At 38.6% G+C, this 110,007-nt stretch overlaps 16 protein-coding genes and 1 long non-coding RNA gene across 22 annotated transcripts; 5 read left to right on the top strand and 12 right to left on the bottom strand.

Annotated features, from left to right (window-relative positions):
• Positions 1 to 11,490: 11,490 nt before the first annotated feature.
• On the bottom strand, positions 11,491 to 12,246 carry LOC140014261 (uncharacterized). The gene is made up of 2 exons (XM_072064705.1): positions 12,061 to 12,246; positions 11,491 to 12,006 (listed from the first exon to the last, which is right to left on the bottom strand). The coding sequence occupies exons 1-2, from the start codon at positions 12,244 to 12,246 to the stop codon at positions 11,491 to 11,493; spliced, it is 702 nt and encodes a 233-aa protein (XP_071920806.1).
• A 1-nt stretch (position 12,247) lies between these two features.
• On the bottom strand, positions 12,248 to 13,857 carry LOC113708493 (uncharacterized). Its single transcript, XM_027230945.1, has 5 exons — positions 13,801 to 13,857; positions 13,159 to 13,607; positions 12,942 to 13,068; positions 12,621 to 12,851; positions 12,248 to 12,517 (listed from the first exon to the last, which is right to left on the bottom strand). Exons 1-5 carry the CDS (start codon positions 13,855 to 13,857, stop codon positions 12,248 to 12,250), a joined length of 1,134 nt encoding a protein of 377 aa, XP_027086746.1.
• Positions 13,858 to 15,658: 1,801 nt separating this feature from the next.
• On the top strand, positions 15,659 to 21,264 carry LOC113708547 (probable galacturonosyltransferase 3). The gene is given in 9 exon segments (XM_027231012.2): positions 15,659 to 15,989; positions 16,543 to 16,595; positions 16,742 to 16,802; positions 18,551 to 18,592; positions 18,670 to 18,804; positions 18,914 to 19,048; positions 19,127 to 19,461; positions 19,548 to 20,493; positions 20,687 to 21,264. Coding segments are annotated over 9 exon segments (2,028 nt in total). The 5' UTR covers positions 15,659 to 15,947; the 3' UTR covers positions 20,966 to 21,264.
• A 5,064-nt stretch (positions 21,265 to 26,328) lies between these two features.
• On the top strand, positions 26,329 to 28,841 carry LOC113708909 (thioredoxin-like 1-1, chloroplastic). The gene is made up of 4 exons (XM_027231622.2): positions 26,329 to 27,027; positions 27,510 to 27,698; positions 27,903 to 28,067; positions 28,163 to 28,841. The coding sequence occupies exons 1-4, from the start codon at positions 26,740 to 26,742 to the stop codon at positions 28,487 to 28,489; spliced, it is 969 nt and encodes a 322-aa protein (XP_027087423.1). The 5' UTR covers positions 26,329 to 26,739; the 3' UTR covers positions 28,490 to 28,841.
• Positions 28,842 to 28,946: 105 nt separating this feature from the next.
• On the bottom strand, positions 28,947 to 34,861 carry LOC113708908 (protein NLP2). Of its 3 annotated transcripts, none has more exons than XM_027231619.2 (6): positions 34,487 to 34,861; positions 33,300 to 33,666; positions 32,524 to 33,212; positions 32,030 to 32,077; positions 30,927 to 31,944; positions 28,947 to 30,126 (listed from the first exon to the last, which is right to left on the bottom strand). In XM_027231619.2, the coding sequence occupies exons 2-6, from the start codon at positions 33,433 to 33,435 to the stop codon at positions 29,240 to 29,242; spliced, it is 2,778 nt and encodes a 925-aa protein (XP_027087420.1). In that variant the 5' UTR covers positions 33,436 to 33,666; positions 34,487 to 34,861; the 3' UTR covers positions 28,947 to 29,239. The 3 variants fall into 3 exon arrangements, with proteins under 3 accessions (XP_027087420.1, XP_027087421.1, XP_071921029.1); XM_027231620.2 differs by having other exon boundaries at positions 32,524 to 33,207; positions 34,487 to 34,702; XM_072064928.1 differs by lacking the exon at positions 34,487 to 34,861 and having other exon boundaries at positions 32,524 to 33,584.
• Positions 34,862 to 37,957: 3,096 nt separating this feature from the next.
• On the bottom strand, positions 37,958 to 40,399 carry LOC113707984 (uncharacterized). Its single transcript, XM_027230404.2, has 3 exons — positions 39,678 to 40,399; positions 39,486 to 39,569; positions 37,958 to 38,258 (listed from the first exon to the last, which is right to left on the bottom strand). Exons 1-3 carry the CDS (start codon positions 40,027 to 40,029, stop codon positions 38,170 to 38,172), a joined length of 525 nt encoding a protein of 174 aa, XP_027086205.1. The 5' UTR covers positions 40,030 to 40,399; the 3' UTR covers positions 37,958 to 38,169.
• A 1,086-nt stretch (positions 40,400 to 41,485) lies between these two features.
• Positions 41,486 to 45,716, bottom strand: LOC113707983 (uncharacterized). 2 transcript variants are annotated; one of them, XM_027230402.2, is made up of 4 exons: positions 44,776 to 45,716; positions 44,031 to 44,168; positions 43,123 to 43,371; positions 41,486 to 41,938 (listed from the first exon to the last, which is right to left on the bottom strand). In XM_027230402.2, the coding sequence occupies exons 1-4, from the start codon at positions 45,652 to 45,654 to the stop codon at positions 41,825 to 41,827; spliced, it is 1,380 nt and encodes a 459-aa protein (XP_027086203.1). In that variant the 5' UTR covers positions 45,655 to 45,716; the 3' UTR covers positions 41,486 to 41,824. The 2 variants fall into 2 exon arrangements, with proteins under 2 accessions (XP_027086203.1, XP_027086204.1); XM_027230403.2 differs by having other exon boundaries at positions 43,123 to 43,362.
• Positions 45,717 to 51,300: 5,584 nt separating this feature from the next.
• Positions 51,301 to 53,319, top strand: LOC113708492 (pentatricopeptide repeat-containing protein At2g03880, mitochondrial-like). Its single transcript, XM_027230944.1, has one exon. The coding sequence runs from the start codon at positions 51,301 to 51,303 to the stop codon at positions 53,308 to 53,310; it is 2,010 nt and encodes a 669-aa protein (XP_027086745.1). The 3' UTR covers positions 53,311 to 53,319.
• A 1,029-nt stretch (positions 53,320 to 54,348) lies between these two features.
• Positions 54,349 to 58,960, bottom strand: LOC113708953 (uncharacterized). 2 transcript variants are annotated; one of them, XM_027231693.2, is made up of 10 exons: positions 58,748 to 58,960; positions 58,504 to 58,562; positions 58,293 to 58,333; positions 57,827 to 57,858; positions 57,387 to 57,415; positions 56,652 to 56,688; positions 56,456 to 56,512; positions 55,725 to 55,801; positions 55,008 to 55,081; positions 54,349 to 54,722 (listed from the first exon to the last, which is right to left on the bottom strand). In XM_027231693.2, exons 1-10 carry the CDS (start codon positions 58,925 to 58,927, stop codon positions 54,703 to 54,705), a joined length of 606 nt encoding a protein of 201 aa, XP_027087494.2. In that variant the 5' UTR covers positions 58,928 to 58,960; the 3' UTR covers positions 54,349 to 54,702. The 2 variants fall into 2 exon arrangements, with proteins under 2 accessions (XP_027087494.2, XP_027087496.2); XM_027231695.2 differs by lacking the exon at positions 56,456 to 56,512.
• A 2,932-nt stretch (positions 58,961 to 61,892) lies between these two features.
• Positions 61,893 to 65,227, bottom strand: LOC113708585 (uncharacterized). The gene is made up of 6 exons (XM_027231077.2): positions 64,936 to 65,227; positions 64,717 to 64,797; positions 63,942 to 64,070; positions 63,174 to 63,236; positions 62,902 to 63,026; positions 61,893 to 62,295 (listed from the first exon to the last, which is right to left on the bottom strand). Exons 1-6 carry the CDS (start codon positions 65,089 to 65,091, stop codon positions 62,100 to 62,102), a joined length of 750 nt encoding a protein of 249 aa, XP_027086878.1. The 5' UTR covers positions 65,092 to 65,227; the 3' UTR covers positions 61,893 to 62,099.
• An 86-nt stretch (positions 65,228 to 65,313) lies between these two features.
• On the top strand, positions 65,314 to 67,908 carry LOC113708584 (SEC1 family transport protein SLY1-like). The gene is made up of 2 exons (XM_027231076.2): positions 65,314 to 65,541; positions 65,660 to 67,908. Exons 1-2 carry the CDS (start codon positions 65,511 to 65,513, stop codon positions 67,492 to 67,494), a joined length of 1,866 nt encoding a protein of 621 aa, XP_027086877.1. The 5' UTR covers positions 65,314 to 65,510; the 3' UTR covers positions 67,495 to 67,908.
• Positions 67,909 to 69,242: 1,334 nt separating this feature from the next.
• LOC113708101 (isocitrate dehydrogenase [NAD] regulatory subunit 1, mitochondrial) lies at positions 69,243 to 72,312 on the top strand. Its single transcript, XM_027230573.2, has 4 exons — positions 69,243 to 69,991; positions 70,151 to 70,390; positions 71,576 to 71,654; positions 71,825 to 72,312. Exons 1-4 carry the CDS (start codon positions 69,485 to 69,487, stop codon positions 72,097 to 72,099), a joined length of 1,101 nt encoding a protein of 366 aa, XP_027086374.1. The 5' UTR covers positions 69,243 to 69,484; the 3' UTR covers positions 72,100 to 72,312.
• Positions 72,313 to 72,657: 345 nt separating this feature from the next.
• On the bottom strand, positions 72,658 to 80,882 carry LOC113708100 (protein DETOXIFICATION 45, chloroplastic-like). Its single transcript, XM_027230572.2, has 15 exons — positions 80,611 to 80,882; positions 79,888 to 80,300; positions 79,247 to 79,407; positions 78,498 to 78,641; positions 78,226 to 78,392; positions 77,375 to 77,510; positions 75,951 to 76,047; positions 75,740 to 75,840; positions 74,588 to 74,751; positions 74,082 to 74,153; positions 73,811 to 73,927; positions 73,601 to 73,696; positions 73,394 to 73,515; positions 73,202 to 73,259; positions 72,658 to 73,015 (listed from the first exon to the last, which is right to left on the bottom strand). Exons 2-15 carry the CDS (start codon positions 80,241 to 80,243, stop codon positions 73,004 to 73,006), a joined length of 1,803 nt encoding a protein of 600 aa, XP_027086373.1. The 5' UTR covers positions 80,244 to 80,300; positions 80,611 to 80,882; the 3' UTR covers positions 72,658 to 73,003.
• Positions 80,883 to 85,748: 4,866 nt separating this feature from the next.
• On the bottom strand, positions 85,749 to 89,318 carry LOC113708913 (lysM domain-containing GPI-anchored protein 2). Its single transcript, XM_027231631.2, has 4 exons — positions 88,359 to 89,318; positions 87,185 to 87,305; positions 86,878 to 87,071; positions 85,749 to 86,179 (listed from the first exon to the last, which is right to left on the bottom strand). The coding sequence occupies exons 1-4, from the start codon at positions 89,035 to 89,037 to the stop codon at positions 86,076 to 86,078; spliced, it is 1,098 nt and encodes a 365-aa protein (XP_027087432.1). The 5' UTR covers positions 89,038 to 89,318; the 3' UTR covers positions 85,749 to 86,075.
• Positions 89,319 to 92,668: 3,350 nt separating this feature from the next.
• On the bottom strand, positions 92,669 to 98,445 carry LOC113708951 (glycerol-3-phosphate acyltransferase 9-like). 2 transcript variants are annotated; one of them, XM_072065013.1, is made up of 12 exons: positions 98,074 to 98,445; positions 97,895 to 97,952; positions 97,738 to 97,811; positions 95,969 to 96,068; positions 95,530 to 95,625; positions 95,323 to 95,419; positions 94,349 to 94,436; positions 94,174 to 94,270; positions 93,673 to 93,758; positions 93,348 to 93,467; positions 93,115 to 93,213; positions 92,669 to 92,946 (listed from the first exon to the last, which is right to left on the bottom strand). In XM_072065013.1, exons 1-12 carry the CDS (start codon positions 98,178 to 98,180, stop codon positions 92,898 to 92,900), a joined length of 1,071 nt encoding a protein of 356 aa, XP_071921114.1. In that variant the 5' UTR covers positions 98,181 to 98,445; the 3' UTR covers positions 92,669 to 92,897. The 2 variants fall into 2 exon arrangements, with proteins under 2 accessions (XP_071921114.1, XP_027087491.1); XM_027231690.2 differs by having other exon boundaries at positions 97,693 to 97,811; positions 98,074 to 98,444.
• An 8,341-nt stretch (positions 98,446 to 106,786) lies between these two features.
• Positions 106,787 to 107,305, bottom strand: LOC113708003 (uncharacterized). Its single transcript, XR_003452389.2, has 2 exons — positions 107,197 to 107,305; positions 106,787 to 106,833 (listed from the first exon to the last, which is right to left on the bottom strand). It is a non-coding gene; the product is annotated as an uncharacterized lncRNA (long non-coding RNA).
• A 1,457-nt stretch (positions 107,306 to 108,762) lies between these two features.
• LOC113708491 (phosphoenolpyruvate carboxylase kinase 2-like) lies at positions 108,763 to 109,848 on the bottom strand. Its single transcript, XM_072064704.1, has 3 exons — positions 109,824 to 109,848; positions 109,008 to 109,121; positions 108,763 to 108,953 (listed from the first exon to the last, which is right to left on the bottom strand). The coding sequence occupies exons 1-3, from the start codon at positions 109,846 to 109,848 to the stop codon at positions 108,763 to 108,765; spliced, it is 330 nt and encodes a 109-aa protein (XP_071920805.1).
• Positions 109,849 to 110,007: the final 159 nt, after the last annotated feature.

Raw genomic sequence — 110,007 nt, 5'->3', positions numbered from 1 at the left:
GGACCCCTCTAAGTCTACTTCTAAGCAAGCCTCCATCTCCAAAGCCCTCTCTCAAGGTCTGGTTTGTTGCAGACTACATGAAAGCCCCCCTTCGCCAATGAAATAAATGACGATTTGGTTCCTTCGAACTTCAAACTTCTAGTCTTACAATCTTATGATAGACGAGGTGACCCTAAGGATTATATTCAGGCTTTCGCCTCGCCCTTTCATTTATACTGCGTATCTAATTCGATTATATGTTGAATTTTTTCGATCTTTCTTTAGGGAGCTGTTCGAAAATGGTTTTGAAATTTGGAATCTATGAGCATATCCTCTTTGAAAGAGTGATGGATAAATTTGTGCATAGGTTCATCTCATCTTATTCAATGTCAAAAACGTCAGCGTACTTGATGAATATACACCAGACACCTGATGAATCTTTGCGCTCATATCTCCAAAGATTTAATGAGAAACGTATGCAAATTGTAGACCCAAATGAATGAGTAACCATTGCAATTTTTACTAATGGGTTGAAGGTTGGTACTTTTAACACCGAGGTGCACCAAGACTGTCCTAGAACATTGCATGAACTCTAGTAAAAGGTTGACAGAGGCATATAAGGAGAAGATGTCAATCGTATGAAGGGGGAATTCCAAGCATCTCAGACAGCCCCTGACCAAAGAAGAAAAAATCAGAGAAGAGCCAAACTCAGTAAATTCGGGATTTCCGTGCAAGGCTCTACCTGAGATCGATAAAATATATTCGATAGAATAGCTAAGGATAAGTCCCTGATCGCTGACACTTTTCATTACAACTCAGTCATATATATTTGCTATCATAGTGCAATATAGTTTATGTAAAACCCTGCCTAAGATGATTGAAAAGAGAGAAAAGAAGAACACAAATCTCTTTTGTGCCTATCACAGAGACATTGGGTATGAAATCAAGAATTGCAATGACTTGAAAAGAAAAATTGAGAACCTCTTGAAACAAAACTATTTCAAGCAATTCATTAAAAATGACCGAGTAGGAAAACATTGAGAAGATCGCCGTGACAATAGGCAAGATGATCAACGCAACTCAAGGGGACATGACAAACCCCCGAGAGATTCTAGAGAGTCGGACCAACCTCTTCGAAATAGATCTCCTGATAATAGGCTTAATATAGTTGGGGATCAACACCATTTTCAGTGAATCTACTGGCGGGGATAGCCAGAATTTTAGGAAGAAGACATATCAGTGACTGACTCGGATACCATGGAGCCAAGTTCTTGTTTAACCCAAGTGATTGCTTATAGCCCACATGATCCGATATCAACAACATCAAGTAATCATGGAGCACTTGCCATTGATGTGCGCATTAATAATTTTCTCATTAAGAAGGCATACGTTAATTTCGGAAGCCTGGTAGATGTTTTATACTATCAGACTTTCGACAGATTGGATTTGAAATACGACCAGTTAGCCCTAGTTCGAACCCCTTTAGTTGGATTTGGGGGACATGTTGTCTACTTTGAAAGTATGATCATCTTGACAATGACTATGGGGATGTATCTCTTGTGTCGAATTATTCCTGTAAACTTTGCTATACTAAATATGGACACCTCTTACAATATGCACCTTGATCGACATACAGTAAATGTCATATGTGTAATTTTTTACGTATCATTTAAATTTCAAGTTTTTTACCCTTATTGAAGTAACCAAGGTGACTAGTGACGTCCCAGCGATTCATGAATGTTACCTCGTCACCTTGCAGGCAGCCACTTTGGCCCATCTTACGTTGAGGACGAAAAGTGATGGAATAGATGTATTGTCCATTGACGCGATTGAATCTCAAAAGACAGCGAAACCCAAGAGGCTAGAGATCGAGGATCAAATAGAAGAAATCGCATTAAATTCTAAATTACTCAAGTGAACTGTTCGGATCGGAGTAAATCTTTCTCTTTTCATTCGAGGAGCACTGGTAGATTTTCTCAAGGAGTTCAAGGACGTTTTCATTTAGATGGTTGAGGAGGTCATTGGCATCCCACATAATTTGATGATACACAAGTTTAACATTGATCATTGAGTACGTTCTGTGAAAAAGAAGATGAGACATTTCGATTTAGAATGAAGCCAAACTATACTAGGATATGTGGGCAAACTCCTTACAGTCCGGATGATAAAAGAGGTTCAATATTCAATATGACTGTCCAATCCTGTGACGATAAAAAAAAATGCGGTAGGTAGTGCATGTGTGTAGATTTTACTAATCTCAACAAAACCTACCAAAGGATTGCTACTCACTATCGAGAATAGGCATTCTGATCGATTCAACTATGGGACGTGAAATTCTTTGTTACACTTTCAAAGGTTGTCATTAGATAGGAATGAGTGAGAAAAAATCAAGAAAAAATGATTTTCATTACTAACCGGGGTATTTACCATCGGATAGGACTACAATGCTCTTCGGATTGAAGAACGCCGAAGCTATTTATCAACGTTTTGTTAATCAGATCTTTCAAAGATAGATCGGATGTAACATGGAAATCTACATGGATAATATCCTAATTAAGAGTAAAACTTCCGATGTCTTCCTCTTAGACATACAAAAAATTTTTGAAAAATTGCAAAAAATTCGGATGATGCTCAGTTCCAAAAAGTGTGTATTTGAAGTCATCTCAGAAAAGTTCTTGAGATATTTAATATTTCGATGAGATATCGAACCTAAACTTCAATAAGGTCAAGACGATTCAAGAGATGGTTACCCCGAATAATATATTCGAGAAGTGCAGAAGTTGATAGGACAATTAGCTGCACCAAATCGATTTTTTTTTCGATCTACCCAAAGAGAACTACCATTCTTCAAAGTGTTAAGAAAAGTTGACAAGTTCACTTGAGATAAGTAATGCTAGCAAACTTTTGAACAAACGAAGGAATACCTTCACCATTTGTCAACACTCATTTCTTTGAAATTCGGAGAAATCTTCTATTTATATCTTACATCGACTAATGAAGCTGTCAATGCGGTGTTAGTACAAGAAGACTCAGGCATATAGTGATCTGTGTATTATGTTAGCAAAGTTTTACGTGACTATGAGAGCTGATACCTATGCCTTGAAAAATTGGTATTATGTTTGGTTCACATGATCCAACGATTGAAACCATACTTTTTAATTCATCCAGTGACAATTCGGACCGACCAATCAATTCGACAATTTGGGGAGTATGACATCTCTTATGAACCTTTCTATGTCTGTGGTTCATCCAGCCACGAGGGCTGTGAAGTTGGTTTGCATCTTATAAAACTAGACGGATGCGAGTGTTTTTACATATTTCGTTTTGGTTTCCCCGTTTTTAATAATGAGACTGAATACGAGGTGTTGATTGCCAATCTTTGGTTGGCTCAGGAGCTAGGTGCTCATCGAATTCTGGTCTACAGTGATTCTCAACTGGTGATCCAACAAGTTGCGGGTCAATATGAGGGTAAAGACGAGAGCATGAAAAAATATCTATCCAGGGTACAATAACTAGTCAGATATTTTGAGTCATTTAAGATTTAACGGATACCCTATTTCCAAAACAAATGAGTTGACACATTCTCTCGGCTAACATCTGCTTCATTCTCTTAACTAAATAAAAAGGTCTTGGCGAATATCCTTGTCGAGTCCAATCACAAATGGGAAGAAGTCTATCCGGTCCATTAAGGAGAAATATGAATGGAACCAAAGTTACATCTCTTAGCTGAGAAGTACTCCCTGAGAATCGAGTCGAAGCCGAAAAGGTATAGCGCAGATCAGCTTGATACATCCTACACAATGGGTCACTATACAAGATATCATATTTTGGACTATGGCTGAGATGCATCACTCTTGAGGAAGGAGAACGAGTGCTCAAAGACATCCACGAAGAACTATACAGAGCCCATGTAAGGGCTCAAATGTTAGTCATAAAAGTTTTCATCCTCAGATATTTTTGGCCAACTCTTTAATGAAATTCTCAACTCCTCGTGCTAAGTTGTTCTTCGTGCCAATTTCATTCTTCCGAACATCACCAACTAACCAATCAAATGGTACCTTTTATATCTCCTTAGCCGCTCGAGCAATGGGGGACAAATATAGTCAGACCTTTTCCTTCGACACTCGAAAACTACTCTTATTTGGTGGCTGCCATTGATTACTTCACTAAATGGATAAAAGTCAAGCCATTAACAAGTATAACCGGTCGAACCATTCAGAAATTCTTTTGAAAAAATATTGGAGTGCCAAGAGTTGTCATCTCGGACAATGAAAAGTAATTCACTGATAATCCTTTCAAAAAGTGGTATAAGAATCTTAAAATTAAAACAGCACTTCACCTCTGTAGACCATTAATAGGCCAATAAGCAAGTTAAGAATTTTAATCGCACATTTTTACACGGGCTCCAGACACGACTCCACCAAGTTGTCACGACTTGAGTAGATGAACTTTCAAGTGTACTTTGGGCCTACCATACCACGCCGAGATCTGCAACTCAAGAAATGTCATTCTCTTTGATATATGGATCTGAAACTGTTATCCCTGCTGAGTTCATCACTCCAAATCTCAAGATGGCAGCTTATGTGATCGAGACAAACAGTGAGAAGTGCCAAGCAGACTTGGACTTATTGATAGAATAGCGGGAAGCAGCGGCAATAAGAACTACCTTATACAAGAATATCCTGCCCCATTATTACAATACCCGGGTTAAAAATCTTCACTTTAAACTAGGTGATCTCGTTCTAAAAAAAATTTGATTAGTTAATCTGAGCTCCAGGGAATGTTAACTCCTTGATAAGAAGGACACTATCGTATTGTTAAAGCTAATCTTGATGACTATTGTAAATTAACTTACCAAAATGGCACCCTTGTACCTCGGACGTGGCATGCGAAGAATTTTAAGTTGTAGCATCCTTAGTAATTGGATGTCAAAGTTAATTTATTTTCAACAAACTAGTTTGTTCAAAATAAGGGGGACATGGGAGGCTAAGTATAGAATAAATAGATGAGACAAAAAAATAAAAGAGTCAAGTTGATATGAAGAAAAAAGTTAATATTATGAATGAAGATACAGAAGTACAATAGTACAACAGATTCTTTTAAGTACAAAAAATTGAGTTCATAAACACTTCTAAGTGCCTCCTACCTCGGTTGCATCACTACTTCTTGCCACCTCGGCATCTCCTATGGCCTTAGTGTTTCCCTGCCTTTTTCGTTCCCTCCATCTTTAGGCTATTCTTGTAACTCAAGACGAGCCACAGCTTGAACTCCTCTTTCAACTCAGCTAGGTTTTTTTCGTCTTGGATGCCTGCTGCCATGCGATCACATAGTTTCTTGGCATCTTTATTGTAGTTATCACTAATCTTGAGTTTTTTAACTTTTTTTTTCTAACAGGAGAGGTTCAACTTGATTGAGAGTCGTGGTGAAATCAAATATGAAAGTCGGTATCTTAAACTCACCTATGTATTTGTTGAAGCCTTCGAATTTTAGAAATGCCTCCATAGTCGAGATCCGCGTCTTCTCAAGGGCCACCTTATGAGCTAACCTCTCTTGATGGATCCTCTCTGCTTTTTGTCAAAGGCCATATTATAAGAGTTGGCCTCGACAATGGCGTGATTCCTCTCATTTTTTGTTACAGTCAATTCCTTCTTTAAAGATGCCATCCTCTTTTTAAAGTTCAACCATAGATTGATGGGTTTTGAGAGCAGAATACCATAGCGCCTGATTATCTTAGCGGTAAAAGCTGATGAAAAGACTCAAACAATGGCAAGGTGATCCACCTGTTCTGGAGGAATCAGCTATCTCGCGTAGTCAATATTTTGGGGCAAAGTTAAGTGTACCAATAGCTCCCGAGATGGGCATGGGTCTTGACACCAGTTATTGATGTTAATATCCCATCTAGACAATAGTGTTCGTTGGGATGTCTCATCTCAAAACCGGCAAGACATGGAGGTACAGGGTACCTACTCTAGAGGGACATCCCTATAATCACAGGAGAATGAGGAGATAATATCTTTCTTGTCCTATAACCGGTCGAGATCATGGTTACACTTCGGATAGCCATCCCTTAAGAAATTATAGGAGCGGCTGAGGTCCCCTCTTCAACTATTATCATGGGAAGTTGATGGGAAGTCAAGCTACTTTTCTTCTTCTTCCCTGCTCCTATGGCCTTGGCTATAGCCTTGCATTTTTTCCTCTTGGTAGCGCTTCCAGTCCCCGAGATAATTAAATCGGATATCTTCACCACTGTAAGTAAGAGGCAAATTACCATTTAGTAAAAGAGAGAAATACAAAGCAATGAAATGAAAATTATAAATTTTCTTGAACCTAGAAGAGAAGTAAGGAGGTTTGCTTGGGTTGAGGAGAGGTCGGCTAATGCCCTCGTCAACCAAAATCGCCTTGGGATAGAATTAGCTATTTATCTTGAGGTCTGAACCCTTTATTTTGAGAAAATTTAGCTCTTTTACGAGCCTAGAAGAAAGGTCAACAGCAGCATTATGGGGTCTCCACCAAAACCCTTACGGGAAATCCTCGGCTGACACGAAGATAAAGTTGTTCCTCCACCTCTTCATAGAAGTGAGAGCATCCACCACTAGCTTCTCAATGTGTCGGGGACGAGTCTCGAAATAGAACCATCTTTTCTCATTTCCACTGCTCTTAATCGTACAGAACTTGCGAAAAAAGTTCACAGTGGGAACTCCTCTTGTTCCCGACACAATATCTCGAATCCTACGAGAGTTCAGATGGCATCCCTCAGTATTAAAGGCTATTTCGAAGAAATCTTGTAGTCGGCATCCTTAAGCTAGCTTTCAATTGATTAGCATAGACCACCACTTGATCTTTGAGAGGAAGCGCTACTGACTGATCTGTCCTAGTGCAATAGTAGTTGTGTCATCGACAAAAAGGATAGGCTCTCAGTAGCTCTCTTACCTTCTCATCTCTTATAGTGCTCCTAAACAAGTGGAGCTCACCGAAGTTAATAGCAGACAGATTTGGTGCAGTTCAGGAAACAACCACACCCTTATCCCGTGGCATCTCATCTCCAAACTCATCGTTGTACAAGATCTCAGATTCCTCCGAGGACCCGAAAAATACTATTTCCTCAGATTCTCCCAAGTTGCTCTCTGCCAAGCTGGTCGTTTTCTCCGAACTGATAGTATTTTCTTCGAAAGGGTCGGACCTCTTTGCTTCCTCGAAATTTGATCTTACAGTTCCCTTATGAGTTTGACCTACCCTAACTATAATTTAAAGTTAAGAAGAAAGGAACTTCAAGAAAGAAAGCTCGGCGGATATTTGCTCAGCACAGACACGTTGGATTATCACCTCGAATGGGCTAATAGTTTTTAACTTATGGTGAAAATGAACTGTAAATCCTCCTCTATTTATAGAGGAGGAGGAAGGTAAAAAGGCAGACTTTTCAAATTTTGAAACGTTAGCCTCTTTCTCTCTTTTTCTCCCTGCATTAAATGTCTGACAGATTAACTGACACCCACTCAGTAAGACACATCAATCATCTTTGAGCAACGTTTTGTCTACTCGTCACACGTGTTTCAACATGTGTCTTTTCAAAATATCAGGCTATAGCCTTGGATAGAGTGTCGGCTAGGTTCGCTTCACCCAAGGTTGGGAGGCTTATGTGGACACCTCGACTTGCCATGGTTTAGTCAACCCCATCCATACCCTTGACAAGATGATTAGTGAAATCACCATGAAGAGAAGTTCCACCTCATATACTCCTCTATAGAAGACAACTGACATCTCGGCTGTTTGGGTGACTTGTGATTGATGGAGTGATGTGACCGTCAGCCACCTTACTGCTCAGACCTACATTTGACACCATTGCCTTAGGCTGTTTCATGATGGCTGATAGTAAGTCGACTTCATCATTTCATCAATAGACTCATCTACTATAAATACCCATCTACCACTTCCAAATGAGGTACACGATCTAACATGTATATTCAACTCCCAAACTATCTCTGACTACAGTAATGGAGTGAGACTGGAGGACAAAGCCTCTGCCACTTGAAATTTTACAGGTGAGCTTGTCTTTTGGTGACCTCAGCTCATTCACCAAGAATTGAGCTCTTCATTGAGCTAGTAGGTTTATTTGATACTATAAATTCTGTAGGAATTAGACTATCCGTGTACCCTAATCGCTCCACACTTTCGACCTCTCATGTATATCTAACATGTGATCGAGCTATATCCTTCTGCCTTTGCAAACTAATATGTGCCTTCCACCTCTTGCAGTTGAAAATTCCAACTCCACCGGCTACCCTATCACCACTACCACTCATGCTTACCTCTGAGCTTTTACTGAAGAGAAGAAATTGCTGCTACTCCTTCTAGTTCTTCTTTATTGCCTTTTGGGGTGCTAAAGGTTTGAGAAACATGAGTTGCAAGTTGCAAGAAATGCTTTGTTAGCTACTTAGCTTTGTCCCACGACCTTTTTTACGGTGCTGGACATCAACATTGTGGTCCAAAACCGCCTTATTGTTAACCAGATGTTAAAATTAGTTCTTTATTTTTTAAAAAATAAAAATAAATCCCTTCGAGTTAGTGTGAAATGTTAAATTTTTTTGTTATAGTTAACCGACATTAAACCCAAATTTATTTTGCAGAAAGTGGTGGAAATGATTGGTAGTGGGACAAAGAAATGCGATCTAATTGGTAAGACGCTTTATCTATAATGGAGAAGTCACAGTTTCATGTCATTAAAAAATACAAGTGATGGAGAAGAAAAATGTTTGGATAATTGATGCTGAATGGGTATGCCTTAAGTACAAAAGTGCAATACTTGTTATTGTTTGCATTCATATAATAAGTTCAATATATAAATTAATCACGTTAACGAGTCCCTTGTTAGAAAAATCTTACAAATTTTATCAAAAAATTGGTGAAATAATGTAGTAGTACCTTTTTCATATGGAAAAATCATTCAAAATATATTTCATATTTCATCAAATGAAAATTTTTTGTTGTTCATTTTAAAATATTAACTTTACGTTTTTTACAAATTTAGATTAGCAAAATTTGGCTGCAACCTAAGATTTTGACTACTTTTCAACCTAAAAGTATCAAGTGAGCCACATGTAGTCATTATATATGCTAATCATTAGCTCTCATACTACTCTTGCTCCTATTATAATTTATTTGGGGAGGATCCAACTGGATTAAGAAGATTGGAGAGTGTGGTCCCATCTCTAAATCAAAGAGTGCATTACTGCACATCCTTTAGATTATGCTACAAACATAGAGATTTGAACCCCTAACCTGCACTCAAGCTCGCATGCAATCATTTTTTATATACAAAATATAAAATAAAATCTCACTTTTTTAGTGACAAAAATGAATATGGGTTAAGTGAGATCTCACCGTTTTAGTTTGGGTAAAAAAAAAAGCATATGGTTCAGGTAAGATCCTATTTGTATGAGTAAAAATGAATTTGAATCGAGTCATTTATTTAACTATAAATGAGATATAACATTTTTGCTCCTAAAAAAATGACTATGTATAGGTAATGTGATAAATTTAGGAAAAGAAAATGGTAAAAAATCTAGATTGAGAGCAAATGTTACCAACTTGATTTTTTAAGGGACGTAAAATTACTATTTTAAAAATGAAAGATGAAAAAATTCATGTTGTAAAATGTGAGAGACATTTTTTTCTTCTTTAATCTTTATGTCTTTAGTTCTCAGTTAATTTAGATTTTGCAAAAGACACACTACTGTTTAACCAGATTCGACAAAAATACATTTTGGATTTTAACTTTCTCCGTCTAGCAGTAGTAAATAAATGGGCAAAAAGTCCCAGTGGCCCTCAAACTATTACCCGGATGAAGTTTTGGCCCCCAAACAATTAAATGTAAAGTTTTGGCCCCCGATCTATCCAAAGTACAAATTGTTAGACCTTCTGTCAAATTCATCAGTTAATACCGACGGAATCTACGATCACGTGAGAAGCACGCCAAAATACGAAGGGCATTTTTGTCCATAAAGAGCTGTCATCCACTTGAAGAAATGGGACTTCTTCCTGAACTTGAACAAAGAAAAACTCAATTGCAGCCAAAGAAGTTGCCGAACTGGAAGCATGCGAGAAACCAACAATCCGGATTTCCTATTGTGCAAGTGTGAGAAAATGTCGAGAGTCACAACTTCGTGGACCTCAAGAAATCCTGGACGGAGATTTGCGGTGTGCGCGGATGGTGGTTGCAGATTTTGGCAGTGGATCGACAAGGAGATGTGCAGCCGGTCAACGGAGATCATACCTGGGCTTCTAAAAAGAATTAATGTAGTTGAACAGCAAAGAGATGCGTATGAAGAAGAAATAAGAAGACAAGAAAGAAAAGTCGCAAAGTTAAAGGTCAAAGTGAAAGAACTAAAAAAAGAAATCTGTAGCAAAAAGTGGGTGAACAAGTGTCTGGTGAGATTGTTTTTGTTAACATGGATGCTAACAACTATAATCTTAGTTAGTTGGGGCAAAAAAAATGGGAATCTCACAGTTTTTAGGCAAATAGAAGGAGCAGTATGAAGATGAATGAAGTGGGTGCACGTTATTGTTTCTGTACTCTGTAATGACTGTATGGGTAGATGTGCAATGATATGTAAGTTTTGATTTGTTGAATGAAAATTCAGGCATGCTTTGCTGGGAAAAAATCAGACTATATTTGCAAGACTTTATTGTTTCACTTGTTTGTTGAAATACTCTGTAATGTTGTTTCACTTGTAAAAGAACTGCCCTGCTTGAAAGGAATGACAAAGTGAAGATCAATTGAGTCCCAGTGGCCCTCAATGTGAAGACGTAGCACAATTCCATTAACTAGATATACTAACCAGACAAAGACATGAACATTTGCAAAAGTGGACTAAGCAAATATAAAGACCATCATATTATATTGACCCTACATAACCAATGCTGATGTCAATGGTCTACAAAAATATAGGCAGAATGCAAAACGTAATCAGCACTAACAAAAGTTGATTGGAATTCATCCACTAACATCCAACGAGATTCAAGATTGTAAGACAAAAAATAGTTGGCAAAAAATGTGATTAGAGGTCCCTCTTCAATTAGTTCTTGACTGATGCTCCTCTTTAATTAGCTCTTCCCCGTCCCTTATCTTTTGTGGTTTGTCCTCCTCTCTCTCTACCTCTTCCACTCCACTTTCCTCTCCAAGAACCAACTGTGTACGGTGGCTCCTTACCCAAATATGCATAGTTAGCATTTATGGCTCCTTTTTCTGCATCAGTGAGTGGTTTTCGAGTTGAAGTTTTCCTGCTACGGGTTGGTGGACAAGTCTTTTCACTCGGGCCTGGGGTAGATGTTTGTTGCTACTGTTGTGGTTGGTGGTGCCCAGGTTCATGATCATGGACTTCATGTGGTTGTTGCTGGCTTGGTTGCTGTTGTGGTTGCTCATGCGCAGCTTCATCAACCTGCTGTTGCTGTGGTATTTCTGACTGCATAACCTCCAAAATTTCATGAACCATGTTAGCTGCTAAACAGGAAAAATTAAAAGTAAACATTGTTGGTTGTACTTACTGTTTGTCTCCTCCTTCTTGCATTTGATTGCTGCGTCACAGGTTCAGTTGAAGTATCTTGCTGCCCTTGTTCATTGGTTGGTTGCTTGCATGTTGCTGCATTATGACCAGTCTCCCCACATTTTTGATAATGAATAATGATCCTTCTTCTTAGTCTTCTACCGTGATTCTTGCCTTCAGTTGTGTCCCTTCTCCTAGCCTTTCTAGGCCTTCCAGGTTGAGTTACTGATACCGGGGGCTCCAATTCAGGCATTGTTGATGGGGGCCAATGATCCTCACCACTAATTGGTTGTAACACATTTTCATAAAGTTTCAAGAATAGCCCCCTACTATAACAAACATTCAAGTACTGCCATGGGTCTTCATTCCTCAAAAGAATGGCAGCAATGGCGTGACAACATGGAATGCCACTAACCTCCCATAACCTGCAACTGCAGTTCTTTTTCTCCATATCAACAGCAAATTGGGCCCCTCTTGGTCCTTTCACCTGGTAGCCATGCATTGCATTTTAAATAGGCATCCACTGACTTGCAATTTTTACCTTATTTTCAATAATTTCGTTGATTAGAGGTCCAGTTGGGCTATCATATCTTTCCATTGCTGATTTTCTCTTCCGGATCCTATCCATAAGGTACTCCCTGATCATTTCTAGCATTGTTATAATTGGCTGGTCTCTAGCCTCAAGAATATGTGCATTAAAAGACTCACACAAGTTGTTGACCAGCATGTCACTCTTTGTGTGAGTCGGAAAGAAGGCCTTGCACCAATGCCAAGGAGCTGGAGCATTTTTTTACCCACTGATATGCCTCGTTATCAAAATCTTTGAGTTCTTTCATTGCTTTATTGTAGAGTTCCTTTATTGTGCTGTTGGCAATGTTCCACAGCCTATCCTTAAGAGGCAAACCTGGATGTTTCTTCTTGAAGTTTCGATACATGTGTTGGACACAATACCTATGCTCACAATTTGAAAGAACTTCAGCTAATGCTCTATCCAACCCCTGTAAAGGAAGAAACAAAATATCAAGGAAGGTTACTATGTATATACATACACATACATAACATACACATGTTCACATTATTGCAAAGTGTATATGTGTATACCTTTTGTTGGTCAGAAATAAAGGTATAATGAAATTGATTTTCAATTTCCAAATCATCATTGAGGTATTTCAAGAACCATGCCCACTGCTCCGTAGCTTCTCTCTCTACAACTGTCCAGGCAATGGGCCACCACCCATTATTAGGGTCAACTGCAATGGCAGTCAATAACTGCCCTCTATAAGTCCCTTTCAAATGGCACCCATCCAATGCTATCAATGGTCTCAAATTATCCTTAAATCATTTTTTCCATGGCCCTAAACAGCAGTAGAGTCTCATAAATTTTGGGTTGCCCCCAGACCCTCTAAATGGAGTAAACATCACCTCCATTGTGCTGCCTTCATGTGTCTTTTTTATCTCAGCACAATATTCCCAAATTCTCTTATACTGTTGTTCAGCTGATCCCTTTATCATTTCAAGTGCCAATTTCCTTGATTTGGCTGCTATCCATCTGAAAATTTGAGCTTGGTACTCCTCATTCACAGTTTGCCGGATCTCCCTAACTGGGATTCAAGAGTTTGACTTAATCCTCTCCATGTACCTGTCAGACAACCACTTAGACTTCAGGTTTTTATTTTTCCAGGCGTGATTGCAATTTTCATGCTTGTCATTCATGCTTTTAACTACCAAATCAGTACTCCCAAGTGCTTTTTCAATTGAGGCAAACACAAACCATTGGCATGGGGCCTTGCACTTGGCTCTCACCCTTTTATACTGGTTACTCTCATTCCTCTTGGTGTATACTGGTTTCCCCATCTTGATACCATATTCTTGAACAGCTGCCTTAAACTGGGCTCTTGAACCAAATTTCATACCCAACTCAAATCTGGTATCAATTTTGAACTTCTCCATACAAAAATCTTTGTACCTTCTTTGGAATTGGTCACCATCTTCATCTTCTTCTGATGAGCCACCATCACTGCTAAGGTGGTCTGGGATTACATCTTCAGCCAATGTATCAGAAACTTCTGGTTCATTTCGAGCTTGTTGCTGTTGTGCTTGTACATTTTTTCTTCTCCTAACTTGTTTTTTTTCTGTTGTGACTGCTGTGCATCATGCTGTTGTGAAGAGAATGTGCCTGTTGTTTTATTATTTTGCTGTGAATCAGGCTGCACCTCATGTGTTAGTGGCTCATCAAACTGCTGCTCTGAAGTTCCACCCCCTGTTGTCTCTGGTATCAAACCATCCAGTAGTGTCTCATCGCCACAGTAGTTACCAGTGCTAAATCTGTCAGAGTCATGCTATGATTCTGATTCTGATTCTTCAACATCTTCTATGACTCCTTCCTCTGCAATAGGTTGTTCACTGCTATGATGGTCAACAGGATGCTGGATAGTAGAAGTTTCGAATGTGCCTTCTTGCTGGTCTGTTGAAGCAGAGGCAATACCTCTTTTTGGATCTAGTTCACTAGCTTGCTCATACTAGATAGTAGAAGCAGAGGCAGCACCTCGTTCGAATGAGCCTTGATGCTGGTCTGTTGAACCAGAGGTAGTAGCTCTCCCTTCTAGATCTAGTGCACTAGCAAGCTGCTGGATGCTCTGTCCATGTCCAGCACTATGAGGCTGCTCTGATGACCCAATTTGTTTCTGTTGTAAACCTGAGTTCTGTAACACATCTCGATTGTCTTTTGTACCAGTATGTTCCTCAAATAACAGACCCATTCTAAAACCTTTCCAGAACATGGTTCCCCTATTATTCTTCCCTGCTCATCCAACTCCTCAATCACAACACCACAACGTTTTTTTTCTACTGGTTTAACAATCAAAGGAGACCTAAATTTTTCAATTTCTTCAGATGTCAGGTGGTTACAAAATACCTCCATCACCTTAAACTTGTAAGCCCACTCTGAAAATTTGTTAACATCCTCATCAGTGCATAACTCTCTTAAACCATTGGATAGATCTTTATTTGGTTCAACATAGTAATACAGTATAGCAGCTCTACGATGTCCTAAGTTTTCCACCATCTTATTCAGTTCAAGAATGGACATTTTCTCGGCGCTGCAAAGATCTATATCATCTACATCTCCATCAACATACCCCACATATTGTCCCCAATTAATTCTCCCCCCATGATGCAAACGTATAGTAAACCATTCAGAATCAGCCTTTGCAACAATTTTAGCCTCAGGTCAATACAATATTTAAAATAGGAAGAATAAATTATCTCACAAATTATGAGTCAAAACAGTTGTATTAGGCCAATAAACTACTATTTCAGTGGCCCCTTTTTGTCGGACATGGTTAATGGGTAAAATAAAAAAACAATGTAGGACCACTGAAGCGAATATTAATTTCTACAGTAAAAGATACCAACATATAGGACCACCAATCTTCCCGACAAACTGAAAATTTGACTAATACAATCTTTTTAAACGTTATTGACACGCTTTGTTCCTCTATTATATACAAACCATCACTGCTCAGACGAAAATGGAACAAAAATAGGGTCAGACCACTTACCGTAAACAAGAAATGGATCAAAGTACACGTCTGGCTTCCTTATTTTCCACTCCATTTCGCTTCAATGTCTACTTCCACGGTGCTGGTAGTAGTGCTCGCAGTCGGAAAGTTGCAGCAAGAACCGTTAATGGCAGGCAGAGGGAGAGATAGTGGAGAAAGTAAGAACCGTTTGATCAATATCATTTTTCGCTCCATTTCACAAAGTGGATGACAGCTCTTTATGGACAAAAATATCCTTCGTATTTCGGCGTGCTTCTCATGTGATCGTAGATTTCATCGGTATTAATTGATGAATTTGACAGAAGGTCTAACAATTTGTACTTTGGATAGATCGGGGGCCAAAACTTTACATTTAATTGTTTGGGGGCCAAAACTTCATCCGGGTACTAGTTTGAGGGCCACTGGGACTTTTTGCCCTAAATAAATAATTTAAGATCTAGAAATGAACAGCAAATGAACAATGTATGATTTGTGAGAGCAACGAGTGCTAGTGCTGCGGTGTACGGTGTACTAATTCATTTTGTAATTAAAAAAAAAAAAAAAAAAAACTACCACCTTTAAGTGCTCTGTCGAAGCACAACAGCGGTCCGAGGTTCGAATCCCGCTAGAAGAAGTAGAGAGTGTGTGTCACAATCACAAATACTACAATCCTCGTCCTGGGTTCGGGTGTGTGCTGGATCTTCTTCTTCTGTCACCGTCAGGGAGAGATACATACATAGAGATCAGATTAGATTAGTACCATCACTTCCATTTGTTCTGCAATTTTGGTGGCATGTCTTGACGATCTGAGAGGGGGATTGGTAGTTTTGGTTTTTCCCTGCCTCTGCACCTGCTGCTTGTGGTCTCAGTATAACAAGATTGATTATCCATGTCAGCATCTCTGCTTTCCATCATCCTATTCTACTTCCCGGTAATCTCACCACTATTCTTTCCCATTCTCTCGCTTCTTCTGCAGTTTTGTTCTGTCTAAACTTCATCATCCTCCACCTCGAATTCTTCTTTTCTTGTTTTTCTCTTAAAAATTACTTCTTGTTACATACATAACAGCAATCATTTAAGCAATTTGGGGTTTCTCTCTGGCATTCCAACTTTAATTTTGACACCAATTCTTCTATCCATCTGTTTGTTTATTTAATTTATTTATTTTTTTGCTTTTTCTTATCAAAAAAATATTCTAGGTCTAGGTAGATTCCGTATTCCCTTATCTTTTCAAAGATTTCTTTAACCTTTCCCAGCTGCAAAAGTATTTGCAACTCCTAAAATACCGGTTGGCTTGTATGACAGATGTCTTCACCTGGTGATAGTGCTTTCCATTTGTTCTTATCTGTTGAAGAAATTTTAATCCCTTCTTTTTGGATCTTGTTTTCTTATGGGTTCTCTTCTTTGGCTACTTTCCACTAACACATGTTCCTGTTACGTTTACCCCTTGGTTGCTGATATTTTTGGACCGAACTCTAATGCAGGTCATCGTACATGCTCTCCTAGTTAAAGCACAAGCTTCAAACTTGTTCACATTGTAAGATTTCCACACGTAGTCATTTATTTCTATCTTTTTGTGCTGGCTTTCGCTCAGTTCCAAGTTGTAAAGGGTCATAAAAGTTTGCAAGTGCTGCTGTTTGGGTTTGGATTATTCCTTTTCATTCTTTCTCTCCTCCTCTGCAGTGATAGAGAGAGCAGACATTTTTCCCAGCTTAATGATTGCCCGCAGTGTGTTGACACGGGGGTAAGTTTCATTCCCGTTCAATATATATATCTCGCTGCTTCTATCCCATCAAATATAGCCATTACTTACTTATGCTTTTTGTCTAAAATGCAAGACCACCTAGTTATCATTATTGTTGGTATCATGTCTAGTGTTGTAGGCTAGATTATCTGCCAAGAACAAGTGATTTCTATTTTCCTCCTTTCTCGTTGTACTTGGACTCCTCTATATTCTCTGCAATCTCCATTAAAATGATCCCCCATTGCTTGTATGACTATTGCTGCAATTAATTAGCTTTCACTGATTTAACTAGTCAATTGCTGGGTTGATATTTTTGGCCATTGTAGCTGCCAAGCATACCTAGCTGTTAGAGTTGGTAAAATAATCTAAGAGGTGGTGATATGGAAGGAAACTAGCCTTGATTTCAGGTTATTTCTGTTAGATATCTCATGCCATATTTTAGTTTAGGACTTGAGAAGCAAATCATCTTTTCTTTCTTTTATATTTCCTTCTTCTTTTTGATCGTATATTTTGGTGGTTAATATTGTTGTTTCTCTTTTCTCTTTTCTTTTTTTCTTTTTTTTTTTTAGTTCAGACTATCTAGCTGTGAGAACTTTTTACTACTTGCTTCCTGAGAAGTGGTTATGTTTATTCCTGTTTGCTATTGAATTTTATTTTAAGGAAAAGGGTGTCATGTACCTAGTCTGTGATTCTTGTCTCTGCTATCTAGCTATGAGAACCTTTTACTGGATGTGCTTGGAAAGGCTTCTTAGTCTTGTTTTCACAACCACCAGTAGACTTTGAAGAGAACTTTGTTCATTATTTGGGTAGTGTTGTTGTTGATTGTATTTTACTGACTTGGATTGTCATTATTTGGGAAATTGCATTGAAAAGCTTAATGGCAGCAGTCAAAAGGATGTTTCGTGTGCCTGTGGACTTAGACTAGCTTTGGATGTAGGGCTTTGTGTTGTGAGATAGTTTTGTCTTTGAGCCAGTTATATAGATTAGCTGAAGTTGGTTGTGGTAATTTTTTCCTGGACAATTCTTTTATTGCCTAAAAGGGTTGAATTAATACATTCAGTCCTGCAGATACAAAACTTAGGCAACTTATATTGATGACAAACTGGCTGCAGATCTCATTGTCTATTTTTCACAGAGATCTCATGCACTATAAAGGCATCTCTTTCCATCAATAATCTGCAAATTTTAAATTTGAAGATAATTTGCCTAACTGAAACTTGGTCAGTAACATTCCAGCATCCAGAGGAAAAATGAGCAAACAGATTACAACCAGAAAAATACAAACTCATTCTAAGTTACTGTATTGACTCCTTTTTGTCCAGTTTTAAGAATGAATGCCAATTTATTAGAAGTTGGTTTATTTCCAACTTATAAAGTTTGCATTTTATTGCATCATTTCTTACTGAAGGTAGTGAAGCTTTCATGTTTTAACCTTAAATTGCTCAGGGATTTAGTTATTGAAGGTGTGGGAGAACTGACATGCTAGTGCCATCGTGGGAGAGGGAAAACAGCATGCTAGAACTAAATAACTGTTATAGGTACATGAGTTTAGGATATTAATGGCAGTAGGATACAAATCCTATCTTTACTTTTATGAAGTTGTCAACACCTCAAAACTATAAATTTTTTCATTTGCATTATGTTTACAATTACCTTACCCATCCACTGTGCGACATAATGTCTAAGAGAACCTATATCGAAGCATGTGTTGCATATTCATTAACATGGAATAAATGGTAGGATTGCAGGAACAAGGGCGAATAGAATCTGCTAGTCAACAGGAGGAAAAGGTGATCAACTTTTTGCTTTTTTCGTTGGCAATGAGATTGAGATTGAGATTATGGAGCTGTTTAGTATTGTTGTGCAGGATATTGACATAATAGTGACATGTAATGACCTTTCTGGTTCTATGAAAATGCGGAGTGTGAAATCTAGAGACCTGTCTGCTTCCTGGGTATGGAAAGACCCTGGTGGTGTAAATGGTCATACTTTAAGTTCAAAGGTATGTAGCAAAGGACATGTTAATTCTTCCCAATTAGTCCTTCAACTGGTTGGCATGTAACTTTCAGTCAGTTTTGGGACCCCAAGCATTGATTTAGCATTGCATTCAGGTGTTAGGTGATCCTCTCAAACTTGAACTTTTGTTAAACGAAAGTGATCAGCATTCTGGTGAAAGACGTTACCATGGAAGTGAAATACAGCATCAGTTAGTATCTCCACTGCATCCTATGAAGCTCAAGCGGCGGGTGATGTATCAAGTCTTCTTTTGTTGCTTTTGTGTGGTTTAGCCCATCTAATTTGATGACGAACTTCTTGTGCTTTAGATGTTACGTCAAGAAAGGAGAGAACGACGGACTGCAGAACTGATCCAACAAAGTAAAGAGACTGATGATAAAATGCAAGAAGCTGCCATTGAACGAGCAAGAGAATTTGACGACACTGTCGAGGGTAAATACAGTATATGGAGGAAGGAGTATGAAAATCCTAACTCTGACTCAACACTGAAACTAATGCGCGATCAGATCATAATGGCAAGAGCTTAGGCAACCATAGCAAAGGCTAAGAATGAGATGGTTTTATATGATTCTCTCATCAAGCATTCTAGAGAAAGTCAATTTGCAATTGGAGAGGAAACATCTGATGTTGAACTTCAGCCAAGGTAGGCCATCTAGCATTATAAGCTTTTCTAATGTTGAAATGAAGGCCTTTGGTGTTGATATGGTGTTCAATTCTTTTCTTTCATAGTGCTTTTGATAGAGCAAAAGAGATGGGTCATATATTGTCTACAGCAAAGGACCAGCTATATGATTGTATAACAATAGCAAGGAAGTTGAGGGCCATGCTCCAGTCAGCTGAAGGGAGTCTAAACGGAAAGAAGAAAAAAAGTGCATTTCTTATACAGTTAGCTGCAAAAACAGTCACCAGACCTTTGCATTGCATTCCGTTGCTTCTGACAACAGACTACTACTTGCATGGTTATCAGGATAAGGACTTCCCTAACAAAGAAAAGCTTGAAGATCCTTCTTTATACCATTATGCTATCTTTTCTGATAATGTGCTTGCGACATCTGTGGTCGTAAACTCAACGGTGCTGCATGCAAAGGAGCCTGAAAAGCATGTTTTCCATATAGTAACTGATAAATTAAACTTTGCGGCAATGAAAATGTGGTTTCTAGTCAACCCTCCTGCTGGCGCAGTGATCCAAGTTGAGAATGTGGATGAATTTACGTGGCTCAACTCGTCTTATTGCCCTGTTTTACGTCAGCTTGAATCAGCTAAAATGAAAGATTATTACTTCAAGGCACATCAAGCCTCTTCTATCACATCTGGTGCAGATCAACTCAAGTACAGAAATCCAAAATACTTGTCCATGTTAAATCACCTTCGATTTTACCTTCCCGAGGTTTACCCGAAGCTGGATAAGATATTGTTTCTGGATGATGATATTGTGGTTCAGAAGGATCTATCACCACTTTGGTCTGTTGATCTGCAAGGGAAGGTAAATGGCGCTGTGGAGACTTGCAAGGAGAGCTTTCACAGATTCGACAAATACCTGAACTTCTCTAATCCAAAGATATCTGAGAATTTCGATCCAAACGCTTGTGGTTGGGCTTTTGGTATGAATGTTTTCGATTTGAAGGAGTGGAGGAAGCGCAACATTACGGGAATATATCATCACTGGCAGGAAATGGTAAGTCTCCACCGGTACGATGATGTTTAAGGCTTCTAGTTCTAATTAATATGACATTAAGGAAGTTGTTTCTATGTCTGGTGGCAACATGTGTACAGATATGCTGCTTTAAATTGTACGTGTGGTGGTCTAATGTCGGTTAAAAAAAAATAGTTTGCTGTTGTATTTTAAAAATCCCTTTGGTCATTTGCAGAATGAGGAGAGAGCTCTTTGGAAACTTGGAACGCTGCCGCCGGGGCTGATCACCTTTTATAACTTAACCTATCCCCTTGAGAGGAGCTGGCATGTGTTGGGGCTTGGGTATGATCCTGCCCTCAACCAAACGGCAATCCAGAATGCCGCCGTGGTGCATTACAACGGAAACTACAAGCCATGGTTGGATCTTGCCATAGCCAAGTACAAGTCTTACTGGTCTGCATATGTGATGTTTGATAATCCTTATCTTCGCCTTTGCAATGTAGACGAGCAGTGAGTATTCGTGTCTCTGCGTCATTAATTCTGGAAATTTTCCGTAGTTTTCTGATTGTTTCCGGGGGATCAGCACAGGTTGAGTGTAACAGGGAAAGAGAGTTTTCAAGGTTGTACTGGCAACTCCCTTCCCCCATCAACCCCCGCAGATTCTATTGATAGTAGAGGTAGTTTAGTTGAATACATAGTAACGAATCTTTTTGGTACATAATGAATAGAAATATAGGATAAAAATTGACTATCAAAACAATTAAAAGTTGCTGTGAAAAGAAATTTCGTCTATGAATGATTTTTTTTTTTTAACCAATATTATGCATAAGTATTGTTACCAAAAAAAAAAAAGAAGAAAGAAAACAAATCTATTATGGGTGCGCATTGTTGGTTTAATAGCAGCATGGTTTTAGTCGTAACTAAACAAAAAACAATCATAAATTTTCTAGCACTTTAATAATTAGAAAAAGTTTAGAAAGCCATCAAGACCCATCACAATCTTTAACATCAATAAAAAGCATACAAACTTGAAAGAAAAAGCATGTTAATCAATTTATTTAAATCTTGCCTAATAGCATCACAAATAGGTGAGCATTACAAATAGGTGGGGACACTATTTCACCAAACAGCTCTAAAATACAAATAGCAATTTTAGATAAAAATATGAACTGCCATGTTTTCAAATCTACATGTACAAATTTGAAACCAACAATTTATTTGATTGCAAAAATGTCTTCTTAATCAAAATTAAATTTTCTAATAATATTTTGTTGAGTAACACTCTAGGTTGAAAGCTTCAATGCTGACTTCTACCACCAACTGCAATCATTTCAACTAGTTAAGTTGACAAAATATTACCAACCACCTTAGTCAAATAGTAATAATATGTCCTGTTCCACGTCTAGGAATCACCTCAAACTCTAATTATATTATCTATCATTAGGGACAATAAAATGGGGTATGAGTACAAAGTAATACAGAACCAACTTAAGCAAAATGTTCTGAAATCTAATTTTATAAGCCATCATTTGCTAAAATTAAAAACCATGAAAATAAACTACCAATCATGAACACCGACTAGTAATTCAAAATGAAGAGATACGGAAAATTTTCTTCACATCCTGAATTGTTGGCCCCAACAATTATTTTTTTACACATCATCCCCGATAGCTAGTAAATAAGCACTTTTCACTACTAAGAAACTTTATATAAATCAACATATCAAAATATAATTATCTGTCCATAAATTAAGAAACTTTGATTAATTTTTAATTCAACAGGCCTCACCATTTCCTTCTTGATCATCGTTTATCTTGAACCTTCACTTGTCAAATTCTTTCTCTTCCACTCTAGCATTATCACCGTATTATCAAATAACAATTTTAATAAATAAAAATTAAAATTGGAATGAATATGTACAATGACATTTATTATTTTATGGGGGAAAAAGTGGTTAGAATTCTTTCATTGTCAGTCTAAAGATTCTTCAGGTAATCACCACTCATCCTCTAGTCAGCCTTAGAGAATTTTTTTTTTCAAAAATAAAAGGCCAAAAAGTAATTTCAGAATAAATAAAATTTTTAGAAACTAAAAAAAAATGTTTCTCTAGATTTAGGGGGAAAAAGTATTCACAACATCACATACAAGTTCTAACTTGCCTTTTTTAGGGGGAAAAAGAAATCCAAATGAAGGAGAAAGCGGTGAAAAAAAGAATAAGCAAAAGCTTCTAATCAGGAGGCAAAATTTTACAATAAATAAATAAAAATAATAGATATTAGAGAGAAACAGTAAAAGTAGAAGATTATGAATCATGATTATTAGGCAATATCAAACCCATCCTTGATCTCTTGCAACAAAACCATTTATTTAGTTAAGTGTGGATACAATTGAAAGAAAATGCATCAGCTAATTCAATAGAGAAAAAAAAAGTAAAATAAACAATAAAATGAAAGAAAAAAAAAAGAAAAAAAACTGCATTATAGATGAGGTCTTGTTTAGTTGTCTTTAGCCAAAAAGAAGAAAGGCAATAAGGTGAATAAAGAAAAGAAAAACAATGAAAATAGTTTTCTCAAAAAAGGAATGTGCTACGTGTCAAAATAAGAGTGAACTACTTAGCAATCGTTGGAATTGCTACGTGACTCCACTTTCTTCTTATATAATAGGTACCAGAGATAGGTGCTAGAGAGAGTCAATAAAAGCAGAAAATCATTAATGATGATTTTTGGACTAAGTAAGAAAAAAAATATCAAACATCATTGATCTCTTACAATGAAATGATTCGTTTAGTTTTTCCTTTTTTTGTCAATTGTCACCTGTCTACTCTACACCTACTCCTACTCTTACTCTAACTTATTTTAGGGGAGTGTTGAACTAGATCTATTGAGGAATCGACGGGGAATAAACTACTATCGGATTAGATGGGTGTACTACGCATTCGTATGGATTTAAATCTTTTAAAGTGTCAAGTGGTGGAAGACAAGATTTGAACCCTTGTCCCACCAAATTTAAAAACTATAATGGTGGCCAAGTTAATTATGGATAAAATTGAAACAAAATACATCAATTAATGCAATAGAGAAAAAAGCAGAGTAAATGGTTAGGATGAAGTAAAAAAAAAAAGGAAGTAATAGTGCACATAGGCGTTTGTTTAATTGTCTTTAGTCAAAATGGAGAAAGAAAATAAGATTAAAAAAAAAATAGAGCAAAAAAAAAATGAAGATAAATTTTTTCAAAAGAGAAATATGCTGGAAACGAAGGGAGCCACTCGATAATCATTACGTGGCTCCACTTTCTTCTTGTATGATAGTTAGAGGTAGAGAATGTAACGTTGAGGTGGAGAGAGAACTCAGAAAATATCCATTATTGTTTGGACACTTCCAACTCACTAGGAAACATTCGTGTCAGCGTACGTTCACCCACCCCGTTTCGGGATCCGGACTAGAACTGTTGTCAGAGCAATTATTTCGGAAGGTGTAACGTCATTTACACACGATGTAATATCATCTGTATAAGATGTAACAATAGAACGACAACGAATAACACTAGAATAATATTTTTATGAGTCTCACGCGACGACGTGAAAATCGAGTTACAGTGAATGATCTGAATCGCACAAATTTTTGTGATCTAAGCATGACCGTAAACCTTCCGGAATGGTTGTCTCTTCATTGTCTGTCACACCGTGTACTAGTAGAATCTGCAAAGGCAGACAGTTAGAAGAGTGTCGAGAGGTGGGTAGTGGCACTTGGCAGCACCTGGGATGGGATGGGGGAATTTATCTTTATCCAATCCAATCTAATCTGGGAGGATATCATCCACTTGTTTACTTGGATGTACGTCTGGTAAAGCCATCAGGGATTCCAGATCTTGTACCGAGTAGCACTCTCGTCCATCCATAATTTTCTCCCCCTGTTCACCTTCTGACACGCTAATTTCTTTTTCATTTTCATTTTTTCTTTTTCTTCTCCCCAGAAAAAGAAGAAAAAAAAAAAAGAGAGAGTAAAAAAGGAAAGGAAAAACCTTTCAACATATACAGAAACAAAACTAGGGACTACTGCCTCTTTTTCGTCATGAGAGAGTAATCAAGGAATGATTTACACACTTTATAATTTGTTATTATTAGGTGAGAAAGATTAAAAGCCCCTTTATTTATTTATTTTTTGTTTGGACTCGGTTATTATAAAAATGGAAATTTGGTGCGCTTGAATTTAGTAAAGTATTCTATTTTATTCGCATGATAAAAAAAAATGGGATTAAAAGCCTTCTAAATACTTTCTTTTTACTCTCCGAAATCAATAAATCGACTCTTTACTTCCCCTACTTAATGCTTTAGGACAAAAATGTCGCTTGCATATTAATCATTTTTTTTCCTTTTTGCCCTTTTCTACTTGTCCACTTTCTTTTGAGTTTTTAAAATTTTCTCCTGCTTTCTTCTCTTTTTCCATTATTGTTTACACATTATTTTTATTTTTCTTTCTCAAACTTATTCTTTATTTATTTGTACCTTTTTAAAATTATTTTTCATTATTAGAAGTAAAAGTGGTTATAATAATGTCAACGTTGTAACAAAATTCACGTTAGATATGCATATATAGTGTTTAAATTAATACGTTCAAAGTTTAGAGCTATTAATTATTTTTAATAACAGCCTAACAAATAAGTAGATCGCAATAACGCAATGTTTAGTCAATTATACATAATAAAAATTTTTCCATTTGGTATATACTTGTAAAAAAATATTAACTAATTTAAAGTTCCTTCTTTCTAATGTTGGTTTAATTAACCAAATTGCTGGTGACATATATATATATATATGCTTTGGATTATGTATGATAGGTGCATATTCTTATTTTCTCATGCTATTTAGTTTGTTTGGAATTTTCTGATAATGTAAATAAATAAATTCTTGATTTTAGGAATTTGCAAGTTTGTATCTATCAGCATTAAAATATCTCTTGGTTTTTATTTTTATGTGTTTTTGCCGATGAACTCACAAAGCGACACGTAGTAGGTGTGAAAACAGAGAAATATCAGCGAGGAGCGCGGCGGCATCCCTACCGGGAGCCACATATACGGTATGTGCATCTCCCTTCGCCACAACAGAGACCGGCAAAAGAGAGAAGGAGCCACTCAGCAGTCAGCAGCAAGCAATCAACTCTTGCAGTTTGGATTTTTCCGATTATCGTTGCTGATTCCATTTCCCCTGCTCCCGTTCAGTTACGTGTCCGATTTCTACAAACTACCAACTGCCACCACGTTCCTCAACCTTACAAATTATTATTGTTTGGATAAGCTCTCTTTTTTCTTTTTTTTTCATTATTATAAACTTGAGTGCCCTGTTTGGATTGTCATTTTCTGCTGAAAAATTGCGTCGTTTTTCGTGATCACATTTTTCTATTATCTTTTTTTTCCTCACGTGCATCAAATGATTACAGTAAATTTTTTTAAAAATATTTTCTTAATTAATTATTTACAGTATTTCATAGAAGTGTTTTTGTTTTTCAAATAATTCTGTATCCATGGTGCGAAGACCACTTTAGTCTTGCAGTTTTTTTTTCTTGGAGCTTTCCTTCTTGAAAATTCTCTAGCAAGGGTTTTTTTTTTTTTTAAAAAAAAGGGGCAAAATTAAATAAGAAAGTTGTGTGAATGTAATAGCTTGTAGTACGAGTATATAGTAGTATAGTGTTAAATAAGGATAATTTTTTTTTGTCTACCATCACTGTATAATTTTTTTTTTTGTGCGCTAATAGATTTAGATTATATCATACAACACGAACTACACTACTATGTTGTCAGTGTATAAAAAGTTAATCCGTTAAATAAATTATTATGAATTAGATATGATATATAAATTGAGATATGATACGAAGAGACCCCAGGGACAGGACACGACAGGGCCACCGCGTCTTTCGTTGCGTGCCTTTCTTTTCACTTGGATCCTACCACTACAAAGTCAAGACCAGAATCGCTTTATTATCCAAACCCCCCAAAAAGAAAGAAAAAAAAGCGGAAGAAAAGGCCGAAACGCCAACTGCAGCATCCATTTGTAAAGAAAAGAAAAGAAAAGAAAAGAAAAGCTACTTTTGGTTTGGACCTCTTCTTCTTCCTCTTCCATAGATACATACATGTGAGATGAGATGATAGATTCAGCTCCTTTCATTTCTTCCAATCTGGTCTGGTGAGAGGTACCGTTGTGCTCTGTAGTTGTGATAGACTCCCACTCCTCACCCATCAATCAAAAAAAAAGAAAAAAGAAAAAAGAAAAATTTATACTACAGGAACATACAAATGATGGCTGAAGCAGCGGCGGCGGCCGCTAGTTGCTTTTCTCCAATACGACGTTTGAGTAGTTTTCCCTCTGCTACTGCTGGAAATGATGATACTAAATCATCATCGTCCGCTGCTGTTGCTTTTTCATCTTCCATGGCTTTCCCCCGGTCCTTGAAGCTCCGATCTAGGCCTCTCACCACCAACAACAGCTCCTCCGCCCGCTGCACTTCTGCTTCTGGCGGGGAACTACTACCGTCTACTCAACCCAAAAGCCACGTCCCCTCTCATACCTCTGCTCCTCCTCGGGTCAGATACCTCCCCTGCTACTTTCCTCTTCAATTCAATTCCCGCTCCGCATTCTTCCTGCCTTACCTCCTCCGCCTCCTATCCCACTATTATCTTTATAATTATCAAATAAAAGTAGTAGTATTAGTATTTTATACTACATAGTTAGTTAGTGGAGTATTATTCTTAATATTATGAATTAATTGTTATTATTCATTTTACCATGGTGCTACTGTTGGGTATCTTTGGGGCGAAGCTCTGCACAAACTAACTGGGGGAATTAACCTCCAGACCTTGAAAAAAAAAGGATCTTACTATAGTAATTTTTGCTTGTAATGTTCGAGTAAAGCAATAAGTGGTAGTATATCATCACATCAATATCCTCAATTAAACTACTTGTACTGATAATGCTAGCTAGGCCTCTCATTGTGAAACGGAGCATATTTTTTATTTGGGTTTCTGATTGCAACAATTTTACGTAGTATTTACTATACCTTCCTCAGATCACGACGAGGTCCAGCGGAATTATTGGGAAAGCTCAGAAATGGTGGGAGAAAGGCCTCCAACCTAACATGAGAGAGGTCATGGGTGCCCAACACCTTGTGGATTCTCTCTTAAGCTCTGGGGACAAGCTAGTGGTTGTTGATTTCTTTTCCCCTGGTTGTGGTGGTTGCAAAGCCCTTCATCCCAAGGTTGATATTTCAAACTTTCACACTTTTACTACTCCTCTTATCTGTCTTTCTGGAAGCGGCCTGAATCTGTTGTAATCAGAAGACACTGGCTTATTTATGGCATTACAAAGAAAAAGACTTTTTTTTTTTTTATTTTTATTTTTTGGGTCTCTGGGAAAAGTAGTAATATCTTCTTTTCTGTTGTGCTTGGGGGGTATATTGCAGATATGCCAATTGGCAGAGATGAATCCGGATGTGCTGTTCCTTCAGGTGAATTATGAGGAGCACAAGTCTATGTGCTACGCTCTTAACGTCCACGTCCTGCCCTTCTTTCGTTTCTACAGGGGTGCTCATGGACGTCTCTGCAGCTTCAGTTGTACCAATGCCACGGTTAGTTAGTTTCTCAGTAGTCATGGAACCAATATTTTTTTCTTAGAGATAAACATGCAGTATCTGGCTAATTTACTACATTCATAACATAACAGATCAAAAAATTCAAAGACGCGTTGGCCAAGTATGGCGCAGATTTTTGCAGCCTGGAGCCAACAAAGGGCCTGGAGGAGAAGGAGCTCCTTGCACTCGCGGCTAACAAAGATCTCTCCTTTAACTACGCACCTAAGCCACAGCCATCTGTAGTTGCTTCTGAACAAGAGAAGATCATTACAGAAAAAGCGGTGGCCACACCTGGTGCAGACTCTGAACGGCCTCTCCCTCTCCCTCTCCCGCTGCCGCTTCCATTCGCCGCACAACAAAAGATGGAACGAGACCCTGAGAAGAGGACTTTGATATCCAAAGGAAGATCAACCAGTTGACGTCTATAGTAGTCCCCGATTACCATATCGATTCTTGTACAGTTTTCCCTGTAAGTTGGCAAGGTTGACAAGATAGTTGCATATACGAATGATAGTTGTATTGTGTATATAATTCCCCGGAGAGTTGTAAGCTTTGCTGCTCGAGTGTTTTGGATCCAAGCTTGCAAGGCGATAGGGACTGCGCGAGGAGCCGGGATCGTCTGGACTTCCGCTTTTTTGGCCCGAGGGAAGTCCATGTGTTGTTGTGTGCATCAGAAAGAGAATTCTATTTGGAACCATACCATATGTACTCGTCGTTGAATATGAGAAGATAATCAGGGTTAAAAATATTGTAAATATCCCTTTTGTGTTTCATCGGCTCTCCAAGGATATCTGATTTCGCAAGCACAATAATATTTGCACCCAAAAAAAAAAAATGCGCATTGAGATTGCTAGTGGAGCTGCAGTAACAAGGGGATGGGACAAGGGTAGCAGCATCTCATATCAGTTGAATGCCAAGGATTAACGACACAAATATGCTGATCTCACATTGGCAAAGCGTTAAAATTGGTCGCTTTGAGATTTCAGCCAGCAAGAATATCTTTTCAATGAAACGCATTTCAACCTCTCATGTATCCCTAATCAAGAGTTCAGTCTGCAACCATAGGTCGCAACTTCACTGTTCTGCTATCAGCAAACACCAGCGGTGTGGTGTTCAACCTGTGTCCAGCAATTGACAAGCCACCGCTCTCTGGACTGCTTCCATTTTTATCATGAGCCATGGCTACCAGATGTGCTTCCAACATTAAAATGACGGCCCTGGTGGATGGACAGTCTGATCACGGTGCTTTTAGAGGATTTGTGTATGTCTATACATTCTTCAAGATCAGCATCACATGTCAAAAGCACCCATTCGTTGTCATCATCCAAATATTTAAGATCAATCTCAATGAGATCGTCTATGCTAAAGCGCCCCCGTACTTCTTTCAATAAATCTGCGAAACCCCAATGAGGCTGTAGACTAAACCGGACCTTTTCTTCCCCGAAATTTACTTTTACCCTAAACAAGCTTCCACTCCGTAATATCTGGCTGCTAGTCTGTGGGAAGGAAGGCAGAGTATCAGGAGACACATCATCAATGAAAATCTTTTGGCTTTGAGATCTTCCTAGAAGCTTGGTTTCTTCTCTTTTAACCAAATCATGCAACTCTGCATCACTGCATGTTTTCTTCAGTGCTGCTCTGCACTCTTCTGCAGATGAAGCATCTTGAGCACTGGGCGCGTGGACAGGAATAGACTGCATTGGCCCAGTGGAATAACAAAAACTTGAACTGGAGCTATGACTACCAGAAGAAGAAGGTGATTTTGAAGCAGTAGTTTCAGGGCTTAAGATGCAACCCTCAGGTTGAGTGGTCAGTTTCTGCAAATGATCGCTCCCTTGTGACATGGACAAGTTACTTGGAGTTGGTAAATTTGCAGAATTCAGTTCAGGGAAGTTGGTATAGAAAGAACTCAGTTGAATAGCGCCCTCGGCACACTGGACTGAATCGATCACAAGTTGGAGCTTTCTTAACGAGTGGCCAACCTTCTTTATCTTTCGAGAAGGCCACCTAGTGATTCCGTGTTGTCTGCATATTCTTTTTAATGTTGTGGGACATACTGCAAGATCGACAGATTGAATTTCTTTTTCAGCAAGCTATACCATCTGGTATTGCAGGAAATTAATGGCACAGATTAAGCTTAGAGGGTTCTGCTTTCGTGATCAGGGAAGTGGTCAAAATTATGAACGTGAAAGTGCATAGCAATGTCAAAATCATGATGAAACAAAGAATCTCTTCGAATTGGATTGACGACAATTTTAGCCTATCAGCAGAAGTCAAGTGCCATCCCCAAATTTCCAGAGCAGACCTGAGATTCCTTAGAACCAGATTTAAAGTGGAATGGTTCATGTACGTAAACCTACAAGTCATAACCCACCAAAACTGCAAAGGCTTTTCAACTCTATACCAGATAAAGCCAAATAACTATATGTCTACCAAGTTTTCTGACTATATTATTACTATTCAACCTCTTCAAGAAAGAAAATTTGACTATATTATTATGCATTCACTCGTATTGTAGTGAAGTGAACAAAATTAGCACTCCAGTTCGGTACCTTGAGGCCCTCTCACGCTTGGGTTTTTGTTATCTTCAGATTTGAAAGAATTATACTTGCTGTCGGGCATTTTATAAATACATCACTCCTATGTTAAGTTTTAGACTCCAATATACAAGTTATTATATGTCAACTTATGCTTAGCAGATAATAATCAACTATACATCAAAGGAAATCCATAACAAGAAATTCTGGATTTTTGAAAGCTGAAACTTGCATATAAACCTCTCAAGGTATGGAAAGTCTTGTATAAATTGGATCTGGTGATGTATATATATTTTTTCCAAGTGAAAGTGTTTCGTACCTCCAATACTCTTCGCAGCATCTTTCAGGCTACCAGAAAAGTACTGTCTTAGATCTTGCAAGCTGATACTCTTCTCCGTCTTCGTCCTTCTTCTTTGACCTGTGCTTCTGTCACCCATTGAGTTATGACCCCCAACTGCAGAAACATCTTCACTACCTACAACATGTCCTTTCAATCCAGAACGTTGCGGAATTTGGATGAGCTTGGGGGATGTAGGCGTATGATGTAGCTCCGCCTTATTGTTGTCCCACTGGGTTGTCAACTTGCACTCTTCTTCTGGATCCTCCTGGTGATTATCCAGAGAGAAAGCTACATCTTTGACTGTCTCTGAGTTGTCTAGTGCGGGTGCAACCCAGGAGGAAGTGCTTAGAGATAATTCCTTAGCGGGTGATACAAAACCTAAAGTCTTCTCTTTTACTGATTTACTGACAGAAGAGCTTGGCTTTTCATCATCAGGAATGGTTGTTTCTTCTCTTACCTTTTGGTCTGTGATGACATGCAAACAGTGGCAAATCTGTTGTAATGCAGAAAATATTGAGTTCAACATCTGCTTCTGGTCCTCAGCATCTGTGCAATCAAGCGGTAGAAAGAACTCCAAAACAAAGTCAGCAGATTTAGTGTAAATACTCTGAACACGTATCGCTACAGCAGCACGCATTCCAAATATTTTGGCATGGTGAGAAAGAGGGTAATCTGTCTTGCTGAAGGCTGTGATATCAGTAGCAAAACATGGTTGATCTGTCATGAATGCTCCCCCTGGCAAACCTTCGGCTTTAAGCAAGTGGTGCTCGGAGCAAGCTGCATGGAAGTCCATAACTTGTGGATCACGCACATAGCAAGCAGAGTCAACGGTAGAAACACAACGCACATAGTTCTCTTCGGAGTGCCTGCACCCGCCTTTGCCTTGCCGGATACAAGAGGCCCAAGTCTGAGCCAGCGGCAATTTATTCATGTCACAGACATATTTCAACACAGATCGGATATCTACTAAAGCTAGTTGGTAGGACTCGTCACAATCCTGACAAAAGCATACATGTGATATCAGGAATGAACTTCCAATTGCAAATTTCATTTTTTAGGTACTACAAGCCTCTCGTGTGTACCTTCATGTTGGGAGAAGTTGAGATAATTGAGCTGCTTAAATCGACAGCCTGAAAGAATGAATTATTGCTCAGAAACCAAAGAAAGGACCAAAAAAAAAAAAAAAATGATGCATTTGGGAGAAATGAAGTTGAGATAACACTACAACTGCATAGACCAGGATTTAAAATGTTAGTCCAAAATCAGAAACCTTCATGATATATGTCAAACTAAACAAACATCTAAAAGCTGATAACATACAATGTATAGGCTACAATAAGTGCAATTAGATACAGGGCTGTGACCAACAGGTCGAGCAAAATGCCGCACCTTGAAAACTTATCATATCATGCCACTGAAGATGGACCAAGATCCTAAAGTCAGCATTTCATCTTAAATCCAATGATACTTGAACAAATTAAGTCTCTGTTTTTAACTCTCAACAGTCTGTGGGAGAAAGTAACTGCTTTTTTTTATAATCATAGAACAATTAAAATGAATCAGGGCATGAATGAACCTCAAGAGCTTTGCAAATGTTTTCAAGTTCAGGGCCATAATTAACTTTCTGAGCTGTTGAGACAATTTCAACGACACCTAAGCAAGTTCCACTTCCTCTTTGAAAAACAGGAAGAGCAAGACACCCTCTAACATTGTACTGCTGGGCATGATTAACACGTGGATACTCTTCTCCCTTGAAAAAACGAACATCAGGAGTCCACTCGGGCAACTTCTTCAAGAAGACACGGCCAGGCAATCCAACAAGCTCCTTGGAGTCCTCCTCAGCGGCAAATTGATAGTTTCTGGAGATGTGTCTGTATTCTGCAAGACTTCTGCAATTTGGATCGAGGGAGAATGGTTGATTTTTAGTTGAAAGAACACGTCCGCCTCCTCTTGTTACAGGCACCCAAATTTGAATCAGAGCATCCTTATCAGAAGTGGATTTCCTCAGGTATTCAATAGCCTGCACTAGTCTCTTTCTCACCGAGGTATTTGGAGTTGGATCTCCAGTTGGTCCAACCCATAATCTTCTGTTCATGTCGCTCCCTTCTACCAAAAAGCCTTCAGGTTGCCCTGAAGATGCAGAATGAAGAGCAGCGTCAAGGTTCTCCCGGTGTCTTGTCCCAAATTCATCCATTTGGGTACGACCGAGAGCCTTATGGTCAACAAAATCAGTCGTTTTTGCTTCTTCTGAAATGCTTGCCTGATCTAGGTTCGAATTAAAATGGGCTATGTTAATCTCTGGAGTAAGGGAATAGTATAGAGGGGAATCTAAAGCACCGGTAGTAGACGGACCAGGCTCCCAAAAGTTGGACTCCCGTGTAGATTCTAACCAGAAACCATCAAACAAGAGTTCATCCATGAGATCGAAGTCCAGGACATTGTCAGAAAGTGTTCCCGAGTCATTAGCCGTGAAGGCCCCATCTCCCATAATGGCCCGGAATGTTCTCTTAGACCTCCATTTTCACACACACAAGTCCTAATGAATCATAAAAAATGCAAACAGATCAAGAACCAAAGTAGACGAGTAGCAGCGTGAATATGGGAAAAACAAGAAGAGGGACTCCCAGGATGGATTGGTTTCGACAGTCTTCCAAAACTCAATCAGCCAGAGTGGCCCCAACCAACGTCGTCAATATATTTTGTAGGTATCACTGATCAACTGCAATTACAAATGCATTTCAGAGAACAACAGAAACAGCAGCAGCAAACAGAATTTCACCAAAGAGTGATCATACTCCCCGAAAAATCAAAACAGTAAAGCTCTAAATTACATACTACAGAGTGACTGCCTACTCAAAGACGTCAAGAAACACCAACTCCGCTATTCGACAATCACAGAAACAACCCAAAGGGAAAAGTTCTAAAAGAAAAAGAGGGATCTTTCACACTTTACTGGAACAGAGAATTGTGGTGACACCTAAGACTAGGATACTGAAAGAGTACTGACTCCAACCTTGAGTTGAGGAAGCTATATATCTCTGTATCCACCTGGATTGTCGTCAGGAAAGTCAAACACTCTCTTTTTTTTTAACTTTATTTTTATTTTTTGCTGTACAAAGGCCAACTGTAATAACCACTAACTACTACTGTACTACGGGAAAGGGGGGAAGCCCAACCGGCCGTGTAGGAAGGACAGAACCAACCAGACTAGATGGATGCACCACTACACACTCCGTGTCCCGACCTAGTGCGCATGGGGCATACAAAACAAAATACGTTCATTTTCGATTGTGAATAGCAACACGACCTAAATTCAAGCTACAGTCAGAAGTTCCGGAATGATGTCAGAAACGACAGCTCCATGACTCTGAAGATTATAAGAATGATACCATCCACAAGAAAAAGTAAAGTACAAAAAGTCCCATCTGTTAAAATAGGGAAAAAAAAAATCACGCCGTCTTGATTTCATATAATCAGAATAAGGAGCAATCACTCCAACAGAGGAAAAAAACTAAAGGAAGAAGAAACAAGTGACTCACAGACAGACTGGAGAAGATTCGTTGGTACTGTGTTGAGCAGCTGCAGAAGGCATGTTCTGCTGTACTGTTACTGTACTGTGATTCTTTAGCAACTAGAAAACGTTTGGTAAAGTGGGTTTACGTTATAAAAAAAAAAATAGAAGGGAAAAAAAAACCATATATGTAGAGAGACATGCAAAGGAAGAAGGAAGGGTGGTACGTGGGACTTGCTAGCTTATGTTTGTTGGATGTAAGGAGGAGGATATGAATACGGTACACAATCCTTTTGGGGTCGTGAAATAAGGTAGAGAGGATGTCTTGGTTTTTGGGACTACATGCAGCCGTCATCAGCCCAACAGCCTTCTGGGGGAGGGAGCAGCTACAACCAACAAGAGTGGGTGGGGGCCTGGGTTCTCTGGGGGGAATTAGCTTTATTCTTGCTGTGATGGGAACGCTCAAAAGTGTCATCAATTTTTAATGTGCCTCTCTCTGTATTATCATCACTGGTCCTCCTCACCTTTGCTATCTTGTAGATTCCTCTCATGAATCTTATCAATTTGAGGCACGTTACGAGATAATTATATTGTTAGTGCTTCAAGTTTTGGACTAGTCTGATTTAACACTTTTCTACTTATTACAACATGACAAATAAAACAAAATATATGTGACATGTATATATAAAATAATCGAATAACATACACACTAATCTTGATAGTCGGTGTAGAAATGATTAATTACAAAACTATTAGTTAGTTAATAACTAGATCTTATATTTTCTTTAGGATAAAATTTCTTGTTTCTTTTCGAGACTTAATTATCAAATATTTAAAAAAAAAAAGTGATTCTATATCTCCTTCAATATCTCTCGACTATCAAGTAACTAGTTTGGGTTGGGGGAGTAGAGATTGTACGATTTAAACAAACACACGCATATGAATGAACTCGCAAGCGCAACTAGCATAATACACTAATATTATTGTAGTCTAGTACTCCATCGTATGAGTTAGTGAAGGGTGTACGAGCGAGAATCAATGTTTTTAAACTCGGATTGGGAAGTGAACCGGAAAATTTTTCGATTCACGGTTCAATCCCAATTCAAAGGTTTAATAATTTTTTTATTCATTTTAGTATTAAAAATTTTGAATAAAACTAAAATATTTATTTTAGAAAATAAATATTTAATAAAAATCGATTGAATTTCTCGATTTTTACCGGTTCAATTAATTCTTTGGCTTTTTGATTGAACCGGACCGAAGACACGATCGGTTCATGGTCCGATCGGTCGAACCGACCGGTCGGGTCTGGTTTTCAAAACATTAGTGAGAATGAATGTGGTTAAATCATCATCCAAGAAAGAAAAGAAAGAGGTGAGGTGAGGTGAGGTGAGGTGGGCATATCACATATGGGGTGGGGGTTTGAAGATTGAAGTTTGAGGTGGATAGGAAAAAAGAAGGAAAGAGTGGACAGGTGCCAACAACAGTGAGATCATGATCGACGTGTAACCGCGGTATAGAGTATATCATAATATAATAAGACATGCTTCAAGTGGGACGCGGGGGATGGGGGAGACTGACTGGCTGTTCAATGCCCTGCTGGGCTGAGGCAATGAGTCGCCGCATCCCATCTTATAGCGCTACTGATCGGACGCCCTTAGAGCATGCTTGCTTGCTTGCTAGCTTTGCTTCATTTGTTTGGTTGGTCGACTGCAAACGTTAGCCCGACTCACGAGAGATCCAAGAATCAGTAATAATACTACATTATGTAACTCTTAACAGTTGATGTCAACGATTTGTTCCCATAATTGTGATGTGAGCTTTGAGCGACGTAGAAAGTTTAAAAAAAAAAAAAAATTACAGATATTGCAATTATTATGTCAACGAAAACCTTATACTACTACTGCTACTGTCCTACTGAGTAGTGATATCTGCTCAGCAGCAAAGCTGATCAGAGCAGAGGACATACAACGTTGAGTTGATAGAGACAAAAAGGCATTTCTTTGTCTGCGTCGCTGGGACATTGCTATTAGATTAGACTTCTTCCATTGTTGGTTCTTCTTCCATGGTTGGGTCAGGACCTAGGCATCACAACTTTGAGCACGCAGGCCACACTTTCTCCGATAAAATACTTAAGCAAAAGTCAGCCGAACTCTTTGGCTTCTTAGTCTTTACTCATTATCACTAGTAGTAGTAGTTGCAGCAGTCGCTTTGCCAGGGAATCCGGTGATCAGATTCCCACCTTCTCTTCCTCAAGGGACAGGGGGATCCAACTCAGACAAGGAACGGTCAATCGAAGTATATCCACAGATACGCCAAGACTTTGGTATATTCGATACGTCAGTGAGATGGGAACGAACTATTTTAAAGAAAACTGCTACTAGCGACAATTCCTCCTATAATATTATACTTATGTGACAATAATGATACTTGTTTACGTTTTTTTTCGCACTGATCATACCCTTGCACTTTTCTCAAAGCGAATTGTCTGCAACTCCGATCCAATTGTTGCTAAATCAGTCCGATTTCATGGCCGGTCCACCAATTCAACCGTTGAGCCAGGCCGAATTTAATAACTATGCATAATACTGTCTGCAACTCCGATCCAATTGTTGCTAAATCAGTCCGATTTCATGGCCGGTCCACCAATTTGACCAATTCAACCGTTGAGCCAGGCCGAATTTAATAACTATGCATAATACTATCCTATTTACGTAGCCAGTTGTATGGGAGGAGAACGAGATAGGTACGATTTGCAATAGGTACGGTTGATGTGGTTGTTTTACTTTTTTTTTTTTTTTTTTAATGATTTGGCGTATTTCCATATAATATTTGATATATTTCATGATTTCGTGTACACTCATATAACTTTTTGTTGGGCATTATAAAATATATCAAAATCGTGAGAATGTACACCAAATCATTAAAAAATTAAAACAATTTCACCTATTACTAACCGTACCTGTCCCAAAGTTGTGTGGACTCTCCCATGCCATGCCTAACGTATGTATCATCAAAAACCACAACGCTTAGGGCCATCCATGGATGCTCGACTCTGTGCTACCGGATAGATCAAGGAAAGTTACCTCCATCAAACAAGAAAAAAGATGCATGATACACAAATTCCTCCATCACATACTCTTTGCACTTCTAATTTTGCAATGCTTGTCAAGTATGTCCTTGGATTTCTACAGTTCTTCTGAAACATTTGCATATGGACGGCATGTCTGGGATGCTGCTGCGTCCTTTCACTTGATCATCTGTTGAAGGCAATGTAGCAGATCTTTGGTTGAATTTAAGGTTTATATAGGTACATTAACACATTCTATAATGGCACCCAATCATTTGATGATATAGAATTTACAAACTATATCGATAACAGACTTCAGAAACCATGACGCCAGTTCCCCATCTTTTGCAGTTGCTCAAAGCAAGAAAGAGCTAAATTTGCCCTGCAATTTCTTTTCTTTGAGGTATAAATTTGCTTAACATTTAAGAGTGACAAAACAACAAATGAGAATATTACACTTTGTAAAATTATGTTGCGGTTAAATACACTTAGGAATATCTACATGTCAATGGACGGAGCCAATAGACGTCTAAATGTTTACAGAAACAGTAATTACAACATAACAGGGTATGCTGAGCTTAAAAGTACAGTAACAAGGTCTACAACTGACCAGTGGTCGAACACCTTGACCTAAATTGTCTTTACATGTTTTGTTGGTTCGAGGGCACTCTCGAGTGCTTCGAGTATCTCTCCAAGACATCAAGGGCTTGAACTCGTTGAAGCTCTTTTGCTGAACCAGACAGGAAACAATTAGGACAAGAAATGATATTAGTAACGTGTTGTGACCATATGCTCAACCCAAAATAGAGCAAAAGCAAAGTAGTAGTACATGTAGTGAAGACAGAAATTGCAAGTAAATTTAGAAGATTCTAGGCTCGTCTTTGCCTAACAAAATGGGCCAGGAAAATGAGTTATTTGACAAGGCAGAAGCCAAAAAATTGGAGAAAATCTCAGAGCAACAAGAATTGGCAATCAATATAGTAACATAATACAAAAGACGGTCATGGCTGGAGCAGTAAGTCAACCAAATTGCTCATCTTTGGCACTGATGCTTCAGAATGGGTGAAGCGGCAGCTGCAGGAAAGCAAAGCCAGCTAACTATATTTCCCTAAGACACATAAGCCTGCACTCACGAGGAAGGATAGACAAATGATGTTCCTGTAGCCCTATATTGGACTTTTGAATTGAATTTGCATTGTCATTGTATTCTTTATTGGCTGATCAGATCTTAAGAAAGTGCTAAGAGACTAAGAGATTGACAGCTGAAGGTTGTATTGCTTTTTCATCTGACTGTAAATTGGCAAGCCCAAGAGACTAAGAGGTCTACACTTGGGAGGTTCAGCTTTTGAGGTGATTGCCTCCTTCCGACTCATCCAGCTGACAGAAATGGGAAGGGAAAGACAGGGCAACTGGAAAGAGGTAGCATGAATTGTTCAAAGGTATCCAAAAGGAAGCCCGACATCGATCACATTCAACTTGCAACGAGGGCAGATATGACCAAAGCTCAGCCTAATGAATGTGAACGAGGTGAGTTTATTTATTTATTTCTTTTGCAGTTAATAGCTCAATAGATCTTGCAAAACTTCGAAACATCAGAACCCTGGATATTTTCCTTGGCAGACAGAAAATTCAAGCGGGCAGTCCTAGTGGCATGAATCTTCACATAGAGAAGATTAAAATGCTTCTGTCGTACCACGGTGAGGAAAGAAAATCATCATCAGCATGGAATTATTGTGGTTTGGAGAAAGAACAGAGTGAATATTACAAGAAAATGATCAGTATGATGGAACTCTAGCAGAAGGGAAAAAAAAATGCCGCATGAGGCATTGAATCCCAGACAATAAAGAGTGATGCAATACGAATATGGATGTTGTCAATTTCTGGTCTGTGCGCCACATTTTCACCTAAAAACAATAAAGAGTGAAGCAAGAGAAAAGCAATTAACAGCATATACAACCTTCTTCCAGGGAAAGCTGAATTGACCTCTTCTCCAGTTCAACCGCATGCTTACTGAGTTCCACAGAGGAAAGAGATCGAAGCACTGCAAAACAAGAAGGGGCGGCGAGCATTGAGTAACAAATTAATAGCATGATTTAGAAGAAGACGGAGAATGAGGTAGGTAAGCTTTATGTAGGTCAAAAAGACGTACTCTCAATATAATCCTTTTGATCTGAGGGGTCCAGCTTGTGCAGGGAGTTGTTTAATTTGCAAGACGGACCATTTTCCCAATGCGTAATTGGAGTAGCGGCAGGAATAGCAGTCAATTTGGCGGGAGCAGGAGGAGTGCGCATGGAAGATGAAATCCCAGGAGAGACTTGATTAGGGCCAGAAATATTTTCAGAAGAAGACTGGTATTGATGATGAACGGATTTCCCAGGTGGCGATTCAGAATCGAGAGCGGGTATGGGTGGTTGGTGCGGGTCAGAAGAGGCAGGTGGTAGATGTGGTGGATCGGGCTTTCTACGGACGTACACGAGATGGGCAGCCCCATCATTAGTCATTGGACATTTGGTGTTTGGCGGTGGGTTGTAAAGGTAAAGGTGGAGCAAGGGCAGGGCAGGGCAGTTATGGATGAGTTGGCGGCGGGAGAAATTTCATCACCAGGAGGAGGAGGCGGAGGAGGAGGTCGTCCTCTTGGATCCTGCAACTGCGGGAGAGGGATGGTCTGGGGCTCCGACACCCAAACACCATTCTGATTCTGGGGAGGATCTACTCTACCCCCCAAGTCTCGGACACAGCATTATTACTTAGTAGTGGTTAATTAGTACTAAGGAGCAAGCAGCAGTATTTCATAACCTACTGCTATGACTTCGATCGTGGATCCTGCTTCTGCTGCTTCATTTCATCCCTCTCATCCCATCCGCGGTGGAGGAAGAGGAGCATTTAATTTTACTTTGTTTTATAGATTAATCTTTGAATGAACGATGACGGTGTATACGTTGTCACGATTGAATTAACGTCGCATATGTTGAATTTAGCAAGCATATGAGAGTCAGGAATTCTACATCCTGCTGCTGCTGCTGATGTGCAATTTTGTTGATCAAATGCATATGAGGGTTCCCAATTGTATGAATTAATCTTCATACATATTTTTTTTTCTTTCTTCTTTTTTGATTTTGACATGAAAAGAACTTCATTAATCATTTGGAGAAGCCGACAGTGATTATCACTTTTGTATTGACTCTTTTATATGAGTATATATGGTTTTGGGCATCTCATCATCTCATGTATACTTTTGTAAGCCCCTTTACAATTGGTAGTGTATTGGTTACTCTATTTAACAAGTAGCCATGATTAGGTATTCTGTAACCATCCATTGTGCAACAGTCCAAATGGGCAACTACGAATCACTAACCACAACAAAAAATATCCAAATGGCTTCATTCTCTGTCTTATGAATTCTTTTATTTTCAAGTCGAGTGCATGATTATGATGATGCTCAAGTATAATAAACTAGTGCTATAAAATGGTTTCAGTGATTCACTCTTCTCAAGTGTTTTCTTGTTCTTCTAGTGCTTAATAAACTTATGAAAAGATAACTACAACAGCTATAACACAGTTCTATGTAACTTTAGATGAATCAATGAAGTGCACCACTAACCAAATCGGAATAACTCAAGAGCATTTTCTGGACAAACCTGAGGGCCTTCACCGCGCAACTTTAAGTAGCTGAGCATTTCTCTGGGCAAAACCTAAAAGCTTTAGCTTGCACTGCCCATTGAACGGTGTTCGCTTACTATTCTTTCTCTAAGAGCGGATTCAATAGATTAAGAGCTGCATGGGGTTATCTCTCTCTCCCCCCAGTCTGCTATAAGATGGAGAAAATATTCTGAGATATGTACGAGAATCTATAGAGGAACCTGGGAGAGGGGAAGAGGGAGAGAGAGAAACAATAACCAAGGGGAGGGGGATGGGCAGCAGGGTTACAACAAGTAACAAAGATTGAAAGTGGCGTCGTCAAGTCAACCAAGCCGTTATATTCATCTGTTCCAGTAAACTAATCATCCCCACTCCTCCTTTATACATGGACTTATTATTCATGTAGCCGCAGACAGCAAAAGTTTAAATCAATCTAAACAAAGAAGAGCGAAAAAGCAGCAGAGTCGTACGTTGGTGGGACTGAGGAAAAATATCAGCAATTCTACATGAGATGTCAACCTCTCTCGGACAATAAATGCCCAGCTCACTAATGCTGCTTCTGACTTAAAGTACGTAATACCAATCGAATACCACAGATTCAGATACGCTGTTACCGTTGATGCAGAAATTGCCACCAACATCCCAACAGCCATCTCCTTACAGTTCTGCTTTGGATTCGTCATCACTTGTTCGCTCGTCAAATGATGCAAAGGCTTTTATTATTGACTCGTATGCATCAATCCCTTTCAAATACTCGTCCTTGTTCAAGAACTGCAGAAATGAACGGAATTTATTGCACTTATAATGCCCTGCTTCAGCTTGCTGTTAAAGATACAGAGAGACGGAACCTAAATCTAAAACATTTTCAACGTTACAGTATTCACAACACATGCTTTCCACAAACAATTGGCAAAGTTTCCTGCAAGTGTTGATTACTGATGGCACTATGACCACCATGATGACATTTCCTGAGTACTTGCATCCTCTGGACACAAGTTTGAGTTATAACTTCATGTAACAATTAACACACTCAGAAGACATTCAACACAAGTACAAGAATGTGAGAAACATCAGGAGAAGAATATCGGGAAAACCTTTCTGTTTCTTTGTCAACTAAGTTCCTACTGCATGTCACTTCCTATGGTCCAACCTTTCCCAGGTTGTTGTTCCATGTCTCTCGTACCCAAGACTAAACTCCTTTTTACCAGCCATAAAAAAGGACATATCTAAACAAAAGCCTCTATATTAATACATTACTTTTATACCATGTCTTTAGTGGTCCAAGTCCTAGATTATAGATTGTTGCACATTACTAACTACGCATTCTCATGCATCTCTGTGTCTCAAATCAGCTTTTTCATGCTTCTTAGACTAATGTCAATACAACAAGCAGAAAACAAAATCCATGCGGCCTCTATATTTAGGAAAAAGCAATCACCATGGAACAAAAAGAATTGTGACAGGTAGAACAAATTCCAGGCTGATATTTCATATTTCTTCCACAATTTTCCCTCACAAAATTTGACATTTTCATATTTAATCTCTGACTTACAAATCATGCCTTACTGTTGTTGTTGTTGTTGGTGGTGGTGGTGTTTTGTTGTTCTTGTGTTTGTGTCTCTGAGGCCAGGGGGAATAGGTTCAAGAGAAGTCATTGCTAGTGATTACTGGGTAAAGGAAAGAGAAGATTCCTAGCTGATCTTACAACTAGGGCTGCAACCCATCAAGTCTGTGCCTTGTTCCAACAAAGAGGTAAATAGTCACTTGTGCAACAGTAAAACTTCAGATACAGACAGCACACTTCTCTTCCTTTCCAGACAGAGATATCTAAAATAAATTTGGTCATGCAAACACAGGATAACAGTGTGTTTTCAGAAAAGATAAACCAGCAAACATGCATGGGGATACATGTATAGTTTAAAGATACCAGCCAGAATATAAGAGCCAATGTTCACCTCATTGTGGTCATGGAGAAGAATGGGAGTATTTGCCATGGGAGAAAAGCCAATTGCTGGCAAGCCCTGCTCCCGGAAATAGCGAGCATCCGTTGAAGCAGGAAATATTTCTGGCTTTCCAACTTTTCCATTAGCATTTTTTATAGCTTCTTCTAACAGTCCCCACCAAGGATTGGAACCATCATGAGCCGTCAACATTGGCTTCCCAAATTTGTCATACACAGATGCCTTTTGTTTGAACTGTCCAAGCTACGAGAATAGTTAGGACACTCCAATTTTCTAAAACAAGGGGCTTTTATATGCAATTGTATGTCTCGCCAATTGTTGCCCATGACAGCAGTCAAATGCTATGTTTAACAAATAAGAGCAATTTCTCTCTCTTTTCAAAATCATTCAGGCAATCCACCATTACTGGTCATCCAGCTGAAACATTAATTAATGCTATAACCACACTAGTATTTCAAATCATTCCCTCTTCAGGAAAACGAAACATTTCACATGCTATCGGAAACCTGATGTACTCTGCATAATATTTTGACATTTCCATCAAATGTGCATTTAATGGGTAGGAGTGATCAATCTTGCAATATAAGGCCTTCAAACTTAATCAAGACTACATCTAAATGATGCACAATTTGACACAGTCGATCTAATATAGCATAAGCTCAAAAGGAACAGGTTTCCCAAGTGGGTAAAAGCCACGCAAATCGTGCGCTTTATTAGTCAAACAGCTATTCAGGTTGAACAGTTTCCAACATCAGCAGATGTAAAATACATTCAATCGATTTACAAACATTAAATGCTATGTGAAAAGCAAAGAAAGAATGTAAAACTTGTTGGGTCAATTAGTTTCGTTACAGTTCATAAGAAACACACATGAAAGAAACATAGCAAAACGTTCACATTACCTCAAAGGTCATATTACGTGAACTAGGAGCCCATTCCTCAGCAATACGTCTCTCCAAGGACAAGTGATCTGCCGTTGGAGGGACTCGGATATCCAAACCTGCCTGTGCTTCGGATGGCTGTAGATTCATGACAAACCCCTGTCAAAACAAATAGGTGGGAAAAGTTGGTCATTCCAATAGGGATGGCTACATTTGGCATCTATATCCAACAAAAAGTGTACTTTTGCCTTTTGTTGAAAGATTCTGCAAAGAAGTAAGGAGTAAAGGGCCCCTTTTAAAACCAAAAACCAAATTCCCAAAATTGATACACCAAATTATATTTCATGAAATCAAAGACGCAAAATATCGCATCAGATTATTTTGTTTATATTAACTACCGATGCTAATGCGTGTAAAAGAAAAAAGAAATGCTGCCAGGTTATATAATGCTCCTTTATTCTTTCAAAGCACAGTAACCAAGAGATTATAATTATGATGTGATAATAAAAATACCAAAGAAGGCACGCTAATTTCCCAGAGGATTTACATACGGTGTCCACTCTGTGTGTGTGTGTGTGTGTGTTTTTTTTTTTTTTTTGGGTATATGTTCAGCCTGAAAGATCCAGTCAAACATGGAAAATAGAAAGTTCATATTATTCCTAATAAATTGAGGCATGAAAATTCTCTCTGAAGATGCCAGAGCAGAAGTTGAATACAGTCTACTTGGTTGTGTGTCCAGTCCATATTCTACACTGCACTGACTTACAGTGGGGGAAGGAGTGCCAGCTTTGAGAAAGGCCATATTAACAGAGATAACTTCCCCCTCGGCTCTAGAGCCTGACTTGACGAGATCAAATTGAGCAGCTCTAAACCTGCGGATGCTCTCAATGCTCTTCAGCAGGTTCTCCATGGCACTGTTGTCGTAGAGCTTGGCCCCATGTCCGGGAGGGCCAGTGGCCTTGATGACCAGCCACATGGGTGACCTTTCAGCATAGAAAACCCTGTAAAAATCATCAGGGGAGGCCAGACCCTCGTCAAGCACCACCCCGACGTTCATCTTCTGGAAGACTTCGGAATGGGCGAGCATCTCTGCGCCGTGGTGGCCGCCAATCTCCTCGTCGGGGACGAAGGAGAGGTAGACGGTCCGAAGAGGCTGGCGGAAGGAAGGAGAAGCCTTGAGCTTCCGGATGGCCTCCAGGTATTGCATCCCCACGCACTTCATGTCCTGGGAGCCGCGGGCGTAGATGTTGCCGGTGGCGGAGTCGAGGTGGGCGTCAAAGGGAGGGTGGGCCCACTTGTGGTGCTCGGAGGGAACGACGTCGGTGTGGGAGTTGAGGAGGATGGAGGGAAGGGCGGGGTTCTTGCCGGGCCACTTGAGAAGGACCAGTGGTTTGCCCTGAACGAATTCAAGGACTTGGGATTCGAGGGAGAGGGAGTTGGCCTGGGAGATTAAGAAATCGGCGGCTTCATGATAGTTGGGTTTGGGTTGGGCGGTGTTTATCTGGAGGTATTGCCGGAACCTCGATATAATCGATGAAGCCGATGAAGAATCTTCATCCTGGGATACTGCTGAAGCGGCTTTGCTAGCTGAAGAAGAAAGGAAGAGTACCAGGAAGAGGAGGAAGAGGCGAGCAAGAGTAATCATATCGTGCCAAGTTCCCCGCCCACCACCCGACGCCGCCGCGAATACTCTCGCTCTGAAGGGAAACGTATTGTACCATCCTATGTTTTCAGAACCGGACCGGATAGTGACTCGACCAAGGTCAGGGGTCAATGGGTTCGACCGGGAGTCGATAGGGGTCGAACCGGATGACGTCATAAATAAAAATTATTTAAAAATTAAAATATTATATTTATAATATCTAATAATATATTGATATTAATAAAGGTATATTCATATATATTTGATGTTTTAAATTTATTTAACAAGAAAATATAAAAAAATTAGAACAATTAAGTAGCAATTTATATTATTTAATAAATATTAACAAGTTTAGAATTAAATTTATGAGTTTAATTGAAAAATAACATCAAATTTTAGGACAATATTTATAAAGTATCAAATATTTGAGGTATATCGATAAGTTTTAACAATTTAGGGGGTCAAAACATAATATTATAAAGTTTGAATTTTTTTTTAAAAAAATTACTGTTGAACCGGAAAAACCGGTTTTTTTCCGGTCAAACCCGGTTTTTGACCGGCTTTGACCGGGTTTTAAATTTCCGGTTTTTTAATACGACTCGGACCGGCTACCTGGCCGGTTCCCGGTTCGACCGATTCGACCGGCCGGTCCGGTCCGAATTTCAAAACAGAGGTACCATCCACCAGCCCTCAGCTGCTAACGTAACACTTTGGTCGGACAATAATATTCTAGTTGTTGTCACGCCTCACTTTCTATATATATGACCATATTCTTCTAGTCACTAGAATTTTTCTCATGGGATGCTTAAGTACTAAAGAAAGAGACCACTGTGTGTCAGAATTTGACTGACTGTACCACTATCAAAATTGTTTCTTTCTTTCAGCCTCCAATCCATCCAGGCCAGGTTAAGGGAAATGGAATAAGGGGGGAAAGAAAAGTAAGGCTATGGTATAAGAAGAACGATGGAGGTAGACAACCTCTAAATGAGATTCAAAATCTAGAAGTCAGAGAAGGTGTTAACACTAAGAGGAAACTGCATATTGTTGATGAGGAAATGCTGGATATGGAACCTACTGAGCAAAATGCTAAAAGGAACAAAGTAAGAGGTGAGATGGTCTTCAATGACCAGTTGCTAAGGGGGGAAGAGACCAGTCCCATCTTGGTCTCTCAACCAACAATGAGGGTCCTGGTGTGGAACTGTCAAGGTGCAGAGAGTCCATTGACAGTTTCCCATATGAAGGAGGAAAATAGACTCCTCCCCCCTAGTATCATATTTCTAAGTGAAACAAAAAACAGGAAAAGGTATATGGAAAAAATAAAAAATATTCTGAATTTCGAAAATAGTTTTGTAGTAGAGGCTATGAATAGAAGTGGTGGGATGACCCTTTTTTGGAATAATGATGTCAAGATTTCAGAAGTACAAGGCACAGCTTTTACTATTGAGGCTAAAGTGGAAGATAAAGAGAAAAAGGAAACCTGGTGGTTTATTGGAATTTATGCAAGCTGTGATAGTCAAATAAGGAAAGGGCAGTGGGAAGTCTTGAATAGAAGGAAAGTAGGATGGGATGAAAAATGGATTATCATGGGCGACTTCAATGGCATCACCTCAAATGATGAAAAATAGGGTGGAAGGAGGAGAGATAATAGAAGCTTCCAAGACTTTAGAAAGTTTATAAATGAGAATCAACTGATGGATGTTGGGTTTGTAGGGAAGCCGTAGACCTGGAGCAATAACTAGTATGGAAATGGTGAAGTAAAAGAGAGACTGGACAGAGGCCTATGCTCCACTGCATGGTCACAGTGTTATGAGGATGTTAAGTGTACACACATTGAATCGCATGCCTCTGATCACAGCATGTTGATACTAGAAACTGACAAGGGAAGGAAGAGATGGAAAAAAAGATTTCAGTTCGATAAAAGATGTCTCCAACATGATGGGATTGAGAAGGTGGTGAAGGAGGCTTGGAATGCCCATTGCGATGGAACTAGGTGGTTCAAGGTGAAACAGAAAATAAAGAATTGTAGAGTTGAACTACTTAAGTGGAGCAGCAGTAAGAAAGGGAACTTACTAGAAAGAATCAATTGGTGCAAAAATCAGATTGAGGAAATTAAGGCATCAGAGGCAGAAAACAAAAGGCAAAAGGTGCAGGACATGAAAGGACAGCTGAAATTGGCTTATGAGAATGAAGAGGCTTATTGGAATCAGAAGTCTAGAGTACGATGGCTAAAAGAGGGTGACAAAAACACTCAATTCTTCCATGCAACAGTCAAGGGAAGGAGGAGAAGAAATAGACTTCAGAAGTTGATAAAATCAAATGAAGAATGGACTGCAAATGATAAAGAGTTGGAAAAGGAAATAGCTAACTATTATGGAGAATTGTTTAAGAGTTCAGGGTCGAGGGAGCTAGAGGACATCTTAGAGGGGATTCCTGTCTCCATAACTGAGCAAATGAATAGTGACCTGACCAAAAAAGTAGAGGAAGAGGAAATCAAGGCTGCTTCTTCTCTATGAATCCTAATAAGGCTCCTGGAAGTGATGGCATGTCTCCACTCTTTTTTCAAAAATTCTAGAGCATTATTAAGCAGGACCTGGTAAGTGCAATTCAAGATTTCTTTCACAATAGTGTCATTCTTAAAGCCATAAATCACACAGTCATCTCTCTGATCCCTAAAGTCGACTGTCCTACTGAGATCAAACAGTTTAGACCTATAAGCCTGTGCCAAGTGGTCTATAAAGCCCTTGCTAAAATTCTTGTCAATAGACTAAAGCCTTTCTTGTCTAGATGTATTAGCAAAAATCAATCTGCATTTGTGCCAGGTAAGCAAATTATAGATAATGTCATCCTTTCTCATGAATTGATGCACTTCTTGAAAAACAAAAGACATGGTAGAGATGGTATGATGGCTGTGAAACTGGATATGTCAAAGGCCTATGACAGGGTGGAATAGGACTTCCTGAAAGCTATAATGGAAAGAATGGGGTTCTGCCACACGTGGATAAGGTGGATTACTGCCTGTATAAGTTCAGTGACTTACTCATTCAACATAAATGGTGAACAGAAGGAGTTCATAACCCCATCGAGAGGCATCAGGCAAGGTGATCCACTCTCTCCATACCTGTTTCTAATGTGCTCAGAAGGATTGTCTAACCTGCTACAGAAAGCTAAGGTGGGAAAGGAGCTAACAGGAATCAAAATCAGTAGAGGGGCACCAGCAATCACTCATCTGTTTTTTGCTGATGACTCTCTAGTATTTTGCAAAGCTAATAGGCAAGAAGCTGGGAAGCTAATGAAGATCCTCAAAGTGTATGAAAAGGCAACAGGTCAGCTAATCAACATGGACAAATCCTCAGTTTTCTTTAGTAAAAATACAACCTAAACAGTGAGGGAGGAAGTCTGTCATTCAATGGGGTCAATACAGCAGAAAGGACAAGGTCAATACCTGGGCTTACCTATGATCATAACAAGATCTAAGGAGCAGGTGTTTGGGTTCATAAAAAATTCTATTGATAAGAAGTTGCAGGGATGGAAAAACAAGCTACTAAGCCAGGCAGGGAAAGAAGTAATGCTAAAAGCTGTAGCTATGGCCATGCCAACTTTCACCATGTCGTGCTTCAGATTGTCTACCAAGCTGTGCAGAGACATTAGTGTTAAAATGGCAGATTACTGGTGGGGGGATACTGAAGGAAAGAAAAGGATGCATTGGATTGGCTGGAGGAAGCTGACAGAAAAGAGAAGTAGTGGAGGAATGGGCTTTAAGGACTTGCAATTATTCAATAGAGCTCTTCTGGTCAAACAAGTTTGGAAGTTATTAACACAGCCAAACTTATTAGTCAGTAGAGTTCTAAAGGAAAAATACTACTCCAGACAATCACTTTTCACCAGCAAGGTCCCCCAGAATGCCTCCTGGATATGGCAAAGTTTAGCTGCTGTAAGAAAATGAGTGCAAAATGGAGTCAAGAGGAAAATAGGGAATGGTAAAGGAACACGAATTTGGGATGACGATTGGATTCCAGAGAGCCCAAATAGGAAACCAACAACATGAAAGCCCTTGGGGTGTCAACTTCAGCATGTATCAGATCTCATCACCAATAACAGATGGAATGCAGTCCTGATATTCAGAATCTTTAATCAACAAGATGCCGAGAGAATTCTGAAAATACCTATAAGTCTAACAGGGAAAGAAGATAGCCATTTTTGGATGCACTCTCAGAATGGCCAATACACAGCTCAATCTGGGTATAAGGTGTGGATGAAGGAAAAGGGACTGGAGAGTGTAAGAAGGAGGGAAAGTGATGGACCAAGCTATGAAGGAAATATCAGAAGAGTCTGGAAAACTCTATGGCAGCAGAAGATGAGTCAGAAAATGAAAGTGTTTATATGGAAGTGCTTGCATGGGGGATTTCCCGTGAGAGGCGAAATATACAGAAGAACAAGACAAGGTGTCCCTCTGTGCACAGGGTGTGGAGAAAAGGAAGAAACAATCGAACATCTCCTGTTCCAATGCAATAGAGCAAAGGAAATATGGAAGTTATCGCCAGTACAATGGGATGGAGTACAACTAACATCAGATTGCTTCATCAAATGGTGGTCTGCAATCATAAAAGCCCAACAAGACAGAGGAGGGGAAGATCAGGTGAATCTAACTATAAACATCTTCTGGCAAATCTGGAAAGTCAGGAATGAGAGGGAGTTTAACCAAAAGAAAAGGGAACCTCATAAGATAATACATAAAGCCATGAAAGAATGGATGGAGTTTGATGAGGCCAACAAAGGGAAGGTGATAAGAAAGAACTCTCAGGGAACAGAAGTACAACAAAGTACTAGGCAATCGCAGAGTCAAAGAGAGATCCAAGCCAGCCTGATGATCAAGGTCCACACTCATCAAGACGCAAGACAAAAAATGGTGGGAATTGGAATCACAGCTACTGACTCTTCAGGACGTCTTCAAGCATGTTGGGCAATGAGGGAAAGAATGTCTGCAGAACCAATACAAGACCAAGCTGGTGCGGTGAGACTTGCACTACTGAATGCGATCAGCCAAGGATGGAGGAACATTAAAGTGGAGCTGGAAAATGGGGTGATGGTAGAGTGCATAAAAAACATTCGGACCAGCAACCACCTGATGGCTACTCTAATAGATGACATCCAGTACATAAGTAATCTGTTTCAAACATGTTCCTTCTCTTTTGTTAATTCAGGGTTTGTGGGAAGTATCAAGTTGAGCATGCATGCTCTAAACATCTTTGTAGATGAAGAATGGGTGAATCCCAATCTTAGGTGTTAGGCACCAATGTTTTTGTAGGACTTATGTCCTCTTGCTTGGACCTTTGTCCAAATACTGTAAATTCGATTATATCTATAAAGCTAACGTTTCGACAAAAAAAAAATTTCAGCCTCCAATCCTATCTCCATGAACTACACCATAAATAAAGACGGCCGTTTTCTTTTGTGTGCTTTTGCTCTACAATTGTTGGGATTAAGAGGGGATCATAGATGTGATGGCCTTTTCTTTTTCCGGTGATTTGATCTTAAAACTTGCAAAGATTGAGAAGCGATGACAGTTTGGGTAGATTAGATTAGACTCGTAAGGAGAGTTTTTTTTTTCCTTTTGCATTAAGGTGGCTCGACCGGTTGTTGAGAGTAGTAATGATGAGGGGGAGGGGGAGGGTGGTGGTGGTGGTGGTCAGAGAGCGGCCATGTATTCCACTCCGCTTCTTCTCTTCCTTAGCGCTGCTAGCAGGGCCGTCGTCACCGTCGCGACGCTCCTCAGGCGGCGGCTATTATGATGCGCCTACCACCAACTGCAATGCATCCTCAGCAGCAGCTGAAAATGCTAAAGTGATCGATAACTTCATTGACCACTGCTACCGAGGGGACCTCCCCAGGGCAATGAAAGCATTGGACACTATGCAACAGCGCAACATCTTTGCCCACTCCCTTGCTTACTCCCACCTCATCAGTTGCTGCGCGGCTCGCCGTGCTATCGAACATGGGAGAAGCATCCACCGTCACGTCTTCTCCCCGGGATATCGGCCCAAAACGTTTCTTCTCAACCATCTCCTTAACATGTACGTCAAATTCAGGCTGCTTCCCGAAGCTCAAGCCTTGTTCGACCAAATGCCTCGCAGAAATGTCATCTCCTGGACAACCATGATTTCCGCTTATGCTGCTGCATCCTCCCCGCCCCTCCAACGCAGGGCCTTGGACCTCTTGATTCTGATGCTCAGAGATGGGGTCTGCCCCAACATGTTTACTTTCTCTTCGGTTTTGAGGGCCTGCCATGAATTACAGCTTCTTACTCAGATTCACTGTAGCATTATTAAGGTTGGTCTGGAATCTGATGTCTACGTAAGAAGCGCTCTGATTGATGTTTATTCCAGGTGGGGTGAAATGAGTTCTGCCCTTTGCGTGTTTGGCGAGATGGTAACCCGTGACCAGGTCGTTTGGAATTCCATCATTGGGGGCTTCGCGCAGAATAGTGATGGTGATCCAGCACTACATCTTTATATAAGAATGAAGAGAGCTGGCTTTCAGGCTGATCAGTCGACACTGACTAGTGTTCTGAGAGCTTGCACTAGCTTAGCTCTCCTGGAATTAGGGAGACAACTTCATGTTCACGTGCTCAAGTATGATCAGGACTTGATCCTGAACAATGCACTCCTCGACATGTATTGCAAGTGTGGCAGTTTCAAGGACTCGGATTCTATTTTCAGTCGGATGGTGGATAAGGACGTGATTTCATGGAGCACCATGATCATGGGCTTGGCGCAGAATGGTTTTAGCAGGAGAGCTCTGGAATTATTCAAGGCAATGGCGGTCTCAAAGATCAAACCAAATCACATTACCATTTTGGGAGTTCTGTTTGCTTGTAGCCATGCCGGATTGGTAGATGATGGACGCTACTACTTCCGTTCCATGAAGAAGCTATATGGGATTGATCCAGGAAGAGAGCATTATGGTTGCATGGTTGATCTTCTTGGGAGAGCTGGGAGGCTTGACGAAGCCGTGGAACTGATTCACAAAATGGAATGTGAACCGGATGCTGTGACATGGAGAGCATTGCTCGGTGCTTGCAGAGTTCATCGTAACATGGACCTGGCTGCCTATGCTGCCAAACAAATAATTAAGCATGACCCAGATGATGCAGGAACTTATATATTACTGTCTAATATTTATGCGAATTCTCAGAGATGGGATGAGATAACAGAAGTTAGGAATGCTATGAGGCATAAAGGAGTCAAGAAAGAACCAGGATGTAGCTGGATTGAAGTAAATAAATGTGTGCACGCTTTCATATTGGGAGACAAATCCCACCCACAGATTATCGCTATTAGGAGGGAGTTGAAACAGATAATCCACAGGTTAAAAGAGATGGGTTATGTTCCGGATGCAAATTTTGTCTTGCAAGATCTCGAGGAGGAGCAGATGGAAGACTCGCTCCTCTACCACAGCGAAAAACTGGCTATGGCATTTGGAATTATGGCCTTGTCCAGCGGGAAGACCATTAGGATCAGGAAAAACCTGAGGATCTGCGGGGACTGCCATGATTTTGCAAAACTTTTGGCAAAAATGGAGAGTCGAAGCATCGTTATCAGAGATCCAATTCGCTACCATCATTTCGAGGATGGACATTGCTCTTGCGGGGATTATTGGTAGCTCAGTATGTGGAACAGCACTTTTGTATTTGCTGCTTGTATCTGCAATACGAAAATGTAAGAGACGTGGCCGCATGTCGTGGATCGACCAAACAATTATGTTGAAGATCACGACGGCTTTCAGTTTTTGCCAATTGCCATTTTAAAGTCATCAGGGCACATATCTTTTCAAGAACTAGAAGGCAGCGAAGAGATTAGCATCACTGACCTAATGAGTGAAGATCTCTACTTGTGCGTGGCTGCACTCTTGGAGCATGATATTAGCATTCCTGACCTCAAGGGTGCTCTCTAATTGACTGGCTTGTTGAAGTACACGTAAACCCCCTTATTGATGGTTGCCTCATGCTTCGTACTTCCCCATATGCCATTGGATATCAGCACGAGGAGAGGAAGTTTTCTTGTCATCCAAGCGGCAGATTGGAATGAACGCATGAGAAGAATCAGAGATGAATATGGTATTTTCGTGTCTGATTACTTTCGGCCTTTTCCTCAAACTTTTTATTATAGCTTTGAGTTTCTTCCACTTAAATTTCTCTATTTGTACAGGAGAAACTCAACTCCAAGAGGACAAGCTACCCGCAATTACAACTGCACGTGCTTTTACCTTAGGTAATTCGCCACATTGGTTTCCTAAAGTAATTAAACTGGGCAAATGTACATGTAGAAAACACATTGACTTGAGCTTCAGCAAGGCTGAAATCAGGAGTTCCACTTCGGCGATAGAAATGATTGAGAACAGGTCGTATAAAAAAATTGTTCCCTGCCCAGCTCCTCCCAGCCAAAAACATCAATAGGTCTTTTGTTGCCTGCTCGAATTTGTTCCCCAAGTCTTTATTGTTTCTGCATGTAAATGTACTCAAAATGCAATCCACCCAACGCCACCAAAAAACCAAAAGGTCGATCAGTCCTAAGCATTAATTTGCAGACCCCTAAGCTACTCTCAAGCTCGTGAAAACGCATCCATATTCTCCATTGAGTTACAAGCCCCTACCCGGCCGGCATATGAAACATTAAGAGGTAAACTTTAAAAGCCAAAAAATGCGAAAAAAGATTTTTCACCATTTTTTTCAGTACCAGAAGGGTATTATTTCTTGAGCCTCGATGAAACGCTTTGTGGCTCGGTATTTTTTTACTCGAACAACAGATATGTACATTCACTTGAAAGAGTATAGGCACACGTTAAGTACAGATCTCTACTTGGCGTACAATCTTTGATCTAATAAGACTCTCCAAAGATCAATGAAATAAAGACTCGCAATTATGGGAGAACGGAAGTTTTGAAAGAGAATAATGCAGAAGCAAACAGGAATCCCCTTGCACTGCTAAATCAAAATGCTCGCCTGCTTTTACCCTTTGCGACTAATGATCGCTCATGCTTAAATGTCCGCGCTTATCATATTCTGCAATTTGCAGCTACAAAACACGGAAAGAAAGAGCTAAGAACCCAAACAAAGATTACAGAAGGAGCCAAAGCATTACAATGCACCATGAACATAATGAATAAGAAAAAGTACAAAATCAGCAAGCTCTAATGTTAAAATATCAGGGAGGAGTAAAATGGAAATCCAGACCCCCAAAAAAAAACAAATAAAAAGAAGAAGAAACAAAAGGTATTCAAGCAGGCTAGAGAATTATCTTTAAGAGTAAACTGTGATGCCCGAAGAAAAATCATCATTAAGTTAGAAGTTTTATACTCACTGCAGTAAATAAACTGATTTAAATCAAGAGTCACTCTTCCTTGATTACTTGTATCAAATGAACTAAACAGGTTCCTGCAAAAATAAGACATTAACACCAGATTCAATTTTGTCAAATACTCCTAATAAAGAGAGAGAGAGAGAGAGAGAGAGAGAGGCTGTATCTACCAAAACTCTGGTCTTGGCAGCAAGCTACATTTGACCAAAAAAAATTAAAAATTGCAGCCCCATCATGATTCAGTTGACATATTAGGACCATTAACTCTAATATTCATGTCAGCTCATAAACACCACAGAACATATCAAAGAGAAAATAAAAGACATGTCGGTGTTGGGCCAGATGCCCAAAAATGCTGCCACTTGACATTTGACGTAAAGCTCCAGTCTACTACAAATTTTTTAGGTCCGATAATGAATGGATAGGTTTTGATGGTTTAGACAATCAAATAATCAGAAATAAGAAAGAAAAACAGCCTAGATCCGTAGTCTGATGGTCTCTAAAGCAGTTCATAAACAGATACAAATTTCTGGATCCAGCCCTCACAGCTTAAAGCAAGCAAGGGATTTACAAGCAGCTGACTGCATCAATGATAAATGATTTATGAGCACAACATTTTTTAATACCTTCAGCAAGGTACTTTTCTGACATTTTCATGAAGTTAATAACTCTAACTGGTCAATCAAAATACACCGTATAAGAAATTAAGATTCCACCTACCGCGCAGACTGTACAAATATACAGAGTGATATGAAGCCATCCAGTCTGAATCTTCCACTCCTCTTCTGATCAAAACTCTACAAATTATAATTGAAAATGAAAAAATTAGTCAGAGCACATAAAGCACAAGTAAACTCTAGGTAAAACTTAGTCAGAGCACATCAAGTGCAAGTTGGCTCTGAACACTCAGATCATTAAAACACAAATCATGATAAGTGTTCAGAAACTGGAGATTTAGATAACAGGTCAAATCAGTTGAGTGTCAAAGTGTGAGAACATTAAGACACAAATCGGTTGAGTGTCAAATCATTGAAACACACACTGTTCAGATCATTAAAAAACACAAATCAGTTGAGCATCAGAGTACTTCAAAGATAAGAGGTTTGCTATATGCATATAAATCCTCACCATTCTAAGAGAAACTAGAGATTGTATATAAAATAGAAGGTAACATACATGAAGTTTGCTCAATCTCCATCTTAATTAGCCTTTTTTTTTTGGAGGGGAGGGTGCAGGTTTGATCACCTCATGAGTAAATAAAAGAATATCATCAGAACTCAAACATTTATCCAATTGTACTGTGAAACTTACACCTAACAATTATAGTAAACAGTACTATAAAAATTAATGCCTTACCTATTGGTGAATCTGCCTCCAACTTCTGTAACATGTTCAAAATCCTAACTTTGGATAAAATCTAGGCACTTAACAAGATAACAGTATTGTCATACCTCGCAGACAGTGTAGAATGCAGGAGAGTCAAGTGAGATTCCAATCTTCACCAACCCCTGAAAACATTGATCATGGATAGTGTACTCTTCAAATCGATGGCAGGGGGAAGAAAAGGAGTAGAAACACGTATTTGAAACTAAAAGCACTGCTTTCTCTAGAAGGGAACACAAGAAAAGGTCCTCCGCAAACTATTACCTTGTAGACATCGTCTGGAACAAGATATCCACGACCCCTGTAGGTAAACAGATAAAACATCATGATTAGCCCTTGGGTCAGAGCATTTAAGAGGAGGTACCTCAAACTGTGAAACTTAAACATTCATTTGACCCAGTAACTCGACCTGAATACGTGTTGTGCAAGATGTCAACATGACCTTATATCTTAGGCAGCAAAACAAATATGCTCCCATTGTTAGATGTTCTACATAGAATAACACATGCAAGGATATGACCTATCAGCACTGCATCAAATGAGGCTACTTTTGCCAACATCTAATGATCAATCCTCATATTAAAACAACAACAACTTGCCGAAAGATCAGTTAGTTTCGAACTGACAAACTTTTTAGCTCTCATCAAGAAAATTTTTAGAAGAAAATGTTAAAAAGAGATTCATTTGACAGTTCTGATCAACTCCCAGCAACAATATATTATTTAGCCAAGCAAACATTCCTCAAAAGAAAGCCTTTCAGAAGATAGCATACATGTTCAAATTTTACACCATCCAAAGTTCAAAGGTAGCACAGAAAAAAATTACAAAGCAGCATGCAAGGAAAGGAATAATAGCCAAGAATGAAGGAAGATAAATTACAGATCTTCAAGGAAGCCATTGGAAACCCAAAAAAATCAAAAGAAAATTTCAGTTAACAGTTAGCAATAACAAAATAAAGCTAGAACTAGGAATAGACAATCTTTTCAAATGCAAAATCACCTCTCCAAGTCTGCAAAGGCTTGTTGAACCTACAATGTAAATCACAGAGTATAAATTTACAAGACTGAATTCTACTTTACACATTAACCCAACAAATTAACACTAGCAAAAATAAAAACTTCAAGGGAAGAAATCAAGAGCCCGTAAACATTTGAACTAGTACAGCTGCCCCACAAAATCTGTTCCGCGTGACCTTGAGATTGAAACTACAATTTGAAAAGGAACATGATTGGGGAAAGAAATTACAGGCCGGTGTGCGGCTTCATTACATCGAATAGTTGTGGCTGTCAAGAGATCATCCTTTTCCAGGAGCTTCTGGTTATAGTTTTTTTTTTCCTTTAATTTCGACTTATCAGGCATAGGAACGTTAACAAACTTAAACAAATTAATTTTGACAACTTCTTCACTTTGACAGGGCATAAGAAAGAGAAGAAACTAACCTTCAAAAGAAACTTGTTGAGTTCAACAAATTCTGAGGAATCAAAAAAGAAAGATAAAACAGATGAGAAATTGTTAGTCTGAGTTGCAGAGTGAAGCACTAGTCCAAAAATCAAGTCTTGAGAGAAGAGAAATTCACTCAAATATGGCACAGGACCGAAAGGGAAAAAAAAACATTCAGATTGTAAAAGGAAAAAAAACAGAAAAAGAGAGAATCAAAACAAGAACAGGAAACAGATGCATAAGAAGCGAACAAAGGGGTGATTGCTTGCATAAAAAATAACGGATGAAAATATAGTGAAAGAAAAGCGAGAAGATATAAACAAGCTTTAGGTTTGTCCTAAGTAGTAGTTGAGATACAACTTACAAGGGGGGGTGAACTGCTTCCATTAATACAGTGATTTCCTTTTTTGTTCTTTTTTTGGTCTTTGATCATCTAAACAAATCCAAAGAAAGACAGAATGGTACCTGGGAAACTCATAGTTCCATTTCTGTCAAAATCGTACATCCTGAAGTGAACCAAAAAAGTAAAGTTGAGAAGCAAATAAAGAATGACCATAATCCATTTGCAAATAGAGGAGCAAAAGTTATATAACAGGATACTAGTGTATTTACTTATCAAAGCAATATATGAGTGAAAGTAGTATTACAGGAGTAGTCAAGAGTCGAAAAGTCCAACCTGATCATCTGTTGGACAACAGAGAGAGGAAATTGTAGGTTACCAATACCAAATGCGGTCTGAAAAATCAATCGAAATATCCCCCAGACAAAAGTTAGCAAAAAACAATCTGAATCCCAAACTCACTGTTCAATTAACTTAGTAAAATGTTAATTCAGCAGTTCAGATAAGCTAGGTATAAGTAGAATTCAAAGTTGAAACAAGGAAGCAGAAGGGGTTAGGAGTTAGAGGAGGATACAGGAACCTGGAGCTGTGTTGCAGTGATGCCGCCGGTTTTGTCGGAATCAACTCGGTCGTACCACTCTCTTAGCACCGCCGTGTTTTCCATCGGAAGCCTCCGATGACTGATGATGAGTCCACTGACTCCTGGCACAGCCCCAACCGCTGTTTTCGTTTTCCGGGTGACAAAAAAACAGACATTCATTCACTAGTCTACCTACTTAGTCATAACAATCACAAGAGGAATACCTTGTTTGGAAAGTAATTTTTTGTTTGGACAGGGTATTATTTGAAATATTATTTAAAATAATTATTTAAAATATTATTTAAAATACTTTGTAGCACTTTTTGTGATGTGATATATGTGAGATAAAAAGGTGGTTGGAAATATAAAAAAGTGGATTGAAAAATGTGTTTATGATACAAGCGAAATATTATTTGGGATAAATTTTGTATCCAAACACTTAATTTTTCAACCAAAAAGGGTTACGTTTTCAATAAATATATTTTTTTAATCATTTTTTTAATACAAACTGCTACCGTATATATTTATACAAAAATTCTAAAAAATTGCAATATAAACTATCCCATCGATCCCTAAATTATTCCCTTTTGGCCCCTCAACAATATATTATCACAAATAATCCTCTCGACAAAAAATGTATTACCTTTAAGAATTTCCTTCAAATTTAGCACAAGACTAGGGTAAACGCACATAGAAAGCCCTTAAACTATTTCAATTATCAAATTTTGGCTCCTAATCTAAATTCTATCTATAGTGGTCCTGAACAATTAAATCGTATACTTTCAGCCATTTCGGCCATTTTAGTCATAAAGTGCATTTGGAAGCTAACCATTTAATATAACTATCAAAACCGGAACAAAAAAGGTTAAAGACGAAAAATAGACTTCATTATTCAGCATTGTAAAAAGCTGAATCTAAGTATGGTAAAAGCTGAGATTTATTCCTCTCATTAATCCTTTTGATTATATTAAGCAGTTGGGACTGCACTTATGACTAAAAAGGCTGGAAAGGTTGAAAGTATAACTCCAAGACAATTTAAATTAAGGGCCAAAATTTGATAACAAGCGTAGTTTAAGCGCTCCTTAGATACTTCACTATTAAGAAATGCTTGTATTCGGTCAATTTTACTCGTCATTCCATCAGCATTAATGGCCTAAATCTGATGAAAGTTCTTAAATATTGACACCATTTTTTTTTTTGAAGGGTTTATTTGTGGTAACATATTATTGAGGGATCAAAAGGGCGTACTGAAAATAGTTTAGGAACCAGAGGGTTTCCTCTAATCACAAATCACGACTAACAAATCACAAATTTGTGATTTGCTTTACTCCCCCTTGTTTGTTTGAACTTTTACTATGTCTCTCCCTAGATATATATATTTTTTAAAGAAGTGTTCTTTTTCTTAACTACTTTAACTTTTTTTTCCTTCTTGTATATTTGGTAGGACGAAAGTCTCAGAATTTCTTTTACACTTTTCTACATTTTTTTGTGTTTTATAGAATTTATAGAATTTTTAAAAACAAATGATTAGTTAGATAGGAAAATTTTATTAATTCCTACAAACTATCACTGACACTCCATTTTCTTTCAAAATTTTTGTCTTGGTTACCAAATGTTTAACTGGAGTATTATTAAAGAATAAATCTTATATGAACTGTCAGTGTATACACAATTAAGACTGAATAAATGACACATAAGTTAAATTTGAATTTCAAATTCAAATTCGAATTAGTTGTCATTAGGGATGGCAATGGAGCGGGGGTTCCTTCCCCCGTCCCCCACCCCGTTGTCCAATAACTCCCCTCGTCCCCCACCCCCCGCCCCGCCCCCCGTCTCGTTTCCCCCGCGATCTCTCGCGAGAAAAGAAATCAACTTATCATAAAATATTCATTTACAATAATTCATTGAATTTTTTATTAGGTTACACTTGATTGCCCCTCTATGTATATCTGACTTTTCAGTTACCAGCCCATCTCCTGACCAAAATATATCATTTGGAGTTATTTCAGCATTATACATATATCCATGGCTATTTTTTTTATATAATACTAAAATCTTAAACCATTTAATTGCTGTAAAACGAGTATTAGTACATAAGATGTCAGAGATTCATATCCAAAACCACAGCATAGCTTTACAACGACATAGAGCTTTTCCCATTAAGTAATAGCATTCACAGGTCTCCTGAACTAATTAGCTAAAGATGACCCCTACCATAATAAGTTATATCCATGGCTATTTAAAAGGATTGAACAACTCAGAAATTTATGCACACAAAAGCCTAGTACATGAAGCAAAAAAAAATCAGAAGCAAGCTTATACGAAAAGCAAAACTCTCCTCGTATGTCCAAGCATTTTCTAGAATTAACAGGAGAGAGGAAGAATTCTCAAACACTAATAAAAAATACCTTGAATAGTTAGGAGTTTTGTTACTTTTGTGTATTTATATATATATATATATATATATTTTTTTTTTTATGCGGGGAACGGGGCAGGAGATGGGGCGGGTGTATGTTGCCCCATCCCTCGCCCCATTTTTAAGGCGGGGATAAATATTTTGCCCCCGTCCCCGCCCCGCCCCATTTGTACCTCCGCGGAACGGGTGCCCGTCCCCATTGCCATCTCTAGTTGTCATGCGTCTAATACTAATAATATACACTTTCAATATATTTAAGATTAATTCACTCTTACAATGGTCACAATACAATTTTTTTAAATCTCGTACTATACATTCTACTTTGTTTGTTTGGAGTTTTTTTTGTTTGGGGGGGGGGGGGGGGGGGGGATGCATAGTGTAAATTTATTATGCAATGACTTGATAAAAAACGATTCTTGGAAATTAGGCTACGAGTCATCATATGTAGTAACACACACCCCTACCCCCCCCCCCCCCCCCCCTGTTTTCTCTCTTGATAAAGCGCTCCTTCCCTAGTATTTATAAGCTGTACATGCAAACCTACGTCCAAATGCGACGTCCGTTCAATTTGGTCGTTTTTCAAAGTCTTACACGGTGAACTTACTGCAACTTTCGACGCATACCCTGAGAATTCAACACTAGTCCTAAGTCCCAACTACCTGAACTGGCTACTGGTACGTTGCATATCAGCTGCCACTCGTACAAGGATTTAATGCTCCTGGAAACAAATAAAAAGGGAAAGACATCTAATTTACATGCTACAACCCTCAAGAATAATAATGTTATAAACATTGCAGTACCGACATCCAATTTAACTAGTAAAAGAACAAAGAAAAAACTTCAGACTTGCCAATTTCGCAAGTTTTATTAACTTCTTGCTGAACCAGGTTCCCCAGTCACCATAGACTAAGATGAAAAAGCACACTACTAATTGTTTTATTCTGCCGAACGTAGTTCTCCTGTCAGCAGTGCAAATTTCCGATGTCTTGAAAGAACAGACTTGACTTTGATTGCCTGTATCCTTGATGCTAAGTCCTGCTCATCAGCTCCTGTCTTCACTTGCTTAGCTGCTTTGAGTATTGTCTGCAGAATCTGAAGAGGATCACCATGGCTGACAATCAACACCGCGCACCTGCAGTCAGAGAAGAGTGGCATTTTGCATCAGCCTCCTGAAGCCTATTCCTTAAGGTGACGTTTACAAGGCTAAGCAGATTCAGGAACGAGTTATGTGTTAATTAGAAATATGGAACTTCACATACAAGGTGATGGAATAAGAGGCTGTCGTTATTTTTATTAGATGATAGCACTTGGTATCTTTAATGATTGCAAAAATGTTGGCATAGAGCCTCAAAGGCACTAGTAGCAATTAGGTGACATGCAGTTCAGCCCCGTAGCAGAACACCCTTTCTCCAGGCTATCATTTAAGTAAAAGTTTGGAATGCATAATTTATAAATCTACTTTATGCAGTACAGCATTATTAGTGCCCTATTTGCTCAAGGCATCAGGCACTTATAATAACAAAGCCATCTCTTCATTTTTTTACCGCCCTATTCTGAACTTAGGGAGGCATGACAAGATTTGGCCACTCACAATGCTGTTAAGACTTTTTACCCTATTCATATATTTTAGTACTAGAATCAAGGAATAACAAAACACATTTAAATACATCAGTAGCAATATCTGCTGGAAACAGTATATGCTGCATTACCAATGGTAAAGTAAAGAGCAGTGTCTTACCCTTCAAAATCTGACTCCATGCTAACCAAAGCCTCTGTGAGTCTAGTAACAACATCTGCAACACTTTCTCCACCTTCAGGCGGCAGAAATGGATCTTTCTCATCCAGAGCCCATATCTCCAGGTACTGCCAGTAAAAGAAATGGAAAAAAATAAATTCAAGCATGAGCTCAGATTACTGTCCACACAACGAATGATTCATCAGCAGTTAGAGACTGAGAGGATCGAAATGATTCAGCATCCGCTGCTCCAACTTCTCAAACTTGTTGCTTACTTTATCATGTGATGCAAGTTCGTAAAAGGGTCCAAAGTAACGTTCACGAAGATCACCAATAACCTGTACAGTTAAAAAATATTTTCAAAACCAAAAGAACAAAACAAAAATGAAAAAGAAAAATTCAAGCACAGACTCACATGCACTTGAACGTTTTACTGGTCCAAAAAGGGATCATATAGGTATGTCTGGCTTGAGATTGGCATTGTTGAAGATATAGAGGATTCGTAATAGAATAAGATAAAGGAGGTCTCAACCTCTGTACTAATGGCTTCTTTGTTTCCCGTCTTTCATTCTCTTAAACTGCGATGACTCCAGGTTTTGTTAAGTTGCAAATTACTTTAACATGCCCTTGTCCCTCTTTTTGCTCCTATTTGTGGTTTAGTTTAAGCTGAAGGAGTGCTGTTTCCTAATTAGCACCTTCGGAGTTGCCTCTGTAGGAAAAGATACTCTTCAAGTAATTATGCAACTCTTTCAAGAATCACAATTTGCAAGCAGGTTCGAAGAGAATAAAAAATAAAAATAAAGGAAGAAGAAGCTATCAGATGTTGGGAGTAGGCTCCAAGTGTGATCTAATGGCAACTAGTTTGTTGTTTCACTTTCCCCTTTTATTGTCTTCACCTTCTCGTCATGACCTGTGATCTTAGCATTTTAAGCTAGTATAGAACTACTTTTGTGGCTTGAGAATTGAGATCCATTTCCAAATTCAAGTTCAGTCATGTCGGAAGCTATTTCCAGTACAATCACCTCAAAGAATAGGATGATTACCTTACATTGTGGTCCAACAAATGGAAGATTCATAACAGATGCAACCACTTCTGCAGTGTGACTGGTTCTTGAGAATGGTGAGTAGCAGATTCGGACATTTTCAAGCGGTATGTTGTTCTCCAACAGCATCTGCATACCATATAACATATCAGTGCACAGACGTATCCAGATTCGACTTATTTATTTTGGTTCTTTGTTAAACAAAAAAAAAAAAAAAGAAAGGTAGCATATGCACCATCCAAAAGCAAGTTTCAGCTTTAGCAACTATTAAATATACCAGAACTTGATCATCTTCTCTACACAGAAGATTTTCAAGCATGTTTTTAAATAAAGGACTGTTGAAAATTCAGAGAAATAGAATGCGCTGGTGATAACAAGAGGAATGCAAACTTATTCTAATTTCAAGGGTCCTATGACAATCCGGTCCTGAACAGCTAATTAAGTCGGAAATAAACAACTGGAAACTTACTAACGATCACCATAATCTAGGGTTTCAAAACGTGATTCAGTAAAGGATTAAAGGAGAAGTAGGAACAGAGTCCAAGAAGTGAAAGGCCAGGAAACCAATATTTCATCCCGTCTTACTCTTTCAACACCACACGAAAAACCCAGACTGCTTTGCAGCCTAGAAATGCTGCCAGAGAAGCATGCATGGCAATGAATGATTACTTGTGAACTTTGAAATATTAAAGCAATTCGGAAAGCTTATAAAATCCGGAGGCAAACTGAGAAATTTGTGTAGAATAAAACAGAGTATATAGGGACAAAGAAATGCCTTTTGGAAGGACCGGCCCGCGAGTCTAGCTTGATCAACTCCTTCAGGAGCTAATCTGTATTCTTCAAGAATCCCATTTTCCTGTCAAGATACGTACATGCTTGATAAATGTACTAAAAGAAAGAAAGAAAAAAAAAAAACAAGAAATGTTGAAAGAAATCATCAAATCCAGGAGGAAGAGGAGTGGGAAGCGAGAATTAAATAAGAAACAGAAATTACCGGCGAAGAAACGATAAGACCCTTGGCATTAGGGATGCTTTTGCCGTGTCTCAGCACCCAATATCTGTTCCTCAGCGCCAACGACGAGGTTGTTGCTCCACCTTCAGCTTCAGCTTCACATTCACCACCACCACCACTGCCACTGCTCCTCCCCATTTCCCCCGCCCCAAAGTAGTACTAATTTTGTTTGGTGTAGTTTAGTTTTATACAGACAGATAGATAGGCCCAACTTGGCCTGGAGTGGAATCTACCCGACCCTCATTTGTGCCCACAAAAGGAACCGTTTACATATCAGGGCAACCACGTCGCGGGTGCGGGTGGGTCATGGGTGACCCGTCTCCTGACATCTCCTTCCCCTAACCCCAAATCAGAAAGAGCCCCCCAGTTTCTGGCTGGGTTTTTCTCTCTCAACACTCTACAAAACTTCTCTCTCTCTCTCTCTCTCTCTCTCTCTCTCTCTCTCTCAGATTAAGTCCTCGTAGTATCTAATTACCTCCAACAGGAAAAAGGAGAAAAAGAAAAAAAGAAAAGAAAATCCTCGTGGGTCTTTGATCGTCACTTTGATTAGAGAAGACATGGCGCTGAATCTCCGGCAAAAGCAAACCGGTAACTCTCTTCAATCTTTGTTGCAATTTCTTTTTGTTTGTTCTGACCTTCCAGAAATTAAAAAATATATATATACTGATTGAATACTAACTAGTGGAGTACATTAAAATCCTTCCAGACTGCATTCTCCGCATGCTGAATCTGAACCAACCGCTGAATCCCGGAGCCGGCGCCGGCGACGACGAGGAGGTCTACAAGATCCTGATCTACGATCGCTTCTGCCAAGACATCCTTTCTCCCCTCATCCACGTCAAGGACCTCCGCAAGCACGGCGTTACCCTTTACTTCCTCATCGACAAGGACCGCAAGCCCGTCCTCGACGTCCCTGCCCTCTACTTCGTCCAGCCCACTCCCCACAACATCCGCCGCATCGTCCTCGACGCCTCCAATTCCCTCTACGATTCCTTCCATCTCAACTTCTCCTCCTCCATTCCCAGGCCCTTGCTCGAAGATCTAGCCTCCGGTACCCTCAACTCCGACTCCATCCACCGCATCTCCAAAGTCCACGATCACTACTTGGAGTTTGTCACCTTGGAAGATAACTTGTTTTCCCTCGCCCACAAGGCTTGCTACCTTCAGCTCAATGATCCCTCAGCCGGGGACAAGGACATTGAGGACATCGTTGACAGAATCGTCGCCGGCCTCTTCTCCGTCCTGGCTACTCTTTCCGTTGTTCCCGTGATTAGGTGCCCCCGCGGCGGCCCTGCCGAGATGGTGGCCTCCCGCCTGGATCAGCGTTTGCAGGACCATCTCTTGGCCAAGAACAATCTCTTTACCGAGGGCGGAAACTTCGCCAGCTCCTTCCAGAGGCCCGTCTTGTGCATTTTCGATCGGAATTTTGAGCTGTCGGTGGCCATTCAGCACGACTTTAGGTATAGGCCGTTGGTGCACGATGTGCTCGGATTGAGACTGAATAAGCTGAATGTGCAGGGCGAGAAGGGCGGGATGAAATCCTACGAGCTGGATGGGTCTGATCCCTTCTGGGTTGCAAACGGAGCGTTGGAGTTCCCGGATGTGGCTGTTGAGATTGAGACTCAGTTGAACAAGTACAAGAAGGATGTGGAGGAAGTCAACCGGAAGACTGGCGGAGGCGGTGATGTGGACTTCGATGGTAACACTAAGCATCTGATGAATGCGGTCAATTCTCTTCCGGAGCTGACTGAACGGAAGAACGTGATTGACAAGCACACAAATATTGCTACTGCGCTCTTGGGTGAGATCAAGGAGAGGTCTCTTGATTCCTACGCCAAGAAAGAGAGTGACATGATGGTGAGGGGTGGAATTGATCGAAATGAGCTCGTAGGAGTGCTCAAGGGAAAGGGGTCCAAGTCGGATAAGCTGCGCTTTGCTATCATGTATCTTATTTCTACCGAAAACATCCCGCAGTCAGAGATTGAAATGGTCGAATCGGCATTGAGGGAGTCTGAGGTGGATACTAGCGCATTCCAGTATGTCAAGAGGATAAAGTCGTTAAATGTTTCGTTGGCATCAGCAAGTGCCGCTAGCAGGAGCAACATTGTTGATTGGGCTGAGAGACTCTACGGGCAGTCAATTAGCGCTGTCACTGCTGGTGTGAAGAATCTGTTGTCTAGTGATCATCAGTTAGCCTTGACTAGAACGGTGGAAGCGCTAATGGAGGGGAAACCAAATCCTGAAGTTGAATCCTATCTTGCTTTTGATCCCCGTGCGCCAAAATCGAGCTCTGGAGCAAGCAGCAGTCACCTGAAGGGACCATTTAAAGAAGCTATTGTGTTTATGATTGGTGGTGGAAACTATGTGGAGTACGGAAGTCTGCTGGAGCTGGCTCACCGGCAGCAGCCTGTCAGACATGTTATCTACGGCACAACAGAGATTCTCACTGGTGGAGAGTTTGTGGAGCAGCTTGCGTCGCTGGGACATAAGATGGGATTAGGAAGCAGTGCTGCTGCTGCCGCCGCTCCCCCAGCCCATTGAGAGTTGATTATGGATGCTGCAAGGAACATATGATATTTGTACATTTGGGACTGCTGTTGGGAGCGGCGGCACTGATTGGAGAGGAGTTCAACGTCGTTACTTGCACTTTTCTTGAATAGGAAGAGACGATGGCTACATATTTGTGGGACATAAGAGGGGACCGGTTGGATGCTTGATGAAGTAGGCGGGTTTTACACTACCTCCTCCTTCCAGTGTTTCTGTCATCATCATGTACTTTATATTGTCAACATTGATGATATATAGCTAGAAACATTTTTGTAGGCTGATGTTACTTTTATTGTTCTTTTATGGTCAGCTGTAGATTGTCTGTCATACTTGAGAGTATTATTATGCTCCTATGTTCTTGTCATTCTTCACCGATGAATGATGCTCGCTCGAGGTATTTATTTGTGAGTTTGACAGATCTGAGTTTGTTTGGTCATTTGCATCGCAATTTTGAGGATAGAAATATGCAGTTTAGACATGAAACTGAGGAGAGGACAGGATTGGTGCCTTTTTATGTGTACAAGTTTGACATCAGTGATGGCTAAATTTGAGATGTTAAAAATTAGGAGTGCATTCCTGTACGTAAGGCGCTGGAGACAATCAGTAGTAGTAGTGTATGTGTTTCTTCTTGTTCTTATGGATTTTGTTTCTGCAGAGTATTGAAGTAGTAGTACTAAACAGGCAAGCTTCATTGGCGTGGCAGGTAGATTTTTCCAATGTCTCTCGGCTCTGACTTGGAAGGATGCGGTGCGGGCGGGCGGTCGTAATTGGTCGGAATTTTGGTGTTGAAATGGAAGAATGGATTTGAATGAATTTGCATTTGCTGGCCTGCCTTGGCAAGTTTAGAGACTCGCAAAGGGGATTCCTTTTTTTTTTTTTTACTAGTATTATTAAGAATGGATTGTACCGGGAGTACAACACACAGCATTGCGTTCAGTTTGAATTTGCGCAGGAAAAAAAAAAAGTAATATTATTTCGCTCATATCATAAATATATTTTTTAATCAATTTTTTTTATCTAACATATATCGGATCATACAAAATGCTAGTGTGCATAAATTGATGTAATTTTTTTTTATTGTCGAAACGATATTTGATTATATTGATGTCAAAAACTATACAATTACTACGACCAAGGTTCGAATTACTATACAGCCAGCGTACTTTTCCGTCTAATGTCATAAAATTGTTTGAATTTGCAGTTTTTCGTCGAAAAATTACGTTCTTTTCTGTGATCACATTTCTCTATTATCTTTTTCCCTCGCTTGCATCAAATCGCTATAATAATTTTTTCATGAAAAATCATAAAAAATGCAATCCAAACACACCCCTAGGTTTATTAATTGAAGAATATCTTCCACCAAAAGTTGTGTTTTTCTGTGTTGCACTTGAGAACCAGCCTGTGTTATACCGTCATGTAATGTAATCCTAGTCTTTTTTTTTTTTTTTGTTGAAAAATATTCATCTTACACCATTGTGCCGAATTTCTCGAGTTCAATTGTTGAAATGCTGTACTCTTATTATTATTTTTTTTTTTAAAAAAATGAGGATCAAAATGTCACTCTAATTATAAATAGTAGTTAATTGAAGGGAGAAAACAAGAAAGGAGGGAAGAGAAGCAGTCAGTCTCCTGTGGCTCTTTTTCCCAAAAAAAAAAAAAAAAAAAAAAAATTCCTGTGGCTGTGGGTGTGGGTCCCATCTGTATTATTATTCTTATAATTTTTTTAAAAAAAATTTGGGGGTGAACCGATGGTCATCGCTCCTCTCTCTTCTCCCTCCCTCCCTCCCTCCCTCCCTGGTTCATTTCAGTCTGGGTCTTCCCAACTCAATCGAGAAGGATTACGTGAAAGGAAGGAAGGAAGGAAGAAAGCCAAAAGCCAAACCCCTAACGACTAAAGCAAGTAGCAGTAGGAGTAATTAATACTTTTCGAATTCCGTTCTGATCATTACGACTATTAGTCGCTTGTGGAGAAGAAAACAATAATATGGCCAGACGATCCCTAAAACCGATCCTCCACCACCTCCTCCGCCCCTCCCGCCTTTCCTCCGCCCGATCCGTCACCTACATGCCTCGTCCCGGCGACGGCGCTCCCCGTGCCGTCACCCTCATTCCTGGTGACGGAATCGGCCCCCTCGTCACCGGCGCCGTCGAGCAGGTCATGGACGCCATGCACGCCCCCGTCTACTTCGAGAAATACGACGTCCACGGCGACATGAAGAGCATCCCCCCCGAGGTCATCGACTCCATCCGCAAGAACAAGGTCTGCCTCAAGGGCGGCCTCAAGACCCCCGTCGGCGGCGGCGTTCACTCCCTCAACGTCCAGCTCCGCAAGGACCTCGATCTCTACGCTTCCCTCGTCCACTGCTTTAATCTCAGGGGCCTCCCCACCCGCCACGATAACGTCAATATCGTCGTCATTAGGGAGAATACCGAGGGCGAATACTCCGGCCTCGAGCACGAGGTCGTTCCTGGCGTCGTCGAGAGCCTTAAGGTTTTTTCCCCTTTTTTTTTCCTTCGTTTTTTCTTTTGAAAAAAATCTATTAAGTAGTACATCTATATACTACCTAGTTTCTTTCCATTTAATCTGAGATTTGCGTATCATCTATCTTGTTGGTTCGTTGGTTGGTTTCTCATTTAGCCTCTTTCCTAGGTGATGACAAAGTTCTGCTCTGAGCGAATCGCTAAATACGCCTTTGAGTATGCCTATCTCAACAATCGCAAGATTGTTACTGCCGTCCACAAAGCCAACATTATGAAACTTGCTGACGGTCTTTTCTTAGAATCCTGTCGCGAGGTTGCCAGCAAATACCCCAGTATCAAGTACAATGAGGTCATTGTGGACAACTGCTGCATGCAACTCGTCTCCAAGCCTGAGCAATTTGATGTCATGGTATCAAATCCTTTTCCACCTTCTTCTCTTATCTGACGTTTGTTTGTTTCATTCATTATTTAAGAGCCCTCATCCGACCAACCTGCCTCTGCTGCAAGCATCATGCGCCAAATTCTCTTGCACAAGGTTGTAGTAATATGGGCAAATGATCCGGGTTCAAAATGAACTGTGTATGCAGTGTACTCCTGGTTTGTTGACCGATCTGTGTCCCAAATAGCGTAGATTTCTGTCTTTTCGCATCAGGTTTATATGTTAATTCCAGTTTTTTCTGTGCGTGTGTGTTCTGGAAGGGGGCGTTGTGTATTTGGGGGAAGGAGGCAGTTTGTCACTGTGTTGTGCGCTATAGGACTTGCTGGGAGGAGGTGTTGAGTCCTTTGCAGTCCTTGGCGCTGGGATGCCTGATGTTAGAGACAGTGTGAAAGGGGAGAGGAAACTAGTTTTTGGCAGGCTTGGGAGTGAAAAGACCACATGGTTGTCATTTACAGGGGTGATCAAGAGGGGGAAAAAAAAAAAGAGTATAACTGCACGTTCATGCTGGAGTGAGGTAGCGGGGAACCACATTTATTTGGTTTTTTTCCTTTTTCTTTTTATTTATAATGCAGTGTCTGTCATGTATGCCTTTGAACTTGAAAGAAGTTACTAAGATTAGGGAATGAACAAAAGTTATGCTCAGAAATATGAGCGGGTGATTTGAGACCCAAAAAAAAAAAGCATTTTATTGGCCTCCCTATATCTATTACCCTTGTATTACCTATGTCTGTAAGCTTGAGGAGAACTGGAAAATTAGATCTTGTAAATAGCAGATGTTAAAAGGTTTGGAAAATCTGCCAAGCTTTAGGACTTGGAATCAGCATTTAAACAGGCTCATCATCCGTTTATTAATAAAAATCTGGACACATCCACAAAAGGGACGTAGTTCTTATCATGTTGAACAGCTGCTAGGATCTGTTTATTCTTAAGCATCCTATTTATCTTCTGTATGAAAAGAATAAATCTGCAGAGTTTAATTTGATTAGTATTGAATCTACGTCAAGCCACAGATAAAGGGGCTGTTAAAGTGGACGTGTCCTTTCCTCCCTGCCAGAATCACCAAATTAAAAACCTTAAAATGTGTCCAGTTTTCCATGATTTGACCATCTTACTGTACTCAGCCTGAATGCCTCTAATGGTTGCAAATTTGTGTAGGTCACTCCAAACCTGTATGGGAATCTTGTGGCAAATACAGCTGCTGGTATCGCTGGAGGCACTGGTGTCATGCCTGGAGGTACTTTGATTTGCAAAAGCAATGGTTTGAGATATTTTATTATTTTCGGATTCATTTGAGGGGATATTGAACAGCATCCTTCAAGCTGCAGATTTTGCATTTTCAATCTGCTCAAGCAGGGATTGAAATATCAGTCACTCTGGTGTACTTGTGATTTTGGTTTGCTATAGGTAATGTTGGGGCTGATCATGCCGTTTTTGAGCAAGGTGCATCAGCTGGAAATGTGGGGAATGAGAAGGTAGTGGAGCAAAGGAAGGCTAACCCCGTGGCTTTGCTTCTTTCATCAGCCATGATGTTGAGACATCTGCAGTTTCCATCATTTGCTGATCGACTAGAAACTGCAGTGAAACGTGTAATAGCAGAGGGTAAATACAGAACTAAAGATCTCGGTGGAGACAGCAACACCCAAGAAGTTGTGGATGCTGTCATAGCAAGTCTGGACTAAGCATCTGCAACCTCTCTCTCGGACTGTTAAATGGAAAAATCATTCTTGTCATGTATTTACACATTAGCCTTGTGTCAATTTTGAGTTTTTTTTTTTACTTGCGTTGCTCTGTTGCAGCATTTGCGGTGGTGATGTGCTATTCTTTGGAGTAAATCTGTTTAGCCTTTGATTCGGAGTTACCGGAATAAGAATGAAGTAACAAAAGTTTTACTAGATTGGTTGTTGAGTACTACAAATTTATGCTCTCTTTGAATAGTAGGTGGATGTCGTACTCCCATGATTGTTTCATGCATATACTTGATTGAAGCCTTGATGATTTCTGAGTTCCTAATTTGCTCTCGTGCTTGATACATGAATGCTCTATAATCGGTTTGTTGTGAAACGGATGTCTTGATGCACTCATTCGGCACGTCGCTCTGGCTTCGGCCAAGCCTAATTGGGTAATCTTCTTACATAAAAAGCCGATTTGCAGATGATTTCATCCTCGTTGCCTGCAAATTTATGCACTGTCAAAAAAAAAGGGTTATTCTCCAGTGGTTTTTGTGCCTGGGAGTTGCGTTGAAGGAGCAAAACGATAATACTACTACAGTTGATGTCATGAAGCAACAATTATTGCTAAATCAGTAGCTGTTCTGTCTATCACTCTACAGTTTCAATCATAAACCTCAAAACCACTTTTTCTCCCTCCATCTCCCCTAAACTCCGCCCTCCCCCCAAAAGAAAAATACCACAAAGAAGAGCTCCCTGGATCTCGTCTTACAATAACTTCTTCGCTTTCCGGATGACAAGACCAGCCAAGGTAACCACAGCAGCAATGTATGTATGTTCAATGCTGTCCCACAATCACTTGCATCCAATGTGCGTGTATGTCCACTGTAGTCCCAATCACTTCCATCCAGACTTCTCAACCAGCAAGCTGAAAATCATTGTAAATCTTGAGAAATGTTGCTATATTTTGGGTCATCCAAACCCAGAAGAGACGTAGGCATACAGAACAAACCCAAAAAAAAAAAAGACAATAACTTCAGAAAGGGGGGCTAATAATTACGAGGGGAGTTTGGATGACTACTGCAATCATGTAAAATAAAATGGAGTTACTAACCTTGGCTCTATTAAAGTCACCATGCAGAAACCACCATGGACTGTCTTTTGACATTATTCTGAAAACCAACACTCACTCCATGAACATAACAATAACGAAAAAAGAAGCAGATTAAATTACAACTTGCACCGAAAAATATGCCTCATGTAAAAATTGAAAGAAAGTCTTTCATCCATCCATGCAACAGTTCACCTGATAAATCCAGCCATCATTCGCAATGCCATGAAGAGAGTCAAGCCTGACCAGACACCAGGGAGACCAAACTTTGCTGGAGCATATAGCAAAAATGCAGAAGATAGGGCCCCAACCAGCATCTATGATTTATATAACATAAATTATTTAAGATAAATTACTTGTATGCAAGTGCACTTGTAAGGCTCGAGAGGGGAAAAGAGATACCATAGAACGAGCAGCATAAGGGAAGTCTGAAGCACCATAATGAAGGCCATCAAAAATAAATGCCAAAGCATTTATAGGTTGACTAGCACTGACAAACTGCATAAGTTTCATAATATTCAGAAGCACAGTTTCACAAAAGTATAAGCAGCGCGCATTTTCCAGAAGAGAACTAAATGGGAATAAAAAAACGTTGAGATATCTGAACCGTACCAGTATACCAGTTGCAATGATTTTTAATACTTCAGTGTCCTTTGTAAAGAAAGTGGACAGCGAATTAAATGAAACACCCAAAACCACAGCTAATGAAACTCCCGTGAATATTCCAATCTGAAAACAAGGTTATTCAATGAGATTCAGGTAACAAAATATGATAAATAACCAGAAAGATGGATTTCCAATAGAAAAAATTGAAAGCAAACAAAAGTTGACAGAAGACATGGTGAAGCACAACAAAAGGACCAAAAGGTGAAGTAACAAATACCTTCAATACAAATTGTGTAAGTTCCCTGACAGTTCCATAATCATTTCTTGATAAATAACTGGCAATCAAGGCCTAACCGACAAAATTAAATACTGTCAGACAGATGTACAGTAAAACTATTTACAGCTAAAATATAGTAGTATTAGCCACCAAACCTGCTCACTGTCAACACTCTGAAATATTACAACTCAGTTAAGCCAAATCACACTATTACCTGAAAGTGTTCTAATCCTTTTAAAGAACAAAAATCCACCAGTGATTTTTGATAAATTAACAGGTACAAATGAATGTTCGCAAAACTAGTCCATGAAAAGGCATTCTATAGCCTCCTACAATTTTCACTATTTTTCCAAGTTCAAAACTGAAGCAAAAAGGCAAGAAAAGAAAGGTAAAAGAAAGAAAAGTCGGATAGAAAAGATGTATGGGAAAAGATATTAGCACAAAAGGAGGGAAAATGAACACAAGAGACTGCCATATCTTCTACATCCACACATATTTGTATATACCTGAGATGATGCTGCCAAAGCATCTGTGAGCATAGATACAGCCAACCATACTTGGAAGCATATCTGATGAGCAGCCATTGCTACAGGACCTTGGCGAGCAGCCATTGACGTGGCAAGTGTCATCGTCAGAAGGACAGCAAGTGTTCGCCCAATTAGAAAGCCACCTAAAAAAGCAGTGAAGTAATGTTAGATAGAAAGCAAAAATGGGAGGCTTTCCAGTACAGAATGAATAAATCATGTGACTTAAAAGTTCACAATTTAGTTTGCAAAAAGGGTTTTCAGAAAAATTCAGAATTTAGTTTGCAAAGAGTTGTTTCACTCAAGAACAATCAGGCAGAATTTGGTGCCATGTTGGAGCAAAAGTTGTACGAACATTTATGTCAAAGTACATGAACACTTGACCTTTCAACCAGTTACATTGAATCCCCAACATGTTCATTGTTTGTCCATTACCAAAATTCTATATACAAGCTGATATGTTGACCACGACAGGGTTAGGGTTGGTAAGGAAAGCATGGTTTGAGTAAGCTTCGAATAGTCAACCTCACAATCTACACAGCACAGCACAGAATTCAACTTTTCCCTTTTTACCCAAAATATACTTTCCCAAACCAAACAGTGGACATATAGGAAACGTGTCTATTCAAATGTACCTGTCCAAGAATATAACAAACAAATAGAACTTTGACGTGAAAAAAAACCACCTCCAACATGAACAAATAAACTCAAAAATCTAAAACACTTTGGCTAATCTCTATTACCATCAGAATTCAACAACAGATATTCAAAATATTGCAAGTCTCAAAAATGCTTCCCTATGAAACATATAACTCCTCAAGGGGAGGCATATAAAAGATCTATGAATTATATACTACCACCATATCAAGAGAGTACAGCATCTGACCTCCTTTACATCAATACTTAATGATCAGAATCGATATTAAATAAGCCTTCCTAGACTTAGAACCTGTAAGTGTCAAGTATCAGAGGAGACAATCTGATAAAATCTGTACAGTTATTTTCTTGTCCACTACATATGCTAACCCTCAAAGAATTCTACAATAAAACTCAGAAGAAACAGCATTATCCATGTTCTATAGAAGGAAATGAGAAAATGATTTTGCTAGAGTAGTTGCACATATGTTCACTCACCAGATTTCAAATAACCCCCAAACTGCAACTCTCCAAACTTTGGGGGCAGTAGTACAACCCTCTTATTCAAAAATAAGATCATTGCAAAGGTCACGATGTATCTGGAACAAGTAGAAGGTTAAATCAATAAGCTTGTTCAAAAACACAACGATAAGGAAAAATAGATAGCAAAAAAAAAAAAAAGGTAAAAGCAGACACCAAAGGGGCATACTGCGATATGACCGTAGAGATTGCAGCTCCAGATACACCCAGTCCAAAATGATACATAAGTAATGGAAACAAAAGTATAGCTGTAAAATTACCAAAACCTGCAAATAGCAGCACTGTCAACAATCCAATAGAAACAAACAAATATTTCAGAAGGCGAGACAACTGCAGTTCTGATTTATAGGTTAAGTAGATCTCCATTTTTAGAAAAGAAAAATTGTATAGAGCTGGACTTGAATTAGATATTAGGAGACTAACTGCAATCTGACAAGCATAACTTGTTTCTTCTAAACTTAAACATTTATAAACACATCAACTACTCTATTCTGCCAGAGCTTAATCTATTGCAAGAGGTCCCTAACTCAATGTTGCAACTGACTCACAAATGTTCCTGAACAAATTCTTCTTGCCACCCATTACAAGGTTTGGGCGTACAGCTCAAAAACATTAAAGCAAGTGTTACATCAGAGCGAAGATACAGCGTTTCAGAATTAGCACAGCACAACAAAAAAGGAGTCCAGGGTATCGCAAAGATCAATGCGTATTTACCAACAATTTTGAGATTGAAAGCAGTATGAAAGCATAAAATAGCAGGGGCAAAAATTATTTTCAAATCCCAAACACCTTCTCAAGCACTTGCATCCTGTACCGCAAGAGTACTATTACACCCATCCAGATTTTTGAGTACTGGAGACATGAGAAAGAAGTCACTCTGAACAACACAATGGAAATCTCCTTTGTGATTGAATTGAAGTGATCTGGATTAACACAAACTAGTTTACATTAGAAAAACTTTTATGAAGAATCTCAATTATATCCAGATTCTTCCACATCTGAGTAATTAACTTTCACATATAGAGTAATGATGATTATCTCTTACACAGACAGCTTTTTCCCCCCTCCTTTAAGCAACATACTAGTTTAAGTACTTCCCAGAGCTTAAACCAGGGCTGCACAAACAAAATGCAGCCTGAACCAAAAGCAACTTCATGACAGCGCAACCAAGGTTCTCATACAAGCATTCAAGACCAGTTTATAGCCCTGACGAAATGACTAAGTACATAAAATCAAACATTGCAACCAAAACAAAAATGGAACAGAAAATTGTTAGAATAGTAGCCTACAAAAGTGGCTCTAAGAACTGTTAGCAACTTTCACAAATCAAAGATAATTTCATTTGCTCATCTATTATCCATTAAAGGGGCCAGAGGAAAACAAGAATATGATGATATCTCACGGGCCATTCATTGACCTAAACAATAGTACACTGAGTTTAAAAGTAACTGAATAGAGATTGAACAAGAAGAAGATACGTTAGTAAGACTACAGAGCATGTTTCTCTTCGTTTGTCTCTTAAAAGTGTTTGATACCTTGTACAAGTACTGAGGATAATTACTGAAACTTCCAAAGCTCAAGTTAAGCACTTGCCTAGACAAAATACTGGAGTCTTTGTATCCTTAAAACCACGGAAAATGCCTTGGAGAGCCAAAGAAACAACAAAAGCAGGAGCACCAAGTGCTCTCAGAGCAAGAAATTGTTTTGCTGCGGCACGCATAGGAGAACCCTGTCAAAACCCATTTCAATGATATGTGACTACCACTGGAGCCAGTGGAATTTATAGAGCTATGGGTATTTATAATGCGTCTACAAATTTAAAAACTGTTTCAAGGATAAGCAAGCAAGTTTGCAAGCAGAGTACCACTAATTCAGAAAAACTCAAGTAAACTATTACGTGTAAATTTAAGAGATTTTATCACATGGTGTTTGTGTGTGGGGTTGGCCACTCTTAAAGATAGTACATATAGAATAACATATGATTCCTGAGTTATTGCAGGGGCCATTGTTAGTTTTTACCAAGTGAGAATGCAACAGCACAAGTTTCAAGACAGTTGCACTATTTCTAACAGCAACCAAGAGCTACTCTCTTTTCTCCATCAAATTCCTTGACATTGAATCACTAATAACTCAAAGAAGTCAAGCACATTTGCATGTGCATAAATTAGTTGCAAATGAAGGTACATCCCAATCAATAAACCAACTTATGTGCAAGAAGCTAGGCAAGAAAAATTCAGTATCAAGCAACACTTGCATGCCAAGTGATTGCATTTGATAGAGGAACCACATTACTCAAGTAAAATAATTTAAGGAAGCTATGAGGCATCACGAATCCAAATGGTCAGGTATGAGAATCAACAAAGCAAAACAAAAGCACAAGCAAATGCCTGGCCAATGTGTACCCACAAGTCAAGCAATCAATAAATATCAGGAGAAGAACATACATGTGATATGCCCATCAAATTGAGAAGAAATCCAGATCCAAATGACAATGCTAAGGCTTCAAATATGCCAATGCCAATTGCTAGAACTAAAGCTGTAGATACAGAGGATAGCTGCTGCCTTCCCACTTGGGCATCAAATGGTTTCCCATTGGTGCTGTCTCCCATTTCTACACAAAATTGCAATAACAAAAATTAGATACCTCAACAATTTTTCATCTTTTTTTTTTTGGGTGAATCTGAGTTTTTGAGGGAGCATGTCTCATCCAACCAACCTGTTCCAGAAACTTGGCTTATGTTCTTTGAGATGTCCTCAGCCACAAAAGAAGTAGCAACACTCAGCAGAGGAATATTGAATAACTTTGAAATGGTGTTAAATATTGTTATGGAGACACCAGCAGAAGCCAGCTCCAAAGAGCCTGTGGACCAAAAATACAATGAAAAACCTCAGAGTAACACAGAACTTACTGATATTAACATTCTACCATAGCTTTAGCCACTCAATCACCTTTTTTACAGAACGCTAAAAAAGATCAATGTCAAGATACATGACTTTCATAATATTTACACAAATTAAAATCTCAAAAAATAAACAAGCTTTGGCTCCAATTTCACAAAGCAAAGAAAGAGGTCTTCAAGATTAGTTTGGATTGACATTGAAGTTCAACCAACAGCAGTCAAATGTTGAAAAACAGCCCCAATTTAGTTTATAGTTCATGCATTACTCACCTTGTACTCTTAGCTGGTCAGCTTGATGAAACATTAGGGATTGTGTATGTTTCAAAGTCAATTTATATTTAGGACAGGAGTACCATCATAGCGCTAACTCAACAAACAAGATTTACAGCAGCAACATCCACAATTACATCTTTCTTTGAGTCTTGACACCCAACAAACACCAGAAAGAACCAAAAAAACAAAAGAGTACACCAAAAAACCATATACAGAAAGGCAAACATAAAAATGGTAGTGCTTTGGATGATGAACTGACTATTAAATTGAATATCCATGGTTTCCACCTTACCTAGGCGGCCAACATAAGCTGTCTCCATCAACTGCACCAAAGGCTCAATTGCCTGACCCGCAATGGCAGGCAAAGACAGCATTACAAGCTCACGCCTGATGTCTGGTATTTGAGATTGACTCAAGGAAATAGTTTCCAACTCGCTCTCAATTTTATGAATCCTAAAGGAATCACTCACAATGAACATCATCATTAAAAGCAATAATAAGGTGGCAAAGAATAGACTTGAAGTTTGCACATTACCAATTACACCCCAAGGACATCAAATCCCATCAGCCAATCATTGGACCAATACAAAAATCCAGAGGTAACAGATTGTTTGATGTAGAACAAATTCCAAAGCAGAAATATGATAACAGAGTGACTACAGAGAAGGATTTTCTCATTAATTAAAATATTAAAGACAAGAACTGCCAGAGCGTTCGATCGAAGTAGAGGCTTACACGTGATAATAATATTCAAGAAAGAGCAAAAATGAGTTTTTTCTGATGACAAAAAAATGGTTACCATGCATGTTCTGCAGAAGTAAAATGTAACAGTACTACATAATTTTGGACGCAGTAACTGGACAAGAACACGAAATGAACTCAATGCAATCCAATGATGGGGAATAAGCAAAAGGATAGGGGGAAGGAGCTCACTGAAGGCCTCCATTACAAGTTGAGATAGCAGGGTGTTGGTGGAGAATAATAGAATCCGACGTTTCCCCGTTAAAAGACTGCACTCCGCAATCGGAACTCAATGGATGGTTGGGCCCTGAGATAAAGCACTTATTCCTGGTGTGCGAATAACTTAAAAATCGCTTGTTGGGTTGATTGGCGGATAAAGGGTACAGGCGAAGAAGATTTGCGGACGTGTTGGCCGATGGACGGCGCCATGACAACTGCGACGGCGGCAGCGGTGGCGGTTGGCACCCGGAACCAGAATTCCCAGCCCAACCAGTCGTTAATCCCTTAACAGCTATACCGCCGTTGAAATACACAGGAGTGGCAGCCATCTCTCAAGAAACAAAATAAGGGAAAGGATAAAAACCTTGGTGCTATATCTCACAGTCCTGGTTGAAAAGATAAGAAAAAGAAATAAACCGTCAGAAGGGGGAGGGGATGGGTCATAATTGAGCAAAGTCACGAACAAGGAAATGAAGCAGAGATAGGTTTGGGAGGAAGAAAACCCAAAAAAAAAAAAAATTCCCTGAATTTGAGACCTATGATCATTGTTGAAAGGGTAATGGGGTTACGCAGAAAGATATGAGTTAGGAAGACAGAAGAAGAACAGGACAGTAGTAACAAGGGCATGCAAAACAATCAAATACTATGAATAGGCATGCAAAACAGAGGATGGTTCGGAGGATGACAAAGACACACCCGAAGTTAGTAAGACAAATTGATGAACTGTGTGTTGGGTTGATGCCGGAGCTGGCGCTCATATCATATGGTAGAGCGAGTTACAGTAGCAGTAGCGTATGATTTTATGCGTCCATCTGAGGGGGTTTAAGAATGCAGAAGAGAGAGGGGGGGGAGGTGTGGGAACTGGGAAGCGGCCGGCTTCGCAAAGGACTCCCCAGTTGGCGTTGCCTTATCATACGGACCGCACCCCGTCTATTCTCCGGTGCCGGTGCTTTGTGGGCCGCGATCCTTAAAATTTGAAATGTAAATTGTGAATTCATTAAATTATTCGATTGTTAAGTATTAAATTTAATACATTTAAATTTATATATTTCAGTAATAAGTGAATAGTTTATCGCTTATTTTTTGGAGCAAACTATGGGCCTGTTTGGAACCTGAGTTTTTTGAAAGTTTGTCTAAAATTTTACTGTAGTGCACTGTAGGAGTTTTTAAAAAAATTTTGTAGAAATTTTTATAAGGTGAAAAATTTTGTAGAAGTTTTTGTAAGGTGAAAAACTTTTTCTTTTTCTTTTTTTTTCCTTTTCTTTTTTTTTTCTCTTTCTTTTTCTTTTCTTTCCTCTCTTCTTCTTCTTCTTCTTCTTCTTCCCCGCTACACCCAGCTGCAACTCCACCTCTCGCCGCCCTCTGCCCCGCCTTCCCCCTCTCGCCCGCCGCCCCCCTCTGCCCCGCCGTCCCCCTCCCCCGCAGCACCCCTCTGCCCCTTCCCCCTCCCCCCGCGTTCCCTCTCTCCCCCGCCGCTCCCCTCTGCCCCGCCGTCCCCCTCCCTGCCCCTTCCCCCTCCCCTCGCCGCCTCCCTCTCCCCCGCCTTCCCCCTCCCCCCGCAGCACCCCTCTGCCCCTTCCCCCTCCCCCCGCCTTCCCTCTCTCCCCCCGCCGCCTCTCTCTCCCCCGCCTTCCCCCTCCCGCAGCCCCCCTCTGCCCCTTCCCCATCCCCCCGCCGCCTCTCTCTCCCCTTCCTTCCCCCTCTTCCCGCCTTCCCCCTCCCCCCTCGCCGCCCCTCTCTGCGCCACCCCCCTCTGCGCCGGACGTAGAGAGAAAAAAAAAAGGCGAGAGGATGATGGCAGGGGAGGAAGAGGGGGAGAGGGAAAAAATTCTCCAATTCCGGCGAGTTCTCCAATTCCAGCCACTGCAGAGGTTCCATCCGCCGGTGCCAATGTTCCTTCCACTTCTGCGACACCGGCAAAGTCGCCGGCGGTGTTCCTTCCACTTCTGCTACCTCCATTCATGGGGGGCCTAATTGTTCTTGCTGGGCACTGGAAGAGGTGGTGACGGAGGTGGTGGTGACGAAGGTGGTGGTGACGGAGGAAGAAGAAGAAAAATGGGAGGTGGGATAGGAGATGGTGGTGTGTTGGAGTGGGTGACGGAGGTGGTGGTGGAGGTGGTGGTGGGTTGGAGTGGGTGAGGAAGTAGAAGAAAAAGGGGAGGGAATTTTTTTTTGTGTGTTTTGGGTATTTTGAGGTGTGTAGGTAAAAAACTTTGTGAAATTTTTTGGGGTTCCTGTAGCAAAAGTTGTTAAAAAACTTGTATGAAACAAACTTGCTAAAAACTTGCACTTCCAAACAGGGCCTATGCCTAGTAAATTCAGTGTCACTTGATTGATTCAAATATTCACTATTTAGTTATTAAACATATCTGAATATATTAAGATCTGAATTTATTAAATTTAAGTATTGAATGAAATTATCAAACAGGGGCTTAGTCACTTATAGTCTCGTTGGGATTGCATTTATGAAGAGTTTTTGACAAAGAATTACTTTGTAACATTTTATATACTAACATTTTGACCCGTGTTATGCAAGGATCTATATTTCAATTTAAAATAATAACTCATACTTAAATATTGTAGTACATGATAGAGTACATAAAAAATATTAAAAATTTCAAAGAAGTGTATGTTTAAGTTGTTCAGAAAAAAAATTACTTTGTGAGCACAAAATGGACTCTCTTAATTTTAACATCTTAAATAAATTGAAACCAAAAGTTGTTTGCCTATTGTCTCTCAATATATGATAAGAATTTGAATAAAATAATTTAATATATAATGATTTACATGATAGAGTAATTGTAAACCTTTTTATCAATAGCCGACGAAAGATATCATATTATACTCATATGTGAAAAATTATAATGTAAAAACGTAAATTATAACTAATTCATTTTTCTATATTTTAGAAAAATTATCTTCCATTTTGTACCCTTAAAATTGTTGAGTGTTCATAGAATAGTGTTTTTCATATACTTTAATATGGATTACAAAAAAAAAATCTTTTATAAGATATATTGTTAGAGTTTTCAAAATTATTAAAAACTATTACCCTTTCGATTTATTCTTATCTGCCAACTGGCCATTCACTGCCTCTTATGACTTTCACACTTCCCACCAGGGTGTTATCCTTCCAATCGTTTTTGGTCATTTCTGACATATTTCTATAATTCCCTTCTTTCTTCCCTCGTGTCTTCCCGCAACTTTGTTGTTCACTTTCTTTCTTGGACTTTTTTCGCCATTCTTTAACTTCTCACTATTTTCTTCCCCTGCCTCTAGCTTCCTATTCTCGCCACTTAATTTTTTATCTCTTTCCCCTCATTATTCTCCCAAACCCTTGGATAGCCCCTCAACCTCTATCACCCACGCCCAACCTCCTCCATTTCCCTTTCCTCTACTTCTTCTATTCTCTTCTATTCGCCCAATCTGAATAAAGTAATATTATAGTTATTCATTCGAGATATATTATGTTATAAAAATCTATAGGTTTCTCTTATAAGAATTACATACACACGTGTATATATCATGCTCTGTATGCATTAGGATTTTCATTTTTTATTAATTGTTACACTATTATAAAGTAAAATTGGTGTTGTTACACTATCAATGGGATTAATTGTTACCAACTTCAGTAATTTTCATATAAATTTTTAATTGAATAATTTCAAATTTTCAAAGGAGAAGTTGAATCCTTATACAACCCCCAAATTGAAGAGTTAAAATTTGAAGTAAAAGAAAAAATTCCCATAACTTGGAATTTGGTTTTACACTTAATATATACTTATATTTGTACTTTCAAAATAAAATTGAAAAAACAAAATTTGAAGCAAAAGAAAACCATAACCTGCAATTTTGGTTTAAAATTTTTATAGTATAGTATTGGTATCTGAAAATGCAAACAAAAAACTGATAATATCTTATAATATCCTTGACTACTGCAAAAAAAAAATATCTATATAAAAATGACGTAGTAGTTGCAAATTTACATATGAAAAAAATGATAAGAATACATAAAACAAGTAATAATACCTACTGTTATTCTTAATGTTTTTGTTTTATACTTTTATTCAAATTTAATTAGGGTAAAATTTGGATCAGATATATACAAATTAAATAGATACAATATAGGGATGGTCTATTTTTTTCCCTTAAACTATATTTTTATTTTTGGTAGAATTGGTGTTGTTTTTATTATTATTTTTCGTCAAAAATAAAAAGTTCAAATACAAATTTCGATATTTGAAGACTAGTAGTACTTTGTCTTTTTAGTTAGTGATTTCACAATTTAGGTTTCATGAATGGTACCATTCTGGATTTTTAAATCCATGACCAATGAATATTATTTTCATTTTATTTTTTATATAATTTGCCCTTTTAATTAGACTTACTAAGTTGGAGCGTACAATATTATTGTTCACTTTTTTATTTTTAGTAGGTTTGGTGATGTTTCCTTTTTATTTACCCTCACATTAATAGATTTAAAACCAAATTCCTATGTAAATGGAGTCATTTTTTACTTTCTGTATTCAAAAGGCATGAAAGGATACACAATAATTTAAAAAATCAAAATTCTACCAAAAAAAAAAAGAATGAAGAGTTGGAAGTAGTCTAACTTAACCATACTAAAACCCCATTCTCAAATTTATATAGATATAGATGTGAAGTAAAATCTGATTGAAGATGGTGTAGAGGAAATATTCTGTGAAAATTTTCTACCAAAGAATGACGAAAAACGTATAAATGGTAAGGCATAATTTGAATAACGGGCTCATATAATTGTAGGTTGGATTGTATGGTGCAATTAATAGTGATGATGTCTTCAATTTGAAATTGAGTAGATGAGATTTATTTGGAGATATAAATTTCAAAGAGTGCCAAACTTTGTTATGTTTTTTGTATTTTATTGCTTCGATGTCTATATTTATTATATTAGTGCCTACGTTTATTAATGTTACTTTTTACACTACACTGCACTGTATAATTGACAATTGAGGCTAGTGACTACAAAAGCACTTCACAACCACTAAGCTTGGATCAGTGGCCACCAAGGAAGGACTTCTGTAGGTGGGGGTTTAAATCTTACGTGCAGTGAAAAAAATCCAAGAGTGGTGCAAAAACATTCATTTGGTCTAGTAAAGTCTGTGTACCTACTAGTCCATAACACAAGCCTCTTTAGACTACCCCTTCCATGTAGTTTAGGATAGAATAGGTTATACAATTGTTATCAAGCCTCTTTAGGCTACCCCTCCCATGTAGTTTAGGATAGAATAGATTATGCAATTGTTATCGTCTCCGGAAAAAAAAAAAAAAACTACAAAGGCACTTATCTTATATGCTAAGTTTGTATATTTAAGGCTTTCACTTTCTTTTTCCAATGAAATCCAGCACGTGTTTCACTTTTGAATACTCTAATTTATAGTGATAGAGTTTCACATGGGAGTATTGGAGTAATATATATAGTAAAGAGCACACTAACAATTGATTATTTTCAAAACAAAAAAAAAGGGCAAAGAAAAGAAGCTAATAAGCAAAAATTTGTTAGAGAAAAAAAAAACACATAACTGACATGAAATTGCGTAATTGTAAAAAATGGGTAACTAACTTTGAATCGTTTAATTGTAAGGAAATAGAATACAAATACAAATGTTGTCTCAAAATTTTTTAAACTAACTCATGATTAACTATTTATACACAACAAAAAAAACATAGAGTTTCTTCACTTTTATAAATTGGAGAATGGATATCTTAAATTTTTATTATAATTTTTTGTACTTGCTTAAAAGTAAAAATTTGACAAAAGAAAACTACTTTCCAATAAGGAAAAAGGAGGGAGATAAAAGAAAAAGGAAAAATATCACAGTAGAGGGACATTTTTGTCTTTCAAAGAGTTAAATGACACAAAATATAAAGCAGAGGGACATTTTAAGAGTATTGAATTGTATTGTGGCAAATGGCAACAACAAAGAATCACAGTCCTCGACTTTTTTTTTATTATAAAGTAGTACGAGGAGGATCAAATGCTTGCCACCGACCCACCCCACCTTATCAAATCATCATCTACCTCCCTACCATAACATTTATTAGCAGTATTCCTCCCATGGAATCAATTACATTTCCGCGTGGATCGTGTACAAGAGCATAATTTTCTTCTTTGCTCACTGCTAAATCCAGACACAAAGTACCAGCACCTGGACAAGAACAAACAACCACAGGTTCCTCTTCCAACTGCCTTGCATGCTCATCGCTGAAGAGTTATTATTAGATGCTGTTGCAGTTACAAAAAGAGAGGAAAAAATCAAAACTGGGTCAGATATAAAGACAATATTTCGAGATGTAGAATGGCATCTTCCGAGCATGTACGATATATATACAGGACAATCGTGACAGATGCCTTTTTTTTTTTTAAATCAAACCGATTGAACTTGTGCGAAGGTCGAGTATGATATAGATAAACTCACACGAATATTCCTGTCATCAATTCTTTATAAACACTTTAGCGTCATTTATAGCCAAGTAATCCTAAGTTTTTCTAGTTAACATTTTCTTGCAATGACAGCATGTGGAAGCAGGCAGAGTTCCAGCCAGAAAGCAATTATGGTTACCCTGTTTCTTCTTTTCAATTTTCATACTGATCCAATGAGGCAAGAGGGCAGAATCAACAAGTAATTGAACAGTTGATCACCAGTTATACCCTCAAATAACAAAAGCTATGTCAACAAAGGAAGCAATGCCCTTACATCACAGATCACAACCACTGAGAGAAGGCCAATTGTGAGAGATTGCTACAAAACACACATCAACAACTATGAACGCAAAAACAGTCTGCCTGCCTTAATAGTCTCCACCCCACCCCCGCCCCCAACAAAAAAAAAACACTAAAAAACCCGCTTCATATTAGCAAGTCGTTTCTAAATAGGAATTAGCATTTCACAGCAATGACCAAAACATGGTAATTGCACTCACCAGGGCAAGTTGAGTCCAAGGCTGTGGTTGTGGAAATGGTACGGTTGTTGTAGTAACCAGCATAGGCACAGGTCGAGCGACTGCAACTTGAAGATGTTGTATTGCCAAGGTACAGATTGTCTGTACCTTGGCACTGCATGCTAGGGCAGGAAGACCAAACGGATGATTTAATTTGGGATGGCTCGCAGTTTAACCTGTCCATACATGGGCAAAAAACTAGTAATAATACACGAGAGAATATTAAGATTCTTTGAGGTGACGAAATTTTTGACAGAGACGGAGAGAGTAAGAATGCGGATCAACTTACGTCCAGTTGTTCGCAGCATCACAGTTACACTTTACACAATTGGTAGCAGTCAAGGTATAAGTTCCATTAGGAACAAGTAAAGGATAGTCCAGCGATGTATTGCTTACCATAGAGGCACAGGCTGCAAAGAAGCAAACCAAAAGATGTTTGTCACTACTAGGAAACAGCTAACTAAGGACCCTAGTTTAGCTGCAGGTGACGGGCACCATTAGTCAAAAAAAAAAAAAAAAAAAAATGCTTGTGAAGGGAACTTTGTAAGTGCAATACTAACATTTGTCTTGCTGTTTTTGTTGGACCACCTGGCCAAGATTAAATCTTGGAAAATTAAAAAAAAAAAGCCCATAAGACGCCACTATTGGGGATATATGGATTTTGACTTCGGTAGATTCAATGGCACACAAAAGAGCACTGGATAGGATATGTGGGTAAAGAAAACCCTTTCTAAATAAGCACCTTACTGGAAAATCACTTGGAATGAGAAATTAAATAATCAACACACAATAAGAATACCTGAGCTACCATTATAGATTAGTATCACGGAATTAGCAAACGGTGTATATTTATTTTGGCTCACTTCTTGGACTTGGTTTTAAGCAGGCAATCTGGGATATAACCAAGTACAATGAAGCTCCAAAAAATCGCTTCCAAGTAGAAATCGGTTTGAAGGCCAAAGTGAACTATAGCAGTAGGCCGGAGGAGCATCTGCCAGGACTCGTGGTCACAGTCCACACTGAGAAATTATGAAGGAAGACAATTTCAAAGTAGGATTCGCCAACCAGACCAGCGGCAGCTTAATTGAGGAGTAGACAAAGGGAGGGGACACAAAGCCAAAGTTGTCAGGCGCCACCCATCATCTAAGCTAAACTAGTAGTGCTACTGGTAAACTTCTTTTACTTCAATTTCTTCAGTTCAACCCATCAACTACAACCTCATCAGTAAATACATACATAAAAAGTAGTAATACTAGCAGTAATGAAGTGATTAGAAAAAACTGAGGACTTTTACAGACTCTTTTAGTTTGACTTAGCTGCAATGGTGGGTAGTGCTGTATCCTATCACAGTCGGAATGGCAGTTGAAATTCGCTCAGTCTTCGGTTCTTCTCTTTTCTTTTCTTATTAATTTAAAAAGAAGACAAGAAGAGAAAGGAGGGAAAAATAAACAGAAAGGTGATACCTTTAAGAGGAACATCGAGAATAGCACCGGCTTTGAGGTCATTAGGACTGGCCAGTCCGTTGAGGCGCAACAGAACATCGGCGGTGGTATTGTACTGCTGGGCAATTCCGTCGACGCTGCTCCTAGCTGGGACCGCATAGCCGTAGTGAACCACCATCTGGCCGTCCACTTGGTCACAACTGCAGGGCAGTGGGATCCACAACTTCTGGCCCGCATAAATCAGGTTGGCATTCGAGATGTTATTGGTAGCCTGGATTTGCTGGGAAGTGACCAACCCAGAGAAGACCTCAGCCGCTATGTGGTAGAGGAAGTCGTTGGGGACCACGGTGTAGATGGGGAGCTTGTTGGACTTGCCGGTGGCCCCCTTGGTGCAGATACAGGCGAAAGGAATCTTGAGAGTCTGGTTGGCGGGGAAAGTTCGTTGGGGAGGGGTGGAGAGCGGGAGGTTATTGGCGCCCAGGATGGAGGTGAGGTTCTTGACGTTGAAGAGGGTCTGGACGCGGGAGAGGGTGGTGGAGTTGGGGAGCACGTAATCAACCAGGGCGTCACAAGTGCCGCTGGAGTTGCATTGAAAGGGCTCGGCTGCGGCGGACGAGAAAATCACGAATAGTACTCCTACTGAACAAACTAAACTTAAACCCCGCAGAAGCGCCCGTCCTCTGCTGCTACGGTAATCCATTTCTCCTATTCTCGAGAAGGTAGAAACTAAACTAAAACAAGATAAGATATTCAGAGCTTTCTTGGACCGATCCTTTTTTCCAAAAAAATCAATAAATCAATGGGAATGGAAAACCCGGTGCATGCCTAATTGTGGAAAGCTGCTGCTGGAAGACTTTGACAAGAGTCGTTGTGGAAGTGGGCGAGGAAGAGGAGGAAAAGGAAGGATGGGAGTGGGGAAGCTTTGGATTCGGAATTTGGACGAGCAGCCGCAATAGCAGAAGCACCAAGCCAGCAGTGCACTAGACTGAGCTGTAGTTGATAATAATAAAACTAATAAATGCAGGTCCCACGTCGCTGCACTAACTTAACCGCAGCTGAGAAATTGGACTGGGGAATTGGAAGCGGAGTCCCCTGTCTAAATAAACCGCAACTGAGAAATTGGACCGGAGAATTGGAAGCGGACCCTGGACTTTTCTTCTTTTTTTTTATATGATAATTTTTTTATATACTATTAGTATGTAAATTTTTTTTTTACACTAACAGTTTTAAATTATGTTACATGATCTAATGTCAAATTTAAATTTCAAATTAAATCATACATATATGACGTCTATTCAAAGAATTAAGATTTTATATACTGACAATGTATATATTTTTATCACAGATACATGACATAAAATTTAAATTTAAATTTGAAATCCAAATTTTATACATGCATCGTGCATCTAACAGTAATAATATATACACTGTCAGTATATATAAAATTTACTCATATTCAAAATCATTAATGTAATAAATCACACCTGACTTTTATTCTCCCAGTACAAAGAGGAAAACCTATCAATTTATATCGTGCGACGACTTTGACTTGTTACTACGTACCCGCATGTTGAAGGATTCAACTGTTTGTTTGAATGGCGCTTATTTGTCAAATTTTATTTATTTTACACATATTATATCAAAAAAAATTATAATATTTTTTAAAAAATAAAATAATTCCAAATAATTTACCATCCAAAACACACTCATGAGTACGAGTGTTATGAGAGTGTTTTGGGTTGGGGTCGCAACTGGGACATCCCATAAACATGAGATTTCATAAAAAAAAAATCGGATAAATAACTTCATCGATGGACAAACGTATATCTTTTCTAGTGAGTGTTTGGATAGTAAATTATTTGAGATAATTTTGTGAAAAAATATTGTAGCACTATTTTGATGTGATGTATGTGAGATAAAAAAATAATTTAAAAATATGTTAATAATACAAGTAAATTAATGTGTATAAATAAGATGTAAACAACGTGCATTCCAAACACGCACTACTCATATTTAATTTGCTACTCCCATTTAGGGCTGCAAACGGCTCGAGTCGAGTTCGAGTTGGCTCGAATCGAAATTAAACTCAAACTCGAATTCAAAATATTAAATTCGTTAGCTCGCGAGCTCGAGTATATATATATATATATATATATATTTATTTATTTATTTATTTATTTATTTTAAGTATATATATACTTTTTATTTTAAGTATATATTCCCTTCGTCTCATTGATAGTGTCATACTTTCCTTTTTTATCTGTCCCAAAATAATTGTCACTTACTAAATTTGGCAATGAAAACTTTCGCACATTTCCGCTCCATACCCTTCAATGTGACGGTCATTTCTTATCTTTTAGTGGGCCCAATGTAACACATTTCCTCTCACTTACCAAGTACCAACATGCACTTAATAGTTCGTGGCTCCCACGTGAAATGCAAATAACACCCGTGCATGACATTTTCCTCTAAAGTAGTGTGGAGACATTTCAATCTTTTAGGTCCCACATGTCTTATCACAACTTGTGGCCCTTTTATCATTCAACCACATAGAATACATTAAAAGTCAAGGGTATTGCCGGAACTCAAAAGCAAATCATCTAAAAGTCTTGCACTATTGATAATAATTGCAATTCCCGAAGCGCGAGGACAGAGGGAGTATATTTTATATTTTTTTTAATTTTAATAGTAAAATTACATATATTTTTAATATTTTATTATTTATTAAGAAAAAAAATATTATTTTATTTATTTTTTAAAAAATAAAATAATTATTTTTTATTTTTTTCAAGCTCGAACTCGAATTTAAGATTGTCAGCTCGTCAAGCTCAAACTCGAGTTCAAGTTCGAGTTCAATGAAATTATGTCGAAACTCGACTCGATTAGACTAAAATTCGACTCAACTCGACTCATTTGCAGCCCTACTCCCATTACAAACTGCGCAAGCATCTAATGTAAAATCAGCCAACCAGTCTTTCGTACCATGAAAACGGAAAAACAAATATCCAATGGTCAAAAAGAATAAATAAGTAAATAATAAAAAATAATACAGTGCTCCTACTGGGGAAATCTCATATACCAGCGGCCAGTCTGATTGTCAATTTGTCATAACTCATGAAGACACGGGAACTACCCGTCAGAAATCTTTTTTTTTTTTTTTGCTTTTTTTAATCGCTCTGGAATCTTGAGAAAGCTGGACCAGCAGGCATAAAAAATTCTGAGGTACACCGGACGCTTCGACGGTGGAAAGCCAAAAGCCCCGCGAGGAGTTAAAACATATACAGAAGCACTACTCCTATTTATTAAGATGATGGATCTCATTTCTACTTGAAGTAGCAGAATTATTTGGAATAATTATTGTAATATTTTTTTGATAATGTAATATATATGAGATAAAAAAGTAATTAAAAATATAAAAAAATGAATTCAAAATATATTTATGATGTAAGCAAAATATTATTTGAAAAAATTTGATATCCAAACAAATCCAGTACTGTGATTTGGTGTGGATTTAGCGAGTTGAAGGTGAAATATAAGTTGATTCATCAATCTAAGGTGAGAATCGTAAAATTTAATATTGCAAGCATAATCACAAGGCATCTGAACATATTTTTTTAGAGTGAGAAAAATCCAAATAAAATATTGTTTGGTGTATTCATTATTATAAAAGCGAATAAATATTTGGCATATCAATTGGCACCATTTAGTAATAGCAATTTTTGCAAGTTAATATTCATCATTGAAGAAATCTCTAACAACTCTTTTTGTTCCCAAGTGAGGTAAGCAAATAATAGACCAACAATTCTATTAGGAAAGGTCAATGTCATTTTGCAAATCTCAAGGAAGGCCAGTAAAATTGTCAAAAACCTTAGGAGTGATTTATGAAACTACCCCTTCTTCTTTTTTACTTTCGAGTGTTTCTTGCACAACTCCTCGTGGTTCTTCCTTGGTCAGTTAAAAGTCTGCTTATTAATCCTTCATCCCCAATTTTCGACTACAAATATTCTGCCCTTTATAACCAAAACATTCATGTCCTCCACCGTGCATCATCAACATACAAAATTTATCCTTCATAACAAGCAACTAAACCATCAGCCTTTGGGCTAATCGCCATCGCCTAAGTGGGTGAAAAACCTTGACTCCACAAAAAAATGTCACATCTAAGTGATTTGTTTCTAAAAAAATTCAGGCGAGTGTGCTGTGCAACCGTCTGATTCGATGGTAGTTCAGTCTCCTCCGGATTACCTCTGGACCTCCTTAAATCCGTCCCCTCCCCCTTAGTATAGGATAAAATAGATTTATCGTCTCCGAAAAAAAATAGCAACTACGTGTGTCAGGCAAAACCAATCTTCTCCCTCACAGCCCAAAATTGTATGGGTTCAACTAAATCAATCACTTACAAGCCAGAAGTCACAGCCCTTTGCTTAATGCACGTCATCCAAATAAATAATTCCAATTAAATAGAAAAAGTAAAATGAACTTCATATCAACATTTGACCTCTGATTCCTGCCAGTTTAATTACGCATGCCCAAAAAAAAAAACCGTGTCGGATCATACTCCTATTTCTCCTCAAGGCGGCGCAAAACTGATTCTGCAAAGCTCTGTTGCCTAAAATTGACAGAATACACGAGAATGATCAGAGAAGAAAAAACTTGCGCCAAAAAAGAACAAATTGACCCGTAAAGATCAACTCAAGAATTTTGTGCACCATCTCCTTAGCCGGGGCGGTTCTGGAGACGGTAATTTAAGAAAGCAATTAAACAACTGAGAACTTACTTTCGCTCACGATGCTTAGGGCTAGGACGAGAATATTTCAAGTATCCATCCCATGGAACCTTTTTAAGGCCCGCTCGAACAGAAATAATGTCCCTCACCCTGCCAATGGAAATTAAGCCTGTTTTATCAAGAGGATTTCTCCGAGAAAGAAGTATTATATGGCTCCAGTGAAATCCAACAGCACACAAACCGCCAATATTATTTAAGCATCACAATTCAAGAAAGCCACCTACCTTTCTGCAAATTCAATAGGTGTTTCTCCAGGTTTCAGATTTTGGGGCTCCAGGTACCACACATCACAAACAACAGCCCATGATGTCATAAGCTGCAACAGATGCATTGTGAAGGATTGCCTAACAACAAGAAACATGTCATTGAAGTAAGCCATATTGGTTTTCTTTTTACTAACGGGGAGATGTGAACAATTTAATCACATGACCACTGCTTAATCATCTAAAGATGCGTGCTTTACAGATAGCATTGCAACAGGAGAGCAGAATCTCATTCAACATCAATAATATGGAAAATCCAAGTTGAGACAGGATAAAGATATCTTACTTTCTACTATTCCAAAAGGCGTCGACAAATATTTTGTTGTACTTAATTGCGATTGGGCAAACAGTGCAACCAAGTTCAAAAGCACCCTAACCATCACAAAAAAAGATTACATAAGTTGTGACCTAGTTAACCACAAGAACTTCCTCAAATGTGGTTAAGATTCACCAAATAACAGGAAAAAGGAGGGCTAATGCAGGAACAGGAGTTTGAAACCCTGCAGGGGAAAACAGAGAAAAGTACAAGTTCCAAGCTTTTGCAGAACTGAAATCATCGCTAAGCTGAACATAGAAGCAGGACCCAACAGCTTGCACAACCCCCACCCCAAATAAAAATAAAAAATAAAAATAAAAATAAAAAACTGTTTAATAACTGACAATAGAGAATTTAAACTTTGACCACAGTTGTAAACAGGATTAATGACAGAAAGGAAAAAGTATGCTGTGAGCAGTTTCCAATTTTCAATATCTTCAGTAGATTTAGCTAGTGTTAGACAACAATTACCTTCTTGAACATAACTGTGTAATGATTATTTACACATGTTCCTTCAGGAAATATAAGAAGAGGATTGTTGTCTGGCCCCTCAACATGCTCTCTTAGCCTGAAAATAGAGAATTGAAACTACAATACTCAATCCGAAAAGAAAAGGAAGCAGAGTAGGCTGTTCAGTAATACATACTTTCTCGCTACGATTTCACGGTCCTTAGCCTCTGAACGGTTGAACCAGATGCATCCAACACTTTCTAAAATAGTGCTTTGCAATAACCCTACAAATATGTCATATATTGTAAAATTAATTGATACCCGCCGACCCCAGATATTGGAGAACAACATACATTTAGTTTCTCTGATTTTGCCCCTCAGTAAATCTTTCACTGTTGCAAAGCATTTCCTTTATAACACTACATATTACAAGCAATTTCAAACTAACAAGTTTCTGGAACAAAAAGATAGCATGTACTGAAGAAAAAGAAGGTAAATCTCTGTTCTCCAATTTTAAATCAGCTACTGTTTCCAGGCCTATCGGTTTAAATATGTTTGAAGATGGAGAAAATTTGCTTGTAAGCAAACAAAGCAGATTGTAATAGAGAACAGCACATAGCAAGCCAACCCATGACGTCCAGAAATGACCTGAATCAGGACACTGGCAAAATTGTTTGCTATCTATTCTTTTGACCAGTTAAGGGACGCAAAATCACGTTACTGTTTGCTCCAGTTCTGATACGTGCTACTACATTTCTCTCTCACCAAAGGCGAAACACAGGTAAACTCCAAAGCCAACAACGATAATGCTACAAGTACAAACAGTTTTGACCTCCAATATGTGCAACGAACTAGCGCACAGCATTCTTACTCAAGACATCAATTCCAAACTCTGCATTCATTTCAAAAATTATACATAACTGCATATTGTTCAACTCAATGATTACCTGAAATTTCTGGATGGGGTGAATAATGAAAGACTTAAAAAAACAAAAATCTCTATTTTACAAAATCAGGATCCCTGAACATGAAATTAGGGGTTATCGTAAGTTACCAAAAAGACCTCTCTATTTTTAATGGGCAGTCATGTTCCATGTAGGGGAGATAAAATTCAGAGCTAAGAGTTCCAACAACAGTGTGAAGTACAAAAAACCAATAACAGACACTTACCAACCCACCCTGGATGCTTCTGCATAATTACAGCAAATGCAGTCATCTGTTCCAGAATAATGAAATCAATCATTGATGTATGATTTGCTACAAATACCTGTTTCAACCATTTAAAGTGCAAATTCTGTTAGGAAAAAAGGTTTCATTTGGACTAGAAGCAGAAAGTGCTCTGATGCATCTAAAAAATCAACACCAAATTCAGCATACTTGCTTAGGCCGGATGCTAGGACGTGGACCATGATATTTGACAACCCCAGTCCATGATGCCACAAAGAAACTGCAAATCAACTCCACAAGACACCTCTTGGAAAATTTTAGGGAAAAAAGAAAAAAAATCAGAGCCGTACATAAAATATTACTATCTATCTTCTGCTACAAGAGCAAACAAAGTGGAGACTTGCATGCTATCATCTGATTGTTGCTAATAAAACTATTATATTCAAATTTCCTAAGTTTACAGGTGCTACGCTGACACTTTAAAGCAAATTAACCAATCCAAGTGAGCCTTGCAGAATTTCCAAAGCCTACAGTAATAGTGACAGAATAGAATGACTACAATACTCAACTGCTGTTCACAATTACCAGACTCTATGTAACAGATAGAAAGTTTGCACGAAAAGAGCAAAAGAGTATACAGTAATTTTACCTCCAATTTTTTTCTCAACTTGTCATGCCCTTTCAATAGCAAATGCACTGGAATATAGCATGAGAGAAATATTATCCATCCTACTGTCAACACGATTACCCTGTGATGAGATTTCGAAGCATTAAGAGATAGCAGAACATTAACGATATTTACAAACTAACTCTTTTGCAAAATCCCCAACCCTAAGCACTGGAAAATCATCAGTTCCAACAGCTACATAATAATGAAGTTCATTAAAATGGTATCGAAATAGCAACCTACGGAGAAACCCCTTATAGTTTCAAATCATACATTATGGGCCCTCGTGGTTTAAACTAATATGAAATAGCAATAGAAATCGTTAAAAGTAACGGAAGTAGATGAAATAACACAATCATCCTAATATACATATAAGCAAAAAATCCCTTTAACAACCGCCCTGGTTAAGCAAATTAAGGAAAAATCCCCTATGGTTAAATCAACTTGCAGAAAAGTCCTCTGTGGTTACCAATTGCTACCACCACTCCTACTGCCATCCTCCCTTCCATCACCACCCCACTCCCTCTTCTTCCTTCTCTCCCTTCCTCCCCTCTCTTGCTCAATGGTGGAGTCAGGACCTTAGGGTCATAGGGGTCAACTTTTGACATCACACCAAATATAATCATAGTAAATTTACAATAAAAAAAAGCTTATTTTAAACACACTCTTTCCATTAGACTTTGACATCTATGTTATGCTATAATATAGTGGTAATTTAGCAACGTCAAAAGAATTTTTTTTTGGATTTATATCAATAACAAACCTTAATTAGATATAACACTTTTGTGAAGCATAAGTATTAAGAATTCTTAATTTATTAAGGGGAGCCAATGTAATTAAGAATGACACATCAAAAATTTTAGAGGGAACAGTATAGAATATTGAGGGGGAAAGTTGAGAAGAATAAAAAGTTTAAAACCACGAAGTGTATGTTTTAAAACTATAGGGGATTTTTTTTTTTGCAGGTCCGCTTAACCCCAAGAGGCTTTTTGGCATTTTATCCCTAAAGAGTACAATAGGTATATCAGCTGAAAATTTATTTGTTTTCAATACAAATACTCGCAAAAGAGGCACGTGTATCTCAAACCCATTAATTCAGACAATTTCCGTCACTTTTTCAAATTAGTTCCAACTACAAGATACCGAAATATATGTTTTGAAACTATAGCAGTTCTTCTATGGGTTCGCTTAACCACAAGGGGCTTTTCTGTATTTTAACCCCAAAAAAAAAGCCTTCAAAGTATCACCGGAATTGCAGCAGACCCTGTTTGATAGATAGACCAAAAGCAAAGAATGAAATAATTTTCTCACATACATATACGTGCATTTCTCTCTCAAACTTAAGGAGGTCAAGTATAAATTGGCTAAAACATGATGAAAGCCATACCTAGTATTACAAACATGATGAAACTAGTTGTATATGCAAGTTGGTATGGCTCCGACTTATCAACTACTACAGCACGTACTTAAACAATTAATTCTGCACACTTGATTAAATCCACAGCCGATAAGCCTATACAAAGTATGCCAACCACTGAACAAGCAACAGTAAATCTTCAAACTTAGTATAGCATTGCAAAGCAAGGGGTAGATCTTTTATAAGTTCCCAGTCCCAGTGTTGATCTATATGCAGAATCCACGTTTATCCCTGTTTTTGGTATGATAAGGAAGAGGCAGAGAAGCCCAAACTAGTAGTAAAAACTAACCTTAATGGAAAAAGAACTAAGTATCTGAAAAGGACACCCACGCACCACAAAGGAAAGAGATATATATTCCAGTTCCATGGTTCTGAAGGAATCGACTTGAAACATCGTGTGAAGGAGTCCTGTGATATATTATTCGGATTAAAATCAATCAAATCCACTTTCTCTACTTATGTTGAAAAAAAAGGTAGAGAAAGGCGTTTACATCAACAATGGCACCAGCGGCCTCAGTGAGGGTAGGGGAAATGTCGAGCAAATCACGCCTACAAAAAAAAAAAAGATAGGCACAGTCGAGTTTTGAAATCTATGGCTAGCCCAAAGTTTATTTTTGTATAATTATATAATATATATTTAAGAGAGAAATAAGCAGCAGCAGTAAGGTACAGGCGAAGTTTGCCGTGAGGTTCCTGGATGGATCCAGAGGGCAGATAGTCCTCGATATTTGGTCGATCCAAATCCAATTCCGAGCTCGAAGCTTTCATTTTACTCATCTCTTCTCCTTCTTCTTCTCCTCCTCCTCCTCCTCCTTCTCCTTCTTCTTAATTGCCAAATTGCTATAAAATTGCTGGTGGTGTTGGATTAAAATCAATCAATCAATCAGTAGATTATTATTCGGATAGGAAGCATACACCACTCTTTTTTCTTGGTTTGGGGTCTTTCTTCTCCTTCGTTCAATTGCATGTCTGCGGCCGCTGAAGGCCGGGTGCTGGCTGAGAGAGAGAGAAATAGGGGCTCATATTGATTCCCCCCACCCGCAGGCAGGCCACTGCTCTCACGCAATCCAAAGCGTTGAAGCCACGTGTCATCCGATGGGTGGTCAAACCTTAGTAACTACTACTACTTTGGGTTAATCACACTTTTGCCCCCTTGAACTTGGGTACTCGCATTTTACTACCCGGAAACTTGAAAATATACCGGCATTCTGGCGCGTGCAGGCATTATTTAAAGGTTTACAATCGCAAGAAATATTAAGTGCGTTTGGATTGTTAAATTATCTCAAATAATATTTCGCTCGCATTATAAACATATTTTTTAATTTAATTTTTTATATTTTTAACTATTTTTTTATTTTACATACATTACATCACAAAAAGTGTTATAATAATTATTTTAAATAATACTCTATCCAAACATATTCATTATCATCTACGGAGCGCATATCTAAAGGTTTACATGTACGCATAGACAGAGTATCATCGTGCATCATTGGGTTAAGGACTGCAAAACACGAGGCAGTATCCGACGAGAAAAGAAAGTTTCACAGTTACTTAACTCACAAGTATCAGAATTGCTTTGGCACGCAATCCACGCATCCTTATATGAGTTAGAAAATAAACAAGCAAAAAACAAAATACATAAAAATTGGTGAAATTTCCTTACTTCATTCATTCATTTATTTAGTAATACAATGTCTATTTGACGAGGTTTATTTTACTCTTTCAACCTTGCAACTAGTAGACCTTTTCCTTAGGGTAGTTATCCAATTTGTTGAATATTGTGGGGGCTCAAAATTGCATCCGATTGGGGGACGGGCGAATTAGGCAGGAAATTACATGTACAGGCTACATAAATTTTCCTTGTTCGGTTGTGAAACGGTCAACGTACCATCAGATCTGTAATATTGGACCCACAAAAGTAGTGGCACGAGATGCGACTAATTACTGGATTTTTAAACAAAATGAGATTGGGTGGCTTGTAACAACAGGATAGGACCCATTGAAGAACCGATTTAGCTTGTATCAGGTGGAAAACGCCTCTTGCATGCATTGCGTACCTGAGCGCCCTCAAACCAGCCGTGCGTGCGGCTTCACAGAGAGACAGACTGGCCAACTCAGCAGGTGACCAAAACAAGACTAGCTTAGGCCATGTTGTAAGTAACATCAACTCGATCTTGTTCGACAACCAGCTCCACCCACGGACTAAGGATCAGGGGCAGGAGTGCAATCGTTTCTGAAGGTTACGCGCTTTTTTCACACGGCGTAATTTTATTTATATATAGTGTAATTTACTTTCAATAACGTGTAATTTTAAAATAAAATTTTGTGAATTCCACACATATTGTAAAAAACGAGATATAAGATGAGATATGGACCTTACAATTTTTTTTTTGTCAAATCTTGACCGTGAACTGTCAGGAACTGCAACCGTTCCTGCCCTTCTTCCCACGGACTAATCTACTATAACAAGAAGTCAACTACTACTACATTGGTGTGTGTGTGTGTTTTTTCCGACAATGATAATATTTGTATAGTCTAATCTATTCTAACAAGTTTAAAGAGGCTACGGGTGCTCTTGCAAGCGCCTATCGTAAAACAAAATGATATGTCTCTCTATATAGTGTCTCTTTTTTTCTCAAGGTAAAATTTTTTTGGATGTTTAGTTTGTTCGTTCCTGCTTATCCTATTTGAAAATTCATTTCCCAGTTGAATTTGTGTATATATGTCTCTGTACAAGTAGCAGGAATCAATTCGACTAGCTTAATTATACTTGAGATATTAAAATTTTAAGTTGCTAATTTCCAAAAAACAACTCAACTCTTCCCTTTTTCCCTCCTTTTTTTAAAATTTTAAGTGAGGAAGGCACATGAGATCCTCAGCTCCTCATCAAGTACCTAGGCCCGTTAATCAGGTCATATGAGTTGGGTTTTCATAAATTCAAATTTATTTCATTTAATTTGTAATATTTTCGAATTTCGGAGCGTGAGTTTTGGATAAATAAATATAATGATCATACTTAACTCACAAAATATTCGGATTTTGAGTCTTATTTAGATTTAGTTCAAATTCACTTATTGCTCCTCAATTTTTTGAATATAATTACTATACTATTGGGTTATAAAACTAATTTAATATTTACAAGACTACAACATTAAAACTAAACATGAATAAGTAATAGGCCTTAAAAAGTACATAAACCAATAATTTTTTAACAATATTTATATCTTTTTTGTCAATCTAAACATGTTGGAGCTTTTAAACCTTTGATTCCAAGCATTGTTCACCACTTGGGCTATTCCTTGTCTTTGTAACCACCTTTTATTAAAGAAAAACCTTTTCTTTCTTCTATTTGCCAGACGATTAGTATTGATCAATAGCATATTGTGATATGAGCTGTAAGTGTCCATATGGTCACAATCAGCTCCCTCAAAGCTTTGGTACCAAGTTGGACTACTCAAACCTCTGTCCAGCCTCTGTCTGCCCTCCCCCTCTTCTTCCCAATTGTTACTCCATGTCTAGGGGTTGCCTTTAAAGGCCATATCTATCAGATCATTTTCAACTATGAAATCCTTAAAGTCCTTGAAGTTCCACTCCGCTCTTAATCTGCCACTCTATTTCTAATTCATTTGAAATAATATCATTAAAGTCGCCAGCCAAAAGCTATCTGTCTCCCCAAAGTCTTTTTCTTTTCTTAATGACTTTCCACTGATTCTTTCTGATACCACTTTTACAACTATCATAAATTTCAATTAGCCACCAGTCCACCTTGCTGTTTAAATCCTTAACATGTGCTTCTATAATGAATGCAGTGGTAACCACTTTCATAACTTCTATGTCTTTGTTCCATATTAAGGTCAGTCCACCAGCTCTATTCATAGCTTCCACTACTGTCATCTTCTCAAATTTGAGAATTGCTTTGACTTTTTCTAATTTTATTTTTTGTCTCACTTAAGAAAACTATATTTTGAGAGAAAAGGTTGTTAGTCTCCCTCAATTGGAGAACTGTCAAGAGACTCCCCACTCCTTGACAGTTCCACACCAAAACCTTCATTTATCATTAAGGGACCATGTATGGCTGGCCCCTATCCCCTCAGTTCCTTCCATATTTCCTCCAACTACAAGTTCAGACTTATTCCTTTTTGTTTCTTATTCCTCTGTCAAGGCATCTTCCATCTCTTCATCAACAAGACTTAACTTTCTTTTACCTTGAAGCCCCTCAGTGTTGCATTTTCAATCTAGCTCTTGCTAAGCTTTTCTTCCAACTCCAGGAGATCTAATTTGTTTCTTTCCTCTTCTGTCATGCCTTTTCATCACTCTTTGCTGTTTCTTTGCTCTTTCTGAGTTTATTTGTATGGAATTTTGGTTACTCTCTTGTGTCAAAGCTTCCTTTGCTAGAGCATCATTTAGCTCTTTTGCCACCTCAGCTGAGCTCATCTTTGATAATTTCCCTTCCTTACCAGAGTGCTGTTTTTGGTTATCATTTTGATTTCTGGCTTCTCTCATCACAGTATTGCTTTCATTAGCCCTTTTTACAATAAAAGTGGTTTTCAGGGGAGTGCCACCCTCCTTATATGTTTTAAGAGTTCCTACATTCATTGGCTCATATTGGTCTGATCTCTCTTCTCCATTTTTGTCCTATTGGGATCCTTCTTTTGCAGTACCTTGTGCCTTATCTGTCATTCTTCTATTCCTTTCTTTCATTTGAATGTGACCCTCTGACCTCTCCTGCCTGTCTATCCCTTGAGCTTGTGTTTGTGGCTCATTGCTTTTTACATGTTTAGGAACTAGTTCCCCATTGCTAAATCCCTAATAGCTTCTCTCGGGATTGTACCTGTTATGTGGTTCTTTTGTGGGGACGTCTTTCCACCATTTGCTCTTAACCATGGACCAAATTGGTTTTCTAACTTCCTTTTGCTTACAGAGATGAAAACTTTAGAGTTTCTGTCATTGTGCTCAACTATTCCACATTTGTAGAAAAAATCAGGACCCCTTTCATATTTAAAGCTCAATAATTTGGTAATTCCATTCATTTTAACAGTTGTTCCTCTCAGTAATGGTTGAGATAAGTCAGCAGTTACTAAGATTTTCAAGTACCTTCCCTCTTTCCCTCCTACTTGAGGAACAATTGCATCTCTAACCTCATGGAACACCTTGCCAATTTTCCTTCTAGCCTCCTTTGATATCCACTACACTAGTAAGTTCCATATTTGCACCCTTAGTGGTGCCAAGTTAAAGGCTCATTTATTCTCTTCGACCCTATCATACCAGTTCCTGAGCATTAGTATCTAGTTGTCCAAGACCGAAGGACCATCAACTAAAATTCTTTCTCTGTCTTCCTCTCAAGAGATGTAGAACTAGAAAAGATTTGGACCTAATTCCATTATCCTGATTTCTTGAGGATAACCCAGGCTGAATTTACAAAATTTTTCACCCCAATAAAGTTTACTATTTTCTCACCTTTAACTTTCCCTACAAAACTAACTTGACACTCTTTAATGCCAAAATGTATATCTCAAATATCCAAGTTAGCACCTCCTAGCTCCTCTTCAAGAGATCGAATTTTTCCATTATTTCTGCTAGTTCTTCTGCCATTAAGATACCAGAGTCTACTACTAAGGAATACCATACTCAAAAGACAACTAATATGGAATAACACTAGGAACGGGAAAAAAAAAGACACAAGCAAGCCAGTTACAGCACAAAGCAATAGAAACATAAAAAACACACACTAACACTAAAAATCAATTATCAGAAAAAAAAGGCATAAATAGTCAAAGTGGGAGTCAACTTTCTTACTGAGTTGATTTGGAACTTTTCAAACTTGTTCGACTACCTCTAAGCTTATTTTGACAAATGTGCTACCTTTCACCTCTCTAGATTATCACCATGGTGCCATTTAGTTTCCTCAGCCCACCATTCGTGCCTCAACTGGGCTAATTTGTTCGGTAGAGGAATCCAAATCAGTTTATCTCTTTTACTTGGAGTTGAAACTTGTTTTGCTAAATGCAATCAGTGTACAAGCGTCGTAAATGCACTTGCAAGCATAATTGAAGTAATTGAAGATTTGGTCTTGGTTTGTGAGTTGGGTTTCCGACAGATTTTGTGGAATTTTGAAATGTTTTGAAAGTTTTGAAAGTTTCGAAAATGATTATGCTCTGTTTGGATTTCTCGATTTTTGAAAAACAAGTTTTTCATATACAATGTTACTCCCTCCGTCCCACTTTGATAGTCCTGTTTTCCTTTTTTGTCTGTCCCAAATTGCAGTCCACTTTCCAATTGAAGAATGTAGTTGTATTTTCATTTTCCTAAAATACCCTTATTCAATACAAGTTGTTGTTGCTATAAACCTACCCCATTTAATGAGAGTTGATTCTTTTTTTACCATCAATTCAAGTTCCCATAAAGTTGTACTCTATTTAATGTGAGGGTATTTTAGGAAAATAGCAATCTAAATTTACTTTTCCAACAAAGTTAACTACTTTTTCTTAAACTGTGTGAAAAAAGAAACAGGACTATCAAAGTGGGACGGAAGGAGTATAATAATACACAAACAAAACAACTCCAAAAACACCAGATCCATACAATATATAAAAAATAACTCCAAATATACAAAAAAAAAATACACCACCACCCATTACTCTCTACTACCACCACTACCATCTTACCGCCACTACCCCTAGATTCATGACCCTTCCTCTTCTCTCTCTCTCTCCCCCCTCCCATATTTCTTCCCTCTCTCATTCTCTTCCTCCTTTCTCTCATTCTCCTTCTTCCCTTCTCCCTTCCCTTTTGCTGCCCCCCAATTCCCCCTTCCCTCTATTGACCACAACCTTCCTAGTTGCGACCAAAAGCCCCAACTCATGATTTCTAGTCGCGACCTTTCTGATAGTGACCAAGAAGGTCGCGGCTAAAGTGATGGCTAGAGTTGCAGCCTTCACCCACGAATGGAAGAGGGGTTTTGGGTTAGGGGAAAAGAGGGGAGGGAGAGGGTAGTGGTGAATGGTGTAAAATTTTTATAAAAAAAAAACCCCAAAAAATTTATAAATTATAAAATTACCTCAAAATATATTTTAAACATACTTCTAAAAATATTTACAGTAAAAATTTTTTACATGTACAGTTACAGTAAATTTTTGAAAAATATCTCAAAATAACTAATCCAAATAAGGCCGAGCCAAAGAACTCTCAAAAAGAGAGAAGGCACCTTACCAAGAGAGAGGGAAACTCTCACACATGAGGGAAAAAAACTGTTGGTTCCTCTCATGGTTCCGTTGTAGTAACTCTCGCAGCGTGTTTGTTTGAATTCTGTGGGGGCGGGGGTTTGATCGCTTTGACATATCCATCAACTTGAATCCTTATACTATATAAAAATGAGTTTTGGTGAAAGAGAGGCTTGCATTTCAACCGCACAGGCAGGGACCTTTTGGGAATGTGAAATATTCTGGTGTGTTTTATAAGCTGTAGGTACAAGTGATGGAAGCTTGTGGTTAGGTATATTACCCAAAATACCCTTATTTATAGAGGGGTAAAACTTTAGATTGGTGAAGCATTTGGGTATTTATGGTATGTAGAATTAATCTGGAACTATTTGTTGCTTCTGGTACAACACCCATAAGCCAGTGAGTTTGTGAAATTACTTAAATACTTTAGGTGGACGTTAAGGAAGCCTGTGTTTGGTATATTTACCGACCTAACCCCATTTTAGTACATTTAATTGAAGTTCTCATTCACGAGACGTCAGGCTATTGGTGGAATGTCCAATTAATGTGCACCTGTAGTTGCCTTTCGTACAACCTCTATATGCTCGTGTGTTAGTGTAATTACTGTAATATCCCTTAACAACAATTAATGAGCCTTTTTAACCGCTTCCTCTGTCTGAAACGTTTAGCTGGTTGGTGTGCCCTCATGAATGCTAAGGCTTTGGTCGGAACCCATTTCTTGCTCAATTATATCTGAATTTAATTTAATGGCCATAAGCGTGGGTCAGTTTACTCCCCTTTGAGCTTCAGTGCTTCCGTTTTCTCTTTTTGGCTTTGACTACCCTGACTTGCCTCTTCGTTTCCTTCTTCATCCAAGCTCAGCTCTGAATTCCCATTTGCTCTTCATTAATTATCCCCCAACTCAATAGCCAAACCACTGGTATGTTAATGCCGAATCCGTCGCTCATCAGTTTCACCCTTTTCGCATTCTGCAATTGGGATATTTCTTCCTGGCTTCATGCTAAGCACCTCGAAATGTTCTTCAGTCGCAGCTACTCCTGGTGGTTCAGCTTGAGGTGAGAGTTGTCCCCCCCAATTTTTCCAGCCCTCTCCCTAATTTTGACGATTTGTTCTTAATTCCTGCAATTATAGACTTTTATCCTGCATTTCAGCTGCAAGCTAGCATTTTCCGTACAAATCCGGCTGCCCTCTGTAATTTGACTGGTTAACTTATATTTTTATAGGTTTGGAGCAACATCCACAAGGAGCTCTCGGTTGGGTTTCTGGAATAAGGTTTGTTTTTTGACATATTTTGCCTTTCTGCAGTATGCACGAATTTCATTTTCACAGAGTTTGATTGTCGCGATATGTGAAGTGCTTGATTATATCATGTATTGTTCATTTTTAGCTATTTGGTGTGCCTCTTTATTTTTTTTCGGACTTAATTGCCTTTTTGTCTCGGTTATCCGATTATTCCACTGGTATTTAGTCTCATCTAGGCTTCGGCTCTTTAACTCGAGCTTCAAAATATTAAAGCCTATGCTTTCTGGAAAATTTATAGAAGAAAGCAGACCTAATAAGTAGACAGGTAGATAGGAATTTAGCCAACGAGGTGCCTGTACAGTTTCCTTATAGGTATGCACATGAAGGGAGAGGCCAAGTGATAGGTTCAACTTATAGCAGCCACTGGTCTAGCTTCTCCAACAGCCACGGGTCTGATTTCACCACCTCCTTCCCCTGTCAACCATGCATGCATGGATGCCCTAAAGTAACAGAAATAGTAACCCCAAGGTGCAGCCCAAAAGCTTCCAACTGAAACTGAAACTGAAACTGTTTAGATGCGCTAAAAGCTTCCAACAATTTGAGATGAATTTTTGACTTTGAGTAGAATCTGCTTTAGCCCAATGATTTAACTCTAGGGTACCTGCCTGAAAAGAACTCTGGGTCATACCCGGACTTTCTTTCTCTAAACTATTACATGGTGAGGTATGCCAACTTTCTTATATTTCAGTATAATATACCTTACATCCATGCACAAAATAAGATTTCTCTGTCATGTGATTTGGAAATTTTAAGCAAATGACTTTGCTGTCTTGCTGATGGGAGGAAGGAAAAAAAACCTAAATTGAGAGCCAATACAAGTATATTACATTATGAATCTTAAACAATGTCCAGGGAATACCTTACACGTCACAGACATGTCAGCATACACACTAAGAAGTGGACTTCTGCAACAGAAAGAAGGTTGGTTCAGGAAACAAGTCAAATAGCATAGGATGGGACTTGAAACTGGGGCAACGTTACTTTCCCCTCTTCAAGCCCCATTAGGGAACAGGGAAAAAGGAAAAAACAACTCATGGTTGTACACAAAATGGTTCAAATTGTCTTATGCTTCATTGTTTCAGTAACAGAAAATCAACACATTAGAGTAATGCATAGAAGATCTTAAGACACTATATTTTTCCAAATTGCAGATAGTGTAAGCATAGTTGTTCTGATTTTGTGTTAAGAGATCTGTTAAGACAAAAACATTCAAAGATAGGAATACAGAATAAAATTTTGTTCACTGATGGTACGAGTATGGAAAAGACCTGCTAAAAAGAAGATGATCATATGTGTTCCTGAGCTTCCTGTCAAACCTGCAATTGAAGTCAATTATATCAATATCACTGAGCTAAGATATTACTGCAATTTGTGACAACAAATAGGATTGTTCACTTATACAAGATGATATTCCTGTAGGGAACCATATTCTAAGTGTTATTTTGTGTAGTTACAGGAGGAATCCATAAAATCTTACTCCTGATTAATCCAATGAACGTCAGGAACAGATTGTCATTTTGAAATGATACAGAAAGCATATCAGGTGTTAATTCATAACTAGCGAAGATTTGACCAACAAGGTTAGTAATTTGTTGAGTTGCACCTAAATTTGGTACTTAGACTACCGATGTAATTGCTGTTAAGATTAAAGCTTACGCAAGTTGAGTGAAATGAGGATTTGCTTTTGTTTTATTGAATAAGAATGAAAATTTTGTTTAATGTCAGTTTGATTCCTTGATCATGCTTTAAATTCAGCTATTTTTTCTCAATTCAACGGAAGGATTTTTTTTTGTCAAAAAATCCATGGAATATTCCTTTATTAAGGTGCATGCATAATACCCTTAAAGAGGATGTTCAATTTCTTTTGGCAGAACCTTTTTTAAAAGTGTCATATGTATCCAGATTGCAATCAAGTCCCACATAACTGCGCATGAACTATATCTTCGTAAATACTTCATTGCCTTTTGAGGGAATGATAGTTGAAGGAAAATTTTTCATTAAAGAAAGATAACTTACACAAGTTTAAGGACCAATCCAATTATCTATACTATATACAAAGGAAATGAGGATTTTTTGGTTTAAACAATATTTTATCGCTTTATATCCATTCTAAACTACTTCCATAACTACTAAGTACTAATATGTCCTTCAACCAAGTAAAATGTATTTCTTGTTGTTTTATTTTTTTAATTTATTTAATAAATCTTAATTTTTATAAGCAACTACCAGTTGTGGTTGTGGATTATACCAAATAACTATTTGTTTATACATTTTACTTTGGCAAATTTTCTTCATAGCTATTGTAAAAATATCGAGCCAATTATCTTACAAATGATTTCAACAAGTGTACTATAAAAATGTTTTACAAATATATTTTTGGTTAGTTGCACGCATATTTGTGTATGCCTCAAACACTAGATTAATATAAAGTTTCACGGTCATGAATGATAAGACAGACACAAAGGTCTAGATTATTCATATCTTTTATTACCACAAAAGGCAAGATGGGCTCTATGGCCAATTGTTATAAAATTTGCCTTATAATGAACTCAAGAAGCAAAATTTGAGCATTTGAGCCGATTCCAATTTAGTTTTGTTTGAAAGCCACAACATGCAAAGTGATATAAGAACTTTGAACTGCAATAAAAAGCAAAAAGGTGGTGCAAGAACCATTCTCAACTTGGTTTAAATTTGACAATGTAACCCCATAACATAGGGTAACTGTAATCATAGGGTAACTGTAAGAGGGCCAAAATCTGTTCCATTGACAAGTTCATAAGTGGAGGTGAAATAAAAAATATGTATATCGAACAATATCATATTTCCTAAACGATTTAAATGAGGACATCCAGAATAAAATCAGCACATCCATACTTACTGAGTACTTGCTCATCGGAAAATCTTCTGCTAACATCTTTGCTACGCATTATTCTAAGCAAATCCTTGACTTCTGGAGATAGTGAATTGAACACCGTCGTAGGAAACCTCTCATTTGCCCTGGGAACAGCCTCAACAATCTCTGGGGCTGAATCACCAGAGAATGGTGGAAATCCAGCCAGCACTATGTGCTAGATCACACCACCACTCCACACATCAACCTTTTCATCATAATGTCTAACAGCTACCACCTCAGAGGCCACATAATAATGAGCCCCCACTACTCCAGATATTAGTTGTCCATCATCAAGGAATTCTGCGGAGCCAAAATCAGCTAGCTTAAGCTCATTCCAGTTATTAATAGTATATTATCAGGCTTGATGTCGCAATGGACCATCCGTAGGTGGTGACAATGTGCTATTGCCTCCATCAATGGTCTCTGTAGATGATTAGAAAATGGCCATGAAAATATAATTTTGCTGATGGGAATAGTAAAATGACAACATTAGTATAGTTGGCATTGTTCATAAGATGCTAAAGTTAACACCAACTTAAATGCCACCGAGTAGTATATTCAAAGCGTCACGAATATATCCTTTTTGCCAGATTTAAACAATTGTATAAGAGAATCCACTACAGCCCTTACTCCCAGCCGCTCAGAACTCCCACTAAATCTAACTCTGAAGGATCCAGCCTACCCCACCGTCCACTTTCCTACTCACCCTTTGGTCTGGACAACATGTACTTTATTATTTCTAAACTAGAGACCAAGTAAACGTAAAGGCTGTGAAGGGGATGGATAGGCATAGGCCAGATTAGATGTCTTGGCTAGATATCTGATTTACTACTGAACTTGATACATATCTGTTGATTGTTATGCTTAAACATTCAGAAATCTGATTTATCTATGTGATCTTGTGCCTTGATTGTTATCTAGGATAGCGAATTTTTAAATAATATGTGATGGCGGACATTTTTGCTGTTATTATTAATACCTTTATTATAAAAGGCATTTTACCCCCAGGAAAACCTTTAGGATGCATAATTATCGCAGTTTAAAATGAGTACACTAAGTAAAGATAACAAGTTGGAAGAGCAAAAGCGACGACGAAATGAGAGAGAAAGGGCTAAATATGCATCATTGTCTGAAGAAGAAAAAGAGCGACAGCGACAAAAACGCCGAGATGCTTATAAGAGAAGAA

Source organism: Coffea arabica, chromosome 9c, assembly GCF_036785885.1.
Source record: "Coffea arabica cultivar ET-39 chromosome 9c, Coffea Arabica ET-39 HiFi, whole genome shotgun sequence".
Classification (NCBI taxonomy): domain Eukaryota; kingdom Viridiplantae; phylum Streptophyta; class Magnoliopsida; order Gentianales; family Rubiaceae; genus Coffea; species Coffea arabica.
Note: the sequence above shows the minus strand (reverse complement) of the source record. Positions and strands in the feature narration are given on the sequence as shown.

Bases quoted from the DNA above. Each gene is read 5' to 3' on its own strand.
- LOC140014261 (XM_072064705.1), bottom strand. From the start codon at position 12,246: ATGCTGGTCAACAACTTGTGTGAGTCTTTTAATGCACATATTCTTGAG. The intron at 12,007-12,060 runs GTAAAAATTGCA...CATGGCTACCAG, and splicing joins ACGAAATTATTGAAAATAAG to GTGAAAGGACCAAGAGGGGC.
- LOC113708493 (XM_027230945.1), bottom strand. From the start codon at position 13,857: ATGACTCTGACAGATTTAGCACTGGTAACTACTGTGGCGATGAGACAC. The intron at 13,608-13,800 runs GTTTGATACCAG...CAAGCACAACAG, and splicing joins CGATGAGACACTACTGGATG to CAACAAGCTCGAAATGAACC. The intron at 12,852-12,941 runs GTGATGTTTACT...AAATGATTTAAG, and splicing joins ATGAAGGCAGCACAATGGAG to GATAATTTGAGACCATTGAT.
- LOC113708909 (XM_027231622.2), top strand. From the start codon at position 26,740: ATGATGGCTGAAGCAGCGGCGGCGGCCGCTAGTTGCTTTTCTCCAATA. The intron at 27,028-27,509 runs GTCAGATACCTC...TACCTTCCTCAG, and splicing joins ATACCTCTGCTCCTCCTCGG to ATCACGACGAGGTCCAGCGG. The intron at 28,068-28,162 runs GTTAGTTAGTTT...ATAACATAACAG, and splicing joins TCAGTTGTACCAATGCCACG to ATCAAAAAATTCAAAGACGC.
- LOC113708908 (XM_072064928.1), bottom strand. From the start codon at position 33,435: ATGGGAGATGGGGCCTTCACGGCTAATGACTCGGGAACACTTTCTGAC. The intron at 31,945-32,029 runs GTACACACGAGA...TGCTTTTGTCAG, and splicing joins CAACTTCTCCCAACATGAAG to GATTGTGACGAGTCCTACCA. The intron at 30,127-30,926 runs GTACGAAACACT...TCGATCTTGCAG, and splicing joins TGCTGCGAAGAGTATTGGAG to TATGTCCCACAACATTAAAA.
- LOC113707984 (XM_027230404.2), bottom strand. From the start codon at position 40,029: ATGACTAATGATGGGGCTGCCCATCTCGTGTACGTCCGTAGAAAGCCC. The intron at 39,570-39,677 runs GTACGTCTTTTT...CTTGTTTTGCAG, and splicing joins TCAAAAGGATTATATTGAGA to TGCTTCGATCTCTTTCCTCT. The intron at 38,259-39,485 runs GTTGTATATGCT...TGTCTGGTTCAG, and splicing joins TCAGCTTTCCCTGGAAGAAG to CAAAAGAGCTTCAACGAGTT.
- LOC113707983 (XM_027230402.2), bottom strand. From the start codon at position 45,654: ATGATTACTCTTGCTCGCCTCTTCCTCCTCTTCCTGGTACTCTTCCTT. The intron at 44,169-44,775 runs GTAAGTCAGTGC...TTGTTTTGACAG, and splicing joins CTGGCACTCCTTCCCCCACT to GGGTTTGTCATGAATCTACA. The intron at 43,372-44,030 runs GTAATGTGAACG...CTATTCTCGTAG, and splicing joins CACGTAATATGACCTTTGAG to CTTGGACAGTTCAAACAAAA.
- LOC113708492 (XM_027230944.1), top strand. From the start codon at position 51,301: ATGATGAGGGGGAGGGGGAGGGTGGTGGTGGTGGTGGTCAGAGAGCGG.
- LOC113708953 (XM_027231693.2), bottom strand. From the start codon at position 58,927: ATGAATGTCTGTTTTTTTGTCACCCGGAAAACGAAAACAGCGGTTGGG. The intron at 57,859-58,292 runs GTACCATTCTGT...TTGATTCCTCAG, and splicing joins TGGAACTATGAGTTTCCCAG to AATTTGTTGAACTCAACAAG. The intron at 54,723-55,007 runs GTGAGTATAAAA...CGTGTTTTGTAG, and splicing joins AAATCAGTTTATTTACTGCA to CTGCAAATTGCAGAATATGA.
- LOC113708585 (XM_027231077.2), bottom strand. From the start codon at position 65,091: ATGGGGAGGAGCAGTGGCAGTGGTGGTGGTGGTGAATGTGAAGCTGAA. The intron at 64,798-64,935 runs GTAATTTCTGTT...GTATCTTGACAG, and splicing joins GTCTTATCGTTTCTTCGCCG to GAAAATGGGATTCTTGAAGA. The intron at 64,071-64,716 runs GCATTTCTTTGT...TATGGTATGCAG, and splicing joins CGGGCCGGTCCTTCCAAAAG to ATGCTGTTGGAGAACAACAT.
- LOC113708584 (XM_027231076.2), top strand. From the start codon at position 65,511: ATGGCGCTGAATCTCCGGCAAAAGCAAACCG. The intron at 65,542-65,659 runs GTAACTCTCTTC...AAATCCTTCCAG, and splicing joins TCTCCGGCAAAAGCAAACCG to ACTGCATTCTCCGCATGCTG.
- LOC113708101 (XM_027230573.2), top strand. From the start codon at position 69,485: ATGGCCAGACGATCCCTAAAACCGATCCTCCACCACCTCCTCCGCCCC. The intron at 70,391-71,575 runs GTATCAAATCCT...AAATTTGTGTAG, and splicing joins CTGAGCAATTTGATGTCATG to GTCACTCCAAACCTGTATGG. The intron at 71,655-71,824 runs GTACTTTGATTT...GGTTTGCTATAG, and splicing joins CACTGGTGTCATGCCTGGAG to GTAATGTTGGGGCTGATCAT.
- LOC113708100 (XM_027230572.2), bottom strand. From the start codon at position 80,243: ATGGCTGCCACTCCTGTGTATTTCAACGGCGGTATAGCTGTTAAGGGA. The intron at 78,393-78,497 runs GTTGGTTGGATG...AATTTTGTGTAG, and splicing joins AAGCCAAGTTTCTGGAACAG to AAATGGGAGACAGCACCAAT. The intron at 73,516-73,600 runs GTATCTCTTTTC...TATAAATCATAG, and splicing joins CTTATGCTGCTCGTTCTATG to ATGCTGGTTGGGGCCCTATC.
- LOC113708913 (XM_027231631.2), bottom strand. From the start codon at position 89,037: ATGGATTACCGTAGCAGCAGAGGACGGGCGCTTCTGCGGGGTTTAAGT. The intron at 87,072-87,184 runs GTAAGTTGATCC...ATGTATGGACAG, and splicing joins GATGCTGCGAACAACTGGAC to GTTAAACTGCGAGCCATCCC. The intron at 86,180-86,877 runs GTGAGTGCAATT...TAACTGCAACAG, and splicing joins CTTGGACTCAACTTGCCCTG to CATCTAATAATAACTCTTCA.
- LOC113708951 (XM_027231690.2), bottom strand. From the start codon at position 98,180: ATGAGTAAAATGAAAGCTTCGAGCTCGGAATTGGATTTGGATCGACCA. The intron at 97,812-97,894 runs GTAAACGCCTTT...AATATATCACAG, and splicing joins CCGCTGGTGCCATTGTTGAT to GACTCCTTCACACGATGTTT. The intron at 93,214-93,347 runs GTAGGTGGCTTT...TTCCATTGGCAG, and splicing joins CCTATTGAATTTGCAGAAAG to GGTGAGGGACATTATTTCTG.
- LOC113708491 (XM_072064704.1), bottom strand. From the start codon at position 109,848: ATGCATCCTAAAGGTTTTCCTGGGG. The intron at 109,122-109,823 runs GTAAAATGCCTT...TTGGCTCCGCAG, and splicing joins TCCTAAAGGTTTTCCTGGGG to AATTCCTTGATGATGGACAA. The intron at 108,954-109,007 runs GTGTGATCTAGC...CTGGTGATTCAG, and splicing joins GGTTGATGTGTGGAGTGGTG to CCCCAGAGATTGTTGAGGCT.